The sequence below is a fragment of the Girardinichthys multiradiatus genome, chromosome Y (genome assembly GCF_021462225.1).
Source record: "Girardinichthys multiradiatus isolate DD_20200921_A chromosome Y, DD_fGirMul_XY1, whole genome shotgun sequence".
Taxonomy (NCBI): Eukaryota; Metazoa; Chordata; class Actinopteri; order Cyprinodontiformes; family Goodeidae; genus Girardinichthys; species Girardinichthys multiradiatus.
The window spans coordinates 29706949-29851127 of NC_061818.1; the positions used below are offsets into that span (position 1 = coordinate 29706949).

Here is a 144179-nt window from a genome sequence, read left to right on the forward strand (position 1 = left end):
AACTATAATAATAACCCTCAGGATTGTTGTTATTATTACAGAGTTACAGTACAAAGAATTGGCAAAAGGTTTCAGCATCAGTAAATTTGGATTAATTTAAGAGAAAACTGTTGCTGTGCTTCTAAATAGTTTGAGATCTCTTTAGACTATGTGCACTCATTTTAAAAAGGATCCTGACAATTGTCATAACAAAATGGATCAATTATAGCATTAAAAGATATGACTGAGAAAACATATTCTGAAAAGAGATTGTTAAAAATTTCTTTGAATTCTTGAAGCTTCAAATTTGGCCATTTGTCTGTCTTTGATGTTTTGTCTTTGTTTTGTTGTAATGAATGTTTGTTTATTTGTTGCATGAAACAATAATCCATGTTTAGAATAATGTTTCTAAATCCCAGATTGATTAAAACTTTTAGTTTTCAGGAGAGTTAAGAAGCAGCTTGTTTCTCAGGTAGGTGCATGTTAACAGTTTTGCAGTTTAAGGTTCACTAAGATGAGTTTGAATGAAGAAACTGTGGGTCCCGCCCATAGGCTGTCCATCAGAGGTTAGTTCTGCCTGACTCCGCCCACCTACCAGGTTGGTTCATGCCTTTGTTGTCATGGTAACGCTCAGCACCTCCCTTCCTGAGTTTTAACACTGTTTAAGAGACAATAGAATCAAAATGCTTGTAGTGATTGTTGCCTTAAAAACATATTTTTTGTATAATAATTAAGGATGTAGCATGACATTTAGATTTATGTGTTTTACTATTAAAAGGTTAATGAAATAGTTTAAACTAGTTTGAAGAATTAGTTTTGCATACAGACTCATTGGGGATTTATTAGATTGAAAGTTTCCCTGGTACCATTAAACTAGCTGACAGTTCAAGATATGCCAAAAGTAAGGAATATATTTTTGATAAAGAATCAGAGTTATGATTTCATATTTGACAGGAATTATTTATTAGATTAAATTTGTAAAGTGTATGCATCAAAATTACATTAGATGTCCATTAATCTAATACTTATCTTCATACAAGACAAATCAGGATGATATGTGACTTATTTCTAAGTGAAATATTGATGAACTGAATAACTAAAGTTTGTGTTTTGTTGTTGATGGAACTGAATTGCAGTTAAAAACATCTGGATTTTATTTATGTTGCTTTTGTTAAATTCATGGAGAGAAATAGTTGTGTCAGAATTCATTTCTTTGGTTCTATGTAATGTGATCTTGGTTACTAGAACTTTCTTGTTTAAACCTTTTGCTGAATTGTCGCATGGGTTGGACCCTGCGTCAGAAGGGGGGAATGTCAGAATAAAGTAACGTGGGGATATTTCCAAGATCAATATTTTTCCACATCTTTGTGTGAAGATAGGATGTTGTTTTACTGTCAAAACCTGTCCACTGTGTTTTCTCAAGTTTCAGAGACGGTGAAGGCTGCATTACCAGGAACAGCCACTTCCACCCTCCAGTCCTTTATTCCTGGCGACTGGATTCTGCTCAGAGAATCTAGGAGGAAACACTGGAAGTCCAGGCACAAATGGCCCATATCAGATCCTACTAGACACCCAGGAAAGCTGCAGGAAAGCTCCAGCTTCATCTGGCTTCCAGGACACAAGTCATCTTCCAACTGGATCATCCACGGCCTGAAAGGTGTGAGGACAGCAGACCACCACAAGACAAAGAACTGTAAGCTGATCACTGGCGAGTGATTGAAGAGGTGGTTGAAGAACACTGTTCTTACAAGGGCACAATAATCTCTTGGGCAGTGCAACGTTATTTCAGAATCTACTTAAGGCCATCGCATTGCCTGAAAGTTAGAAATCATAAGGTCATTTGCCTCACTGCACACACACCACAGTGAGAGACACATAGGAAACATACAGGGAAGACCTCTACACATTGCACATAACCTTTCTCTGGATGATGGACTGGCGACGTCTGCAACAGAGAGACAGTCAAACATGCGCCATGATGCTTATTCTCCTTAATTTCTTAACATTTGGTGGCTACTAGGCCCTCCTTTGCCTGGACAGCAAGGGTCAGCCAAATTCTTTTCTCCCACTTTGACAGCGAAACTGACTCTGAGGAGGAAATCTCAGATGCTTTTATCTAACTTTCATGTTTATTTCTTGATGTCTATCATTATGGTATTATTACAAATTTGAAATGTGTTCATTTCCACCGTTGTTTAGTTGGACTATGGAAACCTAACTTCCAGCAGGTTAGAATTCCTGTTTCTAAACATATTTCTGGAGGAGCTTCCTACGACAGCAGTACCAGACTGGTAACAGGGCAGCTTGAAGCATAGAAGCCACTCAGGAGAGGCAGCAGGATTTATGTTTTGTTTTAAGTTGTGTTTATAATTTGTTTTCTTTGAGGAAAAAACTGTTTGCTTTCAGTACCAGAAGAAAGGACATTCTACTTCAAGGTCACGATGCAGCTATATGGAAAATGTTCTGTTCTGATGCTAATGATTGGTATTGCAAGTCTTTTTATAACTCTTGTGTTCATTTGGGAAATGGTACAGCAAAGATAATGTAAGGCAAAGCAGAAATGTTAGTAGATTTTCTAGTGAGACTAATTTAACATGTGCTTCTACGGGAACTCTTTATAGAATTCGGGGTAATAGAAATCCGATTAAAGATCCAGATATTTGTATTACACAGGAGGAAAGTAGACCTTATTTCCTTGGGAAGACAGTAGGTTGCGAAGCTATGATATGTGTTTTATGTGCTTTAATCAACAGACATAAATTTGAGTCATGTCCTATCAGAACTGATCCTTATACTATTTCAGGATCTTTGGTCCCAGATCCTTTTGTATTAACTCTTAATCTTACAGCCTTACCGGATGGAATTAAGTTGTATGGCATGGCAGGTAAATTAACCAGGTTTTTTGTATTTTTCCTAGTAGAGATGGGTACTCATGTCCTAAGAACATGGTTTGGATGTGTGGATACAGATCATATCTGTATCTGCCTGCTAATTGGTCTGGAGTATTTTATCTAGCTCATTTACTACCTACGGTCACAACTTATAATTCAATCAGCCCAAGCTCTTAGAACGATGAGTTTGCAAACTAGAATGGCTTTGGATTATCTGTTAGCTGAGAGGGGTGATGGTTTTAAAGAATTTTCCTTTAGTTGTGGTTATCTTGTAATCAGAAGAAAGGAGTTGTAATGGAAATTATTTTATTAAGTGTTCCAAAGTGTATGACCTTTAGGTTACCTCACTCCTCAGAACATCTGTGTTAGAGGAGGAAGCTATAAAAGCCATTATCAGACGTTTAGTGGTTAAGACCCATCATTTAGGGTGATGCCTTTGAAAGAGCAGTTAGGTCTGTTCCTAGATAACTTTGTCACCTCTGAAGCCAAGGAGGGTCTGGGCCATAAAACACAGACTCTTTTAAGTGGAGATAACACCCATATACTCTTTAAATACTGTGTGTAAATGTTGACACCACACTGAACCCAAAGCAGATGACTATGCTGACACAGGAAAGGTATATATTACCGAGCTACAAAATAAAGACCACTACTCCTATGATGACATGAGGTAAATGAATATATCTTCAATGCCTGAGTGTATTCATAATTGTACTTCATAAAGTGACCTTATAGCAGAACATCGAAAGAAGTTGCTGTTTAAGTGAAACGAGAAAAAGTGCAATGATGATATGAACAAGGCTTGTTTTAATTCTTTTATTTTTTATTATTACATTTTGTTTCTTTGTTTTATTATATTGTTTCACTCTGCCATGATTGGTGGTTGCCTAGGGGCGGAGGAACCGTGTGAGTGTTTCCCACAAATAATCTGCTTTCCGTCCTGTGGGTTTGTGCTCACACAGAGTGTTTTCTTTTATATATTTACTCATGACTTATTCGTGATAAAACAGGGGGGAACTGTTAGGGTTTTTATATCTTTTGTATTGTTTATCACTCATCTAAGTGCTTTTCCCTCCTTACATGTTACAGGAAGGGAGATGGTCACAAGAATGATTTATGCTTTTATTATTTTATTATTTTATTAGCAGCATCTGGGGGCTATTCACCAGGTCCCCACTTCCCACTTCCTCTGTTTGTTTATAATCAAGACAAATGAACCCTAACCTTTCTGACCCCACACACACACACACACACCCTGAATGATGTTTGAACTGTGTGTGACCAAGCATGTATAAATAAAGAGAGAGGGGGCTAATACTTCGTAGTCTGTAGTGCACAGCTACCCTTGCCGCAAGTAAAACTGACTCTGTGTCGTTCCTTACCTCTGAGTTGATTAAATAATACCTATCAAGCTTCATGTTCTCAAGTAAATACAGGGTTAACTACTTTCATTTCTTCAACCCTGAATTGTGTGTAGTGCAATGGAACTACAGCAAGTGACTAATCTCTCCTCCAAACAAGGTAAACAATGTCTTCGTTGCAGCATTAACCACCGATTATGCACGTTTAAAACTTCTCAGCAGCATGAAGCAATTGCAGGACAGATTGATTTATATTGACATAGACAATTTGATTTATGTGACAAAAAGTGGTGAAACTCCTCTGGAACTGGGGATTTATCTCGGGGATCTTACAGACGAACTAGGAGGAGACAGCATTTCGGAGTTTGCATTGACAGGACGCAAGAGTTATGCATACCAAACCAAAAACCATAAAAAGGTAATGATAAACAGGGGTGAAAGTGAGCCGGTACTGCGTACCACTAAAAGATTCTGTGCTAGTATGTGGTACCGGGAAGAGGGAAGAATGGCTGTCTGCTATGAAGCCGTCATCCAGAACCAGTTACGGCTGCAAGAATTCACGAGCACACAAAGAAGATCAGATCGGATACCAATAGGCAGTCTAAAACATGTCTTAATCTGTTTATAAATATAGCTTTTTTCCCCTCATTCCAAATTGTTTTTGAACTGTTCTGCTATGCTGGAGCCTCAAGGCTCTTGCTTTGCTTCTCTCTCCTTGGAGCTCAAGGCTTTTGTGAATAGCCAGCCTTTAAAACGAGCGCCGCTACGTTTAATGTCTGTCTGCTCGCTGCTAACTACCTCAGTTAAGAGCAAAGGGAGAGAAACTAGTTGTGGTTCATGTTATTTTTGCTGAATTACATCAACACAGGACAGCTCAAAAACACCGCGTACTCGACCACAATGCAGAGAACAATAACTTCTTTGTTCAAAAGAAAAGACGGAAACTGAAGATGAAAAGTTATGCATCACAAAATGGTTTATCATTGTTTCATACATGGCTGTTCTTTATTCTACATGGTCAAGTGATTCTAATTTGGATACAGACAACCTACAATAAAGTAAAATATTGAGAGAGAGAGATCTCGAGGGGGCCACAGATGAGAGTAACAATTAACACACACAGACATTATATATATATAGATATATATATTTATATATATGTATATACAGATATACAGGGGTTTGACAATGAAACTGAAACACCTGTCATTTTAGTGTGGGAGGTTTCATTTCTAAATTGGACCAGCCTGGTAGCCAGTCTTCATTGATTGCACATTGCACCAGTAAGAGCAGAGTCTGAAGGTTCAATTAGCAGGGTAAGAGCACAGTTTTGCTCAAAATATTGAAAAGCACACAACATTATGGGTTACATACCAGAGTTCAAAAGAGGACAAATTGTTGGTGCACGTCTTGCTGGCGCATCTGTGACCAAGACAGCAAGTCTTTGTGATGTATCAAGAGCTACGGTATCCAGGGTAATGTCAGCATACCACCAAGAAGGATGAACCACATCCAACAGGATTAACTGTGGATGCAAGAGGCAGCTGTCTGAAATGGATGTTCGGGTGCTAACCCAGATTGTATCCAAAAAACATAAAACCACGGCTGCCCAAATCACGGCAAAATTAAATGTGCACCTCAACTCTCCTGTTTCCACCAGAACTGTCCGTCGGGAGCTCCACAGGGTCAATATACACGGCCGGGCTGCTATAGCCAAGCCTTTGGGAAATCATGCCAATGCCATACGTTGGTTTCAATGGTGCAAGGAGCGCAAATCTTGGGCTGTGGACAATGTGAAACATGTATTGTTCTCTGATGAGTCCATCTTTACTGTTTTCCCCACATCCGGGAGAGTTACGGTGTGGAGAAGCCCCAAAGAAGCATACCACCCAGACTGTTGCATGCCCAGAGTGAAGCATGGGGGTGGATCAGTGATGGTTTGGGCTGCCATATCATGGCATTCCCTTGGCCCAATACTTGTGCTAGATGGGCGCGTCACTGCCAAGGACTACCGAACCATTCTTGAGGACCGTGTGCATCCAATGGTTCAAACATTGTATCCTGAAGGCGGTGCCGTGTATCAGGATGACAATGCACCAATACACACAGCAAGACTGGTGAAAGATTGGTTTGATGAACATGAAAGTGAAGTTGAACATCTCCCATGGCCTGCACAGTCACCAGATCTAAATATTATTGAGCCACTTTGGGGTGTTTTGGAGGAGCGAGCCAGGAAACGTTTTCCTCCACCAGTATCACGTAGTGACCTGGCCACTATCCTGCAAGAAGAATGGCTTAAAATCCCTCTGACCACTGTGCAGGACTTGTATATGTCATTCCCAAGACGAATTGACGCTGTATTGGCAGCAAAAGGAGGCCCTGCACCATACTAATAAATTATTGTGGTCTAAAACCAGGTGTTTCAGTTTAATTGTCCAACCCCTGTATATAGATATATATAGATATATATGCCCCCAATGCCTCCCCAGCCCCCCCTCTAGCTCCGCCCCTAAGTACCGGCAATAATTTTAAACTACTTTCACCCCTGGTGATACATCTCCAGGGCATCACTCAGACGCATGAATGCAGGGAGAGGGTCAATTTTGACAACATCAAAAAGTTGGTTGAGGGCTACTTAACAGGACCCAGTGAGGGTGTCATTGAAATTCCTCAGCACACCATCAAGTGGGATAAAAAGAGATTCCGCCTAAGAAACGCAACATTTCTCAAAACGTTTCGGTCGGTCTATGATAAGAGACGTCTTTTTTCTGACGGGGCAACTCTGCCTTTTGGTTATTAGAGCTTAAGAAGAAGAAAAATAAATAATAATAATAAAAAATTTGACATTCCATGGATTTACAGGAGATTGATTTTGATACTAGATTCAGAACGCCTTTCTCAAGTATGATTGTAGGATCCAGCGGCTGCGGGAAAACCTTCTTTCTAAAAAGTGTTTTGAAGAATTGTAAGCAAGTCGTGGATGTTGTTCCAGAAAATATTGTATGGATTTACACTTCTTTTCAACCCATGTATGCTGAATTGCAGAAGATGAATAAAAATACTAGAAAATCTCGGAAGAAATTTAGACGGGGCCTGCCTCTTGGTGCGTTTTGCTCCGACCAGAGCTCGCTATTTTTTTATTGTCTATGCTATTATCAGCTTAAAATATTACTAGTGACTCTGGAAGACTGAGGCTTTTATTTTGAAATGTTCAGTAAGCCTTATTGTAAAAGGCCAACAATGGGTGAGCTCCAACATTAGTGTGAAGCCCAGTCCTGAAATGATCCATTGTTTAACATGCAACGGCTTTTATTTTGTAGAGCATGTTTTGTCTTATTTTGAAAGTCCAGCATGGTTGTACTTTCAGGTCTGTGTTAGTTCCATTAGTTAAATAGAACCCGCTTGCTATTTATAAATCATTTTCTATGCTCTTGTCAGCTCACAAAATCCATAGTATCTCTGGAAGACTGAGGCTTTTATTTTGAAAGTTTCAGTAAGCCTTATTTTAAATGGCCAACATGGTCCTATTTTTAACACTGGATGAGCTCCAATATTACTGTAATGCCCAGTCCTGCAATTATTTATAATTAAAAATGTAAAGGCTTTTATTTTGTAGAGCATGTTTTCTCTTATTTTGAAAGTCCAGAATGGTTGTCCTTTCAGGTCTGGGTTACTTCCACTAGTTATATAGAACCTGCTTGCTATTTTAAAATCATTGTGTATGCTATTATGATCGTTAAAAAATCAATAACAATTATGGAAGGTTGAGGCTTTTATTTTGAAGGTTTTAGTGCTCTTCTGAAATCATTGTGTATGCTATTATCAGCTTTCAAAAATCATTAGTAAGCATGGAAGGGTGATGTAAGAAATTGCCCTTTAGGGTTAATCACAGTTGTCTGGGTGTTGAAACAGCAGTACATGCTGTTTAAGTTCCCCACACAACATGGCCGCCATGTAGTTGCCTCCTATGAAGATGGTCAAAGGGTTAGGTGTCGGGTCAGGTTTAAGCCATAGAAATGAATAAAAATCAATGGAAGTCAATGAAAGTCCTTAAAAAGATAGATGGATGTGTGTGTGGGTGTGTGTGTGTGCTTGTCTGTGTGTGTGTGGGTGGGTGTGTGTGTCCCGCTGGGAAAGAGTTAGTGGTAGTGTCATGTTTAAGCCATAGAAATGAAGACAATAAAGGGAATTCCTCACAAAGATAGTAATCCATGTATGTGTATGTGTCTGTGTGTGTGTGTGTGTGGGTGTGTGTCTGAGTGTGAGACACAGAGAGGCAGAAAGAAAGACAGAATCACATCCAGACATATACAGTAGGAGATACACAGAGCTATAAATAGAACAGTGAGGAATGAATCAGCCAATCAGCAAAGAGCGTCAGTGTAACTTGACACCTGCTGTTTCTCACTCACGCAGCACCTCTCTCTCTGTCTCCCCTGGTCTAGGCTTTATAACATGGAGGCGCATGCTCCCGAACAACTGGCCATAACCCGGAAACCGTAGGGGCGATCGATGTCATTCTTGGACCGTTTTTATCAGAACGGACAGGGGATCGAGAATATTAACACATTTTTGTTGAAAATATAATAATAAAGGCACAACACTGGGTGAAAAGAGAGGGAAAATGGCGAAAAAGGCAAAAACGCCTGAACATGCTCCCGAACAAAGTCTAATATCTCGGAAACCGTACATGGTATTTGAATAATTGTTAAACTGTGGGCGAAAGCCATCCCTCGTCCCCAATCATGGATATTTTCATAGCTCTATGTCATTTACAGTATAAAATAGGAGGATGGAAAGACATGGTGTCACTCATGGATTACTGGTCAAACTGTCATTGAAAATACATGGGAGAAGGCCTACAGAAATCTGCTGACCCTTGGCGATCAAGGGGGTTTTGACAGAAAACTATGAGACCTAGAACAATGTTGAAGTTATTGTGTGAAAGCAGAGGCCCGGCCCTACAAACTGACTGAAAATTGTGACTTTAGAGCGAAATCTGTGGCCGTGAGTGCCAGTTAAAAATCATTTTTTCCTGAAAAAATCCCCTTTGTACACTCTAGTTAAACTGCCATCTGCAGAGTGCGATTTTCTTGCAAACTTTGTGTCGCTTGGAGTGTAATTTTAGAGAAACCGTAGCAGTTATCAACAAACTGTTTTCACTTCCGAAAAGCCGGCGGATTTTTCTACAAACTGAAAGTCAAACTGTGTTTCTAGGCGAAAGTATGGCGATACAGTAGAGCCTCAAAAACAGTGAATTTTGAGGATTCCTCCGCCCCTGACTCCATTCATTCCTATGGGGATTTTGGGGGGGTGGTTTTTTGTTAATTACGTCGCCACGGTAACTCGAATCGCCAATAAAAGTAATAGCACACCTCCCGGGACCGAGCCGGACGTTTTGATGTATATATCGTGGGGGTGCGCGCTGCGGTTCGGGCCGCATTAACGGAGATAGGTTTTGACCAGGTGAATAGTAATAGGTGCCTGCCATGCCTATTACATTTGTGGAAGGATTGCCTCATTCTTTTGAAGATGAAAATCTGTTTCCTCCTGATCAGAATCATCTGGTTATTTTAGACAATGTTATTGCCCAAGCCTCAGATGATGAAAACGTAATGAAGGTCTTCACCATCGTAATATGAGCGTCATGATGTTGACCCAGAATGTATTTCACCAGGGAAAGTACAGTCGCACATTAGCTTGAACAGTAACTATATGGTGTTGTTTAAGACCCGAGAGATAAACTGCAGCTGAATATACTGGATATAACAGGCATACTTCCTCACCACTGGCCTGCTGTGTACATGCCCAAAACAATGTAAGTCATCATGTCTGCAAGTATAAAAAGGAATGTCCCATTATTCAGAGCTTTGTACCAAGCTACTCCTCAGAAACGTAAAGATATTCTCACACACAGCTCTCCCGACTTTCTTTAGGCTCTGTGTGATTGATCTGAATATTTTCAAAGGTAACATTAACTATCTCCTTCTCAACACCGAAAACTAAAGAAGCAGAGAAAAATAATCAGACTGTTGGCTGATAAAAGAACAGCTATAAAACGTAAACAGTTGGCTCTCAAAAGTCAAGGAGGTGGTTTCTCCCCATCCTAACGGCTCTTGCCCCCTTGATTGGGGATCTAGTGGGTGGAATCATCAGGAGATAATGTCTCTCAGAACATCGGAGAAGATGTTTCTCATTTCCCCTCATCAATTCAAGCGTCTGACCCAGTCAGACATGTCCATCAGACAGACGGCTGAGGAGAATTTGGATGCAGACATGAGAGCGATACTAAACGAGCCCGGTTTGACTTCTTATGAAAACATCAAGAAATATGAAGCACTTTTGCAGAGGTATCTGACTCTACTCAAGCAAGGTGTGAAAGAAGAACAGCGGGTGAGTTTGACGCTGCAGCGTGACACATCGAGTGAGGCTCCTGAGCATGAGCGGTATGAAGAAAAACAAGACCCAGGGCAGGACCAGGCTCCTTCAGATCAGGTTGTTATGGATGTACTGAAAAGCCGCCTGCCGAAGCATAACCGTAAAATAGCTGAGTACATTTTGAAGGAATTATCCGAAAGAAGTGGGAGTTGGACTTCGCAAGGTCAATTTGTATATAAAGGAAATGTTGTGAAGGGGTCCCACATGCTACCATTTCAAAAATTTGGAGCACCGCTACCCCGAGGATGGTCAGACTTTCTATATACTTTGTCAGAGGTAAACATCCCTATATCTTCAGTCAATAACCCTTATGCTCATTATGAATATAGACGGTTCAAAACAGAGGGAGGGGGATCATTTATTGAAAATGCTGAAGCATCTCCCAGCGTTGAGCAGAGAAGAAGAAGAAGAAGGCTGATAACTCTTTCTCCCCATTGGTCGAGATCCGAGCAGGAAGATCCAAAAAATGCTGATGGGAAGCCAACAAAGTCTCTTCAGAAGATGACACTACCTGCCCAATGGATTACATTTGCACCATAAACCGTTATAAGAAAATGAAACATGTAGCCTATTTCTTTTATTCAATAAAATCTTTATTGATTATATTTTCAAGTCTAGCGTCGTTCTCTACTTCACACATTGACATATAATGTCATTAGACAAATATTAAATCAGAAGAAAAACAAACAATAAAAATAAAAATATGACAATTTAAATTCCATAACAATCCAGAAATATCTCCAAAGAGCATGTTCTGTGGGTGAAAAATTTAGAACTTTGATTCCTGAGACATTTCTGGTATTTTTTCACAAAGTTAGATACCATTAAATCATTCTTAATCATATCTCTGGTGTATTTTGACAACATTTGCTGCAGTGATAAGTCGTATGCTCTATGACAGAGATAATAAATACAATGGTGACCGCACACAGTGGACAGAGTGTTTTGAAGCTGATTATTATGATACAATATTTTTGAGGAACTGTCTTCTAAAAATGTTACAATGCTTGACGGATAGAAATCAAAATCCGGAGGGAATCCATAAGAGTCAAAAAAGCTGGCTTGACCATTCTCATCCAAAGTCAAAGCCTATCAATGCTCTCCAGGCATGTGCAAAGGATGTGTGTACACGATAAAGTAGGCCGGTCCTCGGAACGTATGTGTGAGCAGCAGCAGCTGATCGCACGCCCACACGCCGCTAAACAAATCTCCCAGCAGATGATGCAGTAGGTTCTCAATTTCATGATTATTCATGTCTGATTAGATTAATAATAATCCACCAGCACACGCCTCTTTGAATCAATCTCTAGAATGGAGTCATAACCATTGCTTCTTTCTAATTGTATTTGATGGATAATACTGTTTATATTTTTTGTCAAACACTACGTACCTTGGATATTCTGACAAGATCCCCTTGTTTAAACATTGTCACTGAGTCCTTGCAATTTCTGTTGGACTTGACACCATACAGATTCTGAAACACTTGAAAGGCATTTTCTGAGGTCACTTCCATATGGCTCATTTTAATGCCGGAGTGGTAGCTGTGGTTGTAGCTTTTAGCTAGGTTTTGCAGAACATCAGCGTATCGCCGGGTGTTGTTAGCTGTAAAATATCTCCACATCCTTGTTTTTAATGTGCGGTTAAATCTCTCAACCACAGAAGCTTTTGCTTCACTCGCTGTCGCGAAATGTTCAATACCGTATTTCTCCATTAAAACCTTAAATTTCTTGTTAAAAATTATTTACCAGCATCAGTCTGAAGTTTTTTGAAGATCCGACTTTCTTTAAAAACTGATTCAAATGCCTTTACCACCTCAGCGGCTGTTTTCCTCTTCAGAACTCGTACATGCGCCCTTTTTGAAAAGATGTCAATGACGGTTAATAAATAATTATAACCATTATTTTCCTTGGCCAGAGCTTGCATGTCACAGAGATCAGCCTGGAGCTGTTTCAATGGTCTGGTGACAAAAACTCTGTTTCTTGGGAAATTTATTCTTGCAGGTTTATATAGAGTAGAGGTTTCTTCTCCTGATAAAAAATCTTTAACTATTTTAACGCTTCTTTCCGTTTCATCTTGTATAGCCCTCCTCAGCCTATCTATACCCCCAAAACTTCCCGGATTTGAAGGGTTGTAATATACTTTCTTCATCAACCGTCTTCCTGACATCCCTGCCTTATGCTCACTCTGATGATTACTTGTTAAATAATGACGAAAAAACACACCGGAGGGTAGATTTATCCTTTTTTATTTTTTTGTTTTCATGTAAACAAGATAAATGTATTCATATAATAAAGATTAATTCAAACACTTTCGGGAAAACTTATTATTTTCCCTCTTTAATTTTATTTAATAGTAAAAAAAAGAAAAACACAATCAGATAATACAGATTAATTCAAACATTGCAATCTTTTAAACAACACTTTCTGGAAAAGTTATTCTTTTCCCACTTTAATTGTATAAAAAAAAAAAAAAAGAAAAATCAGATAATGCAGATTAATTCAAGTAATTGAATACTAAAATGATACAATAAGTCATCAAACATGTGAGATCAGTTTGTCAGTCCATAGCACTCTGAAATAGAGTTAAGTTGTTTGAGGTATTTATCATCGCCCATGCGATCATACATGTCCGCTATTGCACTGTGGATGTCTTGTACCAATTCCAGTTCATATAAAACCGTCTCTGCAATCGTTTTCACTCTGAAGTCATCTGCCTTTATGAGTCGAGTTTTGGGTTTACGAGTCGTCACACGATGCGTTGAAAGTTGACTTGGTAATAATCTTCCCCAATACCTCCAGGCATTGGTGCTGATGCTGGCTCGGGTGGTTCGTTATGCACCCGTAAAAGGTTTCTCTGAGATAGTTCAAGCAGGTTATGTTGAATAAATTAAGTATCGCTGTTTTCACCATATTGATGCGGGTTGTTGGGATCCTAGCATCAATTTTGTCCCCCTGATTACTCTTATCCTCCGGTGAAGGCTGAGCGCCTGGCATCGGGTCCAGGGTTTGTGGAGGGGTTTCGGGAGAGGTTGAGTAGCTGGTAGTTACCTTGTCCTCCACAACCACCTTCTTGTCTTCAGGTTGGATATCTGCATCTACAGACTCAGCCATGAATAGCGGCAATGGTGAGTAAAGGTCTGGAGAAGGCGGTTGATACAGTTTCATGTTGTATCCTGTAGGTGATGCAGGACTGAAGTGGGTCTCAGAGAACTAGGACATTGAGATGGATGGTGAGAAGCGGTCCGGGGAAGGCAGATGATACGGTCCAATGTTGAAGCTTTCATCGTGGTCAGGAGAGAAGTGGATCTCTGCTCGGTGGTTGTAGAGATCCCTGTATGGTGTTTTATTGTACGCCTCACCCATTCTCCGGATTCGGTTCTCAGTGTCTGTGAGCTTGCTGTTATCCCCAAATATATATCATAGGAAGGGGGCGGGTCCTCATAAGAGGGTGTGGTTTAAACATAAAACAGGGAACGTCAGCGTTTTTTTCACTGACATGATATAAATTCAACAGAGTGAGTTGTGGAAAAGGTTGGAAAGATGCTGTCCAATTTTACTCATCTTCTCTGCCCAAGCTTCAAATGGCAGAGCCAGCATTGTCTTGAATATGCCACTGTCCTGACTGAATGCCTCCAGCACAAACAGATCTGAGGGATTCGTCTGATTGTTCTAGCGTCTGCTTACCCGAAAAGGGCCAGCGGCCAGTCCCAGTGTGTTTTGACCCCCACACTGCACTAAAGAGAGGTTCTCTCTCAGCTATTTCAACATCGAATGGAATATGAAACATTCTCGCCCATTTTGCAGTTAATTTTCTTCTTCACCCTGCCTCTCCTGCATTGACACTGTTTCAGGGCTATCATTAAGATGTGGGATTGCAAGCCTTAACACAGTCCAGTCGTTGTGGGTGAGAGTACACAGAGTCGATGATGGATCAAGTTCCTCATGTTGATCCAGTTGATACAGGCAGAGCTCTCCTATTTCATACTTGAAAATATAACCCCATACACCACACAACCCATATGGCTCCAAAGACCACTCTTCCTGCAGAGTGTCCAATGGGGGTCTTTGTACCTTGCAAAGGTAGTATGTTGATTTCTTAGGAGCATCCAATTCACGGGATGAATGCTGGTAGATAGTCACTGGGGTTTCGCACAGAACTGACGTACCTCTTAGCTGACCCAAGGCCTGATTTTCAGCTGTGGTTGTTGAAGTTGGATCATCATCAACAGTAGAGTATCCTGACGGGAATTCCGATAGGTATTTCAGATGAGGAAGTTGATGATATAGATGATGCAGTTGCTTGTTCATCATCTTGGCACGCGTTTCGTTTCTCCTCGGTTTGACGATTAACTCTCTTAACTCTAACCATTGCTGAACGGGTGTTCTTTTCCAACGAATGCTGTATGTAAAGTGCAGAGTTGTATGCCAGTATTTAAAACAAACACTAAAGCATGCCCCATTGTTTCCATTGGGTTATTCAAGGTTTAACAAGCCTTACAAACACACCCCTCTATTTAATTGGTGCTGATGCAATACAGTTTCTGATAATACCATATTTGTCTTGTTCTATTTATAACATACACACCCCTCTGTTTTAATTGGTTCATTTAAGGCCTTGCCCATAACACCTTTAAACACACCCCTGTATTTTAATGGGCTCATTTAATGTCTCGCCCATAACACCCTTAAACACACCCCTGTATTTTAATTGGTTCATTTAAGGTCTCACCCCTAATAACAACATCCAATCAGCATGCACGGTTACGCCCCTCGGTCACACCCAGTTGACCCCATGACCCCACTAAGAGAGGAAGGCATCTGATTTTCAGAAAGGATTGCACTTTACCTGTCATGGTTTGTGGTTGATCAGGACCAAAGTGGCAACAAGATATCGGCAGGCGAATGGCAAATGGATATAATTTAATGCATAGAATGATGAACTTACAGACATGAAGGAAACATGGGAACCAGGGAAACAGCAACAACAGTGATGAAAGCAGCGATGACAACATATGACCAGACAATAAAGGGACAGAAAACAGGAACTTAAAAACACTGAAGTGAAAAGAACTACATGAAAAATAGGTGAGTACAATCAACAGAAACACAAACAGGTGTGGATCTTGACAATAAGCAGTATGTACATCATTTACTGCGTTTAACCTTAAAGAAGGGCCTCCTATTTGACTCTCATTTTTTTCACACAATGGATAACTTTTGCAATTGACCTCCAAATTGTTTGAAGATTTGTTTTGAACATCCCATTTTAATTAAACATTATCAGCAGCAATGGACGTCATAACTGTTGAATCTGTTGTTTTCCATTACTCCAGAAAATCTACAAGAAAATAATTTACGATAAAGAAATATATTTTAAAACAAAAACAATGACTGATGTGGTTTGTTATTGTTAACTGCTATTATTTTTTTTATAATGTTTTGTGTTACCTATTTTTTGCGACATACAGACCTCCATTCTTACATGTCAACAAATGGACTCTTGCAGAGAAACTACAGATTAACATGTGAGACAATATCTAAATTAAAACTTTGAAAGAGACAAAGAGGCAATGATAGCTGCAGCTTCATGTTTCAAAGATGAATGGCCTCTGATTACCTATTAGCGTATATTGACCAAAAAAATTTAAATCAAAAAATCTTATCGCTTTTTGGGGTTTTCTAGGTTTTTAAATCAATGTGAGCTCTTTAATGATGTATTTGACTATATTTGTCGTGATTTTTACAGCCGACTTAACCCACATGCAGAGACTCCCAGAGAACTTTGTAAAAGGAATAAGTTCTTATTGAAAGATTGATCAGGAACAACAGGAGCGACGAGTCTAATCTTCCTTACTGTGAAAACACAAAGAGAAAAGATAAATAGCTGAACCTCAGAAACATGAACCAACATAAACGTATCTTACTGGAGATTCTGGAATAACCCGCCAGGGAGAGAATAAATGTCAGGAAAGGAGTTCAGCTTGCCATGCACAGACTAGATCAGGAAGTAGCCTTAGCCACTACGGAGGAGTGGAACAGATCAGGTAGGATTCACACCTGGAACAGGTAACAAAGCAAGTTAGAGTTCGCAACAACAGATCCTTCAAAAGACATCCATGGTAAAAATCATGCAAAGATTTCAGAGCTGGCCAGAAATTACCACGGAGGCAAAAACACTCAGGCGCCAAGGTGTTGGCAACCTTCCTCTATATGCTTCCCAGCTGATGAGTAGAAGCCCAACACCTGTCGCCTCAGGTGTCGAAAAGGTGTAAGCAGCAGAACTCCAAATCCTGACAATATTTTGCTGGGAGTTTTCTGTTGTAGGGTGAGAATACTGTGGAATATGAAAAACCGGTAGGTTAGGCACTAATGAATTCCAATTACAAAATATAACTACATTACCCCGTAGCGTAGTTATGTTTTTTTTCAGAAACCAGTGTTTCTTCCATGATAGGTCTCAGCTCGACCACAATGCAGGGAAATGATTGTCCTCCGTGAGCCTTTTGTTGACAAAGCGGAAGAAGCAAAAATACAGACTTTTTGGTGGTCACATGGAATTTAGATGCCAGATTCCTCTTGATACTTTGTATGCTGACAATGAAAAATAATCCACTGATTGCAGGAATACTCTTTTTATTTTAGTACACCTTTGCAGCTAAAAACAGCACAACTCGTAGTAATTTTCTAACATGAGCTTCCAAAGCACGTGTCTGTAAGTGTGTGATTACCACATAAAAAAAGAAAACATTTTGAAAAATTGCCAAAATTTTACTTAAAAAACACAACTCCAAAGGCAACCACTTCACTGTAATATTGCCTGTTTTTCTGTGTCCCTTCACTGATTGCTCATCTATCTTTATGTTTCATGAATTCCCCAATGTGGAGATGTTTCAAGTTTTTTCTTTCCATTTTTGTTCCTCTGGTACAGGTTGTTACTGTCCGGATTTATTAAGATGCTTTAAAAAACAACGGGTATAAAATATTAAAAAAGCCTTTGAATTAAAATTATTGTTACTTTTGTTCTAGACCTAAATAATGAAAAAAAAATAGAACAAACACGCCCATAAAGGCTGCACCTGTAAATGTCAGTTTACATGTAATGCATTACCTTTGATGAGCAAATCACACCTTAAGTCTACCATTTTACCTACCAGTGTTTGGTTTCGACTTACTGAATAAGCATTCATTCAAAACTCAAAAAAGGGTGATTTTGCTACCTGTTTTGTCTCTAGACAGCTTAGAATTAAGATTTAACTGTACTTGTGGTTCTTAAACCTGCAAAATGTCAAACAAGTACTAAAACTACTATTTATAGGAGTCTTACAAACACAATAAAGGTACCAAAGATCACAAACTGTGCTTTGAAGACTCACATTTAATCTAGCATGCTCCATACCTGATTTAACAAGCCCAATGGTTCTAGATTTCAAAATAGAGATGACTTAAGTTAGTTCAGGTGCTACAGAAGCATTATGTTGTTTCATATTTGTGTGACTTGTAGATAATAAGAACAATCTAATCAAGAAATACAGCAATATTTTACACCAAAAAGATGGTCTGTATTTATTACAAAGAATGCTGGTAAAATTTGAAGCTTTTGAATCTGGAAAAGTATGGACATTAGAAATGAAGCATGAGTAGGAATCCATAAACAAACGAAACTTTTTTTTTAAATGGGTGAGTCCCGAATTTAGTGAAACGTTTTTTACAATCCACAAAATGTTTCTGAATTTGAACAAATTCAGACCATAAAGGAGAAACAGAGCAAACAACTCCAAAGAGCCTTACAGGTATACCAGACCAAAATTACTTGATGCCACATAATTTTTGTTTTACATAATGCTATTTTCAATCTTCCTTAAAGCTTGCCTAAAAATGCTGTAATTATCTGTGATAAAATTTACTTCAGAATTATGAGATTTTGGGGTGTTTATACATGTATGCAGTCCAGTAAACACATCCATACCGCAATGATCCTTAAATGTTTGTCCCACTTTTGATAGAATTTTGATAAGCATCTATTACCATAATGTCAACAAATTGATCCCCCCATCTTTATCATGAAGAGAGTAGAATCTAATGCTAAAAACATAAGCCAATTGGTCTGCAGACAGCTTGTTATGACCCACAGTTACAATTTATAGTGACAGCGCCCTCCATTGAGCAAAGTAATTATCTCCAGAGCAAAGGAGGGAGTTGCCATATAAACACAACCCCAGAAAACGTGAACTTTTGACACCACAGACTAGTGTTCATGACCTGTTCAAAAACATTGGTCAGTATTTACTTTACTCATGACCTTTTCATGACTACATGTCAACTTTACAGTGTATGAGCAAGCATTAAAAACATTTACTGCAAGACATGCAGTAATTTAGGTACATCTGTGTGTAAATGACTGAATTGAGATTTTATACTACATGCTAAATTTCTTAATTTATGATTTTCATTTAATATTTGTATGTGTGTGGGGGGGGGGCATATGCAGCCTGACAAATTATGGAAATTTCATAATTTCATTGATTTGTTTGACACTATACATAAAATAGGACATTTAATCCTGCTCACAACACAACAGTTGTAGCCAGCAACAACTTCAGTTCAATTCAACAAAGCATTAAAAAAATCTGCTGAGAAAACTAAATCTTGTTTTAACTCATTATCCAAGTTTCTTCCAAGATTTGGAAAGTTTAAAATTTCTATGGCATGACTGCTGCAACCCAGTAACCTTAAACAAATATTTCCTGAACTGCTTCTTAATTTATTTAAATGCTACTACCCTAACCCTAAAACCACTTTTCTCACTCTAGAAAACTAAAAATATATTCTAAAACCAAACCAAAAATGCAATTTGCTAACTTGTTTTACCCTGCATTTAACACACAAATACAAAGTCAGTACTCAATCATTTCAAGTTATGCCCAATCCTGAAACCCTCACTTGTCACCAATTATACAGTAGATTGGTAGATTATCTAGAGATCCAATTAGGATTAAATTGGTGTGCATGCAATTTTAAAAAGTGTTTCCATGTGTGCTGCTGGATTTTCAGTTTAAATGTTGTCAAATTTCCAAAAATTAATTCCATGCTGTTGCTCCCTGATGACAGGATTAGAATCAGCTTTATTGACCAACTTTGTGTCCACAAACAAGGCATTTGACTTCGGTTTTCAGCGCTCACATTGTACCAACATTAACTCAAAATATGTCAACTTTAGAGGAAATAAAAATAAGAATAAAAGAGAAATATGTACTGTACATGTGTGCGTATGTACAGGCCGTTTATGTTTTTCTTTTTCTATATTAAGAAAAAAGAAGGTAGGCTCTGATAGTGCAATATGCTGATTTTGTTTTACAGCTGACTAACTGACTCCTAAGGCTGTGAGGTGTTGATTGTATTCATCAGAGATAGACTGGGGGAAGAAACTGTCTTTGTGGCGGCTGTCTGTTGTGCCAACTCCAATGTAAAAGTCTAAACAGTCTGTGTGCAGGATGGAGGGCCAATCCTGCCATAATTAAGAATAAATACATACAATAAATAAATGACTCAATAAAATAATTACTGGGTCAAAAAGTAGCTAGAAAAATTTGTGTGCCATTGAATGCAGCAAAATACAGTAATGAAAAGAAGAGATTTATTAAATTAATCATATATATATACATATATATATATATATATATATATATATATATATATATTTTAATCCACTTCTTTTATTTAAACCACCAATTTTCAAATCATATTTTGTTCTTGAACTTTATATTTTTCCTTTGTTTATTTAATACAAGTGGATTTCTTGCTGTTTTATGTTTCATACCCCTTTTATTTCTTTCAAATTTATTACCACTCAAATATGTTTAAAACATTTTTTTTTCTTAAAATATTATTTTTCAAATTATTTTACTGTCCTTTAATTTCTTAAGCACTGATTTATTTTCCCCTTTAATACACTCCTGTCATATTTGTTTTACCCAACAGAATTCCCTGAGCTAATTTATTTCCATGTTTCTTTTTTACATTACATTACAAGTCCTGGATGGGGGGAAGGTCAGCCCTGATGATTCTCTATGCAGATCTAATTATTTGTTGCACTCTGGACCTGTCCTGTTTTGTGGATGAGCCAAACCACACAGTGATTAATGTGCACAAAATCAACTGAAAAAATGACAGCGTAGAAGATGACCAGCAGCTTAAGTGGAAGGTTGTACTTCTTGAGTTGCCACAGGAAGAACAGCCTCTGCTGGGCCTTCTTCCAAACAGTGAATGTTGATCTGTTTCATGCAGTTTTGTCTGTTAAATAAATTAACATTCACAAATAAGAAAGACTACACAGTTAAACAATGAGAAACTTGGGTGTCATGATCAATGACCAACTGACCGTTCCTTCATCGTTGCTGTGCAGATGGTCCAAAATGCAGCACTGCTTCTGGTCTTAAATCAGGCTAAAAGAGCTCATGTGACCTCTTTGCTCATTAAGCTCCAAGAGCTACACTTAGCCACTCACATCAAATTCAAATCCCTAATGTTAGCCTACAAAGTGCTTAATGAAACAGCTTCCATCTATGTGAACGCTCTCATAAAGGCTCAGTCACTCTGGTGCATATAACATGCTCAAGAAATCCAGAATTCATGTGAGGTTCCACGGTGATAGAATAACCTTCTGAGTTCTACCAGAACCAGGGCGTTCCTTTCTATCTTCAAGAAGCACTTGAAGATACAGCTCTTCAGAGAGCATCTCCAATGCTTGCACCAACTTTGTACTTCCCTACCCTTTCCACTGCACTCCTTCTGCACTTCCCTCTATGTCTGTACTTTATTTCTCAAGTCATCCCGGTCACCTTTAAAAGAACCTGACTAGTGGTCTTCCTTCTAAGCAGCTTGATGTTAGCTCTGTATTAACTTCATTATTATATCCTCATTTGTATTGCACGTTAAAGCATCTGCAAAATTCATAATCATAAACATAAACTGAGGTCAATACATATAGAAGCCTGATTTGTAGTGTTAAACAATGTCCAATAATGTAAAGCACTCACAGATAGATCCACACAATATCTTACTTGTATCCAAATGATTATTACACAAAACTGTTTCTAATAGCTTAGTCTAATATACAAAATAAATATAACTTGTTGTTTAAAGGCATTTTAGCTCTATGATTTGCCTTCTATCAAAGTTAAGCTGATTATGGTGTACTTAGAGTAACAGTGGACTTTTAGGCAATGCGTTGCTGGTGTACAGGTTTACTATTTTGTAGTAAAAAAAAATATTATATATATATATTGGGAACATATAAACAATTTATTCTTCCGTTAAATAATAAAAAAGTGTAAGTACATTTCACAGCTGACTTTTATCCCAGTCTGTCAGAAGCCTCAGCTGCCCTGCAATCATGCTGTCTGTCAGGTAAAGCTCAGGCCACTGGGTGATACGTATGCAAAATGATTGACGTGGACTCACATGGAAGTAATTTGCTCAAGATATAAAACAGTTGGAGAAGTTTGGAGCATTGGCATAAGTTGATCAAAGTGGGGGTTTAATAGCCAAGCATTTCTTTTCCAATTAATAGTTAAACTGCATTGTTCAGCCACTAGCCAGATGAAACGCTTAGACTGAGAGGGGGTTGGGGTGAGACACATAGAAGACAAATGTTTTGGGATGGGATTTGTCCTCCTTTTTTATTCACAGCGGTAGGCTGGGTTGCAAGAGCTGGCCATTAGCTCAAATTACTTTCAGGTCTTTTCAAAGACACACAAGCACTTGATACAAAGGTATATGTATCACAATATAGGCAGAATTATTTTAGCAGTCATTTATAGAAAAGAGCTACAGCCCTCATCCAAGGAAAGACACTTTTCCAACAAAGCATGTCTAATTCGAAAAAGAATGGAGGAGAGAAAAAGCAATTTCAATGAGCCAGGAAATGTAATGCATCTGGCACAGCAGCTTTAATGGGAGTGTATCAACTCTAATATGAATGCGCGGATTTGCGTGGCCATCCATGTTTCATGCTGTCCAGATGAGAAAGAACACAGTTGTTCTATTACATGGGTTAGCACTTCTATGTAGATCACTTGAGACCTGTTGGATAGTTTTTCCCTCCATATCCTCCCTCACATTGTCACTGCTCTGCTGAGTGGAGTGAAGTCAAACAACTGAAACTGGAAATGGAAATTTGTTATTTGATTCACTTAGGAGCTTTCATCGTGTCATCAAGAGGCAAATTATAGGAGCTCTTTCATGGCCAGTGAATGGGAGACTGAATAGTAGACATGGTAACAGCAGCCAGGTTGGTTTTACAGAAAATATGCCGATGTTTTTCTGGTTCAAAACGGAACAACAGTATGAAGCAGGTGAAGCTCATTTTCATGTGAAATAAAATAACTGCCTTAAAGCAGTGGAGCTGTATTTTGGATTTCAGTTTTCATTTGATTAATGTTTGGGAAAGAAGAAACAGTTGGGTTTAGTGTTTATTCATTTTGTTTGTATGTTTACAGAAAGAGCTCATACTGATCTAATTTAGAGATATAAAAATATAATTGTTTTTACTCTAAATTTTTGCTCAATCTTAATCAATTTGTGTGAAATATTTCAGTTTAGCTTTGTTTCTGTAAAGCATCACTTGTTGTCCCCATTCTACACCTCATAGATGCACCACCTGCAACACCAGCAGATTTAGTTGTAGTCGGCAGTTCTGCACAAGGGGAACAAACTCGAAAACCATATGACCACTGGCAGTAATCAAATATACTGGGTGGGAGCCGGGAATATCCATGGCCACAATTAGATGCTGTGTGGAAGGGGGGATTTAGCTAGTTGCAATTTGAAGTTTTTGTTGTGGCGTATTGCAACGTGATTGTATCCAAAAATCTGAAACATTTTGTTCACTCCAAAAATGGTGAATTTGTATTATGAATATTTTTATATGGCAGCCCTAAGAATAATGTATAGTTTATATCCAAATTATGTCATGTTTGTTTTGATGATATTGCATCATTACATTTTGACAACTGATTATTCCAACAAATTGCTATATTCTAGTCTACTGTAAGGAAATCTGATTATAGGACTTCAAGAAACAATATCAGGATGTAGCTCTGTCATAGTACACCAGAGGAGACTTGCCCAAACAAGGATCAGAAGCACAGTGTTATATACTGAACTACCTAGGTTAAAAAAAAAGAAAAGGGTAAAAGGTAATTTTTTCATGGGTACAAGACGGAAGATGTTTGGGACAGACTGGTATCTTCTGGATACACAATTAGAACATGAATTTGCAAAGGGGTTAATTTACCTGAAACCGCCATAGATGCATCACTGCAGATTGTGAAGTCTATTCTTATGTATCTAATTATGATCATGATTATTCACGTTGAATCACTGACTGATTTGTCACTTTGTCTATAATACCTGGAAACCTAGATAAGGTGCTAGAAATGCAGCCAGTCCTGACAGTGTGAAGGACTCCTAAATGCTGTCACTGCCACAAATACATTGCTTGAACAGATTCTTTAAGATTGTTTAAAATCCATAACTTTTCTCAATTTTTCACACAGTTGTGGATGTTAAATTTATTCCTTCAACTATTTTTGTCAAATCTGACCTAAATCAGTTACTATCTAAAAACATTAGAAATCCTTTAGTTTCTGAAATGCTTAAAAATATTTATACTATGCAACACAAAAGCTGTAATTCCAAAAGAAAGTGGTTATACAAACTATTTAATCAGGGAGCTGAATGCATATGCATACCATTAAAAACATATCAGTTTCGTTCTGCTTCACAGCTATGCACTACTTTTAAGTTTACTGGGTTTTTTGGACAAAATGTGAAAATCGTTAAGGGGGTTTTAATACTTTTTGAAATATTTTTTTCCTCTGGTATGCACAGTACGTGACATACTCGAGGAAGTGGGGATTACAGTGTTCAGATGTTAAAATACATCACATTTCAGCAAAGCAGAACACAAGTAGGAAATTAATTCACTTCTGTTTTAAAATATTTACATTGGTCTTTCTTTTACATTACACTAAACATCTTTGATTCCTGCTTCTATGAATATAAATGAGCGGTTTTGCAGTCAAAACCTTTTATTTTTACTGTTGCTCATAAACGTACACTGTCCTTGTTAAACAAGCCAGTAAAATAATGCAACTAACTAAGGCCTATCATTTGCAGTGCAAACACAAAGCCCTTTTTAAATCCTCTGATCAGATTTAATGATCCTGCCTTCAAGTGTATTTCTCCAAATAGTGCTTTTTGGTAGTAATTTATTCATGGCAGATAGTCTTAAGATCTTTGCTCAAACAGTAAAAAGAAATACTCAAGCTAAAATCCAGTCGGACTTTGCTGTTTCTACTTTCACAGACAGAAACGGGACTTGGAACAAGCCAAGCATTCAAACATGATGCAGTTTTTTGACAATTCAGGATAGCAAAGGGCTTTTAGGTGCAGTGAAGAACATGGAGAGACTGAAGCTTTCAAACAAGCAGCACACCGGCTCACCAGTTGTGGGAAATAGAGGACATCTTGCCAGGTTATGACTTCAAACATGTAACAGCCTCAGCAACTCTAGGCCAATAGAACAGATTGCTCCAATTACACCAAGCCTCACGCACTAGAGTCCCCATGATACATGCGACGGTCTGTTGGAGTGGACTTTAGGCAGTGGCGTGCTGCTCTGGAGCTCTGGGGCTCACAAGTCCCACTTTCAATCTGTATTCTGTCTGAACCCGCAGACATCTCCTTTTAGCCCTGCTTTCGTTTCAGCTTCTGTTCAAACTGGTTGTTTTTTGGCTGCCAGCACAGGTGATTGGCACCCTATTTCTAAATTTATAACAAAATCAATTCTTTAACAGCATCCCTGAGCACATCAGTCTGAGTGAGAGGCTTTCTACCCCCTTATTTTCAGCTTCACAGCCTCAGAGTGGTTGTAGATGAATCCTTCTAGACATCCTACATCTGCATCAGCTTTAGCTTCCATTTGCAGTGTATAGTAATGCAGAAGATGTTAGGAAACAGCATCAATGGGGATAACCTCTTTAATTGAGGGCTGCTTTGAGAAATTGATCAAGGCCTTTACAAAGGTTGAAACACCGTTGAGGGAGGAGCCTTGTCAGTGAAGATGCATGCGTCTCTTGGAGTTGACTCTCCATGGTCTCTTTTGTTCAGCAGGCCCAGCGTGAGGGGGACTGCATGATGAGCACCACCAGCTTGTTTCTCCTCCTAAATCTGAATTAAAAAGGTGAGACTGGTGCTGATAGGTTGTCACAAATGATACAGTGTCATATGTCTGTATGCCTCCCTAGCTGGCTGCTGCACTCCCTTAGCACCATCAAGACACAGGGAAGATGTATGGTTGTGTTGTAATAAAAACATGAAGGGGTCTTAAGTCGCAAAAGGAATATCTCCATCACAGAGGTAGAGGGGTAATAATGCCCCGGTGTACTGTACTCTGGAAACAATGAATTGTGTGGCAACAATGCAAGGCTTATGAATTAAAGGAGAGGCAAAATAACCTCTGATGGAGACTGTGAAATAGTTGTGCTTTGAATACTGTCTGTTTTTCTTTTACAGGCTGTTTTCTTGGTACAAACATGAGGGTGAGGAGCAACTAAAGTTTTGGTCAGAAGTTTACATCCACCCATTATCAGGATAACTCCCATATTAATTTGAGGTTTTAAATATATTTGAATGATTGTTGGAATGATTACTTAACAGACAGCTACAGTACAACCAGTACAGTTAAGATTTCACTAATTGGATGCACAGGCTTGAGTGTACCTTCACATGTAGTCTAAAATATACATATAGGTTCAAATTTTGCATTTCAGAACAGCTTCATTTCTACAGGTCATTAATTTTACAAGGTGTAAGAAGATATTTTGGTCAATACTGTTAAGACAGCTTCATGAAATGAATCTCCAATTCCACCACATCGTATTGGATTTACATCTGGTTACTGTGGAGGCCCTTGGACTACAGTGAATAAATAGTGTTTAAGAAACCAGTTTTAGATGATCTGAGCTTTGCAATATAATGCATTATTCTGCTGGAAGAAGGTATCAGAACATGGGTACTCTGAGGTTCTAAAGGGATGGACATGATCAGGAAATGATTCTCAGGTAGGCTGTGGCAAGCAAATTATACTCACCTGCTACTAAGAGACCCAAGGTGCATGAAGAAAAAGGGGAATTGGGTCCATTGGAGAAACAACAATCGTTGATACATGGAAGGATGAAGTTTATGCTTTCATAGTTTCAAACAAAATTCTGACAGTAAGATGTGATTGTTGCAGCAGAAATCAATTGCAATATTCCAAATTTCTTACATTCCATTTCACCCCCATTCTGATGATCCATTTGAACTTCATAAAGTTGTCTTTCCTATGTCTAAATGGCTGAAATCTTTAAGTTGCTGTCATGTGATTGGCTGAGTCGCTGTTGTATTCACAAACAACTGCATATGTATACCTCAGACTGTAGCTGGTGACTGTATACAAATGCCCACACTAGTATTTGGATAGATTTCCCTTAGCAAGAGGCAGGTAAAACCACATTTAATTTTGTACCCATCAGCAAGCTTCTGACTCTAAATTAACAACTGCACCTCAGTTTCAACCATGAAGAATTAATTTGTAGTCCTCCTTATATCCAGCCACTTTGCTAAACCCACCAGAACCTTTGACAGCAAAAAAGAATGCCGACTTTATACTACCACCATGCTTAACAGTTTAAAAACTTTACTTTGATTCTTTCAACCAAACTGTGGTCAAACAACTCAATCTTAGTCTTTGATTGACTATGAAACCTTTCTCCAGATAGCATGTGGCTTGTCCTTGTGGGATGGCTTCAAGAGTTTGCAGCAGGGGCTCCTTTATTGGTCTGCCCCCTCTTTAACAATGGCAATGTAAAACTCACTCTCCTGTGGACAGAGACATTGGTGTTCCTGCAATTTCAAGTTCATGACATACTCCAGCCTTGGGGGCTGCTGGATTGTTTCTAAACATCTTAAGGTTTGTTAGGTGTGACAATTTGATGCAGACAATCAAGACACACAATTTGATGTTCTGGCTAGACAAACATTACACCAATTTTAAAAGCATAAACCAGGCTGGCATTGCGTACCTAAAGCCCTGACCTCAATTCTATTGAAAATTTGTGGTCTGTGCTGAAAGATCAGGTTCATGGCAGGAACCAATCAATTTAAACTAACTCTAATTTAAATCACAACTAAGTTATCCAGTCAAAATTATGCCAGAAACGTGTTGAAGGCTAAAAAATTGGTGTGGTTTAAGTATTGTATTCTATTAATATATTCAAGCATGTATGTCCTTTGTGGGTTGAAGGAAATGCACAACAAATTCAAACTGGTATTCTTATTTTTTCACTTCACCAAAGATGTCTGTTGTGTAAATATTCCACCCTGGAAAAAAAGGTTGTTCCAAAGCAACAATAAGCGCCAAAAATGATTAAGACATTTTGGAAGTTTTATGACCGAAAGAACGAGATCCCGGATACAAGTGGCTGAAATTAACTTCCTCCGTAGGGTGGCCGTGCACTCCCTTAGAGATAGGGTGAGGAGCTCGGCCATCCGGGAGGGGCTCGGAGTAGAGCTGTTGCTTCTCCATATCGAGAGGAGCCAGTTGAGGTGGCTCGGGCATCTATACTGGATGCCTCCTGGACACCTTCCTCGGGAGGTGTTCCAGGCACGTCCCACCGGGAGGAGGCCCAGGGGACGGCCCAGGACACGCTGGAGGGACTATGTCTCTCAGCTGGCCTGGGAACGCCTTGGGCTCCCCCCGGCGGAGCTGGAAGAGGTGTCTGGGGAGAGGGACGTCTGGGCGTCTCTGCTGAGTCTGCTGCCCCCGCGACCCGGTCCCGGATAAAGCGGAAGACGACGAGTACGAGTACGAGTAGATTAAATCACAGGAAAATGTATGACAGGATGTTGAAACTACTTTAATGCAAACATATTATTCACCATTTTGTTAATAAGAAATGTATTTCTAAATAAAAATGATACCCTTTAAACTTCCTGTTGCAGGAATAATTTTCATTGCGTGACACTGAATATGCATTCAAGTGGGGGGAGGGGATTGTTTTCTCTCAGATGTATGTAATTGTACTAATAATGCGAAAGTGTAAGAGTACAAGATGAGATAGATTTGAAAACAAGTTTATGTAAATGCTTACATATCACTTGCCAGAAGTAATTTGAGACATGTACAGTGTACATTATAAAACAACACTTAATATTCTGTTTGTTAATAAGTAAAATACTTGATCTATTGAAATGAGATAGTAAACATCCAGTCACTAATGTTACACTCCAACGAACATACCCGCTACAATTTCAGATGCCACTCTGTAAACTTGAAGGAGCCATTTGCACCTCCTTGATTACAAGTGACCCCCATCAGGTATGTCATCTTCTTCACTAAACGTTTATGACTCCATAGGGATTCTTTTCTGGCTTACATCCAGTTCGATTACCTCGATGACCTTAAAGAGTAAGACATGTTTAGTGGGCTTTTGAAATGCATAACATGCTTATACAATAAAGAATTTTACTGTAACATCAGTTTCAAGACATCTGTGAGTCATATTCACCTTATGATCTAATTTAGTTTATCTCTTTCATGTGCAGCATCTTAAACAGACCTGGAAAAATCCCCATTTAGAACACCAGCACCATAAGCTGCCTGTTGATACTGATAATACAACCTGTAGAAACACTGTAAAAATAGGTGACCTCCAGCAGTCATTAGAATAGGCCGCCTAGATGTGAAATCTCTGGTGAACTGATTTACCTGGCAACCTAGAAAGTGACGCTTTCTGCTATGTTACTAACAATGTGAAAGAGCAACCTCATAACAGTTTCCTTTGTGCCTAAACCCAAACAACCAGAAAGTGACATTTTCAAAAGTAAGAAATCATGGTTAACGTAGATGAATCTGGTGTATTTACAGTCATATTCCATAAATTTGAATTTTATTGAAAAGAATTCAATTGCTCAGTTCATTAAGTGAAACATAATATAAAATAAGTACACACAATACAAAACTAATGTTAATTATGATGATTTTCAGCAAATAGCTAATGAAAACTTAACATTTGGGATTAGAATATTACATCAGACCAATAAAAAAGCATTTATAGCATTAATAAAAAATATGTTTAATACCTACCTAAAGGTTATTATTTTCAAAAGGTACTTTTAATCTGACAAATGAGCCTAATCAGAATGCATATTCAAATGTATTTAATGTGACTGCATATTAGACACAGGTTGGCTTTCAAGGTGGGGAATGTCTTAACAGACAGACATGGGCTAACATAGATTATTACATTATGACAGCCATGAATAAAAATACCATCAACACAAAAATGTAAATCAAAACTGTTTAAACATGATCTACTTCCCCTCATTTGAATCGCCAACATAACATGTTGGAGGGAATGTGAAGGCCATGATTTCCAGAGCTTTAGCTCCTGGTTGTCACTGAGTGACATTTTTGGACTCTGTGTTTGTGGCTTTGTGTTTGTTTACCTTTTGCTTAGATTTTTCTATTTTGGTTTTTGTATCATGTTTTCTTTTCTCCCTCTTCCTCCTCCTAGTGTTTACTTCTTAAGTTCTTTTATGGTTGTTTTCTTATTACTTTGTATGGTTTATTTATTATTATTATTATTATTGTAATTATTATAGTTCTTGGTCTTCCCTGGATTCTCTAGTTTTATTTCTCTTTAGTATCTTTGTGTTTTATTGTGTTTTATTATTTGTTCCTTTGCACTCTTCTTGTTTACTAGTTTATTTTATGTTTCCTTTCCAGTTAATTCAGTCAGTGTGGTTAGGTTTGTTTACTTTTGTATTCAGATTTTCTTTATGGGTTCTTTGTTTGTTCTTAGGTTGTTATTGTTGTTTCTATGTTCCCTCTAGTTTCTCTGTTTACTTTAGTCATGATTATTCTAGTTTTCTTATTCCCCATTTGATTATTTATCTTTGTCTACAGGTTTGCTTGGTCTGTGTTTCTGTTTATTGTTTATTAGTTACTTTGCCCATGCTCAGTCTTTGTATTTGTTTCACCTGTTCCTTCTGCTTCCCTGCCTCCTTGTCGCACCTGTTCCCTGCTCCGTTGATTATCTGCCTTTGTTTTCTCACAGTATATTAGTTGGTTTTGTGTCTTTGTTCGTTGCTGGTTCCTTGTGTTTGTCATACCCCGTTCTCAACCCACATATTCGTGCTGAGTTTTTTCCATGTGCCTGCAGAACCTCTTGTAAGTTTTTGGATCAGGACTTTGTTTGTATCTGCAGTGCCCTGTTTGTTTTTTTTTTTTAAAACCTCTGGAAATAAAGCTAAAACCTTTTACAATGTGCTGCTGCCCAGCTCTTGTCTGCACTTTTGGACAACAGGATATCTTCATCCGACACTGGTTCTTCTTCAGGAAAGCTTGGAGATGAGGTATAGTTGACTTGTTTTTTCGTAGGTGGTTGCTTGATGTGGGATGTGGCAGGTAAGTATCCACACAGCAAAAGCAAGTCACGGTGGAGAGTTCTCAGAGGTTTGTCTGCGTGCTCGGGTCTTACAGTGTACACGGGTAAGTTCCCAGCCCTCTTGACAACCACGTAAACATCGCGCTCCCACTTGTCGGCAATTTTGTGTTTTCCCCTTATCCTAACGTTTCGAACCAGCACACGATCTCCAACTTCCAAGTCTGAAACAATGACATTTCGGTCAAAGCGAGCTTTATTCATCAACATTGTCTTCTCAGCATTTTCGGTTGCCAATTGGTAGCTTTTCTCTAGATGTGATCTTAAGTTTTGAACATACTGAGAGTGAGTTTGACTGGGTTTATCCACAGGTAGGCCAAATACTAGATCGATAGGAAGCCTTGGTTGTCGCCCAAACATCAACTCGTAAGGTGCAAATCCATTAGTGTCATTTCGTGTGCAATTATAGGCATGCACAAGAGGTTTGACAAAGTCCATCCAGTGAGTTTTATCCTGATCTGCTAGTGTACCCAGCATATTCAACAATGTCCGGTTAAATCGTTCAACTGGGTTCCCTCTGGGGTGATAGGGTGTTGTTCTGATCTTTTGAATACCTATCAGCGCACAGAGCTCTTTTATTGTTCTGGATTCGAAATCTGGTCCTTGGTCACTGTGGAGTTTTTGAGGTATGCTGTAATGCACAAAACAAATTTCCCACAGGCATTTTGCCACAGTTTTGGCTTTCTGGTTTGGGGTTGGTACTGCAACAGCATATTTGGTGAAGTGATCTGTAATGACAAGGATGTCTTTGGTTTTACTGTTATCAGGCTGTAATGTTAAGAAATCCATACAGACAAGTTCCAGGGGGTAAGATGTTTTAATGTTCACCATAGGTGCAGCTTTCTCTTGTGGCGCTTTGCGCTTTATGCATCTTTTGCACATTTTTATCTTGGTATGAACATCACTAGCCATCCTTGGCCAATAAAATCTATTTCAAACAAGATCCAGAGTGCGTTCAATGCCTATATGGCCCATTTGATCATGCAACCTAAACAGCACATCAGCTCTGCTTTCCTGTGGCAACACCAGTTGGTGTTGCAACTGGCTTCCAAGCTGCCTTCTTCTCACGAGGATGTTATCACGGAGTTCCATACGATTTATGTCTCGCAAGAGAAGTGGCAGCTCAGGGAGTTCTTCTCTCAGAGAGGGAGATGGTGATTCTCCAGTCTCCAGTTGTGTTATTATGTGCCTAAGCACTGGGTCATCTCGTTGTTGTTCAGCAATTTCAGTTGGTGTCAGTTGAGGGATAACAGATGAGGCAACCTGTGCATCAGTAGAGAAGCTGTCTGGGATGCTGGCAACTGACATGGACAATGACCAGACAAGAGCATGATCTGCCAGTTTATTGGGTGCACTATAAATGAGCTGTCGGGCACACACTGCTTGTACTGTGTGTTGATCAATGGATATGACATTAGCCTCTTCAATATGTTACTGTGTGAACCGAAGGATTCTTTCCTTTTCCTTCTGTGACATCGGGTCAGTTAAAGGTTCACCATGGGGTCTGCGTGAAAGGCCATCTGCATCAACAATTTGTTTACCAGCCCGGTAAATTATTTTAAAGCAGAAGGTGGAGAGAGCTGATAGCCATCTATAACTTGTAGCATCAAGTTTAGCTGAGGTGAGAAGGTAAGTGAGAGGATTGCTATCAGTCACTACTGTGAAGTTTGTTCCATATAAGTAGTCATGGAACTTCTCTGTCACAGGCCATTTCAAAGCCAAAAATTCTAGTTCATGGGCTGGGTAACGTGACTCACTCCTGGATAATCCTCTACTGGCATAGGCAATTACTCTGTTTTGTCCCTCCTGCTCTCCACTGGAACTAGCATCGGTGTGCAGGAGGTAGGACTTCTGTGGATCAGCGAAGGCAAGCACAGGAGCAGAGGTAGGTTTTTCTTTAATGTTCTCAAAGGCTTCGTCACAGGCCGGTGTCCAGCGATCCCTGAATGGACTGTTTGGATGAAAATGTTGTTCTGACTTCACCGAGGATTTTACACGCCTTTGAGATGGCGGGTATCCAGCTGTTAAGTCGTGGAGGGGCTTTACTAGGACAAAATAGCCCTGTGCAAAGCGTCGATAACACCCAGCAAATCCAAGAAATGATCTGAGTTCCTTTAAGTTCTTTGGAACTGGCCATGTCTTCAAAGCTTCAATTTTGGCTGGATCCGTTTCAACACCATCTTTTGACACTACATGGCCTAGGTATCGTACGGAGGTCTGAAAGAAAGTGCACTTTTCTACTGAGAGTTTGAGTCCAAACTCCTTAAGGCGATGTAGAACTCTTATGAGTCTCTCCTCATGTTGCTCCAATGTTGGTGCAAATACAATCAAATCATCGATGAATACTAACACCTCTTTCAGATTCATCTGCCCGACACATTTCTCCATCAACCGTTGATATGTAGATGGGGCATTAGTGACTCCTTGCGGCATACGATTAAACTCCCAAAAGCCAAGTGGACACACAAAGGCAGTTTTACACTTATCACTCTCCTCCATCTCAATCTGGTAATATCCAGACTTTAAATCCAGCACTGAGAACCATTTAGATCCAGAGAGGGTGGTGAAAGTGTCCTCGAGCTTTGGGAGGGCATACGCATCCTTGATCGTCTGCAAGTTGAGCTTCCTGTAATCAATGCAGAGCCTGACGCTGCCATTCTATTTCCTTACAACCACAATAGGAGATGCAAAAGGTGAATCTGATTCTGTGATAACACCAGCATCAAACAGTTCTTGAAGATGTGTTCTAACAGCATCAAGATCTTGAGGATGAATGGGACGAGGTCTCTGCTTGAAAGGTGTTGGGTCTAGGAGCTTAATTTGGTGCTTTACTCGATCCGTTCTGCCAAAATCCAAGTCATGTTTGGCAAAAACCTCTGGAATGCTATTGAGTTTCTTAATTATCCTGTTCCTCCACTCCGGTGTGAGTGGTGAATCACCAAAATTATAGTAAAATTTAGGCTTTGTCGAGTTGGATGGTGTGAACTCTGCAACGGATTTTTTTGAACAAGAGACAGACTGGAAAGCACTTAGTTCAGCAATTGTAACTCGTGGTGGCAAAGTAACATTATGCTTAGATTCATTGCAGACTGAGACAGGTAACACTGACTGGTGGCATGAGAAGTCAACGAGGCAGGATTTCACCACTATTCCTCCAGGCAAGTGGATGGAGGTGGGGTGTTCAACAATAACAGCCTTTTTTGCTTGTAACGAGTGGGAGACGGCAATGCCTTCCAGAATGACCGTCTGACCAGCAGGGATAGTTTTTGGAGTCACACTGAGGATTTTTACAATTCCATGGTGTCCTTCCTTTCTCATCTTGTGTCTATGTTCCAATATTTTCAGTATAGCACAATACCCATAAGGCACCGGTTGAAACTCTGGGCATTTTTCACTGAATAGTGAATAAACAATGTCTAAGGTGTTAGTTACTATCAAAACCAAGGGTTGCCGAGTTTTGAAATCCCTAACCCAATGCAAGTGTGGTAACATCTATTGGGATTCCCAAGAAGTCAGGGGGAAATGTGATGTTGATGGCAATATAACCCAGATAAGGCACCATTTCTCCGGATGCCCCTTCCACTTCAAGAAGGTCATTCAGAGGCTGCATTTCAAGGTCTGATAGATGTGCCATATACACTGATTCAGGAATGGTAGTTACTTGGGATCCGCTGTCCAACAAACTTTTTATCGGCGTTCTTTGTATGATAACCAGGGCAGTGCATTTAGTTCCAACAAGCCCTTTAGGTAATGAGTCATATTGTTATTGAGGTGTAAGCTTGGGACATTCCGATGCAGCAGCCTCCGCTTGCCCACCAGCAGAGACTGCACTTAGTTTAACTGTTTACTTTGACCGTTATTTTGCTCCCATTGCTCTAGTTTCTGCTGGAGCCGTGTTTTCTTCTGAAGAACAACGCTGGATTGGCTGGTTGGCTGCATGTTGGAGCAATATGCCCATCCTCTCCGCATTTAAAACAAAACCCCGGTCTGGGTCGTGTTGTCTGCGCTCTGCTGCTTCCTTGAAGTGGTAGTTTGTTGCAGTTAGCCAAGTTGGAGGGGCTGCGAGCTTAATGCGCCAAAGGTGCAGACATCTGTTGCTGTGATTTTTTCATCTGCTGTTTCAATTCAGTGATAGCAGGAATGTCTGTATCCGCATCCCCACAGGAGCAGGCACTTTGAGCATGCACAGTAGCTCGCTTTCTTTGGCCACTTGTCTGTCCTCTTCTGTTCTCAGGAGGAGCAGTAGTTCACAGAATGAAGGAGGATTATTTTTTCTCTGCTCTAATTGTAGCTTACTGATTATAGTGTTATCCCAGCAGCCTCGGCAGAACTGTTTCAGTAAATGCTTGTCAATGTCAATGGAAGCCACGCCACCGCGTTTTACCACAGTTTTTAATGTAAAGAGCAGCCGTTGCAGATATCCAGAGGGCTTTTCCCCAGGATCCTGTAATGTAATTAAAAACTGTGCAAATAACTCATCACCATCCTGCACAGTCGAGTATGCAGAATCCAAGACTTGTAGATATTTAGCTGGTGATGTATCAGGTTGCAGCCCTTTTACAACATCTGCAGCAGGAGAATGAAGGCTTTCCAGAATCTTCCGGGTGATGTACAGTAAAGGTAGCTTATCATCAGCCATCAAAAGATCAATCTGTGATCTCCAGGTTTCATAGTCCACTTCATTTGTAACTTTAGGTACTTTACCGGAGAATGGACGAAGTCTTAATGTCGATGCAGAGTGCGATAGAAGCTCTTCTGTTTTCACAATATGTTCCACAACAACTTTTTGAATTTCAGGGGGATTTAAATGAGTTGCTGAAAGAGAAGGTTTCTGTTGGGAAAACACTGACTCTCTCTGATCAGGTAACGAATAACCAACAGGAAACTGAGGTTGTGACTTGGCTCCACTTGGTGCCCCCTGCTGGCCAGGCAGGAAAAGCACTGAGCCCACAGCTTGCTCAGCACCTTCTTCTTCCTCCTCTTCACTGATTTCCAAAGTGTCCAAATGTGTCTTTATCTGTGACATCACTTCTTGTAGAACAACATCAAACTTCTGTCCACTTTGTGCAATATATTTTGGTTCACCAGATAGTTAGGGAATGTGGTCGACCCCCCTGTGACTGTGCATTGGTCTGGAGATAATGTAATGCAAAATTTGATTTCAGGATTCTCGCCAGAAACATGGCTATGTGGCAAAATAGGCTTGAGTGCAGTTAAAGCACTATTATTATTATACTCAATAATCAGGTTTTTATTAAGCGGAATCTCTACATCATCAACAGCGATTATTTTTTTAATAGACCCATATCGCTTTAAGACATCTATAATTTCTTCATCTTTTTCTGTATGAGTTACACCAGAAATGGTAACACACATCTGTGTGTCTATCCCTGATTTTTCAAAAAAATCCATAATGGAACCCGACAAAAGAAAATATTCATCAACCACATCAAATGAGCAATGAGCAAACAAAATCAATCATCAATCAATCATTACTTGTTCACCCACAACCAGGCTCCTGGCTAGCTCGCCAAATGTAACACTGACACAATATGCTTGTATGGGTTACGTTTTTTTGGTATGGACCAGTTATCGCAAAGATATTAACAAAACTGACAACAGAAAATTAAGTTCGTCATAGGAGCCTGGGATGGAACAAGATGACCAGAGGAAGGAAAAAATAAATGCTCATCTGATTCAGAAATATATATTTAACTTAAATTACAACAAACAAATAATTAGACAGACACCAGATATGTGTGTCAAGACAAGATTACATTAGACAAGTATCCAGTCATTCAATCAAAATGGTTCAGTTTGTGTTTATCCAACCTAAATATGAAAGTTCAGTTATTGTCCATGTTCTTTTAGTTAAGTTCCTTTTGGGGGAAAAAAAACAGGACTCTCACAGTGTCCAAGGTCCCGAATCAAAAGGGAAAAATAAATAATCCTACCAGCTCGCCACTCTAGAAGAGGTTCAGGGAGTCCAAAAAAAACCTGACCTATAAACAAGGTCAAAATACATGCAATTAGCATCTGGAAAAAATACATTAGGTTACCGGTAACATCTCTAAATTGCATTCTGTACATACAGAAATTACAATAATAATTCAGAATTTCAAATGATTCAAAATTAATTCATTGATCATTGTATTCAAAATAAGCTGCGCAGCTAGATTCAATGAATTCAACAAAATACAGGCAGTAGCATAAAGCTAAAAGAAACCATGCATGCCGTAAGCGTTTCACTGACATTGCTACTAACATTAGCAGCATTAATATTTAAACAGTGTCAAAACATTTGCATGATTCCATAGAAATGCAGCCAAATTGTTAAACATTTGCCACAAACAAATATACGGTCATAATTTATGACCGTAACTAACTTTATGAACATAAATGTCTAAAAATAACTGTATTCTGGACTTCTGTTCGCGAATGCGGAAGTAAAGCCATAACACAACCGGCATTAAAAATGAACTTCAGCAGAAAGGTTGACGACTTTACCCAACCGGTCTGAACAATCATATTGTAAAGTAACTTACCAATGAGTATGGGAAGATTTACATTTGTTTATTCCAACCATGCACAGCCAACAGCAAGGAGGACGTGACATCAGAACGGGGCGTACTCTGAGAGCGTTTCCCTTTATAACGGCGCCACTGACGGCTGAACGGGCACTCAATTTAAGTAACATAGGTTACACAATGCTAAGACAGTAGCCTCTATTATTTCTGCACAACGCCAGCACTCATAAACGAATGAATATTGTATTGTGCATACATTTTATTAATGGTGTTTAAAGGTTCATGTGGGATTTAAAGGGGTTACTAATAAAAACCACAATTTTTTGTTTTTGTTTAAAGGGGACCACTATTCCTGAATGTGACATCATTACGCTTGCCGTCACACGGCCTTATTGTGAGCCTCCATCCGTTTTTAGCCTCCAAATTGGTATTCCATCATTCCTTTTGATGGATGGTTGACGCAGAATTAAGAACCAGTTGAGGTGGCTCGGGCATCTATACCGGATGCCTCCTGGATGCCTTCCTTGGGAGGTGTTCCAGGCACGTCCCACCGGGAGGAGGCCCAGGGGACGGCCCAGGACACGCTGGAGGGACTATGTCTCTCGGCTGGCCTGGGAACGCCTTGGGCTCCCCCTGGAGGAGCTGGAGGAGGTGTCTGGAGAGAGGGACGTCTGGGCGTCTCTGCTGAGTCTGCTGCCCCCGCGACCCGGTCCTGGATAAGCGGAAGACGACAAACGAACGTTATTGATTTCTAATTCTGCAAATAATATTTTAAAATATTCTTGTATTAAAATATTTAGTTATTTACCCTTTTTATATGCAAGGAGAACTTGTTTGAAAACATATCAATTGTTGCCCTTAATTAGTTTTATTAGGGGGATAGGGCAAAGTGAGCTGCTGATTATCTGAATCGAAAGAAGTCAGTTGAATTGGTTCAGATAATTGATCAGAATGCCCCCTGGGTATCTCCCTTTGGAGGTTTTCTGTGTGTGTCCCACAGGGAAGAGACCCTGAAGAAAACAAAAACTCGCTGGAGGGACTATACATCCTATCTGCCCTGGAAATGCCTTGGGATCCCCCAGAATAAGCTGGAGGATGTTGCTGGGCGGCGGGGTCTCTGGGATGAATGGATGATCTACTTGCTAGCTTTGGAAACAGAAAAGAAAATAATTGTTACGGCTGCTAAATTATTATACTATATTGATTATTACAGTTCTAATTATGTTATCTATAATAAAATGTTTGTTAATTTATTTTGACATACAGTTTCGAAGAATGTACAACAAAACATACCCATTAAGTGTAGTTTTTTGAGTGTTTATCATGCAGAACACTTTTTTTATTTTAATTATGTTCTTTACAGTGATATGACAAGTTGATGTTAGCTGGTTAAGTCAGGCTATCTGCTCAGGTAGCGAACAGCTTTAAAGACACAGTGCACATAGTAACAGGCTTATCTTATTAAAAGTCATGGGTAGCATTCTTTTTTGTTTTCATGCAAAGAATTTCCATGTTTTTCCAATTTCACGTATGCAATAAATGTGTAGTAGCTATTTTTTTAGCTAGCTAACCAATACTACATAGCAACAGGCAGGGTATACAGGCAGTGTTGCATTGATATAACTCTAACTCGGTATATGTTTTCTGGCATCTCATGAAAAGGACTTTAAAGCATCATTTTAACAGATTTTGAAACCTTAACCTTTCAAAATCTTGGTATAATTTGAAACCAGTAACTAGCTCATGGCTAGTGCAATAGGAAGTGGATATGTGTAGGGATGTTTTTTAAAGGCAGTAAACCCTTCAGCTTAACAAAAAATAACTACACTGTAGGCTCTAAATCATTGCACACAGCTCAAACAGCCAAGCTGAGTGATAAATGTGCCCGGTAGGTGATGTTTAACGTGCAGTTTCAGTTACAGCAGTTGTGCAGTGCTGCTCTTTGAACATCCATTGTATAATATAAACATAAAATCTACAAGTGACTTTCAGTGTTATTAACTTTAATTTAATGTGGTCGTTTTTGCTTATCATCCCAAGATGGAAGGTTTGCATTTAATTATGGTGCTTGTTAACAAGACCCTTGTGTAGGCAACGACTATGGACAACTGAGAAAATTTAAAACTGTTCATTGACACAAGAGAGAAAATAAATGTTTCTTTAAGTTCAGGAGCAGGTTACAGGACGACAATACGGAGGAAAGGTATGTGGTTATTGTATGGAATTAAGTTTGGTAATTTGCAATGAGAATTGAGAGCAAACTGGAGTCTTGCTGTTGTCGGAGTTGTGCAGTTTTCCATGAGGGAGGGGAGTATACCCACAGAGGCTGAGGTTGATAGGTTGTAGTGTGTGCAGTGGTTTGTTGATGAGTTCTTGTTTCTTGTTCCAAGGAAGGGTGGAGATGACAGTGGAGTGCTGCAGTGGATCCAGGGAGGAGCAACAAGAGAAGTTGTGAGGAGATCCTTTAGAGGGGTTCCAGGGGGGACTTCGCCAGCAACGATCAGGCAGAGCATTATAGACCAGAGGAGGGACCATGGACTGGAGTACAGGTTTCTTGCTGGAACCACAACACAAGAGGTAAGCTAGAAACATAAAGAGTAAACAAAGCAGAAGAGAGTACCACTCAGAGAGTAAGAACAATCTGGCATCTGCCTCATGTTGCTTTCCCTGTCCTCCTCTTTAAGCTCCTCCTGTTTGGTCTTGACATGTTCCAACTGCGAGGGCACACCTGTCAGTCACACCCTGCAATAAGAAAGGTCAGGAACACACACACACAAAACTGCAAACAGCCCTCTAGATAGGACCCATTTATTACATGAGTTAGAACATGGTTTGTTGTCAAAAAGGTGAAAACCAGAATACTTAGACTTACCAAGTTTATCCTTCAATGCAATATTTGGGTTATTCATTTCAAAGTTATATCTATTTTATTCATTGACTTCCTATTATCTGAGATCAGGTCATGCAGGTAACAGGTCTAGGATGGAAGCAAACACCTACTTTTACCTTGTAAAATTCCTTAGCTCATTTTGGAGGAACGCAAGGCAAACCCAGGCCAGAATAAATATATTGTCCTTTGAGAAAGCTTTGAGGCTGCCGTTGGGGCCTTCTCCGAGTGGGGAGTCCCTGGAAATCTCCAAAAGGGAGGCACCCAGGAGGCATTCTGTTCAGATACCTGAAACATATGTTGATCATTTAGTGAGATTAAATTTACTATAATATAAATGTTATGAGGTGTACAGTCACTTTAGTGCTGTCAAATGTATTTAGAAAATGCTTCTTTTTTTTCTTTGGTTGTTCACTTTTTTTTTTTTAGAAATTACAAAGTTTCATTATTTCTGTTTAATTTGGCAGAGAAGTCCTCTTCTGTTCCAAAGATTGAGATGAAGTGATAAGCTCAAGTTATTTCCATAATTTCACACAGGCCACTCTCTGCAGAAAATCAGCATTCTAAATCCCTATATTGCCATGTTTTACCATCAAGATTAGAGGGGGGCAAATCAAGGGAGAAACTGAAGTTTGAGCTTCCAGTCTATCCAATCTAAAACATAAAGCTTGCCAAGTTTACCCGCAGTCAGAGAACTGCCAAATCTCTCAAATCCTACAAGCAAATGATTCATCTCAGTCTTTCAACAGCAGAAAATATGGAAACGGGATATGTTTTTTGCGGCCAGACAGAGAATCAAAGGATCTTCCCACTCATATTTTAACTTCTTTTATGGATTAGTGCACAGAGTGCACTATTGATCTGTGTACACCAACTAAACCGTCTTTACTTAGCTGCAGTTATGTTAATAAAACAAAATGCTTTTAATGAAGAGATGATCAACAATAAGCCAACACAAAAGCAATTCTTAGAAAGTCAAGATGACATTGAATTAGTTAACTTCCTAAAGGCTGATGTGAAAATTATAATCAGATGACAGCAAACACACTTTTCATCCTATAGAGGGAAAGCTGTGAAAATCTCTCTAAAGGCACTTCTTGGAATTAAGATAAGAAGTTTAAGAATACCTAAAAATACAAAACAAAAGCTTATAGAAGACAAAAGTGCATTAGCCAATTCAATATCATGTCCTTTCTGTTGTTGAAGACATTTTCTTGATTTCCTTCCACTGAGAAATAAGCAGAATGTGACAGTGCAGAAGCCTCTTTTCAACATTTATGAAATATTCACTATAAATATTTTTGTAGTCTGTGCAAATTGATATACCATATTTCCTTTCGCCAAACATAAAAGTTGCCAACAGTTAAAAGAATTGTGCTATAGTCATTTCAGACAAGGCTGCAGTTTCCAAGGTTACCAGCAACGCAGCATTGTTGTCTTTTAGGTAGCAGGAAATTGGGAATAGATCATAATTTATTTTTGATGACGAGTAAAAAAGGAAAGGACAATTTTGTAATAGGAAATATGTTGGTTCACTGAAGTCAGTGGAGAAAAAAATGGAAACAAAATATTGGGCACGTAGTGTCTGTAAATGCTGCATCATTTCTCAGCAAGACAATAAACATGAGGGTGGCATCTGCACACTCTGAGAGGAAAACAGAAATGTGCACTTCAGGTAGGTACACAAAATTGAAAATCAGCACTAGAGCTTTGGACATCTGACTCCAACAGATAAATCAAAGATTTATTCAGAGAGGTCAAAGTGCCAAAATGCGAATACAGAACCTAGATGATGGATCAGCACCCATTTGACAGCTGGATGTGATAAAAGCCCCAGGGCATGTTCTGCGATGTGTCTGTCTCCGTATTTGTTCATCAGAGAAGCAGGTGGCTGCAGAACTGAATCACTTTGCTCTTCTTTACATGTGCATTTTTTTTCCACAGGTACAGCATGGCACAAAGTGTATTTGTGCTTTGTGAAGAGGATGTTGCATGAAGATGACAATTTAAAACAATGACACAAACCAAATAGATTCAAAGCTTGAGCGAGGGCCAGAAAGATAATCATCAATCAGCATCCCATGTTTCCTAAATCAATACCATGTGCTGGCATTCTGGCAGCTCTCTTCACACCACCACCAGAGACAAAAACAAAAAAACTCTGCCACTGAATCTGCCACAAGGCATGCTCCTCTCCTCCTACTTGTTTATGGAGGTAGTTGTTTTTAAACAAAAAAAAAAAAAAGCGGTGGGTCACAGGTGACACGAAAATGAATCATCTTCTTCCCTCTGTTGCAAACAGGTATGAACATTTACGCTCCCATATCTGTGGATGCATTAGACGTGTGCACAAATGAAGAACAGACTCCTCTTCACAGGTAGAGGTGACTGCTGACCCAGTTTGAAGTTGGTAATGTGTGCCAAGGTCACACACCCACAGTGGTTATTTGTTCACAAACAACCAGAAGGCATGTGAGTGCTCTGGTATGTGGTTTTGGTGTGTGTGCTCACTTCAGAAAAGAGCAAAGAATGTTTTTTATACCTGCAACAGAGGTCTAAAATTCTTCTTGTAGTCAGTGACAGTTAGTTAATAGGGGTCGGTGGAATGCCGCACCCATCCACATTGCAGACAAAATGTATTGACAGTAAACATAAATTACAGCATAAAAAACAATTATCACATCTGTTCACTTATAAAATGTGCCTGACTCTTGATTTGTCAGCATTGCCATTCCAGTTTGGGTTTATTTGGGGTGTGATTTTTTGTGTATTTCTGCATACATAGGCCCTAATGGCAAAGGGTCTTGGCCAAATGAACGTATGTACAGTATGTTCTTTTGATTTCCATGGTGGTAGTCTCTAATTTGTTACTTAAAGATTCTCCTCTGGGCAGAGCTCTCTGCCCTCGTGGCGAATCAACACTTTTTGTGTCATTCTTTATCCAATCTGATTAATTCAAGTCGCCTGTGAATCAAAATTACACCTCTAGCAAGTCGAAGGATTTAAGTTCAAGTAAAGTTTATTGTTGTGTTTAATTCCCTACCTCATGAGCATCAAAACCCCCATCCACCCCACCCAAACTTTTACAACACCAGCCGCCACTGCTAGTACACATGTAACCGACTCCAATATTTCTCTAAAAGGCTTAAAAAAATTAAGTACAATGAATTGCAAAAGTATTCGAACTCCCAGAACTTTTTCACATTTTGTCATATAACATCCACAAGCTGCAGTATATTTTTCAGGGGTTTTATTTCAAAGACTAACTTACAGAAGAGTATAATGAAGTGGTAAGAAAATTTTGGAATAATATGGGAAGTGTTGCATGTGTCTATATTCAGCCACCTGATTTATTATTTTTAGAACCATCTTTCTTTGTAATTACAGCTGCTAGTCTTACAGGGTATGTCTTTACCTGGTCTGCACATCTAGAAACTGAAGTGTTTGCCCATTCTTCTTTGCAAAATATCTCAAGCTCTGTGCGACTGGATGGAGTGCATGTGTGAACTTCAATTCTTAAGTCTTGCAAAATATATATATATATATTTAAGGACTTATTAGCACTGTTAAATTGTTTTTCTGTCTGTATGTTTAGTGTCATCCTGCTGGAAGGTAAACTTTCACCCCAGCTCCATCATCCTCCCATCAAATCTGACAAGCTTCCCATTACTGCTGTAGAAACGCATGCCCATCATTAAGCTGCCACAACTATTTTTGGTGGGGTAAATGTGTTCAGGTTGTTGGTTTCCTACCACTCATAGAAACACCTCCTTTTAAAAATGTTCTGCGTACCCTACATGACTTACAGAGGCAGTGTCTCCTGAAATTCAACAATCCTGCCACTCTTCCATAGAAGCCAAATTTGTGGAGTGCACAACTGATAGTTGTTCTATCAACAGTATGGCTTAGCAGTGCATCTCTGCAGCTCCTTCAGAGTTACTGCTTCTCTGGTTAATGCAGTTGGTCCACACACTTTGTATTTACAGATGATGGGTTGAACAGCTTGAGATCATGTTTTTTGTGATCTAACACTGCTTTAAACTACTCCTTAACTTCATCACTGACCTGTCTGTGTGTTTATTGGTCTTCATGATGCTGATTGTTCACTGATGTTCTCCAACAAACTTCTGAGGCCTTCAGAGAATGATTTTATTGATTCCGACATTAAAATACAGACAGGCACATTCTAGTTAATAATTAGGATTACTTTTAAAGCCAGATGCTTTCATTGGATAATAATAAAATTGGCTGAATACACATCCACACCACACTTTTCAGGTGTTTATTTATAATTAAAAAAAAGTTTTGATTGTAAAGTGACCAAAAAGTGAAACAGTTGTGTAAGGGTATGAATACATTTGTGAAGTGCTGTACATGTGATTTGAGGTTTTTGTTAAAAATGTCTTATTTTACCACCTAGATGTAACTGATTGTCCATTTATAAAAACAAATTCACATTAAAAAGCAACTTTTGGAGCTTTTTAGTGCTCATAGCTGAAATTAATTCCTGTGTCTTGACTGGGTTTTGAAGTCTTAATCTTCCCTTTACATCCCTAGCCCTGCTCTGTAATGTTGAGGATGTCATTTATAAATCTGACCTGATGAAAAGCCTTTGGAGTCTTTCAACAAAGAAAGCATGACAACTATCTCAGTTTCTTCTTTGCATACTAAATTGCAAGAGAAGTAAAACGAAAGCACTTTTGCTGCCTCAATACTGCTCTCTGCTGGAGAAGAACCTTTTTTATGGCACTGACCTGTGGGTAGATGCTTGACCAACATGGAGATAAAAAAAGAAATCAAGATATGAAATTGAGACTGAGAGCTAGGTACTGGTGTTTATCACCAAACCAGTATCATTAAACTTTTTATGTTGAAGGTTATGTGTTCACCTTAGTTTTTGAAACAGACCCTCCACTTTATGACTCTCAGATTTACCAACTTGCAGGCATAGTTTGAATATCCACAAAGTAGAAGGACATTTGGAGCAACACCACTTTTTTTAGCTCCCATGGTTGCGTGTGTGAGCTTACACGTGCACCTTGTCAAGAGCTATGCGCTTCCCGCAGAGCCCTCCGAGCTGACCACCCACCTCTTTTTAGCCTGGTTAAAGAACCAAAGGGAAATCAAATTTCAGGATGATACTCTCTCTCTTCATCTGTGCCACGCTTATTACTGCATCCAAGAAAGATCAAAGCTACCTAAACTACCCTCAGAGCTTGCAGCCCACTGAAGATTCTTCACAGTGCTAGAATAACGAGGTGAAGACTGCCTCCACTTTTATCCTCACCTTACTTAGCAAGTGAGTCACATTTGTCAGAAGAAAATCGTTTTCACCAGAATTGCCACATTCCCCTTATAAATGCGCTGAGGGAAACATGGAAGCATGGGACGATTCAAGCTGGCAAAAACGCTCATCAACATTAATACTTTTTCACTTCCCACATGAGGTGAAACCCTTTATTTCCCCACTGCCTGCTATTGATTCATGTATCAGTATTACCCAAAGGTTACAGCAATAATCGGATGTGACCAGTATCAAGTGCTCTGAAACAGCTGTTTGAGCTTTAATTAAAGGGAAGTAGCAGGTGTCACCTGAGCCCTGACTGCAGGTCCACACCTGGTTGCATTAATTTGATCCAAAGTGGTTTTGACGCGCTGCTTGCATCCCGCATTAAGCCCCAGGAACTGAACTACTGGCTGGAGTGAACAGGCAGGAGGAGTGCTTTGCTGACATTACTCCGAGGATGCTGGGGAGCCCATGTCTCTGCAGCGACCCAGGGGACGTCTCTGTCCTTCTGGCCTCTGACTTACCAGAAACATCTGTAAGCGAGCAGACCTGCAATGCTGACCTGTGGTCACTCTGAGCCGAGGGCTCAAGATAATTGTCTGTGGAAACCTCCCACAGGCTGTAAAAGCAGCTTGTTTCAGATCTCCTGATGATTTCACAGGACATTTAACTTTACACCTCTCATTTGTTACATCTCCCAGGCATTTCCAAATATCCATTACCTCGTTCCCAAGGAATGTAAAAAAGCCTTAACTGCTGCTTGCTTTTATGTATGCATAAATTGCCTTGAGGATAAATGTGGTTCTGAATTTGGATGCAGTGACACAATGGTTGTTAATGTGCAGCTCTAAACAAACAGATGACCTCTTAAACTTCACAATAAAAGATGTCATTGTGTAATTTTAGATGCCACACTGTTCTGTCTGTCCAGTCAGTACTTAAGTTGCAAAATGAAATCCATATGATCCAAGCATGAAGCACCAGTTATTCAAATGGTTACTGGTTCAGGTCACGCAGCACTCTCTGTGGCAACAGTTTCATTGTGCCATGACAATACATTAATTTCATGAGTCAACAGGCTAGGACTGGCAGTTTGTGTCAACCTAAACAGTGTTTAATTGGATTCTGATCCATGACAACGCCACCAGGGGCTTGTTTCCCTCATTTATTTCAGCAGCACCTGGAGCGTAATGGTAGTGATTACATCCCTCCTGTGGCACCCTGGTGATTGTGGCCTCGTGAGCCCCTGGGAGGAAGTTGCTGAAAGTCATAGTGCATGCAGTCCCTGTTTAACTGCTGGAAAACCCTGAGCTTCTGCTGCTAAGGAGTTTAGTTACAGCAGTGCTGAGACAAACCCGGGTTCTAAAGGAATTATGACAAACACCAAATGAATTGCCCGCTGCACAAAGTCAGACAGCTGAGATTCCTGACTGAGTCAAAAGCCCTCTTTGCAGAAGCATAAAATGAAAACAGTTTACATCAAGGTGAAATAAATTACAAAAACAGTTTTGTAGAAATTTACTGTGAAAATGAATAATTTCAAATTTAATTAAAACAAATAGCACTTTTTAAGTAATGTATTAAGTATTAATCATCCGCTTGGCTCACAGAGCTTTCAATGTTAAAAATAACTTGGAAACAAAATCATTTCCCATAAGTATTTGTTTGCTTCTAATTGCTAAAATAAAAAAATTGGGAACGCTTCTTAATTGTTATTCCAGCTAAAACCTACTCAAGATCATTTCGGGCTGATGCCTATCCTAGCAGTCATCAGGTTATTGTATTGAGACAACGTGTGTTGTGAATTGGCACTATATAAATAAAACTGAATTGAATTGATGTATCGAGGCAATTAAAAAGGAAAATGCTCTGCAACAATGGAGAATTTTATTAGTTATATGGATCACACAAACTGCTTTACACCATAGCCCTTATTCACACATCATTCCTTTCTAAGGTTTTGTGGCACTAGTGGCTTATATTCATTTGTAGATGTCCAGGAAGAAGCTCTGAGAGAGAAGGAGAAGACATCCATTAAATGGCCCAGGGCGTGGAATCGAACCCAAAGACAGCTGCATCAAGGACTAAAGCCTCATTGAATTGTGCATCTGCTCTACCACTGAGCCATGTGGTGCTCCCATTCATACAACAATTTGGAGAACAGTGGGCAAAATGGCATTTAAGATTTTACCATGAAAAGTTGAATGGATTCAAACTCCACTTCCAGACTGCATTTAGATAAGTGATATGTACTTTTAAATTGGGAAACTTAGAAGGTGAGGTCTATGTTAAAAGTACATTTCTAAAATAATTTACTGTAAGAGAAGAGAGGAGGGCTTCTGCTTTGTGAACTATAGGGTCTCCCCTTTGCTTTTTGCAGGTGATGTAGTCCTGTTGTCTTCAAGCCATGACCTTCAGAATGTGCTGGAGCAGTTTGCAGCTGATAGTGAAGCAGGTGAGATGAAAGTCAACCACCATCTGTTCTTGGAAATACTACGTAGTGAGGCTAATATCTAAGTCAAACTGAGGATAATAATTGTGATAGTACTTATAAATACCTCTTACAAAAGAAAGGACAAGATGTAGTCATGATGGAGCTGAGGATGATAAGGTAACTGAAAATGCTGAAGTTCTGTAGCTAAGGATGCTGAGGAAGCTGAAGGTTTAACTGAATGACAAAGCTCAAAACCCCAGCTTGCCCGTATGCAAACAAATAAATAAAAACATTCTAAATGTTTGTATTCCTTAGTTGAACTGATTGTTGTAATTACGTTTACAGACTTTTTCCACATTTTGTTGGTACCTAATTTCTATAAAATCATTTTCAGTATTTCCTTTTTACAAAGATCCTAAAATAGAATCACATAATGACTAGCAAAAAGTATTTTTTTAGAAAGATGTGTAATTTATATTATTGCCAAAAGCTTGTTAATCCATTGTTTCACACAACTTCTGGGGTATGTCATTGCAAGCTTGTCTCCCTGGATGGGCAATGTTGGTAGATGGACTTTTTTAGGGATCCTGAAGCCCCTCCCTTGTTTTTTCAACTGTGTGCAATAGGTCTTTGTCAAACTGGAAGAAGGAATACAGCCTAGTCTGTAGTACAGAGCAATCAAAGGCTCGTTTTCTTGAAGATTCTGTCCATACGTCCCTGCTGTTACCTTACCCTCTAGACTAGTCGTACAGTTCCTGCCACAGAAAAACATCCCCACACGATTATATTGCCACCCCATACTTCACAATAGGAAAGGTGTTAGCAGGTTCTAGACAAAACACTTGTAGTTAAGGTAAAAGGTTTAATTTATAATGAACCCATTATGTTTAAATGATTTCATATTTCAGAAAATTACAAAAATGTCAGAAAACATGTTGCCACTTTGTCATCATGGGGATGTTTTCTATAGATAAAACAATTATACTCAAGTTAGTTTTAGAGTAGGTCTGTAAAAACAAAGTATGAGAATGTGAGAGGGTGTAAATAAGCTCGGGTGGCACTGTAATTTCCTCTTTGTTTAGTGCTATGAACAATACTTTATCTGTTTTTGTAGAAATGTGCTAGAATGGGTAGAAATGTTCGGTTCAACATGGAGGGTCTAAAGAGTTTGCTCAAAGAGCTGTTAAGAGCACATGGAGAGGAAGAGGATTCAGGAAAATTGTTTATTTTTTATTGCTGTGAACAACGTTAGAAAATGGCAAGAAATGATGCCACAATGGTGTAACATCAAGATATTTATATTATTTTATTGGTTTCATTCAGTGCCTAGATTTATTAATTTAACAGATACATATTCAAGCATATATATTTCAGACATCTAAATGCATTTTTTCTCATCCAATTGGAGATCAAAAGTACATGTTTAAAAAACAAAATTTTCAAAACGTATTTCTCATGCCTACAGAAATGATAAAATCCTATGTAAGATTGTCATAATTTATGCATGAAAGGGCTGGGAAGAACCGCTGCACATCCACATTGAAAGCAATCCGTTGGAGTGGTTTGGACACTATGAGGATGCCTCCTATGCATCTACTGTCTGTGGTTTTTATCTTATCAGGATAAGATTATTTGGGTTTCCTGGACCTGAGCTCAGATAAATGAAAGATGACAGACAGATGGAATTCAAAGCAATGTTATGGAACATTAAATGTGTTTTTGTTTTATTGTTTATTTTATTAGTCTCTGTCTATTGTTGAGCACTGCAGTAACAAGCTGTTGTTTTAAATGTGCTTTATTAATAGAATTCGATTTTACTTGACTTGGTTTTTGCTGTATTCGTTCACCAAAACTGAATTATCTTATAGTCTACTTTGGACTTAAGCAGAAGGTAAGAATATTCTGTTTCTGGAGTTTAGATGCTGCCATTTATTCTTTGTTGTCCTAGCCTCAAAACCTTTCTGGTACATTTTTTTGAAGATTTTATAAAATCCTCGTTATTGTAAAAGATATTATTGCTCACAGTATTTCCCAATTCAATCCTAAAGTATTATCTGAAAGACACCAGCTAACAAGGTCTTGGGAGGAACAATGATCCCCCTCTGCTTCCAGAAAAACAGGAGAAAGGTTTTTGACCTCTGTGCATGAAGTCGGTCCTGACAGCACAGCAAGGGACAGAGATGCCAGACGTGTGACCTTCAGCTCAGCCCCTCACTGTCTTACAACCATAGAGTATAGCGTGTTTGAATAATGCATCAGTTTCTCCTGCTGGGACCCCCTCACACGCTTACACAAGCAGAGATGCACATACGCAGCATTCGCATTATGGTGTGAGGTTTTATTCTCACACAGTGTAATAAAGACATCATGTTTGACCAGCATGCCTGGTGTCTCAAGGTGTTTGATATAGGTGCAGACACATAATATGTTGTAGTTGACTTTTTAAGCTATAGTACAGGCAGGAAAATGTTTGTACAACATATTCAAGAAACAGAAGAAGTCTGGTTGTCTTCTACTTAAGCATTTAAGATGGTCATATCCTGGATGACTGAGAACCTACACCAGCATAACCTTAATTTAGTCTAAAATGTTAAATGCTTTTTTGTTTGTTTATTTTGCATGTAGAGAAGCCATTTTTGCTGCTTTTGTTTTTTTTCCCTAAAATAGCAAAACCATCATAAAATTCAACGAACAAGCCCGCGTTGTTCTCATCACAGTAATGTCAAACCTCTGTAAAAGCAAGCGAACTGTAGATCGAGACACAAGGATTCTGAATGTTTACACAGTGAGAGTGAATAGAAATGCTTGAAGCGTCTTAAAATCCCCAGAGATTCCTGGAAAAGCAGCATGTCTCTCTCTTGTTTCCTTCTGCCTTACATACAAGAGCAGTTCAGCAATTTCCACCGAGATTATTTGAATTTCACAGAGTGTTTGACATTTGATAATAGTGCTGAGGGTTTATAGATTCTAGAGTTCTCCCAATGAAGACTTCCTATCGTGTTTGTTCATGCCACATCTCTGTGGAAAAAAAAGCGGAATGTGAACAACCAAAAAAAAAAAAATAAATACCAGTGTGACATCAAAAGGACAAATGTGATTATTGTTTCAGCGTCACGTGAGCAGACACAAATCTGTAAGCCTTCAAGGAATATCTATATTTGCACAAAACATCATGAGCAGCTGGAGTTCAGCTTGGAAGGAAGAGGAAAGCAAATGTTTGTCTCACAGTTTTGCCATCATTTATCATGATGGGAGTTATCTCAGTGCAACACAGCTATGAGACAAGCTTGTCCACCTGTTGAGACAGATGCATCGGTGTCAACATGTATGTTAATGAGAGTGCGCTGTCACCAGAGCTGTGTCTAGTTACAGCTGACTGTGCTTGGCTACACTCGGTCGACAAAAGGGAAAAGACAGAACTCAGAAGAGAGAGGTGAACAGATTTCCAAAGCTGCTACACGAACGCTAAGGCGTTGTGGACAAATGCAACTGTGTGGGAGTGTGATGTGGGTGAGTGTATAGATAGTAGGAAACTGCCCACACATGCCAAACAAGTGTGAGCGTGAATTCAGTTTGTGGTTTTTCCTGATGGAGGGAAGGTTTCCTTCAGTCTTCTTTTCATGTTACAAAATTTAATCTTATTCAGGGCCAGCCTGGCTGCACACACTTCTGTATCTGTTACATTTCACATAAAAGCATGTAGACCAGACGGTGCATTTATATTATTTGTTTTTCTCTATCAATAAAGAATGACATATAACATAACTTTAAAGCCCTCGAAATGGTATTAATAACAGATATTTGCATTTAATGACCTCTAGTGTTCCAGGCAGAACTAATATTTTCCGCGGTTCAAGTTCCCTGTAGGAGTGTTTTTGCTGTATCACAAGTAGCAGAGAGCTGTGCTGTGGAGCTTTCTTCGTAGTCCAGTTTATGATGGGTTTTACAGTGTATTCCAGGTAACAACAGGTAAATATAGCCTTTTAGTTAATTATATTTGATTTAAATATCAACATTTTTAAATAGAGGTTTGTTTTAAGATGCGCTCTTACACGTACACAAGCGTTAGCCTATTTTAAAACGGGCTGTTTTATCATAAAAGACTGGTACTTTTTTACGCTAAAATCAAACGCTTTTGTTCTTTATTTTAAGTCAAACAATTATAATCTTAACACCATTTGTTTTACGATGGTTTACGGTGACTGTACTTTGTAAAACTTTGAACCTATCATGCTTTTGTGTATTAATTCATTAAGATTAAAAAATATGCACATCCCTATTATGCATCAAAGAATATGTCCATAACGTTGAACCTAAACACTAACTCAAAACAGAGTAAATACGTTTATAGACTGAAAAAATTAAGTTGTTATTTACCTGGTACAAGCATACAAACAAAATAAAAATCAAATTTTCCAATATTTAATCTAAACAATGTACACATAGATCAGTATGAGATTCTTGAGTATGAGTTTTTAAACAGCTTTATAAGGATTAGTTGCTCTCCCTTCCCTTAATTTCTATCACAAGATTGTATATTATTCTGAATAGAACTGTTTCCAGCAGCTTTTCTTTTAAGCAAGGAAAACGTGCTGCCTACTCTCATCCAGCTGACTGGCAGTACATAGCAATAGGGGGAGGAGGGGCAGCACTTTGTTACTATATATTGCATACAGCCAGACAAAACTGGGGTCCCTCCCTTAATCGCTAGGAACATTGTGACAGACAGTTGTAATAGTTTTAAAACTGTAATTTATTACAGTCTTGTTATACCTTGATTCTGATAATGGTCGCTGTACAATTGGTTTGTACATAACTCTTAAATTATTCATTTTTGGGGGCTACATGTATTCCCCGAGGAAAATCTTGAGGAGTGTTATGCTTTAGATTGTTTGACTATGATTATGCAAAACAACAGAACGGGATAAATCTTTGTCCACCACATTGGAAAATAGTGTTTGGCTCATCCACATTCAAGAACGATAAAAAAAAGTCAAACCATTAAACATTAATCAAACATACAATAAAGTTGTAAAAAAAAAAAAAAAGCAAGATGGCTAAAAATCTATACAAGTTAAAATAAATAAAAAATCAGGAAATATAAAAGAAGTTTATTTAGTTACTATGGGCTTGTCGTGAGTTAAGAATGCATGATAGCATTTAGAAGAAGTTTTTCACCACACTTTTAGCCAAAGGCTGCTCTCTAGCGCCTCCCACAGCCGAGAAGCTGAAAGTGACGTAAAAGAGGATGAAAAATGTCGGCAATAATTCTCCAAGCTTGTTTTGTCCTCCTGCCAGTGTGCAGGTGGCTCAGATGTTTTAGCGTGTTTCCCGCTTTTTTGTGCTTTTTATTGACACAATTTAATTTGTTTACACAGCTTAGGTAAACAAAACAGCAAGGTAGATTGTTAGGACGTTCTCAGCAGGTGTATGGGATACGTGCTCAATATTCTGTGAAATAACTTAATCTTTTAAGGAGATTGAGTGGTTGTGAACAGTATGACTAGCTTTTAAGTTTATGCTTCTTGTTTTTTTTTCAGTGTGTCATTTCATGTGACTGTGTAACGATCTGAGAACTGCCGAAGGCCAATAACGTAGCTTAGACATGTGGTTTATAAAAACAATCATTAATTTTGCCTGCTTTTGGGTTCACATGGTTGTGTTCCCATTTAAACAATAAATCAGGTGCTCATGTGTTGGCAACATCTCCCGCAACAAAGATCATCCAAGTATGGATGGAGTAACACAAAGGCAGTTTTGGCATTTCCGTGCTGCAAACTGTCATCAATGTGCATGTGTTACACGTACAGTCCTGGCTGAGGTTGTCCTCACCTGTGTTTTGTGTTTGCCAGTTAGGAAATTAGGTGTACTTGTCTGTTCCCTGCAGCAGTAAGGCTGTATGTGTGTGACGAGGGTGGGCAGATATTTGCAGATTGTTACACTGATGAGCCCACAACCTGCCAAGCACACATGTGATCAAGTTCCAGCCTTTGTCTCTAAAAAATTACATCAACATGTTCCAAGTTAGACTGTGCATGCTGTGGATGCAACTTTTAGATTAGAATTTCTTTTGGATCATCAGTTCACTTTTACCAATTGCTATTCTCCACCTTGCAGAACATAGAACGACCTTTGTTTCAACCATGGCATTTTTGTGGTCAAAAATCTCAGCCACTCTTCCACCTAATGAAGAACAGTTTCCGCTGCAGTTTAGTGAGAAAGTGGCATTAAGTGTGGTGGAAATGCTGAAACGGGCCCGGCTGCAGCTGTACGGCGAAACAACGAGAGCTAGCCAAATTCTCAATGCTCAAATCATTTTGGACTATTCATGGGAGAGACTCAACACGGGAACATGGCGCCATGTGGACAAAGAGTGGAGGCGAGTTTACTCCTATGGCTGCCTGTTCAAAGCGGCTGCGCTGTGTCGAGAAAATCCATCAGAGGAAGAGATCCAGCAGGCGATCAGGACATGTGACATGGGTCTGCTGATGGGTGCAGCCATCATGGGAAATATACTTCAGGTCATTGTTTGTATTCTGCAAAGCGAAATAAGGAAATTGGCTGAAGAAGAAGATAATCATGAAAACATGGAGGCTAAGGTTGGTTTTTTTTTCACATATGGGTTTGTGTTCTTGCACAAAGTAGCAGTTTTATGTGGTTCAGCCAAAATAATAGTTTTTAATTGCTTTGTGGCTGAGGACCTGGCAAAACTTTATTGTGGTACACCTCATGAGGTGTAGCTGAAGATAAAGTGCCACTAATACTCAAAGGTCTGATGTCTGTATTTAGACCAGACTTTTTTTTTTTTTTTTACATCCAAAACAGTAGGACTGAAACAACTGTCATCAACTTCTTGTATTAAAATAAATAACAGAAAAAAATTATTTGAGTCACCTTCCTCTACTGAAGCATGTTTTTAATTTATATTTAAGTTGATCAGTGTCTAGCAACGTTTAATTATTGATAAAACGTTCAGCTTTTCTTAGGGTATATCCTGTTTTACAGGGTTATGAAATGACATATACAGAAGCGGATTTCTTTTAGCTGTTCCTAAAAATGAAAAAGACTAAAGAACATGTCGGGTATGTATTAATCTTGACAAGTCAAGGAATTTTGACAAAAAATTGGCTTCTCATCCTAACTTGCTTATATCTATTTAAAGGTTTAATTTTAAAGGTTAAAATTAACAGGAACTGTGACAGCTGGACGAAGACCCATGTCTGTCTGTCACCGTACAGAGAAAATGCTATGCCAGATAAAAATTGATTTCCAAAGCTCACAGCTAGAGAATTGCAACAAGGAGTTGAGTCTTGGGATAACCAAGATTCCATCATGATGATTGTGCAAAGAAGGATTCTTCATAAAATGATAAACATTACGGAGAAACCTGAGATTCCTCTAAATGAGACTGTCTTACAACAATAGATTGTCTTCAGTCAGAAGCTTCTTCAAATCTGCTGTAAGACGGAGCGCTACAGGATATCCTTCCTGCCCACAGCCAACAGCTGTTTGAAGAGACCTGCATAATATGAGCTACAACAACATTCAGCTTCCCATTTGGATTAATTATTTTTGAATTCGAATAATATTCCATCTACATGCCAAACTGGTTGATTGCTACCCATGCCAGTAAAAACAAGCAGGCTGTTCTGACTTCACAAATGCGGAGTTTGCTAAATGCTACTCGATTCATGAGTTTTGGTCAGTCAGTCATGTTCTACCGCTTATTCCATAGTGGGTCACGGGGAAGCTGGTGCCTATATCTAGCAGTCTATGGGCGGGAGGCAGGGTACAATTTGGACAGGTCGCCAGTCCATCGCAGGGCAACACACAAACAACCATGCACACACTCATTCATACACCTAAGAGCAATTTAGAGTGACCAATTAACCTAACAGGCATGAAAAAAAAACAATGAATACCGTATTTTCCGCACTATAAGGCGCACCGGATTATAAGGCGCACCTTCAAAGAATGGCCTATTTTAGAACTTTTTTCATATATAGGGCGCACCGGATTATAAGGCGCATAGAATAGAAGCTACTGCAGTCAAACGTTTGACTGGGGTTGCGTTATGCATCCACTAGATGGAGCTGTGCTAAAGAGAATGTCAACAAAACAGATAAGTCAGTCAGTCAAACTTTATTAATACACTACAAACCAGCGTTCTGATAACTCCATTCACTCTCATGGTAAGGTCTCCTCTACATAGAATTCTATTGAATAGAGCCAACCGCACGTTAGGAATGCATTGGAGTCTATGAAGTTGAAGTTGAAATCAAACGTTAGTTAAAACGTGAAAGGGAACTTTTCCCTGATTCAGTAAACACGTAAAAGAAACAGTTTGATGCACTAAATCAAACGTTAGTACATTCACAATATAGTAGCATTAACTGTTGAATTCTCTCGCTGCTGCTCTATTCCCATGTTCGACTGCGTAGCTGACAGCCTTGAGTTTGAACTCAGCATCGTAAGCGTGTCTCTTGAAAGGTGCAATTTTGGGGTCGTTATACACACACAAGTGGTGTTGGACTAGGAGTAAGCACAGTACAGGTGTTTACCGCTATTACTTCGGCGACGCCCCTGACTACGGTAGCCGTAATGCTGCAAGCGGTGTGGCTTTGTAGTATCAGTCGTACTGAAACATTTTGACAGAGCGCCGTGTACAACCAGTATGGATCAACCAATTAACCAATTGATCCATATATAAGGCGCTCCGGATTACAAGGCGCACTGTCATTTTTTTGAGAAAATTAATGGTTTTTAAGTGTGCCTTATAGTGCGGAAAATACGGTAGGTTGAAAACCTCTTAAATTGTTATTATTAATTTATTATTTACTGAGTAAAAGGGACGATCTGTGGTGCTAGTGTCTCGTTTTTTTTTTCCAAAAGTTACAACCTTGTTAGAGTCCCTTGTCTCAGTCCCCAGACCTAAATCCTATAGAACACCTGTGGGATGAAGAGAGGAGATCATGAGAAAGGTCAAATTTCCGTCTCTGTGTATGCTCACTCACTGAAACTGTGCAACAAAAAGGGAGGTGGTATAACAGCAGGGATGTCAATGATCGTGGCACCAGTGATTTTTCTATGTATGTTTACCATCTGAATAAATGTACTCAATTGAAGGTTGGATCTTTTTTTGTTGTTGTTTTTCTTCAGCACAAGTTTAGGCTTTTACAATAAAAGATACATTCATGTATTTATTTTGACGGAACTCTTAACCAGAGTGCCAATAAACAGCAAGGATGCTGAATATACCAAAACTAGTTTTCTTTCCTCTTTCAGCTGCCAATTACATATATATATTTTCTTTCATAATTGTGAAATAAATAAAACACCCAGCTAAGTGAAAACAACACTTAAAACTAATTATTTAGTGAAACGTCTGAAATACTGAATGTTTTTTGGTTGGTATCCTCTGACGTATAAACTGACTTTGTTTCACTTTTCTGCTCCGCCATCGTTAACAGAAAAGAAAGATTGCGAGCCCACATGTTGGTCTAATCAAAGAAGAGTTGGCAGTTCCCAGAATTAAGTGTCCTTCACTGGAAAGTTTCAATGCAAACCACCTCCTTCCCCTCAAACCAGTGATTTTAGAGGGGATAATTGACCACTGGCCTGCCCTCAACAAACATCCCTGGAGGTTTGTTTTCTAAGAATCTACTCGTATTCAGCTGATTCTGTTTCTTAATGGTATTAACACTTTTTTGCGTGTTTATTTTCAAATAAATTAAACAAAAAATCTGACTTTTTAGAAGAATTTTACAAATTCACATTCAGCCTTTTAGCTTTTATTATTACAATTATCCTCCAGTTATATTCAGTCTAGCAAAGTAATCAGACTGATATACACTTGTGACAAGAGCTGAGAGCTCTCATAGGGCTGAGAGGACAGTGAAGCTGGAGGACTCTCATATAGAAGGAGAACTGACCCATAGCACAAACTTAAACAGTCTGAATGATAATGTATGTTTTAACTTAAATTACTTTAAATACGTCGAAATGAAGACAATAAACAGAGCACAAGTCGGTTAATTTGTACATCTCCAATTCTTCACTTTAAATCCTTTCAGTTTATTAGACGTTGCTCTCCTGTATTTTCTGCTACTCTCTTAAAACAAAGCTCCAAATGTCTCATTCACATCCATGTTTTACCATGTTGTTGCAAAGTGCAAAGGCGCTACAGAGCAGCCTTTGCACTCCTCAAATCACAATGGCTGTGTATTATTGTGGATAGTAATTATCTACCTCCTGTAAAGCGTTGAGTACCTGAGGTCTGTGGCCGGCTGCCGGACTGTTCCTGTTGAGGTGGGGTCCCGCTATACAGACGAGGACTGGTCACAAACGCTGCTAACGGTCAATGAGTTCATCGACAAATACATATTGAATAAAGTGAGTGTCTCTTATTTAAAGTCTGCATGATAATTCCAGTCATGGGTAAAAATACTTATTGTCCTGTTGTTTGTTTCCTAGGTTCAAGTGTCTGAGAATGGATACAGAGCTGTGGGTTATCTTGCTCAACACCAGCTTTTTGATCAGGTACATATACTAGTGATCTCACATGTTAATAACATTTCAGGGTTGTCCTCTTATCTTTGATGTGTTGAAACTGAACTATGTCACATTAACACAGGGCATCACAAAGTATCTGTGATTTATGAAGTGCAAGAAAAAGGATTCACGACTTTTAAAGGTTTTATGAAGATCTGACGTGTGTCGTGCATTTTACGTTTTTATCCATTGTTCTTTGCAAAATAGTTGCAGCTCAGTCAGAGTGAATAGAGATCAGCTATGGACTTAATTTAAGTCTTGCCACAGATTTCCAATTAGATTTTGGCCTGGACTTTAGGTGGGCCATTTGAACTAGGCTCTAAACTATTCCAATGTAGCTCTGGATGTATGTTTTCCTGCTGGAAGAAGAACCTCCGCCCCAGTCGTGAGTCTTTTGCAGCCTCTAACAAGTTCTCCTCCAGGATTGTCCTGTATTAAGCTTCATCTATCTTTCCATCAACTCAGATCAGCCTCCCTATCCCTGCTGAAGAGAAGCATGCCCACAGCATGATGCTGCTACCACCATGTTTCACTGTAGGGATGCAGTGATCAGGATGATGCACAGAGTTAATGATCTGCCACACACAGCATCTTGCATGTAGGCCAAAGCACCTTCTTCTTTATCTTTGCTGTTTCTCCTAAATGGCTTATTGCAGCTTTAAAATATACTTTCTATGGGTTTCTTTTGACAATGCATTTATTTTATGCCACTCCTCCATAAGGACCAGATTTGAGGAATAATGTTTAATGTGTTTCTTTGTCTTCATGCTGTTTGTTTACTAATGTTCTCTAACAAAACAGAGAACTGCTATATATTGAGATTAAACAGTACTCTGAAGATAGTTGGAATTAATTTCATTTAGGGGTGTCAGGGTAAAGGAGGCTAAATATAAATGCATGCCACACATTTCTGATCTGTATTTGTAAAGACAAAAAAGATCATGTAATTTTCAGTCAGCTTCACTGATTCCCAACTAAATACATTGAAGTTTGAGGTTATAACATGACCTAATGTGACCAAGTTTAATGGCTTTGAATCCTTTTACAAGATACTGTAAGTACTTTGCAGAATAAACCTAAAGCCATCACCAACAGGGTGTCAGTTTTTTTCTCCTGGAAAACACTACTAATTGGAGCCTGAAATGGTTGATTTGTTGTCTAAGGGTCTGTTCTCTTCTTCACCACATCATCATGAGCTGATTTAGATGAGACCTGCTTTTTGGTTTGTTTGGCGCATCTTAAAAGAAGAATGAGCAGCTACCTAAACATTTATGACAAATCTGCTGTTTGATCAAGGTAGAAAAGAAGCTTAAAGTGAGGAAGCAAAAATAGAGTTTTAGGAAAGGAAAATAAGCAATTCTTTATATTTGAAATCATATCAAATACTCTCACAACAGAATATTAATAATCCAATTTACTAATGCTATATCACAGATTTTTGCACTAACTTTTGATATGAGGTAGTGCATTGTAGATTGAGCTTTACAAAGGGATCATGCATCATTTTCCTATTCGAGACATTTTTGTTAGTAAAACAAAAACTTTCACAATCAGCCCTAAATTAAGTACAGTGGGGAGAACACGTATTTGATACACTGCCGTTTTTGTAGGTTTTCCTGCTTGCAAAGCATCTAGAAGTCTTTCATTTTCATCCCTGGCAAACGTTGTCGAGAACCACAGGAAACGTCTGACATCTGTAATCGCAAACAAAGGTTTCTGTACCAAATATTAAGTTTTGTTTTTCTGATGTGTCAAATACTTGTGTCATGCAATAAAATGCAAGTTAATTCCTTAAAAATCACACAATGTGATTTTCTGGATTTTTGTTTTAGATTCCATCACTCACAGTTGAAGAGTACCTATGATCAAAATGAAAGACTTCTAGATGCTTTGCAAGTGGGAAACCCACAAAATCAGCACTGTATCAAATGCTTGTTCTCCCCATTGTACGTAATTTAGGGCTGAAACAATCGGATTAATTGTTTTTAATTGATTATTGGAATAATTGTCAACTAATTTAGTAATTGAATATTTGTTACCTGGTGTATACAGATCCTAAAGCATGTCATTTGCTGCAAGAACCACCCACTCAGAGCAGTAATTAAGCTAAAACTGTACAAAAAAGACATTTTGGATTAAAGATGAAAAACCTTCTTTGTCTATAAATATACTCCTCAAGTGGCGTAGCTTTAGCATCACCTGGTTCAAATTCTGCAAAAAATCTATTAAGTACTTTTTGCTATCACATTAATCAATGAATTAAAAAAAATTACGGATTAATCAGTTAACCAAGTAATTGTTAGTTGCAGGCATAATTTAATTCTTAATACTTACAGAGTACCGTATTTTCCACACTATAAGGCGCACCGGATTATAAGGCGCATAGAATAGAAGCTACTGCAGTCAAACGTTTGTCTGGGGTTGCGTTATGCATCCACTAGATGGAGCTGTGCTAAAGAGAATGTCAACAAAACAGTCAGATAAGTCAGTCAGTCAAACTTTATTAATACACTACAAACCAGCGTTCTGATAACTCCATTCACTCTCATGGTAAGGTCTCCTCTACATGGAATTCTATTGAATAGAGCCAACCGCACGTTAGGAATGCATTGGAGTCTATGAAGTTGAAGTTGAAATCAAACGTTAGTTAAAACGTGAAAGGGAACTTTTCCCTGATTCAGTAAACATGTAAAAGAAACAGTTTGATGCACTAAATCAAACGTTAGTACTGTTAACCTTTCCTGTTTCTGTCCCCTGACCGTAGTCTGATGACACAGGGGAGACGCTTTCTCCAGGGCCGAAGTTACTAGTTTCCTCGGGGTTAACTCCCTCACTCATACGTTGCTGAGTTGAGCATGAAGAAACAGCATCAAAACACTGAGTTGTTGACGAGATTCGGGGTTCTTTTTAATGACTTTGCAGCACGTAAAAACACAGGGCTTACAGACTCATACACCGCTGCTCCGGTCGCCGTCTCTACCCACCCCACACACACAATAATACCGACGTCACTCCTTCACTCTTGATTCTCAGCTACGGCAGCACACAGCGCCACCTCTGTCCGGAGGAGTAATGTCAACATCTTCCATACACACACACGAAACATACACCCCACACACTGAGCTTCTAATCACATATAGTTCAGGCAATTCCTGCAACAGTACATTCAAATACACACACAAGTGGTGTTGGACTAGGAGTAAGCACAGTACAGGTGTTTACCGCTATTACTTCGGCGACACCCCTGACTACGGTAGCCGTAATGCTGCAAGCGGTGCGGCTTTGTAGTTTACCAGTCGTACTGAAACATTTTGACAGAGCGCCGTGTACAACCAGTATGGATCAACCAATTAACCAATTGATCCATACAGGTCCTTCTCAAAATATTAGCATATTGTGATAAAGTTCATTATTTTCCATAATGTCATGATGAAAATTTAACATTCATATATTTTAGATTCATTGCACACTAACTGAAATATTTCAGGTCTTTTATTGTCTTAATACGGATGATTTTGGCATACAGCTCATGAAAACCCAAAATTCCTATCTCACAAAATTAGCATATCATTAAAAGGGTCTCTAAACGAGCTATGAACCTAATCATCTGAATCAACGAGTTAACTCTAAACACCTGCAAAAGATTCCTGAGGCCTTTAAAACTCCCAGCCTGGTTCATCACTCAAAACCCCAATCATGGGTAAGACAGCCGACCTGACTGCTGTCCAGAAGGCCACTATTGACACCCTCAAGCAAGAGGGTAAGACACAGAAAGAAATTTCTGAACGAATAGGGAAGGAAAAAGTGTGGCAGAAAACGCTGCACAACGAGAAGAGGTGACCGGACCCTGAGGAAGATTGTGGAGAAGGGCCGATTCCAGACCTTGGGGGACCTGCGGAAGCAGTGGACTGAGTCTGGAGTAGAAACATCCAGAGCCACCGTGCACAGGCGTGTGCAAGAAATGGGCTACAGGTGCCGCATTCCCCAGGTCAAGCCACTTTTGAACCAGAAACAGCGGCAGAAGCGCCTGACCTAGGCTACAGAGAAGCAGCACTGGACTGTTGCTCAGTGGTCCAAAGTACTTTTTTCGGATGACAGCAAATTCTGCATGTCATTTGGAAATCAAGGTGCCAGAGTCTGGAGGAAGACTGGGGAGAAGGAAATGCCAAAATGCCAGAAGTCCAGTGTCAAGTACCCACAGTCAGTGATGGTCTGGGGTGCCGTGTCAGCTGCTGGTGTTGGTCCACTGTGTTTTATCAAGGGCAGGGTCAATGCAGCTAGCTATCAGGAGATTTTGGAGCACTTCATGCTTCCATCTGCTGAAAAGCTTTATGGAGATGAAGATTTCATTTTTCAGCACGACCTGGCACCTGCTCACAGTGCCAAAACCACTGGTAAATGGTTTACTGACCATGGTATCACTGTGCTCAATTGGCCTGCCAACTCTCCTGACCTGAACCCCATAGAGAATCTGTGGGATATTGTGAAGAGAACGTTGAGAGACTCAAGACCCAACACTCTGGATGAACTAAAGGCCGCTATCGAAGCATCCTGGGCCTCCATAAGACCTCAGCAGTGCCACAGACTGATTGCCTCCATGCCACGCCGCATTGAAGCAGTCATTTCTGCAAAAGGATTCCCGACCAAGTATTAAGTGCATAACTGTACATGATTATTTGAAGGTTGACGTTTTTTGTATTAAAAACACTTTTCTTTTATTGGTCGAATGAAATATGCTAATTTTGTGAGATAGGAATTTTGGGTTTTCATGAGCTGTATGCCAAAATCATCCGTATTAAGACAATAAAAGACCTGAAATATTTCAGTTAGTGTGCAATGAATCTAAAATATATGAATATTAAATTTACATCATTACATTATGGAAAATAATTAACTTTATCACAATATGCTAATATTTTGAGAAGGACCTGTAGATGCCCGAGCCACCTCAACTGGCTCCTCTCGATGTGGAGAAGCAACAGCTCTACTCCGAGCCCCTCCCGGATGGCCGAGCTCCTCACCCTATCTCTAAGGGAGTGCCCGGCCACCCTACGGAGGAAGCTCATTTCAGCCACTTGTATCCGGGATCTCGTTCTTTCGGTCATAAAACTTCCAAAATGTCTTAATAATTTTTGGCGCTTATTGTTGCTTTGGAACAACATTTTGTTTCCAGGGTGGAATAATTATACAACAGACATCTTTGGTGAAGTGAAAAAATAAGAATACAAGTTTGAATTTGTTATGGATTTCCTTCAACCCACAAAGGACATACATGCTTGAATATATTAATACAATACAATACTTAAACCACACCAATTTTTTAGCCTTCAACACGTTTCTGGCATAATTTTGACTGGATAACTTAGTTGTGATTTAAATTAGAGTTAGTTTAAATTGATTGGTTCCTGCCATGAACCTGATCTTTCAGCACAGACCACAAATTTTCAATAGAATTGAGGTCAGGGCTTTAGGTACGCAATGCCAGCCTGGTTTACGCTTTTAAAATTGGTGTAATGTTTGTCAAGCCAGAACATCAAATTGTGTGTCTTGATTGTCTGCATCAAATTGTCACACCTAACAAACCTTAAGATGTTTAGAAACAATCCAGCAGCCCCCAAGGCTGGAGTATGTCATGAACTTGAAATTGCAGGAACACCAATGTCTCTGTCCACAGGAGAGTGAGTTTTACATTGCCATTGTTAAAGAGGGGGCAGACCAATAAAGGAGCCCCTGCTGCAAACTCTTGAAGCCATCCCACAAGGACAAGCCACTTGCTATCTGGAGAAAGGTTTCATAGTCAATCAAAGACTAAGATTGAGTTGTTTGACCACAGTTTGGTTGAAAGAATCAAAGTAAAGTTTTTAAACTGTTAAGCATGGTGGTAGTATAAAGTCGGCATTCTTTTTTTGCTGTCAAAGGTTCTGGTGGGTTTAGCAAAGTGGCTGGATATAAGGAGGACTACAAATTAATTCTTCATGGTTGAAACTGAGGTGCAGTTGTTAATTTAGAGTCAGAAGCTTGCTGATGGGTACAAAATTAGATGTGGTTTTACCTGCCTCTTGCTAAGGGAAATCTATCCAAATACTAGTGTGGGCATTTGTATACAGTCACCAGCTACAGTCTGAGGTATACACATGCAGTTGTTTGTGAATACAACAGTGACTCAGCCAATCGCATGACAGCAACTTTAAGATTTCAGCCATTTAGACATAGGAAAGACAACTTTATGAAGTTCAAATGGATCATCAGAATGGGGGTGAAATGGAATGTAAGAAATTTGGAATATTGCAATTGATTTCTGCTGCAACAATCACATCTTACTGTCAGAATTTTGTTTGAAACTATGAAAGCATAAACTTCATCCTTCCATGTATCAACGATTGTTGTTTCTCCAATGGACCCAATTCCCCTTTTTCTTCATGCACCATGGGTCTCTTAGTAGCAGGTGAGTATAATTTGCTTGCCACAGCCTACCTGAGAATCATTTCCTGATCATGTCCATCCCTTTAGAACCTCAGAGTACCCATGTTCTGATACCTTCTTCCAGCAGAATGATGCATTATATTGCAAAGCTCAGATCATCTAAAACTGGTTTCTTAAACACTATTTATTCACTGTAGTCCAAGGGCCTCCACAGTAACCAGATGTAAATCCAATACGATGTGGTGGAATTGGAGATTCATTTCATGAAGCTGTCTTAACAGTATTGACCAAAATATCTTCTTACACCTTGTAAAATTAATGACCTGTAGAAATGAAGCTGTTCTGAAATGCAAAATTTGAACCTATATGTATATTTTAGACTACATGTGAAGGTACACTCAAGCCTGTGCATCCAATTAGTGAAATCTTAACTGTACTGGTTGTACTGTAGCTGTCTGTTAAGTAATCATTCCAACAATCATTCAAATATATTTAAAACCTCAAATTAATATGGGAGTTATCCTGATAATGGGTGGATGTAAACTTCTGACCAAAACTTTAGTTGCTCCTCACCCTCATGTTTGTACCAAGAAAACAGCCTGTAAAAGAAAAACAGACAGTATTCAAAGCACAACTATTTCACAGTCTCCATCAGAGGTTATTTTGCCTCTCCTTTAATTCATAAGCCTTGCATTGTTGCCACACAATTCATTGTTTCCAGAGTACAGTACACCGGGGCATTATTACCCCTCTACCTCTGTGATGGAGATATTCCTTTTGCGACTTAAGACCCCTTCATGTTTTTATTACAACACAACCATACATCTTCCCTGTGTCTTGATGGTGCTAAGGGAGTGCAGCAGCCATCTAGCACTTCATGCTTCCATCTGCTGAAAAGCTTTATGGAGATGAAGATTTCATTTTTCAGCACGACCTGGCACCTGCTCACAGTGCCAAAACCACTGGTAAATGGTTTACTGACCATGGTATCACTGTGCTCAATTGGCCTGCCAACTCTCCTGACCTGAACCCCATAGAGAATCTGTGGGATATTGTGAAGAGAACGTTGAGAGACTCAAGACCCAACACTCTGGATGAACTAAAGGCTGCTATCGAAGCATCCTGGGCCTCCATAAGACCTCAGCAGTGCCACAGGCTGATTGCCTCCATGCCACGCCGCATTGAAGCAGTCATTTCTGCCAAAGGATTCCCGACCAAGTATTGAGTGCATAACTGTACATGATTATTTGAAGGTTGACGTTTTTTGTATTAAAAACACTTTTCTTTTATTGGTCGAATGAAATATGCTAATTTTGTGAGATAGGAATTTTGGGTTTTCATGAGCTGTATGCCACAATCATCCGTATTAAGACAATAAAAGACCTGAAATATTTCAGTTAGTGTGCAATGAATCTAAAATATATGAATGTTAAATTTTCATCATTACATTATGGAAAATAATGAACTTTATCACAATATGCTAATATTTTGAGAAGGACCTGTATATAAGGCGCTCCGGATTACAAGGCGCACTGTAATTTTTTGAAAAAATTAAAGGTTTTTAAGTGCGCCTTATAGTGCGGAAAATACGGTACTATTTGAAAGTTTGGAAAATCCTGCAGACTCAAAATAAACTGATTGTTGTGTCCAAAGGTTTGACAGGTACCTGTACATTCTGGGATGGTTTCTTTTTACAGTATTTAAATTTGTGCTGCAGGAAATTGGAAATTGCTTTGAACCAGTGGTAAAGCATTAAAGAAGTAACATAAAAAACTGAGAGACTCTGGGATTAAACTGCTCTGAAAAAGGTCAAATTAAGTAAGATGATGAGGTCTACAATCATGTCTGTGGCTCTGTGTTGGCTCTTCTGTGATACTTAAATAAAAAATGTTGCATTACAGAAATCATAATTAGGAATCATAGAATTTAACTCACATGGGGTTATTATTTTCAGGGCTATAAAAATCTGTACTAAGGCTGAAAAGTAATTTGGGTTGCATGATATTAGGAAAACATGGCATTGTAATATTGTTGATAATATTACAAGGACAATATTGATTGCGATTTTCCTCACTACTCCTTTTCTTTTCCATCATTGCAATGTCCCAACCACTTCCCTTGATCTTTCTGATTTTGGTCACTAAGATCAAAATCAACCCTGGACATAAAAGGCAATAAAAGTTCATCTAAACTGCAAAATACATTTTGAAATGTTATAGCCTGCCAAATATTACATCCTAGCAGTCCTTTACAAATGTGGCATTGGATACATTGATGTTGCCATGACAACTGCCATCCATATATGCTATAAAAAAGTTCCATCCTACAGATTTCTACTTTTAACACCTAAATATGTTAGATTGTCAAACAAATTGTAATTATATCATGAGGTAAATATGAAAAGCATTTTTCAATAACCACTCCACCATTAAATCATGAATTAATTATGATTAATCACATCTTGTGTGGTGAGTCAGTTTTACTAGCCACACCTAGACATGATTAGGTCAGGGCATAATGTGTTGTAAAGACATTCAAGAACAGATGAGAAACAAATTTGCTGACATCAGTCACTTTAGAAAGGGTTTCAAAGCCAGTTGTAAGGCTTTGGGACAGCAGTGAACCAAGACTGATCAGAATACCAAAATTAATCCATGACCGCATCAACAACTCATCCAGGAGGTCACAACTGCACCTTTTGAAAAGATTGTAATCCGCTATCTAACCAAAGGTGGCAGTAATGCACCATAAACCTAAAGGCCAGCCTCTGTTAAACAAAAAGAAGAAGAGGATAAAAAGAGCGAATAATGAATAACCAGTGTCAGACATAGTTGTGGGACTGTGATGTTTGGAGCTGCTTTGCTTCTTCAGGACCTGGGCGACTTGCTGGAATTCATGGAAACATGAATTCTGCTTTCTACTGGAAAATCCTAAAGGAGAAAGTCCAGCCATTTTGTTGACCTTAAGTTCAGTTGCTCTTGGGTTATACAGCAGGACAATGATCCAAAGCACACAAGCGCATCAACCTCTGAATGGCTCAGAAAAACTGAAGTTTTGGAGCCTAGTCGAAGTCCTGACTTACACTGACTGAAATGCTTTGCTTTGACCTTAAACTGGCCGGTCCTGCTCAACCTTCTATTGTGGCTGAGTTAAAACAATTAAGCAGAGAAGAGTGGGCCAAAAGTTCACAGCGATGTAAAAAGCTCATTGCCATATGTTGCAAAAATGTGATGCCAGTCGTTGCTGCCAAGGGTGGCACAACCAGTTACTAGGTTTAGGAGGCAATTAATTATTCACATAGGGCCAAGTTGCTTTGGATAGCGTTTCCCCTTTTAATAAATACAATTATTGTTTGAAGCTTCCTTTTTGTTTTACTTTGTCTTTTAAAAAAAATAATTTTATGAAACCTCGACGTGACAAAAATGGCAAAAAAAAAACAAAAAACTGTAAATCTGTTTCACAGCCCTGTATTATACAGTGCCTCCTTCACATCCATGTATTTTTGGGAAAAGGAAGAATCAATTGCTGAAAGATATTGTCAAATCCGCCAGTAACACAAAACTAATTAGTAAGGAGAATCTTTTTTTGTTTGTTTAATTTTCCCTCTTAGATCCCAGAGCTAAAGGAAGACATCTGCATCCCAGATTATTGTTGTCTTGGTGAAGGAGATGAAGATGACATTACTGTAAATGCATGGTTTGGACCCAAGGGTACAGTATCTCCTCTTCACCAAGATCCTCAGCAGAACTTCCTGGCTCAGGTGATTATAACTATTCTCTTTTAAAACATCTGCCATCTGATCAGAGTATAACCACTTAGGATTTCCTTTGCATATCTAAAGGTAGTGGGAAGCAAATACATACGGCTGTATTCCCCAGAGGACACAGAGAAGCTTTATCCTCATGAATCTCAGCTTCTTCATAACACCAGTCAGGTACGATTTACCGTCTATAGAGAAAGCATGCATTACGCCTGCCAAGAATAAAAAAAGTTCTGTGTTTCCAGCTTTTGACCTCTTCTGTGCAGGCGGAGGTGGAGAATCCAGACGCTGAACGCTTCCCTGAGTTTGTCAAGGCGCCATATCTGGAATGTGTCTTACAGCCTGGAGACGTGCTGTTCATCCCTGTCAAACACTGGCACTATGTCCGATCTTTAGAAGTCAGCTTTTCTGTCAGCTTTTGGTGGTCGTGATTTCATTTGATAATAAAATAAATGTAATCTCCATTCTCCTGCTGTTAAGAGTCTTTACCCAATTTGAGGTTAATTTCCTGTAATGTCAGATCACACAAACCTTTCAACGTTAAACACACACTGCTGAATGATTAGTCTAATTCAACTGCTGATGAGTGAAACATTTATTGTGTGCAATGTTAAATGCAGCATAAACCAACCAAAACACTGGAGATATTAGTCATCTGATTTGATGCTATTCTCTTTGGAAATTGGCGTATTTAATTGCCTACTTCACCTCATTCAAACAAACATCCTACAACATGGGATTTCCATAATTCTGGGGAAATGAGACAAGTCCTCAGATTTAATAACCGAACGAGCTACAGGTACAGAACAGTTGTAACTCTAAATAAACCGACAGTCTGAGGCAATCAAGCAGGTCACAGAAGAAAATGATTGAAATAAATGAACAATCTCTTGGGCATACACAGACTCTGAAATTAAAACAGCCCCACTGGAAAGAAGCCCTAACAGTAAAACTCATTCTCTCGCACCCAAAAACACATAACTGATGACACAGAGCTGCGCTTTTCAAAGCCCCAGTCATGCATGCTGCACGTCCATTTCAATCAGATCTTCCTATTAGGATTGCGAGGATGTGATGAAATGAAGCTCATCAGCCCCAGTATTCACATTTGTTCAAGTTATCAACCAAAGGTGCAGTCAGCTGAAGTGGCGCTTCGGGAAATTAAGCTGGTGTTCGTTAGGTGGAGCTGAAGGGCTGTGGGGACACTCAATTACAACAAATGTTCAATAAACACACAGCATTCATATTTTATTTATTATTTTATGTCGCTAACTAGACAACATACACTGAATTCTATGCTCGGGGCTTTTAAAACTACTCATGCTTTAAACATACCAGCATTCAGGTAACAGACTTATCTAGACTGAGCAGCACTCCTTACAAGGTTACCTCGCCAAACTAATAACATGGATCATGCTGGGATGTAATTCTGGGGCCGAACGCTGTACACTTTCATTAACCCTTCAGTGCTCTGTTGATATCAGCAAGTGACACTGTTGACTTAATTCACAAACCTGCTTACTCTCATTATAATCTAATCAATACTCAATTACCTATAAAGAAATGTGGGACCTGTGGGCTTCTAACCTTTTCATTGAAACTGAGCCATGCATGCTCCTTTTCTGATTAATAGTGTTATCGATTTTTCAACAAATCTGACAAATTAGGGTTCAGATTAAGTAAATTGAACTGGTGAGATTAGTTACAAGCTGGTGGTACATGTTTTGATAAATTCAAGGCCAATTTAAAAATTACAATTAACAAAAATCACAGGAGTTGTAGCCAAATTATTAAAATATGTTGATTACAAGGTATTTAAAACGTTAAATAAATTATAGTCTGTCAAATTTAAAGAATAATAGCTTTTTTACATTTATATTTGATGTGTATTATTTATTTTTATATTAATTAATATTTCATGTTATGACATGCTAGGACGTCCCCTAAACCCGGTGCAGGTGGTAGACTGCCTGCGCTTGTATAGCGCTTTATCAAGTCCAAAGACTCCAAAGTGCTTTACACTACAATCAGTCATCCACCCATTCATACACACATTCACACACTGATAGTGGTAAGCTACATTGTAGCCACAGCTGCCCTGGGCAGACTGAAAGAAGTGAGGCTGCCATACAATCGGCGCCACCGAGCCCTCTTACCACCATCAACAGGTAAAGCGAAGAACTTGTAGAACTAGAGAGCTCCTTCAGTGACAGACTGCTGCATCCTAGGTACTCAAAGGAGCATTAGCAAAGGTCCCAGAAGCTGTTAGAACAAGCTTAATAAGTGTTTACATCCCTGCTGTTTGTTAGTTTTTCAGGTTTTTGTAAATAGTGGGGAGGGGTGGGGGTGGGGGGGCGAATGCACCTGTATGCTTCCATTTGCCTTTTACGTCGCTGCTGACGCAACTGCATTTCCCCACTGTGGGATTATAAAGGATATTTCTATTCTATTCTAAATATCACAAAACATAGCTGTGCATTTGAGTGTATAGCTTTCAACAATGGGAGCATGCCTGATTCACTTCAGTCGCAGAACTCCAAAATGCAATAAACTTTTATTATTCAAAAATTAACAAAAAGGAAAAAACATTTACATTATAAACCAAGATGTACAAACACAACAGAAAGTAGTGATTGTCAGGCATTATTTAGTCTCATTTATATTAATAAAAAACGGTTTAGATACATAGAAAATTAGCATTTTTATTAAGACAAACCTGAGCTACAAATAATGCAAGCATACAAGAAAATTTGTGGTTATTAAGATTTAAGCATAAGACTGAATGGGGTGCAACTGTGTAGTGAAGAGCCAACTCATAAGAAAAATCTCCAATGCATGGTCTATAATATTATTCTATTACAATGTGAGAATCGATAGGATTGAACAATAGGACAATACAAAAATTCAGAAATGTGTTTCAGGATTACTTATGTTTCCAGGACACAAATGATTCTGACCAGAAATGCCTGCTTTTCAATATTCTTGTGAATCCATGGAAAAGTCCTGCATCCTCTCAACTATGAAGAAGCAGAGAGTTCCAGTAAAGCCCAGGATGACCAGAAGCAGGAGCTGCCACTTCAGCAGAAGGTAGCCGCTGTAGAAGAACGCCACTGCTGCACTAACAGACTAACAAAGGACACAGTTTCATTGTTAGTTATGAGAAGAAAGAACTGCAAGCTTTGCAACATCTCATCTGTAGAGCATAGCCATGTCTCTCAAACTGTGGTGCATTTTACACTAGTGATATGTGAGCTACATCTAGTGGTACTGGAAATTTTGGCATTACCTATTTGCTAAGCATGTATGTACAAATTAACTGTAATAAAGTGGAGAACAGTAAGCCAAGAACAAGTTGCTAGGGACTATGTCTGTTGTTTTCCATTTACTTCTGAAGTTGGACCTTGGATCTGGAAAACATATCAAAGCCAACTTAACCATGTTGAAAATTTATTGGGAATAGATAAGATATAGATTCTCTATAATAACAATGCATTTCTTCTAAATCAAACATATTAACTAAAACAATTTCCATAGTTGTGTGTGTGAAAGATTTATTGAGATACAAATAATCAGAAATGAGAATAAAGTGCTTTTTTTTTTTAATTTACAACGGCATTTATTAACTTTTATATGGAAGGCAGCCATATTGAATTTCAAAGTCGCGGTTAGCGGGAAACCTTCCCTTTTCCTCTCGGTATTAAAATTTTAGGGACCTTAATTTTTTTTTACATGAAACAAGAGAATTTCAACTTCCCAGTAAAACATGTAATGTATTATTACTTTAATTAAGTTGCATCACCTATGGATATTTTTTTCTCTTTAAAATACAGTTTTAAAATATCTGTCAGAATGTTGTTTGTTAAAAAAAGGGTTGAGAGCAGTATTGCTTTTTTGTTTTTATTGGTCAGATGTAGTATTCTAATCTTAAATGCTGTGTTTTCATTAGCTGTCAGCAGAAAATCATCATTATTATTAGAAATGAATTCTTGCAATAAATTAACTTTAAAATAATATGAGAACCATGAGAAAATCAGTTCTATTTTTTTCAGATTATGCTTTTTCATAATTAAATGTTTAAGATCATTCTGTAAAGCTTAGTATTAGCTAACCTGAGTAAATACAAAAAACTGTTTTCAGATGAGTATTTCATTTATCCACAACAACATTATCCTATGTGAAAAAGGAAATTGCTCCCTAAATCAACCAGCAAGATTTTTGTTGACAAAAGTGAGAAACCTTTGTGTTTTTTTGTGATCAGCTGTAGTTTTCACATTTCAATTCATTGACAGACAACATCTGCCCTGTCTCTTTTTTATTGTTAAATTCTAAATAATGACTAAATGAAGTAAGTGAAGTCTGCATTGCTTTAGATGTTTTCCGAGGTTCTTCTGTGATTTCCTGAAAGAGGCTTCAATATATTTTGGAGTAATGTTAGTAGGCCGGCCACTCCTTGGAAGGTTCACCACTGTTCCATGTTTTCTCCCATTGTGGATAATGACTCTCTCTGTGGTTCGCTGGAGGCCCAAAGCCTTAAAAATGACTTTGTAACCATTTCTAGACTCATAGATGTGATTAACTTTTTTTCTAATTTGTTCTTGAATGTCTTTAGATCTGGGCATCATGCTTTTGAAATCGCTTAGCCTACGTCATGTCATCAGGCAGGTTGTATTTAAAGGATGTTTAGATTCTATAGTAATGGGGCTTTGGGCGTGGCAAGTGGAGCTGAACCCAAATAAAACCAAACTGTGGTTGATTAAAGGTAATTCATGATTTTTGTAGAGAGGGAATCATTTTTTCAAAAAATTATCATTTGAAAACTGCACAAGAAGAAGAAATCTGTATGGGGACAAATACGCAGCACTACGTGCCAACCTAGAGTTAGAAGTATGTTTCTTTTTAATACCTTGAAAAGACAAAAACATGTTCCACTATTTGAAAAGCAATATAAGACAACATCACAAGATATTCCTAGAGGTATTTTGTCAGAGATCAACTTTGCAGCAAAGAAAAGAGGTAGAGGTGAAGATTTGCCTTTCTGACACCTTCCATCCCTATTAATGAGGCTTCAGCTGAATTTATTTCACACTTCACAGGACAACATTTTGACTGAGCTTTGCTTGGCTCTGCTAACAATGTCTGAGAATTGGCAGCCGAGGATTACCTGGATGAATTTAAAGATGGCGAAAGCAGGCGTGCTTTGTTCGGCGTAAACATATCCCAATATGCTGTAGAGCTGTGTGTTGAAGCAACTATCTCCAAGTCCAAGCAGGAAGGAGCACAACAGAGCAATGGATGCACTAAGGGAGAAAACAGAGTGCTTATTAATAACATGACATGAATAATAACTACCTTTCATGAATCCTGCATTCTGTTTAATAACAAGAGAAACCACCTTGGACTTAAAAATGGATTTTTCTGGGTGGTGGATTCCCCGACGACAGGCGCATCATCTGGGATGTTGAGGAAGATCAAGTAGGAGGCGATGAAATGGACCACCATTCCCAGAAACACCACTGAGGTTCGTCTGAAGCGACTGTTTTTGCACAGCAATCCAAACAAACCTCCACCTGTTGGGACAGAGGACACTTGCATGAACTCAAGAACCTCTCATGATTTTTAAATCTCTTTGAGCAGCAAGTAAACCCACCTACTATTTCTCCAATGCCTACAACAATCCCAGAGATCCCAATCAAACCTTTGGCTGCTTCCCCGAAGTGGGCAGTTGCTCCAATGCACGTTCCATACACTCCACTGTAGAAAGACAACTCAAGGCCTGGAAAACAGAGACGTATTTTGTACTCCAACTTCCAGCACTGAACTACAGGCAGAAAGATTTCTTACATTTCCCGTACCGCTGTATACCATGCAGGGACTCAGGAGCATTATAGTTTCAGTCTTCAATAGACGTAGGATGGTTTCTGTAAAAATAAATAAATAAATCTAATGCACTGATTTGAATTGCTAATAAAAACCTTTTTTTTTGAACAAATAGACCTATTTTACTGCTGCAATAAACGTGAATTAAAACGCAGACATTAAAGCCCCACTTTCTGAGAATTAAAGTTCAGTGCTGGGAGATGATGAGAAAAATGAGCTAAAGAGCTACATTTAAATGCAGAAAAGAAAGCGCCCAGGAGAGGCTTCCATTCAGGCTGTTAGAGAAATTTAGATTTTAGGGAAGAAATCCCAGTAGGTTTGTTTATGTATGCCTTGATGCCCTTTTCTGACATGAATCAGCATGCATCTTTGATAAACCTGATATCTTTGGAGGCAGGTGCACACAAATCTACATGCGCACAAGATACACACGAGACAAAGAGCAATCAGATCACCTAAACAACCCGGGGCAGCACTGAAAGCTGGAGCAAGCATGGCAGAGTTTCCAGTTGACAAACAGAGAGATAATCTGAGATAAACTCGCACCAAGGCACTGTCTGTGTACTCTGTCGCGAACCAGGAAGATTTTTATCCACATGAAAGCAAGTTTCACTTGAAGAAAAACAAAACTGCCTCCGACTGCCTGCAAGTTGCAGAATGGAAGCAGTCAGATGTGACGCAAATACAAAATCACCAGGAAATAAAAGACAAATGTCAGGTTTGTTTGGGTTCTTATACCTCTAATGGTTTGATATCAACTGTGAAAACTCTTGTGTCAAAACAACACAATATTGCGATATCATGAGCAACACAAAGCTAAAGACAAACATATTAATGATCACCACAGTTAAGTAAATGTCAGATATTTATTTCATGAAGTCAGTATTTAGTGTTTGAACAGACTTGCTCCTCCAACGGTTTCATAGTGGAGATAATTAGAAAAGAAGTAATGTGCAGATTTATATCTTATTTAACATAGTGAACATGTTCTTACAATGCTTAGTTTTTGTATTCCTTATTAATTTTTTTTCCCGTTCTGTTAAGGTTTTTTTTTTTTACCAAAAAGCATTGTGGCTCTAAATACAATGGAGCATGCTTAGCATACATTATCATGTAATCATTGTTCTACGATTACACAGTACACAGGTCCATCTCAATAAATTTGAATATTATAAGAAAGGTCATTTTTTCAGTAATTCAATTCTAAAAACCATAAGTACTGATATAATATCATATCATACAGTATTAAAAACAGAGCAATATGTGTTAATTGTTTATTTCTGTTAATTATGATATTTGTTGGAATAATTGTATATAGATTTATCTTATATTTTTTCCAAAAGGTTGAAAAGTTGAAGGGGGCCGAATACTTTCGCAAGTCACTGTATATCTATGTACTGTACGACATATGCGCTTAATACTAAGCAAGTGCTCCTTTTGCATGAATTACTGCATAAACGCAGCTTGGCATGCAGGAGATCAGCCTGTGGTTCTGCTGAGGTGTTATGGTATCCCAGGTTGCTTTGATAGTGGCCTTCAGGTCATCATTGTTTGCTCTGGTTTCTCACCTCGCTTTTGACAACACTCTATAGGTTCTCTCAAGGATTCAGGTCAGGCAAGTTTGATGACCAGTCAAGCCCAGTGATACTATGGTCTCTAGAGCAGGTATTGGTGCATTTAGCAGTGTGAGCTAGTGTCAGGTCCTACTGGAAAATAAAATCAGCATCTCCATGAAAAGGACTTCTGAGCAGCAGTCCAGTTGTTTTTTTTCCCAGGTAGGATGCATTTGACATTGTCTCTGGTTTAAGAGTTGCTTAACGCAGCCAATGTAACATCCAGACCATGTCCTGGATACCTCTTTGTGTGTTAGCTCCTGAAGCTCTGACTCAGGCCGTGGTCCAGATCTTGTCAATCTTCTACAAACTCTTGAATGAGCTTTGCTTTACAATTCCCTCAATGCTGTTCTTATCCCTGGTGCTTGTGTACCTTTTCTACCACATGTTTTCCTTTCACTAAACTTTCCATTAAAATGCTTGGATACAACACTTTGCCCACAGCCAGCTTCTTTATCAATTACCTTTTATGAGTGTATCCTGGAAAGTCTTCCAGTCTTCTGGATTGTGTGGGTCATAACATAACATTACAACCTCTGATTTGAGTATATATTTAATGGGAAAAGTCCAAAGTTAAGAAATAAATCTTTCTAACACAATCACGAAGCTCTAACAATAACTACAAGACAACTGCAACCTTGCATTATTTACTATGAACCTTTGTGGTTTTTATTATTTACCTGGGGCATAAATATGATATACCACACATAAAAAGTCAATTTAGATTGGCTAGTCTTCAAAATGGGAAAGGCAAGAGAAATCACCTAAAACTGCCCCATCTACAGTCAGATATAATTAAACAGTTTACAAAGAATTTTAGATGAAGACCGATGTTTATTTGCCACCACATATAATAAGGGAGATGGCAAGCTCACTGTTAGAGAAATGTAGCAATTTTCTTAAGTCTAAGATTTTGCTTTTGCTTTTTAGACATCTTTACCTGAGATTCATCTATATCTGGAGGGCACTGTCAGTAAGAGTTTTCCCCCATTTAAACTGTAGCATCAGGATACTTTTACTGCATTTATTGTCTGAGTGTGTGATATTTAAAAACATCTAAATAAAAACTTACGGAATTCTGTCCTGGTATCTTGCAAAGCAGTGTTTGCCCTGTTCTTGTACCTAAACAGCAGAACGGACATTAATGTTACCTTCTACAGTGCTCAAAGTCATCAGCTAAAATAAATTACACAGACACAAAGAGACATTCATGTGTATACTCCAGAGAGGAAACATGAAGTGAATTACAGCTTAAAGAAGGAGGGAATTTCTCCCTGCAGGATTCCTAGGAGTCAGTGTTTGCTCTCAAAGTCAACCAATGAGCAGGGATCAAATACGTGTTTCTGGCAAAACACGGAACATAATGTACTATCACAAGAATAAAAGAGATGGAGGTTTTGTTAAAGCTTGTATCCTTACAGAATTTCTTTGAGATTTACTGATTTCAGCTTCTTTAGGTGTCGTTTTGAAAAGCTTCTGTGTATGAGCATGTTCCACCCTACTGACCTTCAGCTGTCTTTCTTTTCATGTTTTCATGCATACTCCATCTACATTCATGAAAAATAAAACAGGTCTTAAAATACGTTGAGGGCCTTTCTTGCCACACTCATCGCTTCGCCATCATAGCTGTCCAGGATCTGCCCAATTGCACCCTACTTTTCTTGAGTGCTGTGACTGGGCTTGACTTGTCAAAATTGCAATGACCTAGGCAAAGATTTTCAGCGTCATTCTTTGAAGAACAAAACTGGCTCAAAATGCCTGCAAAGCTGTAGTATTAAGATCATCTTGACAAACACTTGGAAATTCCAAGGCATGCAATTTGGAGAAAAATAATTTTCTGACAGGTTTTATCAAGGAAAATGTAAATGTAAATTCACAACTATTTCCTCTTTGATTCATTATGTTATTCCTGAGTGCTGGTTTCACTATGTTCAGGTTGATTTTGTAAGACCACAGAGAAAAGGCGTAATTATCTATAGGATGGTCCTTTACATTGTGCGAGTCGAGAGCAGCAACTGCCCTTCCTCTTCAGACAGCATCTCCTCTTCATGATGGCTCGTCCTCAACACCAGGAAGCTGAGAGTGCCAAGGATGGAGGCGACCAGCAGGAACAGAAAAATGTTCCTCCTGCTGCTGTCTGAGATTAAAATAAACAGCTTTATTAAAAAGCGCCAGATAGTTTAATACCATCAAGCTAAAACAGATTCAGAACTATCAGCCACTCTTATAATCCTGTGATGATGTTTCACTTGCATCCTCATGCGACATTTTGCTTTTATAATCAACATTAGCCAAATCTGACCTTACCTGATATTTCTGATTTTCCATTCCAGTCCAGGTAAATGTAAAGATTCCCAAACAGCATGCTGCAAATTAAAGTGATTCTATAAATGAATTGAAAACGCTTGTATTGTGGTGTGTTTCTGATCATTAGCAGAGTTTGTTTTCCCCCAATATAAGTATGCAGCCCACTTTTCCTTTAGGGAACTTTTAAATCACAAATACAGACTGCCCACAATTGCTCTTTATGTATTATATAGTGCAATATATATTCATTGTAAGCCAAGTTATCTCTGTGTCAGCATTCTTTGTGTGAAGTTTATGGAGCGTAGCACCTGCAGAAATCCCCACAATGGAATGCAAAATGTAGCCTCTGCCTGTCATTGGATAAAAGATCCATACAAATGTTGTCTCCCCTGAAAATCCCATAATGCAACACATCAAATGCTATGATGCAAAACGTACTGCTGTGCAACAGTAAGTCTGTGTGTCATTTTGAGCATGATTGCAGGTCAAGTTGTATGCTTTTCCTTGCAGTATTTTCAAGGGTGTGCTTAAATAGGGCGTAAACATTTTCTGAAAGGGAAAAGGGAAACCCAGATGAATGAATTAGACAAAAACATCACGATTCTTCTTTTTTTTTTTACGCAAATCTATTATTCCTGCATGTTGATATAAGTGAAAAGTGTGTAAACCCAAAGATAATGCATGTATTATATTATATTATATTATATATTATTTTGAAGATGAAATAAAGATCAGAAATGTACTCAAATGGATTGCAATTAGGTGTTAGAAGATAGGTTTTATTTGAAATTCAGTCGGGGCACCACCTAGGGGAGTAGGGGAGGTTTGGGCAGTGGTAGCCCCCTTTATATATGCAGTCCCTAACCCTGCTCCCACCCTGGCTAAATCTGATCCCTTACATGTCCTATATACTTTTTTTTTGTTGAAATTTTTAGATTTTAGAAATAAATTTTAAAAATAATTTGTCCTTATGTGTTTTTTAACCAATAGGACAGTTGCATAAAGCTGTTGAAATTGTGTTATGGCTTTAAGCTTTTGTGTTCCACCCTGAGATAAAGATTATGCATGAACCGCATCTGGGGACCCCTTTTGAAAATGTTGTGGAATACATAAAACCTTAATGGATTTTAACAATCCACATTTGCAGAACGTATTGAGGAAAAATATTAATCTTGCACTTCAGCAATCAATAGTCAGACAGGCTGTGTACAAATGAGATGAATTTAAGACCACTTCCTTCCTTGGAGTTGGTTGGAAATAAGAATCCCTCTAAGGCAAAAATATTTTCTGAACAATTATTTGAATTTTGCCCATCAATTCGTTTGCTTTAAAGTTTTTATTGGTTTGCTATTAAGAGATGACTAAACAACACTGTTGAGTTCAGAGCTGCAGGAAAGTTGTACCCTGTCTGAAGTTTGTTTGATTTCAGGTGATTATGTCTGAAGGTGCTTGTACAAAATGTTTTATTAATTGAAACCATGGCAACTGAACATTCTGGTTTAAATAAGATATGTTGTTATGAGAAAGTGAAACACTGCATACACAGCTTTAGATTTGTCTTAAACATTATAGTGCTAGCATCCTGGTTTTGGTTTGTTTTGTTCAACCTTGGACTGATTAGCTTTCTATGATCTCAACTTAATAAAGGGAGTGCTGATTTGTTTCAAAGAATATTGCTTTGAGTTTTATATTATTATTATGACGCTTGAATTTCTTTCAGTGTTATTTCTCTTTTATATAATTCCCATTTAGTTTGTATTTTCTCAGTTTTCTAGAAATGGCTGACTTCGAACAACCAACATCTTTTGCAAAATGTTGATTAACTGTTGTAAAACAGTTTGATTATCTGTTCCCTTTGCTTCAGCTGATGGTTCTCTTTCTTGAGCTATGTTTTTTGTCAATCAGCTAGGGGTCTTTTTGACTACAAACCATCTCGCATAATTTGATTTGTGTGGATAGAAATAGAAATTACACAGTGATTCCATAATTTTTTCGCAACAATAAGTAATCCCACATTTTTTGTCCTTTACTTGATTTGAAAATGGCTTTTTTTCTTATTTTTTTGCAAGGCCCTCTCTAGATAACAGGCTATGACTGAACAATAACCACAACTTCTTGTTCTCACAGATGACTTAGAAATTATGCAGGCAAATCACGAATGACAAAAACCTTATGACATTTCATGACAATTAGAGCAGGTTATTGTGAGTTTTAAACATTTTACCGTTTAAAAATGTCCCACCTCTGCGATTTTTTGTGGATTGCACAATTTGCGTGCATCAAGCCTTTTTAAGCTATTTAGAGCTTAAAAGCTGTAACTTTTAATTGACGTTTTTCCACTTGGAGGATTAATGTAATTTAAAGAAAAAACCTTCAGCAGGGTGTTAAGTAAACCATTTGAAAAATGACGTTTGAGCGGTACAAAATCTTGCCTACGTTAATTGTATTTCTTTAAAAAAAACTGAATTTCTGCCCATGATGATGTTTTCACATTAAATAAAAACTGTGAGGTTCCGTAAAATAAAATGTTCCATTAAATATCTAGACCCATTTCTGTCTTTAATGAGATATCCACATAAATATGATCTCCGTCCCAGCGCCCCAGTGATGGGAGGCAGAGGTTACTCATGAATGCTAACAGCGGCATTCTGTTTGCATTTGCTGCCTGTGAGCAACTGAATCATAAGTTTATTACGGCCGTGATCATCCCTGCAGAGTCAGATTAGCATTGCCCTATTGGGAGCTTTGGCACAGGTGACAGCCAATGTAATTATAATACTAATTCAATTTGCAAATTGGAGCAAACAGAAATTAGCTGTCCAAGACAGCATGCATGAGAAATGGACCTAATCCAAGAAACAAAAGGGCCAAAACTTGCCTGTTGGGGTTTTAAGGAGCTTTGATGTATTTAGTTTTAGCAAAGAGAGACTAATGACGGCAACATGATTTATTAAAATATGATTATGGAAAATAAAGAGCAAAGAAACATATCCTGTCAAAGTGTAATGTACTCTGGACAGGAATTTTGGCAACTTAATATAATTAAATCCTGTGTTGTGTTTTAGCATTACGTACTAATTAAAAAATGTTTTTGGTGGGATCAGTAAAGCAGACGAATATGTGGAATCTTAAATATACTATAAATATAGTATCTTAAAATGTACCATTAACATTTAATTCCCTAAAAGTTGCTGTTATATTGAGGTTTCCATGTACAATAATCCAGGTACTGAAATATTGTGTTTTGAGCAAACCTTTAAAAAAAAGCACCAGAATTTCTGCATGAATGCATCCCTATTGTGACTGAGTCGGGAGTATAACTTCCCCACCTGTACTGTAGAAGAGCCCAGAACATCCCGGTGTTCCTGTTGATGGTGGAAGCTTCTGAGTTTTCCACCAGAAATCGCCCCTGAGCCGTCCAGAGCACTGTGGGAAGTTCAGGGAGAGGAAAAGAATATTCACAACTCAGTTGGTTGCCATCAGGAAAGGACAAATTATGTTGTGTATATACAGTAAGTTATGCATCTAAATATACAGTAGCCCAAAGACATGATAAAATGCAACTCACTGCCATGATTTAGGGCATTAAGGCAATTGCTCTGAATATTATTTTCATGTTTTCCCTTTAAATGCTCAGTAAAGGGCTTTCTCCATATTTTCACCAATATGAGCAAACCCAAGATGCTCTGTGTTACTTGGAGACGCAATTCCTAACCCATTTAAGATCTAATTCAGGATATACTGTTTAAAGCATCATCGTATTCGAGGGCGCCATAATCCCTGTACGCATGATTAACCACAACTTTTTTTTTTTTTCCCACAGACAAACAGAGCTTCCATGGGCTGCAAAAACCTGCGGCAAGCACACTGAACTACTTACAAGCTTTAATATCTTCCTAAAACGCTGTGTGCTCCTTCAGCATGTATTCTCAGTGTAAGCATTTAGGCTTAGAAAAAATGGATAATATTCAGGTATGTGTTAATTACATAAATATAGAGCCAGTGAAAAGTTTACATACACTCATCATTGGCAATAATCAAATTTAGCTTTCCAAGGCTATGAGTTGCATTTTGACCACAGACTTTTTGTAACCAAGCTTCTGACATAGTTGTGGCTTGGTTTTTGACTGCTCCTCTATTATGGTATTTCTTTTACACTTTTGAGCATAGTCTACAAATTTTCTAACACATATGAGGTTGAAGTTTTAGGGAAAGTCATTCCAGAAGCCCAATTTGTCCAATTTCAAAACTAGTATTGTGTGTTTGAGATCACTGTCCTTTGGGGAACTCCCAACTGCAACTGCCCCAAACTGTCATTCCCACATATAGGAGATTGGTTATGATGTTCAAGAACAAGCGGGAACCCATATGACAAAAGCCTATTATAAACTGGAAGCCACCAGAATACCACTGCACCTGTCCAGTGGTATTATTCCTGTGGATTGAAACAGTGCCAGTCAAGAAAGACGCACTTGTTCCAAAACTTTAAAGCACAACCAAAATTTGCAGCTACCCGTGAGGAGGCATTTCCTTTAAAATTATGTATGGTGCGTAAAGTTGTCTGAAAGATAATAGCTTCATTTTCAGTGAAAACATTTAGAAAAACAATAAAAATCAACTCAGAAATATAAGGAGACAATTTGTGGAATGGGAACTTACAGGCTGCTCCAATACCGATGAGAACAGAGGTCAGGTAAAATGACCAAGTAGATGGCATGATGAATACTGCAATGTAACCACTAAACAAAAGCACAGCCATGAGCCACATGTAACATTATTTTCCTTCTCATTGCTCATTCTGTATTCAGCACAGCCAGGTTTACCTGTAGAGTAGGCCACTGAAAAACATGGTCAGTTTCGCTCCAATTACTGTAACAACAGTTGGTGCAAGCAGATTGGAGAATGAAAAAACACCATAGATGATCCCTAAACTGTGGAAGAGGTAAAGAAAACACAGTTAACTCTTTATAAGTTTTAAGTTTGTAAAATAAGCTTTTTTTTTTTTTTACCTGTGGTAACCACTCCCACTGAACGTTGAATTTTTTTAACTTTTCACCACAGTTTGCTGAAATGAGAAGAAAATCTCTGAGTAAAATAAGATCAAGGTTGTCAAGAGTCCATAGCAGCCTCTTGCCTTAGGTCATTCATCCTATTTGATCATTTCACTGACCATTTCAGAAAATCAGAAACACGAGATGCGCCTGACTAATTCCTCTGACTCCTGTTTCCTTCTGCTCACAGTACATCAGCAGACTGTTTTTCTAATTTATGTTTTCATTTACAACACGTATAGCTACAATACGAAACAAAACAAATAAATGATGACTTTAAATTCGAATTGGTGGTAATACATTTTTTTTTTTTTTTATTAGGTCCTCTTCAAACTTTAACCATTTGCGAAAAACCGGGTTTAAAAAAGCACCGGGTAAGAAAGATGATATTTTTAAAACTTACTTCAACGTTCCCACAGGTGGTGAAGGCGGTGAAAATGAACAGAAATCCCACACCCAAAATCACAACGTTGTAAGTGCTTCTGTCTGCCATACTGTTTTCGCTATCCTCCTAATACATTTTAAATATATATTGGCGCTTTTAACGCTCCTCTGTGGATGAATTCCACATTCAACTTCTAACAATCCCTTGGGGACTGAAAGGTCTCGATTTCAACAAAGTTTACTAACTGTTTAGTTACAGTTTAATGCGCAAACAGCAGCCAGAGGAGAACTGATAAGATGCAATGAGAAAGCAACAGTGGAGCACTACAAGAACACTTCCGTCCTATTATACAGAGTACACATGACAGCTTGTGACTTTAATTACAAGCAGTTTTTTCTCATTTTCCTTTCCATTTTTTTCTTTCTTCGTCATGAGGATGATCGTGACAGTCTCTTTGGGTTCTGCTTCTTCTCTCTCCTCGTAATTTGTGATACTTTAGACTTATTTGTCTTTGCTGCCACCTGCAGGTGGCCACGAGGAACGCTCCTTCATGAAAACTATTTCTAATGTAGACCTGCAAATTATAAATATTTTAAATATCAAGAATCCAACAGCGAAAATAATCATAGCAATTATCATTCTTATTATTATTATTATTATTAGTAGTAGTTGTGTTTGTCTGATGTAATACACTCAGATTTTCGAAAGTACCAGAAATGAAGGGGTAAAATATATAATTCTGTTTGTAGTGAATTTTTATTTTTTCGAGCTGAATAACTGAATAAATAATTTTTCGACCTTACTGAGATCAGCCTAAATCAATACGACGTCGAATAAACAACCCTGGCTAACCAAAAAAGTGAATAACTGATATGTTTAAAAGCAGAAGAGTGAAACTGACATATGATGTCATGTCAGCAATGGAAGAGAAAATCTGGGGTTATATTAATTTGCTCAATCATGTCGAATCACGCAGGGCTTATTTTTTTCTACAGTTGTATAGTAATTTACGTTTTCAAACGGTTGACGAAAGATCTGATTTTATTCTGAATTCCAAGATCATATATTTCAAAGAACAGCAAGTTTAATCATTGTTTAAAGTGCCATGTTTCGGTGTCCACTTCAGCTGCCACAACAACAAAGAAGCTTAAAACAACAAGAGGGTAAACTGCCGCTTACTTCCGCGTTGACTTCCACATTTCCCAGATGTGGCTACGATATCTACATTTAAATTCAAACTATTAAAATGAAACGTCATTTTAATAAACAATCTTTGTTTCTCATACTCAAAATTAAGCTGACGAGAATATATATTTGTACATGTTTTTCATGTGAAATATTTTCTAATACGCATGCGCGTTTTCATCATATCCGTTTTTACGATCAATTGTCTACAACGGTTTTAACTCAGTGCAAGTTTGTGTAACTATATTTTAAAAATATTTTTAGCATTTAAATAGTATTAATTGCTCGTTATCGTCCAAAAAATGTATTAGTGTGTCCTAACTAACTTATTTTCGACTTTTGTTTGCAGTATCGGAGTCATCCTGCTTCCTGTATCCTCTTTGCCACCAACCGACAGATTGTACACAATCATCATGGCGACGCAGGATGGTGGGTATAGAGAAAATTTTGCAAAAATACATTAAACGTTTTTTGTCTAAGTTTGTTAAGTAGCAACAAAGTGTCACATATATCAGATCTAGTCTTTGAAATGTGCTGTTATCATTAGGCGGTAATGTAAATGTTCGTTTCTCTGCTACGATTTTTTTTTTCTGTAAATGATCAGCAGCGGTCCTGCTAGCGAATGATAACGATTGCTAACATCAGTTACATTTATCTACATTTGAAGACAACTACTGTTAACGTAGGAAGCATTAACAAGCGTTAGCTTTTAACCGTAAATTCTCTTTGTTAAAAGAGACAACTAAAGATAGTTAACAAAAGTACTGGCGTGTCTAACAATGTAATAGCGGTAATGTTACTGAGGCTAAAAAGATCTGGGTTGTTTTGTTTTCACAAATGTGCCGTAATTTATGATCTGTTGTTTGTTTCTTTTGAGGTTTTTAAAATTCGTTCCTGATGGTATTCATTAAAAATAAGCGATGGAAGGACTAGCATAATTCAATGTTTAGATAAGCCGGGAAATCACAAGTAATACTAAAATAGATTCTCATAAAGGCCTACTAACTCTGCACACTGCTACAAATATTGATACCAGATCATTTTAAAACATGTTTGTATAATGTGAAAACCCAATAATATTTATACAATGAAAGGCTGTGTAAAATTTGAAATACATCATACGTTTTTTGGATAATGTTAAAAGGTAAAAAAATAGTGAGAAGTTTCACTACAGAAAGTTTATAATGTTTTATTTTTAGAAGCAAAGCCACCCCATATATTTTTATGAGGATGCGAACTGGAGAAAGGCAAATTGACCGGTGTAAACATGTTACACCCGAGCATGTGTGTAACATGTTTACACTACATAACATGTTTACACTACTGCTTAGATCAATTGCTGTGCAACTGGTGCTGGTTTTATTTGCAGCAAGTGTCCACCTATGTTTAAAAATTCCTGGAAGCACTATGCGATGTCTTTGTCAAAGAAGAAGTTTTAATAGTGAAATTCGATCATATCAATATTTTGACTTTAGAATTGTGGCAAAATCCGATTTTGTCTACAATTACTAATTGTTAAATGTTTTTTATAACAACTTTAGTGTTAAAGAATCATTTTCATTTACATTTACGCTAGGCTAGACAGTGTTTTCCTGCAAATGTATTCCTGGAATTTTTCATAATTAATTTTAATTAACGAGATATAAACTGAATGCTTTTACAGGAGGTGAAGGAGCCATAATGGACACTGAGGCAAAGCCAAAAGAAGCTGAGGCACTTGGTGAAAATGCTGAGAAGGTTGATGCCGAAGCTACGTCTCACACAGATGCAGGAAATGCCACAACTCAGGACTCTAGTATTAGCAATGGGGACGATGCAGAGGACGGGCAGGAAACAGTGGACTTGAAGATCATCTGGAACAAGAACAAATACGATCTGAAGATTCCTGTTGACAGCTCCGGAGCCAAACTAAAAGAGAGGATCCATGCACTCACTGGTAAGAGTTTTAAATTGTTTAGATGAGTTTGATACCACGTTTTAAAATAGATCTGGTCAGCAGAAGAACTGAACAAGTTCTCATTATTTTTAGGTCTTCCACCAGCAATGCAGAAAGTGATGTACAAAGGACTGCTTCCAGAGGATAAGATGCTACGTGACATAAAGGTTACAAACGGGGCAAAAATAATGGTGGTAGGATCTACAATAAATGATGTATTAGCTGTTAACACACCAAAAGAGGTCATTCAGCAGGAAGTTAAAGCTGAGGAAAACAAGAAAGAGCCTTTATGCAAGCAAAAGGTAAGATTTTTCTACATCTCTTTAGAGTACTGTTAAATATTCAGGTTTTGTGGATTTTTTCTCTTTTAAACCTGTAATGTGATTTTAGCAACACAGGAAAGTACTGGACAAAGGTAAACCAGAAGATATAATGCCAGCTATCAAAGGAACAAAGGTGAGGGGTGATGATTGAAGTTCATTTATGTTTGCTGCAGATGTCCAGCATATATTTTGTCTTTTCAACTGAATTTACAAGGGATTAATAGCTCCTTTGTTGTACCAACAGGAGCGATTACCAACAGCGCCTTTATCCGGAATGTATAACAAATCCGGAGGAAAAGTAAGACTCACATTCAAACTGGAGCAAGATCAGTTGTGGATTGGAACAAAAGGTAACGTTATGATTTCACACTGAGGTCTCAGCAGTGCAAAGATGCTGACAGTATTAATGTATTCATACTTATGGTTTCTCACTTGCAGAGAGAACAGAGAAAGTTCCAATGGGCTCCATTAAAAATGTAGTGTCTGAACCCATCGAAGGCCATGAGGACTATCACATGATGGTAACTATTGTTGCTGCTGCCGACACGTCAGATTTTTGGTTTAGCTGTAAAATCAAAAATAAGAAATTAAATTCTCAGAGCCAGCAGATGTGTACTTGGCGTATGTTACACAGGAAAGTTCAGATGGTCAGATTGTTATATTTTCTTGCAGAATACAGAGCGCAAATCTGCAAAGCTCAGCCGTGTGTCATGAGTTAAAGGTCTTTTGAGGATGTGAAAAGCTGTTGTAGCTGTTCAGACAAAGCTTGGGGGGGGGGGATATGCATCAGAGTGACTGAGTAAAAATTTCTGGTCTGGTGTTTTTCGGAGCCGTATTCTTAGGAAACTTTTTCAAGAGAAAACTTGTGTGTCATAGTTTTGCACATATGGAAATGATCAACCACAGGATTTGCTTTATGAGTTACAGACTAAGATCATTATGCTGTGAAGTACTCTGCCGGGATACCTTAATGATACCTGATATCTGTGCATGTATGACTGAGGACGTAAGCAACTTCCATGTTACTGATCGATTATCGGCTCCATTTGTCGAACACTTGAAGTTTAACGGCAGACTGAATGAATTTACCCTGAAGATTAGTCAGTTTAGCTGTTTCAGTTAATAGATCACAGTAAGCACACTAGATCAATACAGTTCTATCACAGCCTGTAATCCTTGATCTAAATCAGCGTATCGCCGTTTCTGCAGCGCAGAAATAGTGAATCATATTCTCATAATATGTAACCACAGCATTTCTACTTTGTGTTTAAATGTTGTCCTAATGAATGAAACATGTTGCATACAGCTTTCTCAATGGGTTCCTGCATCAAATGGGGGAGTGGTTGCCTAGTGGTTAGAGCAGGAGGTTTGTGTTCTGGAGGGGACACAAGGGGCCGGGTTCGTATCCCACAGATTGCCACTCTGGGTCCCTGAGCAAGACTCTTAGCCCCAGAATGCTCCCGGGGCGCCGCACAACAGCAGCCCACTGCTCCCTATAAGGGATGGGTTAAATGCAGAGGGTCTAATTTCCCCTCGGGGATCAATAAAGTATCAATTATTATTATTATTATTATTAAACATAACTTCAGTACGAAAAGCAGTTTTCAAATGACAATTTTATTTATTATTGAAAAAAGATATCAAAACCAACCTGGCCCTATATGAAAATATGATTACCCTTTCTGTTAAATCATGAATTACCTTTGATAAATCACATTTTTAGTTCAGTTTCACAAGCTACGCCCAGACTTTATAACTGCCAGATCCTTAGAATCAAGAAAATCGAACCTTACTGACAACATGAAGTAGGCTAAAATATCTCACAAAGCAACAAACCAGGCACTGGTCTAAAGAAATTCAACAGCAGATAAGAAAGATAGTTAATGACATCTATCTGTCTGGAATAGGAAACAACGTGTTTCGTAAGATTTTGGAACTCCAGCGACCCACAATTAGAGCCATTAACCTTTCCAGGAGGTGCTGGCCTACCAAAAACTACACCCAAGATCACATCAGTGACTCAGCCAAGAGGTCACAGAAGAACCAAGGACATGAGCTAAAGCACTGCAGTTCTTACTTGCCATAGACCTTGGGTACAAATGGCATCCTCAGTAGAGTTCCAAAAAGGGTATAAATGCTTATCTCACATTTCCCAAAAAACATCTTGATGATCCCCAAGACTTTTGAGCAAATATTCTGTGTACTGATGTGACAGAAGTGGGACGTTTTGAAAGTGTGCATCCTGTTGCATCTGGTGTAACACTTACGCAGAATTTCAAAAAACGAACATTTGGTGGCAATTAGATGGTCTGGGGCTGCTTTGCTACTTCAGCACCTGGATGTTTTGCCGTAACTGGTGGAACAATCAATTCTGCTCTCTGCCGGAAAATCCTGAAGGAATATGTCTATCCATCAGCTTGTGACCTTAAGTTAAAACACTCTTGGGTTATGCAGCAGGGCAGTAATCCAAAGCAAACCCAGTAAACCATTTCAAAGTGGCTTGGAAAATTAAAATGGTTTTTGAGTGGCCTAGTCAAAGTCTGGACTTAAATCAGATAGAAGTGCTGTGGAATGATAGGCCATTCATGGCTTAAAGACTCACCAATGTAGCTGGAAAAATAAAACTTCTGCAAAGAAAAATAGGCCAAGATTCCTCTAGGGTGATGTTAGAGTCACTGCTAGTTTTTGCTACCAAGGTTGGCAAAAACAGTTGTTAGGGGGCGATTACTTTTTAAAACAGGGATAAGTTGGTTAAAAAGCTCTTCTTTTTTTTTTTACCCTTGAACACATCTGAATAAATCATATAAAAACTGCATTTTTAGGTTTACTCAGGTTATCGTTTGAGACTAAAGGTAGTTTGACAGTTTGAAACATTTAAGTGTGAAAAAAGGTTCAAATGGAAGAAATATGTGAGGGGGCAAATACTTTTTCAGTGCAACATTAGGTTTTTACAGTATATATTGTTAGACATATATATTTATAGATACATTTAGCAGGCGAAAATATCACGCATACCTACTGGAGCACGTGTATTTTCAGATGGTTTAGTGGTGGCATCATAGGCCTGAAGGCATGCAACCAAGATTTTCTTTTCCTTATGAGCATCATCATATACTGATCATATGCTTGATGAAGACTGTGTTGTGACAGATCTGAGGACACAGTGGACTAATAACCAGTTTGAAAGAAAACATACAGTCCTTTGTCACTGCTAAAGTTGGGTTTTCTCTCCAAAAAATTACTCGAGCCGTGTGAGTAAACTGTAGCATGTCTTGTAATCTCAAAAATCCTCACCAGTTTAACTCAGTTTATCTTCCACTTTTGCAGGCTTTTCAGTTGGGTCCAACGGAAGCTTCTCAGTATTGGGTCTATTGGGTGCCTGCACAGTTTGTCGATGCAATCAAAGACACAGTCCTTGGAAAATGGCAGTATTTCTAATGTGCCTCTTTTTTTTGACTGATGAACTGGGATGGAGAGGAGGAGCCAATGAAAAATCAAACTGGAGACTAAAGTGAGGCCTGAAGAACTGTTGGGAAGCTATTGTAAGGAAACTGACAGATGCCTGTGGACTAACCATCTTGTTTTTAGGTTAAAGGTGCACTATGCGATAGCATAACATTTCTCAGCCCCGTTGATCAACATTTTCAGCAAATCCAAGGGAAAATAATGATAAAAATGTACAGAAATTGCTAACACTTTTCTTCAGTTATTAAAAAGAAATAAAGTTTATTTAATGAAATAAAATGACCATGAGGTATTTGATTCCTCTGCTTGTTTGTAAATTGTCCCTGCTTTTTACAAAGGAGCATACTATTATTGAACTAAATAAGGATCTGATTGAGGTTTGATACAGACGAGAAATGGACCTTTAAAATTATTCACATTTGGTTCAGTTGTTTTATTGCCATATTGAAAATTAATTATTTTCAACATGGCAACTAAAAAGGAAAAAAATGGTTGGAATTTCTCCTTGAACTACACAGCTTTCGTTTCAGATTTTCCAAGAACCTCTTGTGCTTCAACAAACTAATATGCACAGAAAAGAGTAAACAATTAGTCTTACAAATCACAATAGGAGGGTTAAGATTGGCCAAACTAACTTGCTTCTCTGATTTTTATATAAGAGAAATCCTTTTATCAGGATTACAGTACCAAATACATCTGTATTACATGGATTGCTACTTTATTCATTTAGTTTGGAATAGCAGAGTGAGGACCAACCCTGTAATTTAGGACTAGACAGAAGTTTTGTTTTTTTAATAAGGCTAATGTGTTTTTTGATTTATGTGTAAGTGTTCCTAATTTACTACACCATTAAAGATGTTTTTATATCAAGTTTATTTATTTATAGTAGGATTTTAGTTTTATTTTAATATTACAATTGATTATAATTCCAATGAAACTCAGATTTATTACACACAGAGTGATATATTGCGAGGGTTTATTTCTGTTCATTTCTGATAATTGTGACAGAAACCAAAACACAAAATTCAGTTACTCTGAAAATTATATAAAATTACATAAAACTGATTAAAAAGAAAAAAAGGAGTTTTTACTACCAAAATGTCAGCTTGCAGATGACAATTTCCATGTACAGTACAGTATATGCATTCAATACTTTGTTGCTGCTTCTTTTTACATGAATTGCTGAATCATTGCGGTGTGGCATAAAGCACTTCTAGAGCGTTGAGCCCAGGTTGCTTTAATTGCAGCCATCAGCTCGTCCATATTGTTGGATATGTCTCTAATCTTCCTCTTCACGACACCCGATTGTTTCTGTTTCAGAATTTAGGTCAGGCTAGTTTTCTGGCCTATCAAACACAGTTATACTTTAGTCATTAATGCAGATATTAGAATTTTGGACCCTTGAAATATGATTTTTGTTTCAGGAGTGTGTTCAAGTCAAGTTTATTTATATAGCGCTTTTCAGCAACAAGGCACTGAAGGCGCTGTACATAGGGAAAAACATTACAATAATACAGAAAATCAAACAACAGAGGTAATAAAAAAAGAATAGAATGATGGATAAGAAAATTAAAGGAAATTTGGACTGAAAACTTTAATCATGTTTAGATCATTCTAGAATTGCGCCGCTCAAGGTGGCAGCAGGTTGGAGTAGCTCTGTTACTTTTGATTCTGATTTATTCTTTTTTGGGAACTATTCCTCTCGTGGTGGATACAGTTGATTTTTTTTGGACTGTCCTCTCCAGTGTTGGATGCTGTGCAGCTTGGAGGATTTTTCTTAATACTTTCTATTTTTGGACATTTGTTATGATGCATTGCCATGGCAACGGGGTTGTTTCTTACAACCGGGAGCAGCTGATTAATATCTCAAAAGCTCAAATAATACTTCCCCAAATCCCTGATGAGTTGAAAAGGAGACGCCGTGGATGCAGAGCAGGAGCTAAGAGAAGAGAGAGAAGGAGGAAGTTCAAACCATCTCTTCCGTCGATTTTGATGGGCAATGTGAGATCGTTGGGAAACAAGTTGGATGAACTCCAAGCCCTACAAAAGACCCAGCCAGAGTACCGGGCATGCAGTATCATGTGTTTTACTGAGACATGGCTGCAGGATCATATCCCCGACTCCAGCGTCTCTCTGCCGGGCTTTTTAACCATACGAGCAGACAGATTTAAAGAGGAGCGGCAAATGTAAAGGAGGTGGACTGGCAGTACTTGTGAACAACAGATGGTGTAATCCAGGACATGTAACTGTGAAGTGTCATCTCTGCAGTCCAGATATTGAACTGTTGGCAGTAAGTTTTCGTCCATATTATTTACCCAGAGAGTTCACCAGTGTTATTTTGGCAACAGTTTACGTTCCACCTTCCGCTGTTGCTGACACTGCATGTGATGCCATCAGCTCAGTTGTTGCTAAGCTACAGACTCAAAACCCCAATGCTTTTGTGGCAATTTCTGGTGATTTTAACCATGCTTCATTCTCTGCTACACTTCCAACGTTTCAACAGTTTGTCAGCTGCTCTACCAGAGAAAACAAAACATTGGATTTGTTTTATGCAAATGTCAAGGACCCATACATCTCTACAGCAAGACCTCCTCTAGGCAAATCAGATCACAATCTTGTTTTTCTCTGCTCGAAATATAAGCCCCTTGTTCAGAGGCAACCTGTAATAAAGAGGACTGTGAGAAAATGGTCACAGGAAGCTGAAGAAGCTCTGCAAGGTTGCTTTGAGGCTACAGACTGGGACGCACTGTGCCAGCCACATGGAGAGGACATCAATGCCATGACTGAGTGTGAAACCGACTATATAAACTTCTGTGTGGATAACATCATCCCCACCAGAATCGTGAGATGCTTCCCCAATAACAAACCTTGGATCACCAATGACCTGAAGGACCTGCTTAACAAGAAAAAAAGAGCCTTCAGAGAGGGAGACAGAATTATTGAGGAGTTTACAGAAGCAACTTAAAGTCAAGATAAGAGACAGTAAGGAGGTACAAGAAGAAGCTGGAGAGCAAGCTCCAGCAAAACAATATCAGAGATGTGTGGACAGGGATGAAGAAGATCACAGGCTTCAAGCAGAAGGATGATCAGACCAATGGAGGTCTGGACAGAGCCAATGAACTGAACACATTCTTCAATAGGTTCAGTTCAGAAACAAGCTTCACATCCTCCTCTCCTGCTCACAGCCAAACAGACATTCGATCTTCCTTTGACCCACAGGACCCACAGCTGTCCAGTAACACCTCACATTTTTTATCTTCCACCTCAGCCCTAGACCCTTCTGCTTCTACATGTTTGCCTACAACCATATCAGAAGATGCTGATGCTTCCTTTGCTTCCCCCTTCCACCTGTGTGTCTCAAGAAGTCAGGTGAAGAGACAACTGGAGAGACTGAATAGGAATAAGGCTGCAGGTCCAGATCATGTCAGCCCTAGAGTCCTGAAGGCCTGTGCAGAGCCGCTCTGTGGGATTCTGCAGCACCTCTTCAACCTTAGCCTGGCCCAGAAGAAGGTTCCGGTGTTGTGGAAGACCTCCTGTCTTGTTCCGGTACCAAAGAAAACTCACCCATCAGTCCTCAATGACTTTAGATAGACCTGTTGCCCTGACATCTCACATCATGAAGGTCCTAGAGAGACTCCTGTTGGCCCACCTGAGTAAGCAAACAGTAAATCATCAGGACCCCCTTCAGTTTGCTTATCGCTGTGGAGTTGGAATTGAAGATGCCATCATACACCTGCTTCAACAAACCCACTGTCATCTGGACAAAGCCAGCAGCACTGTGAGGATCATGTTCTTTGATTTCTCCAGTGCATTTAATACAATCCAACCTGATTTGCTTTGTCAGAAACTCCAGAAGACTCGGGTGGAGGCCTCAACAATCTCCTGGATCAAAGACTACCTGACAAACAGACCACAGTTTGTGAGACTGAAGGGTTGTGAGTCTAACCAAGTAGTCAGCAGCACAGGAGCACCACAGGGGACTGTACTCTCACCATTCCTTTTCACTGTGTACACCTCAGACTTCCAGTACAAGACAGACTCCTGTCATCTGCAGAAATACTCGGATGATTCTGCAGTTGTGGGGGGGATCAGAGATGGACAAGAAGCTGAGTACAGGAAGGTGGTGGACCGCTTTGTGGCATGGTGTGGAAACAATCATCTCATTTTGAACATGACTAAAACAAAGGAGATGATTGTAGATTTTAAGAGAAACAGGAATAAGTCAAAAACAATTTCTATCACGGGAGAAGTGGAGGTGGTGGAGGAGTATAAATACCTCGGTGTTCACCTGGACAACAGACTAGAGTGGAGATGCAACTGTGAAGCCATCTACAAGAAGGGACAGAGCTGTACTTTTTGAGGAAGCTTAGGTCCTTTGGTGTTTGCAGCAAGATGCTGCATATCTTCTATAAGTCTGTTGTGGAAAGTGTGATCTCTTCTGCCATCATCTGCTGGGGAAGCAGCCTCAGAGCCAGGGACTTAAAAAAGCTCAACAAGCTGATAAAGAAGGCTGGTTCTGTTCTGGGGACTCCTCTGGAGATCATTGTGGAAAGACGGATTATTCATAAAATGAAGAATATTATGGAGAACGTTGAGTATCTTATTCATGAGACTGTCCTACAATAACAGAGTGTCTTCAGTCAGAGGCTTCTTCAGATCTGCTGTAAGACGGAGCGCTACAGGAGATCCTTCCTGCTCACAGCCATCAGCATCTACAACGGCTCTTTGAAGAAACCTTCATAATATGAGCTATAACAACATTTAATTTCCCTTTGGGATTAATAAAGTATTTTTGAATTGAATTGAATAACACATTCAAAGGCCACTCTAAATAAATGCGTAATCTTGATGTAAAGTACTTAGGGTTTCGGCACTTTTACAGTTTTCTGGGAGTTTATTCCAGATTAGTGGAGCATGAGAACTAAAAGCTGCTTTTCCATGTTTGGTTCTGGTTCTGGGTATGCAGAGTAGATTTGAGCCAGAAGACCTGAGAGGTCTGGGTAGTTGATACACTGTAATGTCTGCAATGTATTTTGGTGCTAAGCCATTCAGTGATTTATAGACTAACAGAAGTATTTTAAAGTCTATTCTCTGAGCTACAGGGAGCCAGTGTAGGGACTTTAGAACCGGGGTGATGTGCTCCACTTTCTTAGTTCTAGTGAGGACGCGGGCAGCAGCGTTCTGGATCAACTGCAGCTGTCTGATTGACTTTTTAGGCAGACCTGTGAAGACACCATTGCAGTAATCAATCCTACTAAAGATGAACGCATGAATTAGTTTTTCAAGGTCCTGCTGAGACATTAGTCCTTTAATCCTGGAGATGTTATTTAGGTGATAGAAGGCTGACCTTGTTACTGTCTTTATGTGTCTCTGAAGGTTCAGGTCTGAGTCCATCACTACACCCAGGTTTCGAGCCTGACTGGTGGTTTCTAGCTGTATTAACTGAAGCTGTGTGCTAACTTTTAAAATGTGATGTGTAACCCGGACACTGTACAATTTTTGACTAAAGTTTTTCCTTCCACTCAACATTACATTAATATGCTTGGAAAAAGCACTGTGAACTGCCAGCTCCATCAGCAAGCTTTTAATTTTACCCTCCTATTGAAGAGGGTCCACCCCCCCCCCCCCCCCCCCCCTATTTTCTAGCCTTACCTGCTATTCTAATTGTCAAGGAAGCAGCATATGTAATCAAGAGATTAAAACTGACTTTCCAAAAGGCGAAATTTATACTTTTATTTTGTCTGAGTCCAAAAGCATTTTAGTTTTTAAACAAGATAAACTTAGCACAGATAACAGGTAGATATGGTGCTTTTAATTTGAAAGAATCCTGGCCGGAATCTATTACCAAGAAGAAAACTACATCTTCCGGGTAACAAGCTTAGCGCGCCATAAGTATTTGAACGATACTTTCCTGTCTGGTTTGTTCCTTCTGAAGACGGCTTCATTCCTCCGGGAATGTCCACACTAGAACGAACCTACGGTGACGGGAAACGACCCCCGCCGGTTAAAGTCCTGTCTGGTCAGCTGAGAGCGGCGGGAATCCGGGGTGCCGTTGACAGCGGGGAGGGATACATGATCAGAGCAGGCAGGGGTCGCTCTCTGCGTGTGTCTTTGGTGTGGATGCAGGGCACTGTGTTGGAGGTCCAGCTGGACAGGAACACGGTACTGCTGATGGACGAGACGGGGACCTTTGCGGTTCAGGGCGTTAACAACATCCCCAAAGGGAAACCGTGTTTGCTCCCAGGTAATAAGTGGTGCGTTGAATGTCATCCAATTTAGGGAAACTGATTATTACTCCGTGATACTTATGTGTAACAGCAAAATCCTGTTTTCCAGGAAATGTGAATAGAACATATGAGGAAAAATATCTAATTTTTATTGGGATTTTATAATCTAGGCAGTCATACTGTTCAGCAGACAGCCACTGACTCCTTCAACCATGAGGGTAAACCACCAAAGGTTATTCCTTAAAAAGCTGCCACTTCAGAGTGCTGCTTATTAATGGAAAGTTCAGAGGAAGAAAAAGTGCTTTAGAACAAATGACACACATGCAACAGGGCTAACTGCAGCCTTGAGCGGATTGTGAAGGAAAGCCCATTCAAGGTAGTCATATGCCACGGACTGCCACTGGAACCAGTGCTTTCTGAACCACTACAGTTATATCCTGGACATGGGCTAAAACCGTTGTGTTAAGCCACTCCTGATCTAGATATGTCAGAGCAGTGTTACCTAGGCTAAGAAGTAAAAGGACTGGATTGTTGCTAAGCAGCCTAAAGTCCTGTTTTCAGATTAAATTATTGCCTTTCATTTGGAAATAAAGTCCAAAGATACTTAAAGAAGAGGGGAGAAACAGAATCCAAATTGCAGCTCAGTTGATATTAAACTGTTCATGTGAAAGAGCCAGAAAATTGTCAAATGAATGATACTGAAATATCAGACAAAAGCGGCACCCCTCGTTTTACATCGAGGCCTTTATATTGAATCCACCATGTTACTTTGACCACCTGCTGCTGTTGCATGGAAAATATGTGATGGTGATGGGTGTCATCCAGGCCGTCTCCCCCGAGCCGCTCATCCGTGCGGTGAAGATGGCAGACCTCTCAGAGTTTGCTGCGCTCCACAGACAGATGTGGAAGCTGGAGGTGGAGGAGCTGCAGCAGGTATTAGCCTGACTGTCGGACTCAGACGTATATGTACAACTACCTGCACGAAGCAGGTGCAGCTACATGACTAAATGATGCATTTATGACTAAAGCCTTGAAGCTCACCTTATCAGGATGTGTTGGAGCTCCCGAATGTTTTACCTCTGTTATTTTGCTATGTTTTATGTCATTACATTTGTAAATGTTTTTTTTTTACATGTATCAGAGCTGCAGTGATTTGTCCATGTAAGGCAGATGCTTCTTAAAACTTATTAAAACACAGTTTCAGTAGATAAAAAAATGTAGCTTTATTTGGTAGGGTGCCCATCACACCAGTAACACTATCAGATAAATGGAAAGTGACAATGACCTATGTTGACTGATTAAACCACAAGAATGTCAACTCTCGGTTTAAGTACTTTAATACTTAAACAGAAAAGGTCATTAATATACAAATGTTTGAAAAGAAAATTAGTTTTTTAGGTTAACTAAGCATTGGAAACTGTCTCTGATCAAGGTTTACACATGCTATTTTTGTGACCGTTTTTAGGTGTTCTACTGAACAATGCGTAGCAAAGCTTCAGGTGTCGCACACTGAATATTTGCCATTAATGTTAACACTCTGTAGATTGGATCAGAGAAAACCAGCCGCCTTTCAGAGGGACGGTCCTGAACACCCTCTTTATAATCATGCTGTGATCAGGCTACTTCCTGCTCCCAGCAGAGGCCTTCAAGAATGGCCTGACTCAAGACTGAATACTGTCTTATTTGTAAAGTGAGCATCAATATTTCGAGCATGTTGTTATTTAATGTCTTTAAGCAGAAAACTGTATTTTCCAAAGTCATTGTCATTTGGTGCTATAAGATGGTCTTTTCTGGCTTTGGCAAGTTTCATCAAAAGGAATTCCCTGCGCTCCATCCATTCTTTCAGCTCCTGCTCTCCGTGAGCCAGTTTACACGAGTCATCCTCTGTGCATGTGCCTTTGAGAAATCTGTTGAAACACAAACATCAAACATCAAAAACTACAGAGGAGGGACCAAGCCCCAGGAACAGAGCAGCTGTTTACTCTGAATTTTACCTCTCACAAACTTTGAAAGTGCCTGTGGGAAACCTGTACTGCCAGCAGTTCTGATCGTCCTCCGAGTTGAAAACTCTTTCTTTGTGTTTCTCCGAGGTAATATGCTGCTGCCACTGTTTCTCGCTGTTGCAGTTTTTACCACACAGCCAACAATGATTGCCGGCCTACAAAACAGAAAATTGCTTCATATTTTTTATTTTATTACGGGACAAATAACCAACCCAGAACTCAATGAAATTGATGAGGTGCTAGACATTTTAACTCAGGTGAGGGATTGACAACATTTGAAATGAATCTTAGAACAATGAACTTTCATAGAGATGTTTGTTTCCCAGCAGTTTACTTCAAGGTATGAAAGCTGTCGGTTCTCTATCCAACAGTTTATTTTGCAGGATTAAACATCCCGATGGCCAGTTTAAACATGAATTGTGTGCATAGGCTGCTTGCTCTGCAACTCACCACTTCTTCAGCATAGTCTGTCGGCATGTGTATCTGTTTGCCGTTCTCCCTGAAAGAATTATTGGACATCTCTTCACCCCAGCCAGGCTTCTGAGACTGCAGCCACTGCTCATAAAGCTGATCCATATCTGGAACTAGAGAAGGGTGTAAAATGAATGTGATGCATAGCAAAGTAAGTCAATTGTACTAACAAAATCCAACCAAGTGAGAGCGACAATCTCCTTGATAAAAACTCACTGTTGTTTTCCTTCATGTAGGTCCAAAGGTCTCTTTCTTCTACACTGTGAGCAAATGTGCAGTTGCCAATGTATTGACACTTCTTACCCGCTGTTACATGCATACAAATCTAGAAACAGTCCAAGAAACATTCAGTTACCGGTTAGTGGAAACCCCCTTTTCAAGCAGAAACTCAACAAGTGTTCTTCACTCTTCAGCTACTGCAAAATGCAATAATGTTGGATGGATACCTCAAACTGAGATGGGATGGGCTTTTTGGTAGGACGTGGTCTTACTGTTGTCCACTTTTTCCTTTCATGAGAGCTTACGAGCACAACCCTCTTGTCTTTTGCCCACCTAAATCAGGAAGACACCAATTATGTATGAAATTGTTTTTGACATTTGTTCATTTTTAAACAGTCAAAGAGAGATAGAAATACTTACGTATGTCTTGCCTTAGCTGTGCAATACTTCTTATTTTTGTCAGCTTCACTCAGTTGGCCATTTCTCCAGCACTGGCCACAAACAAACATCATCTTCAGATTTGGAGGGCCAAATCTTCTCTGGGCATTGGAAAACTGCGACACAGTTTGAACATCATTATTAATGGACAGTTTCAAAGACAACTGAAACAATTTCTAACAACGTTAAACAGAATTACTTGATGCACTGTTGAAAGCACTTACAATAAATAAGCAAAGATGAGCAGCATTGAAACACAAGAACTTAGTAGTAGTGTGTTTTATACCTGGGCTCCTTGCAACGAAGCGGTTGCGTTCCAATATTTGTTTGCCTCTTGAACAATACTTTCATGAGTGATACCTGCATGAAGATTAGAAAATTTAGTGAAAACTGTTTATAACATTCGTTTTCTTCCCATGAAATGAAGCATTTGTCAGCTTTCAGAAAAATGGCCTCAGTCTCCTGGCTGCTTAGCAGTATCTTGCAAATATATTAATACCCTTTCCACTTGTTCATCTTTTGTCATAACAACCACAAAAGGTCCCCAAGTTGGACATGGAAGACTGCCGCTCACCCTGAGACAGGTTCTGCTGGAAGTTTCTTCCTCATATAGTGGAGTTTTTCACTCCACTGTCACTACATGCATGCTTGGTATGAAGGATTGCCACAAAGTAGCTGACTCTATGGAAACAACTGCTTGCTGTTGCTCATTCAGGAACTGCTGCAAAGTCAGCGACTCAATCGGCTGGGTTTCCATGAATAGAAACCTTTTACACATTTGACTGTTTTGTTTTAAAAACTAGTACAGAATTTGAATGGGAATAACCGACTTTGAATCATATGATGGTGTTGAACTGTTTACATATTTCTGCACGTCAACTCGGTGTTTTTGTAAAGTGGCCTTGAGACGACAATGGTTGAGAACTGGGCACAATATAACATTTTAAGAAAAATCTGAAAAGTGGGGGGAAATACCAGTATGTTTTCAGCCCTATCATTTATCATGTTTAGTACCACCACAAAACAAATTTCAAAAATATCTCAAGCCTTATTAAATTGGATTAAGTTTCTATTAACATCAACCTTTACGTCCTGCTAAAAATTCTCAATAAGATTCACTGGATTCACTTTAGGTCATTCCCCAACATAAATATGCTCTGAGGCACTCCATTGTAGCTGTGGCTGTACAGTATTGCTTAGGGTTGATGTCAATGTTTAGGCTGAATGTTTTCAGCCACAGTTTTTATTTTTTTGAATTTTTTACATATAGGCTAGAAAGTTACATTTTGGTTTCATCTAACCCCAAGACGTTCACCCCTGCATGTCTGCGGTGTCCTCTACATTGTGACAAAATCCACAGAGGACTTCTCAGGGCCATATTTCTACATCCTTGTCACTTTCAATAAAAGGAGTCATGTGAAAAGATTCACCCATCTAAGTTTATCAGGTCTTCCAAAATAACAGCTAATTTACTGCAGCAGCTATATCAGTTCGCTGATACTGACATTCTAATATTTTTGCATGGTGCTATAGAACATCTTTTGTTTATGACAATATTCAGACACAATGCTATTCACCTATTGTGAAATGCTAAAATAAAACTCTTACCAAGTTCATGTTGCATCATCCAGACCTTCAGCTCAATCAGGCTGTGGGCGTAGAAACAGTCATCTTCTCTTACACAGCCATAGCGCACTTCATGCCGGCAAAGATCCAGCTGGCTCTGGGGACTCAACGGTCTGATTTTGGAATAGCGAACTGTATTGTCCTTCAAAATGTGAACCAGGCACCTAACCGGAGACACAAAAGTTGCAACTTTATCTTTCTTCCAATAATCTCTTTATTTTTTTTTTAGAATATCTCCAGACTAAAAGAACTTTTCAAGACAGTTATGCTAGCAAAATTTAAATGACTTACTTATGAGTCTCAAAGTCATGCTTTGTCACTGGATGAGAGCAGAGAGACGGGTCATCTTTGTTGGTTTTGCTGATTATTCTGGGCTTGTGGTCAAAGCACACCTGGGAGACACAAAACAAGTATTACAAGAAAGCAACCACTGCCAAGTTTCATCACTTCTCAGACAATTCATTTACAGTGGCAAGAATAGATTTAGAAGGTATCAGGCTGATTTTAGACTAATCATAAGTGTAGTTAGTTGTGAATAAGAACTTGATTTCAGAAACTGATTTTAGGTATTTTTTACCTTACAATGATATCTAGTCTTTTCATTAGAGTTAATAATCTTTAACACTTTTGAGTTAAAATGAGTCCATTGATCAGCAGGCGGCTTTTTCAGCTGCGCATTTATTGTGCCACTCACTTTTACAGTGTTGCTTCACATTGTGCTCCCCTCTTTGTGAAACTGACAAATAACTTTGGCAAACTTGATTAAAATCCCTCAGAGATTCCTTTCACTGGCCCCACCCAGTAATACAACGTTTCCCATTCTTTGTTGAAGCTGCATTATCTTTTCCGTGACATGCTTTCCATTATATTTTGTATAGTCTACTGATGTAAGCTATAGAAGAAAATCCTCTTCTTGTTTTATTTTACTAACATTATGGTACGCAGGTTGGTCATGACGTGGGACGCTGCTGCGTATTTTGATTGACAGCTGATGCTGCTCTGTGATGATGACTGCAGCTCTGCTTTCTTTACATTTCAGAAAAGCTCCAGTCGAATAGTTTTTAGACCTATCAGAATTTGACCCAGTCAAATGCAAGACATTGTATCTGTTTGAGGGACACCGTGACAGGAGTGAAAAATGCAGCACAGTCCCACACCAATCAGGACATCTGGTCACCCTACCACTGTCGTAAGAAAAATGTGTTAAAAGCCCGCCTGGATATTTTGTGTTTTCACTCCCACTGATTTTAAACGTTATTTCAGCATTTAAAATTAAATTAAGTCGTTGAAACTAATCTGAAACATATCAAAAGCTAATGTAGATTTATAATGACACCAATTTACCATCACATTTGCCTCTGTTCTCAGTCATCTTATAATAATACAAATTATTATTATACCTATGTTAACAGTTGGTATAATTTATGACAATAACTGAAATGTTATATTGTTATGGCTGCCCTTAGAAATAGAGTGACATATTTTTATTTTTTGTGCATAATATGTAGGTTGGTTTGGTATTTTGGTGCACTGCTATATTACAGTTAAAATCTCTTAGCAGCAAACCTGTATCTGGAACAAAAAGCACCAGTTTAGCTCACAGGAGCTGTCCAACACAGCCTAGGTGCTGTTGTAGGTTGGATTGTTTGGAACAGCTTCAAAATCAGAATGGAGCTAGAACTCCAGCAATAACATAGAACATTTTCATATAGAATGCTGACCCATTTAAAAAGAAACGCGTGAAGCACTTTCTTGTCACGCTTTTGTGTTAAGTTGTTGTATGAAGAATTAGATGTGCATAAAAGTTGGAATGTCTATTTATACACTTAAGCCCCAAATTATTCATACCCCTGGCAGATCTAGGTTTAAAGTTACAGGGGTTGGACAATGAAACTGAAACACCTGGTTTTAGACCACAATAATTTATTAGTATGGTGTAGGGCCTCCTTTTGCGGCCAATACAGCGTTAATTTATCTTGGGAATGACATATACAAGTCCTGCACAGTGGTCAGAGGGATTTTAAGCCATTCTTCTTGCAGGATAGTGGTCAGGTCACTATGTGATACTGGTGGAGGAAAACGTTTCCTGATTCGCTCCTCCAAAACAGCCCAAAGTGGCTCAATAATATTTAGATCTGGTGACTGTGCAGGTCATGGGAGATGTTCAACTTCACTTTCATGTTCATCAAACCAATCTTTCACCAGTCTTGCTGTGTGTATTGGTGCATTGTCATCCTGATACACGGCACCGCCTTCAGGATACAGCCCAAACCATCACTGATCCACCCCTATGCTTCACTCTGGGCATGCAACAGTCTGGGTGGTATGCTTCTTTGGGGCTTCTCCACACCGTAACTCTCCTGGATGTGGGGAAAACAGTAAAGGTGGACTCATCAGAGAACAATACATGTTTCACATTGTCCACAGCCCAAGATTTGCGTTCCATGCACCATTGAAACCAACGTTTGGCATTGGCATGAGTGACCAAAGGTTTGGCTATTGCAGCCCGGCCGTGTATGTTGACCCTGTGGAGCTCCCGACAGACATTTCTGGTGGAAACAGGAGAGTTGAGGTGCACATTTAATTCTGTCATGATTTGGGCAGTCGTGGTTTTATGTTTTTTGGATACAATCCAGGTTAGCACCCGAACATCCCTTTCAGACAGCTTCCTCTTGCATTCACAGTTAATCCTGTTGGATGTGGTTCGTCCTTCTTGGTGGTTTGCTGACATTACCGTGGATACCGTGGCTCTTGATACATCACAAAGACTTGCTGTCTTGGTCACAGATGCACCAGCAAGACGTGCACCAACAATTTGTCCTCTTTTGAACTCTGGTATGTCACCCATAATGTTGTGTGCATTTCAATATTTTGAGCAAAACTGTGGTCTTACCCTGCTAATTGAACCTTCACACTCTGCTCTTACTGGTGCAATGTGCAATCAATGAAGACTGGCTACCAGGCTGGTCCAATTTAGCCATGAAACCTCCCACACTAAAATGACGGGTGTTTCAGTTTTATTGTCCAACCCCTGTATCTTTTAATTTTACCAAAATACCTTGGAGTGACTTATCCAGAGTCTAACATCAATCTACTGGAGAGTTTGTGAACAGAGCAAAAGATTAGGGTGATGACAAGGGGGCCTGCCAAACTCAAAGACTTGGAACTCATCACCAAAAATAAAATAGTGAAAATACCAGTGAAAACATGCAAAACTAAAAATGCTCACCAACTATAAGATGGGGTTGACTGCTGTAAGAAGAGTTACCACAGATTACTGAAAAGGGTATAAATAATAAAAAATGCCCGTCCTTGTTTTCCTGTTTATCGTCTTCTGTGTTAAACACCTTTAACTCAATTTGTGATGTTGCAAATATCAGTATCAGCAATAGGACACAGGTTTTCTTGTCCTCATATCTGCAGATGCAAATACTATTTTAAATCAATTTAATCAAGGTACTAAAGGACAAAATTTGTCAATGTTTTCCCTTAAGCCAACATAATTTAAAAAAACTACTTAATGCACTCAAAAGCACCAACAACAAAAAAAGAATGATCCAAATTCCTTAGGTCAAGACAATCCAGCTAACTCCAATGTCAGAGCAGCGAAGAAATTAAAATACTAACCCCACAAAGAAACATGAATATTCCACGATGCTCCTGTAAAATCTCGGGGACAGTTAGCCTGATGTTAGAGTTTGGCCCAAAAGGATCGAAAAGCAGTTCTCTGGAGATAAATCCTTTCCGCTCTAGAGTCCAAACATCAATCTCTTCCTGGCAGTATGCAAATGTGCAGTGGCCGGGATATAGGCACTCTTTTCCAACAGCCACCTCTGAAACACGTAAGGTCACATTTTAATATTCACTCTGTCTAAACTTGACTTAAGACAGCACAAACTAGAGAACAAGGAAACAGGTAACAGTCATAAAAATGTCCTCCAGCAGCTTCTCTACCGCACCACTGTTGTAATGAAGATGTTTTGTGTTGCAGTAAACATAAAACTAAATAGAACGGAAATTTACAGGATTACCTAGGAAGGCTATCCAAAGATCATTTTACAATGAATTCCTGTAAGTACAATGGAGAGACATGTCACCTTTGCAAATGTAGTAAGGTCCTACATATTGGGTTTTTGTTGGTCTGGGTCGTATGAGCTTCCACGTTTTGTCAGGTGAGTGCTTCATTCTGCCCAGTAATACATCCTTTTTGCATTTATGATCTTCAGTGTGAAGAGTGTAATCCAACAATCCAGCTCCTGCAAGCAAAGAAAAAAAACAAAAAAAAAAACACTTTACACCAAGCTTATTTGCCTATTTATCAAAGAAACTCTCTTTCAGCTTACAGCTCCAGCAGGATTGGGAGGAGACGTATTCACTGTGCTGTCAGAACAACCCCTCACCTGTTTTGACGTAGCACATTGAGCAAGCTTGCTTGAATTCATGTGTATCGGCTAAGGGGTTCTTCGCTAAATCCACAGCGGCAGGGAGGTCCTTCACTTCAGGCATACCCACTGGCATTCCCATCGGCTCTTCTTTATTGTTGAGCTGTATTTATGAATGAATGCAACACATAAAGAAAATTAAAGAAAAAAAAAAAACTTTTCCAAAATGATCATTTTGAAACTGCAGATAAAGAGAGTAAGTACCTTTGGGATGAAGGGACTATGAGCAAAATCTGAAAATAAAAAGATTTATTTTGTTTAGGTCTTGTTAGAACATATGTGAATCTGTACCAAACTATATTTAATCTTCTAAGTAACATACCTGTTTTGTAGTCTGATATGCTGAGACTGTCCAATGAGTCTAGCGGTGAAGGCAAGGAGTGAAAAGAGTCCATACCAAATAAAGTACTAGATCCTGATTTGTTATATAAAGGTGGCAGGGTTACAGTACACTGCTGTGAACCGCTGTGTAGATAAGGGTTTATGTCAGATGGCATCAGGAATGGACTTGACAAAGAACTGCTCGAGGAAATACTGGTAGGCAAAGGAAGTGGGCCTTTCATGGTGGGGATACCCTGATGAAAGAGACAAAAATGTTACAAATTTGCTAAAAAAAAATGGAATAAATGAAAAAAACGATCTACAATTCATCTACATATCCCTTCAAAAAAAACTACCCAACTAACCATGTCTGGTTCAGAGCCAGCTTGGTCGAGTAGATCATCTAGGTCATCCCCGATTATGTTAGTGTCAAAGTCTTGACTGGGTTCAAGAATCGGACAAGGCTTGCTGGTGCGGCACCCGTTTACAAATGAGTGCATGGAAAGTGGAACTGATGTGGAGGCAGATACAGGCAGGGGGACAGACTCGAAGCCCGGTGGCTCAGATGGGGGTGCAGATAAAACACTGTTGCTAGAAGGAAATTCATCAACCGCAGAGTCATTCAGAGGTGGGTGTACTGCTACTGGGGGTTGGATTGGAGCTGGACCTGAAGACAAAACACTGCTATCCTGGGCGAATGGAGGCACTTCTAAAACATAAACAGAAAAAGCATTATTTCTATCTCAACTCCTCCTTCAAATCTAAGTTTTTGAAAGAGGAACACTTACCAATTTCTATTTCTTCAACTGAATCTGACCCATGAGAAAACTAAAAATGAAGAAATTTCATGGATTAATGTATTGCTTGGTAAACAATGTTTTTCTCCAAATGAAGGGGTGAGGGTGATGTGTCATACTTTGTCACATGATGCATCTTGATAACTTGATTCAACATTCAAGGCAGGCTGTAGGGAAAAAAAACAAAAATAAAAAGTTAATATTTCATGATCACCGTTTGCAATGGAAGTACATTTGTCAAACAGGGATAACCAACTCTTCATGACATTATCTGTAGTCTTCAAAAAAGTGAACAAGCCTACTTTTACACATACCTTACTTCTTACATAAGCTTTGCGGATTTTCAACCCCAAAATTTTGGCAAGGTCCTGAGTCAGCTGTGTGACATTGGAATCCTGAGAAGACAAAACAGCAGCTGTGAAGCAATCTTTGTGCATTATTGTTATGCCTTAAACACAAACTTTATAATGAGAGCACCTAGTGCAGTGTTTCCCCTAACATTTTGGTCTCTTTATCACAACTTTTATCTGTTTCTTTCCATCTTTCAGTCTACTTGTACCTTCACCTTCGCCAGTAGGAGAGTTGCCCCTGCTCCTAATCGCAGGAGAGGAAGTGCTGCTTTAAAAAACGAAATTCTGTGCTTTTTAAAACTCAGATAGCCATACCTGCTTTCCAGGTTTTACCGGCATGTTTATCGGTTCGTTCTCTGTCCACTGTCGGGAGCGGGTGTTCACCTGCCTGCGAGCGCACGCAACACGGTGTGTTCTCAGCCAGCTATTGTCAAGTTTGGCCATAGAAAGTAGAGTAGTGACGACGCAGGGAGAGAAATTGCTCACGACGTGATCTAATAAAATGAATGACATCAACTATGAAAACGTACTATTACCTTGCTATCAATGTGGGGCGGCCCTCTTGGATAATGGTAGGGGAAACGCTGCAGAAGATGCTTCTTGTATGTTTTGCATTTTTAAAAAAAGGAAGTAACCAATTCTCATGCACTTTCTGAGTTGAACCCTTAACTTACGTCCATTTCTGTTATTTTGGATGCATTCTTAGTCGCCATTTGCTGAATTTAATCTCCAGCTTTAATCCTTTTCTTCAACCGTAGTTGTTGGGTGTCCTTATTTTGAATTACCAGGAGATTTTGTGTCGATTTCGGGCTTATTTCAATTTTGACCTAAACACACCAATTTCAGCAGATTTGAGTTTCTATTTAAGAACTAGAAGAACAACATTTAAAGTATTTTCTTAGTCTATCTGCCATGAGCGATCACAAATTATTTTTAGTAGGAGCAGAGACTAAGTCACACCACTTGTCCAAGTAGTCGCTGGAGTCCCTAGAAAATTTAACTTTCCAAATCTAGCACATTCAATGACTGACTGAGGTTGAAAGCTACAAACAATTTGTTTTTCTCTGTTCAATCTTATAATCTGCTGAAGTTTGTCTCTCATTTTCTTTCACCCTGAATGACTTGTAGAACCATCCTCACAGGCAGAAAATAGTCTTTAAATAGCTTCCTATATCTCGGTACTTCTACTAACTTTACTCAAACACATCACTGATACTAAAAATAGTCAGCAACAACTCAGAGATTTTTGTTTCAAAACAGTCGGTCACCAATCAGTGCAGATCAAGCAGAAAAATCAGCCGATTCTAGTGACCTGCCTGTTTTGTTGCATCAAGTCTTAACAAGTTAATGTATTTAAAGTAGGGATGCACCAATATCAAAATTCAAGTCAATATCAATATCCGATATTAATATCGCTATTATGGCCGAGTCTGTGTGTAATAAATAAATATAATATACAAGCTTCACTTTTGAATGGAATTACTGAAATAAATCAATTTTTTCATGATATTCTAATTTTATGACCAGCACCTGTATATCTCACTACCCTTTGAACAGCGTGAAAAAACGACCACAATGCTGACATTGCTTCTGTGGTTCAGGTTAACACCCTCCAGTCCTGCACTGCATCACAATCACATGCCCAATCACATACCACATGGCCAATCTCCTCCAGAAACACAAACAGAAAACAACAAGATGGAAATAAATATGGGTTATTAATATCAGCTTATCGCACCGATACGTTAAAAAATGACATCAGCCGTTACCGATGCCAATGCTGCTATAGCCTGCATCCCTAATTTACAGTATGAGCAAAAAACATGTCACACATTGTGTTTTCTGTCTCCAGGCCATCTGGATGATATTTATTTTGTCAAATTGCAAGGAATCAACAATCAACAGTTTTCCTTGCAAAACTACAGCATGCAAATATTTGCCCTTACCTGAGGTACTGCAAGCGAACATTTGGCAACAGCCTTATAGGCCTCTTGATGTCTCCCCATTTCTTTCAAGGCTTTCGCTTTTCTGTACAGTGCTCTATAGTTCCCCTCGTTCAACCGGAGAGCCTTTTCACAGTCTTCTAGAGCTTGGTCATACAGTCCCTATGATCAGTGGGAAAAAAATGAAGTCAACTTAGAAAAGCTTATAATTCCCAGAATGTTGTGACAACACCACTAATTAACTTTGAGTTGTTTGAGCTTGGTTTGGGTGTGTCCTGTTCTGACAACAGCAAAGTGTTTTTACTGGCTTGTAGAGATGATGTAGAGTGCAGAAGATTCTTCGAAAAGTAAATCCTAAATTTTGGACAAACCATCATTTGATTGATCCCATCTGAGTCCTGAATTTATACAAAGGCAGCCAGATATTGAGACATAGAACAGTCATCCAAACTGGTTTTAATGTTAAAACAAAAGTGAAAAATAAACAGAAAAAAAACTCGTTTTTAAAATAGCTTGATGTGTTTTCTCAGTGGATAAATTCTCATCACATATCGGCAAAACACACCTTTCTTCAATAACCATATGATTAAGTCTTTTAAGCAGTATCAAAAACAACACCCTTCAACAGCTTTCTTGTCAAATGAAGATGGCTGTCCTCAGGATAACAAGATTGAACTGAAAACCAACAATACTTCGGGATAAAACTTCCAAGGACACCTGCATGTTTTCCTGAAATACTGTGCTCATATTTTCTACAGTATGAGCTCACCCTGGGTTAGCTTTGCGCCCCTTCAATGATCAACTTTAATGATCACAAACTGAATGGTAATGCAGGAAAACCATCGTGGATTATCTCTTGCCCTGTTATTCAGTTCAGTCTTTCATCAAAATGCGAAGGAACTGAAAGTCCTGTAGTGTATCACAAGTTTCACTACAGCCAGCAGAAACCAACTTACTGGAACAATATTGAGGTACGCAGCAGCTCGATTTGCATACAGCTTTTCCAGTAAACCAGTTGGGACGCAGATTTCTTCTGAGTCGGCGTAATCTGCTATACTCAGTGCCTCTGTGTACATCTCAATGGATTTTGTCCATTCCCCTTCTTGAAATACATCATTTCCTTCTCCAAACAGGTTCCACACAAGGTCCTTTATGAACACCTGGAAAATAAAAAGAACAAAATACCTGAGATTTACAACAAAATAAGGGTGTATTACTGTATGTATAGGACAAAAAGACACGTTTCATGCTTCTCTAGTTGAAAGGTTGCTCTTAAATTTAGTTTAGCCAACATGTGTTGAATGAAAATGAAAGATGCTGCACCCACATTCAAATTCCCAGAGCTTACCTCATACTGCTCTTGGCTTCCAGGAAACGGAAGAGTTGATCTAAAAGTAAAAAACAAAACACTTTTCAGACCTTCAATAATTCAGTTGAATGAAAACACAAAAAACAAAACATTAAAAAAAAAAAATAAATGTCTTAAAGCCATTGACCTTGCTGCAGATTATTATACTGAGCATGCATGAGGTGACAGTGGAGTGGAAATCTCCATTTTTACAGGAAGAAACCTTGGGCAGAACCTGACTGACACCGGTGAAAACACATGAACAGGAACAGGGTACAGGTTGCAGTGTGTACACAAGCTCACTGCTGGGTCCAAATAAACAAAAAATATGGTTTAGAAAGAAATAATACACAAAAAAAAAATCAGATTTCTATAATCTTAGAATTTTAATCCAAGTAAATTATACAGAATACTAAGGAGATAAAATGTCTCAATATAACTCACTTCCGGTTTTTCCTTACACAATATCATAAAAAACAGTAAACTGTATTAAAACCTGGTCAAGATGGTCCACTTAAAACTGAAACAACTTCCTTAAAGGGTTTTGAAAAAAATGTGTTAAGTCATTACTAAGTCTGTATCATTACCTGTCAGTCATCTCATGGTATGCTGGAAAGATCACATGATTTATTGCACAAACTAAATGACTGCTGTATTAGCATAACAATGAAAATTCTGTTTTGTTACGTGGGTATTGGTTCTGCTGCCATCTGGTATGTGTTGGCGCTCTTTGAAAACACTCCAAAGACAATAAATCTGGTCAGCAGATTCCCATGTAAAACTTATATTAACTGATCTGCTTATAACTACCTTATTACACTCATTAAACTGTTTTGGTGTTTCTCTATGGCATACACCTAAAATCAGTGTCTGACACATCTATGTTGTTCCTAAGTGTTAAATGTCATGAATAATGTGATCTGACTGACTATAACACCTGGTAAAAAAAAAAAAAAAGTGTAACATCTTAACACCCTGACAAAGCTATAGTATCTCTACAATAGGGAGGGAAAATGGCAAATTCAGCACAAGTTGGACATTTTCCCTTGGGAGTGTAGTACCTGTTGTTGGCAGCGGTTTAGACATTAATGGCTGTGTCAAGTTATTTTAAAAGGGCACCACAAATTTACAAGCTGTGCACCGACTACTTTACATTGCATCAGTGTCATTTGTTCAGTGCTGTCCCATGAAGATAAAAAATAAAATAAAAAATCAAGAATGTGAAGGGTGTACTCACTTTATTGAGATACTGTATGACATAAAGTCAACTATTTTAGTTATCATTTTTGGGTTAAGGAAAGGGCCCTCACAGAGAAGAGGAAATGGAACATTATACTATGCGGCACAGCTGTAGAACAAGGTTTGGACAAAGCTTTAGTCTACCCAAAGCATGAAAGTCAAGTCCACACATCCAAAAATACAGGAACAAAATTTAAGCCGATAAGCTACTGTCTCACAGCTGATCTAATAACAACAGTGAAAGCAGCATATTGTTATAACTAAAGAATCCTAACTACCTTTTCCTTTTTTCATGATCATTCTGTTAGGCCATAAAAGATGCATTATTGCAGTTTACAGAACAGGGACAATTTTAGATTTCACAGTTTACACCAACAAGCACCTAGTCAGAGATTCATTTGGCATTTTTAAATTATAAACCCTGAACCTCGGCTGATCCGTCTGTGAAACTCCTGAAGTTCGCAGATGACAACACTGCCACTGATCTGATCCAGGACGGTGATAGGTGTGTACAGATGGGAGGTGTATCAGCTAGTACACTGGTGTAGTCAGAACAACATGGAATTTATTGCAATCCAGACAGTGGAAATGACAGTGGATGTCAGGAGAAAATCCCCTCACATTTGTTCCACTCACCCTCCTCAATAACACAGTGTCTACACAGTGCTCATGTTTGCTGAAAACAAACATGAGCAGAGAGTTTGTTCCACCAAGCTGCCTCTCTGATGAACACTTCACAGTCAAAGTTTACAAACTTGACCAATACAACTGATTATGATTGTATTCAGGTTTATTTTATTTAGAATCAGGTGTAAAAATACAAAAAAGATCATTTTGATTAAATAAATAGTAGTCAATTACTCCTCAGTAGATTGACTGATGGATTGATTGATGAAACACTAATGGTCTACAATTTTCACATGGTAAATTGTTTGATGTTATTAAATGGGTATAACATGCTTCGGGTCATGATATCGCAGGATTACCAATATACTAGTCTATAACTCCTATATTTGCACTATTTTTTAGCAGGCGTGACGACAACTCACTTTTCTTTCTCTTACGGGTATTTTAAGAAAAATGTATAAAACACAACTATACTTAATAATCCCTAAAGCACAGCTAGACATTAGATTTTAAAATGCAGGGTTTCATTCTCTGTTGATTGTTCAGTGTTTTAAGTTTTTAAGAGGCTAAGATTACAAAATGTTGCTTATAAAGGTTAGTACTTCTTGTTATGCTAGGCAAACTTGACAGCACATTTAAATACAAATAGCAAAATTGCAAATTTCCAGACTGAAAAAAGAGAAAAAAACCAAAAACACCCTGACATCCACTTTTCAAAAGAAGTGAAAGCATTCTGATTTAAAGTTTAGGTTGAGTGAAAGTGGAAGATCAAATTCTTTGATCAAGGACTCTTGGGGTCTTTATTTATGCATATGTGAACTGCTAATACCAAACCAGCAAGCTCCTAAAACATAATGAGGCTTTAGTTTTTCCTCAATCTTTTGAGATTGCAGTGATTTGGGAACCTAAATATTTACTATTAAAAAAACAAGCATTTTTCTTCACTGTATAGCATGCCCTATTGAAAAACTGATGATCTGTAAAACACACTCACTGAATAAACTGAAGGCCTTTCTGAATCTCCTGCCAGCGACTTCTTCTGTCCCGACACACTCCAGACATACTTGCGTGTTTAAAATCTTCTCATCAGACAGCACCTGAAATTATACAATGATATAGCTTTGCAAACAACTACAAATTAAACAAATAATGGCAATACTTATTCCTTTGTATTTGTATTCCTTTGTATTTCCTATAGTCCTGTTTCCAGTTTGATCAATTATAAAAGTCACAATTTCTAAACTTTACCTCGAACGTCGTCTCCCAGGCTCACTTCCTAGTTTAAAAATGACGACATACGGGCAGTCCCGGAAACATGAGTTAAGTGGGGTGATGAGTTAATATTTTTAAGACTGAGAGCATAAACAAGTTCACAAAAAATTTGACCATTAATTTGTATGACAACGTTACATATTCGAGGGTGTGGAAAGGTTAGATCACCGACCCTTCCGGAAATGTTCAAACGTTAGCATCTAAAAACAACTGTTCTATTATCGGACAATGATTCGATCGGCGCCCGTTTGCTTCTTTTGAGGAAAATCTAAAGTGTCAAACATTTTGTTCTGGAATACATAGCGTATGATCAGGGTTTAGACAGGTATTACATTGCGAATACTATATAAAAAAAATTATGCCATATATACCAAAAGTTAATTATTAACAGCGTTATTTCAAGTGGTTAACTTTTATGGGGTTTTTTATATATCTAGTGGATAACCGGGGCAGGATCTAGAATAGGCTGGGTAGCTGATGTGTTATTTGTGCATACCCTTCTACCACATATCAGATTCAAAACAAATGTATATTTTAGCCGATTAAACTTTGAGTCGTTTATTACTAGGTCTTTACGAGGAATTCAGAGAGGCTGTGGATAAATGAAACGTCCTAAAACTTCAGTACTATCCGCTGTCCGATAATGGACGCACATACTTTAGCACACGTGCGTTACCCGCGGGTAGGGACAGTCGACTTCACTTCTCATTAGCCACCGTTAACGCCTGCTAGCAAATACTGCCAATTCTTAGGAAGCCACAAAATCGTTTAAACTTAGAAAAAATGTATTTTCTACAAGAGACCAGAAACACACAATATTTAACAAATATGAAGACGTTAACGTCTAAGTTTACAGGAGGAAGTCTGAACCAAACAAAGCATAGGTATTTCCAAGTTAAACTAGTTCTTCAACGCAAACAATAGCGAGCTGAAGATGTTTAGCTCTTAGCTCAGTCGGAGAATATAATACAAACAGCACTAAATACTGGTTCTTTTAGACACTTACATGAATGAGTCTTTATTCCACACAACCGTTCAGTCAGTAAATTAGAGGAACATTAAATCTTCGTTTGAGCTAAAAAACTTAGCTAGAGCTGTCGTTGAAGGCCGCTCTTTGCTTATTCTTCTTCATTCACTGATGTGTAGAAGCGTAACCATCGACAATGTCAGCGTACTGCCCCCACTGGCGACTATTGGACATGGCCTTTTGAGACAAGAAAAACAGTCGACACTGGATAATTAACGACAAATCCCTTTAGAAATATTTTTTTCCTTTTACATTTTAAGCCATCCATTGCTGCAGTGTTATCTAGTTTATTTTAAGGATACATAACACTTAATCCATCTAATGTATTGAAGAAAAAAAGCAATAACTATTTATTACTGTCAGTCATTGACTGACTATTTTAAGAAACATCCTCCTTTTCTACATTGATTTGATTTTTCTAGAAGAAAGAAACATATATTTTAACTATTAGCAATTATACAGTAAAACATTTAAATAAATGAGAATTCTCATATTTAGTTGTGTGGTATTTTGCACACCTTTCACCACATTCTTCTCTTCACTAACAAGTCAAGGGGGCTCAGAACTGTTCTCAGCACAGGGCATTAATATTTGTCCCTTTGTTCACTTTCACTTGAGTTATTTACTCTGATGATGCTGCCTCAAGAGATGGATGCAAAAAAAAAACAAAAAAAAAAAAACAGGAAACTAGACTCTCCAACACAAATTCTGAAGAACTGAAATTCTGAAGACAGAATCTTAACATTAAGAGCAGGAGTTTATTCAATACAAATTCAATTCAAAATTCAACTCAAAAATACTTTATTAATTCCAAAGGGAAATTAAATGTTGTTGTAGCTCATTATGAAGGTTTCTTCAAAGAGCCGTTGTAGATGCTGATGGCTGTGGACAGGAAGGATCTCCTGTAGCGCACATCTGAAGAAGCCTCTGACTGAAGACACTCTGTTGTTGTAGGACAGTCTCATGAAGAGGATGCTCAGGGTTCTCCATAATGTTCTTCATTTTATGAAGAATCCTTCTTTCCAAAATGATCTCCAGAGGTTCCAGAGAAGTCTCCAGAACAGAGCCAGCCTTTTTTATCAGCTTGTTGAGCTTTTTTAAGTCCCTGTCTATCCATCTGAGTTTATCCATCTGAGTCAACTTCGACTCGATGGCTGCTCCATTATTGGTGCGCTGTGCCAGGTTTGCAGTAGTGGAGGACTTGCCATTGTACATTGAGACAAATACTCGTGCGGAACTGTCTCCACTGATAGCTTTTCCTCTTTTGAGTCACTGATTTTAAAGGTTGGTCTCACTAATGTGACTTACTGTGTGTTTATTTATGGCCCTCCCAGCCCTGCAATTGCATTTTTTATGATTTTACTAACTTTTTATCATCTCTCCAGCTCAAAAAAAAAAAAATAGAGGTTCAGAGGTGCAATATTGATCAGACTGAGGATGAGAGTTTCTGTTCTGTTCTGGTTGTGATAATGCAGACACTTTTACTCAGTCTTTTAATGGTAATTATTTAACCAGTGGCCCTTTTAAATTTCCCTCTTTATAAAAAGTTATGTCTTTGCTGAATAAATTAAACTGTTCAGAAACTTCTTCTTAAGGAATTGAGGACTTTCCCTAATCACTCCATGCAAAATGCTAGAACTCAATACTTTTACTCAGTTAATAATTTCGAATAAAAAAGTATCCTAAGATCCTGGTCCACACCATTTATTCTATTGTTGCTCCTTCACTTCCTCTGGCCAATGCAACAACTAAAGCAGACAGCAATAACTGCCCTACATTTATAGTCAATAAGGTCAATAAGGGGGCTTTCTGATGACTGGACATCTACAGCTAATGCTATCAGGGGGACAGGTTATTTAAGTACTCGGTATGTCTTCTAGAAGGAAAGTTAATGAGGGGTCTTGGTGGAATGAGGAAGTACAGGAGTGAGTATGGAGAGATGAATTTATACTGGTTGGCAAGGTAGAGAGACAGAGATGGGACGGATGTTCAGTTGGTTACCAATTTTTGAGAGCAAGAGAAATGTGCAAAATTGTGGAAACTACAGAGGAATAACACTAATGAATCATGACAAATTATGGAAAAGAGTAGTGGAAACTAGACTGAGGTCAGAAGTAAGTGTATGTGAGCAGTAGTATGGTTTCATGGCAAGAAAAATTACTACACATGCTAAATTTGCTTTGAGGATGTTGCTAGGGAACAACAGAGAAGGTTAGACGGAGTTGCATTGTGTTTTCGTAGATCTAGAGAAAGCATATGGGTGCCAAGAGAGGAGTAGCAGAGAAGTATGTTAGAGTGGTGGAGGACATGTATGACAGCTGTAAGACAGTGGTGAGGTGTGCTGTTGTTGGCACAGATTTCAAAGCAAGGTGGAAGTGGAACTGCATCAATGTTCGGCTCTGAGCCCCCTGTTGTTTGCTGTGGTTATGAACAGATGAGGTTAGACAGGAATCTCCATGGACCATGATGTTTGCAAATGACATTGCAATCTGTGGTAAGAGCAGGAAACAGGTGGAGGAAAACCTAGAGAGATGGAGGTTTGCACTGCAAAGGAGAGGAATGAAGGTATATATATATATATATATATATATATATCAGAATCAGCTTTATTGCCAAGTTCATACATACAAACAAGGAATTTGACTCCGGTACACTTTGCTCTTTTGTTCTGTTTTTGCATTACAGAATATACAAATTTACAATTTACAATGTACAATATACACATATATAATAAAAAGTTGCATTTGCAACATCTGTATACTGTTGTTTTGTACTTTATTGAATGTTCAACAGAGAAACAGCCTGGGGGAAGAAACTGTCTCTGTGGCGGCTGGTTTTAGTGAACAGTGCTCTGTAGCAGCGGCCTGAAGGTAAAACTCTAAACAGTTTATGTGCAGGGTGTGTGGGGTCTGCAGAGATTTTAGCAGCTCTTTTCCTGACCCTAGACCTGTATAAGTCCTGGATGGAGGGAAGGTCAGCCCTGATTATTCTCTCTGCATTCCTGATTATTTGTTGCAGTCTGGACCTGTCCTGTTTTGTGGATGAGCCAAACCACACTGAGATGGATGAAGACAGGACAGATTGAATGATGGCAGTGTAGAAGATGACCAGCAGCTCCTGTGGAAGGTTAAATTTCTTGAGTTGCCTCAGTAAGTACAGTCTCTGGTGGGCCTTCTTTAGAACAGTGTCTATGTGTGAAGACCATCTCAGGTCCTCAGAGATGGTGGTTCCTAAGAACCTGAAGTGGTCAACGGCCGATACAGTGTTGTTGAGGATGGTGAGGGGGGTGTATGGGGGTGGTGTTCTCCAAAAGTCCACCACCATTTCCACAGTCTTTAGTGGGTGGAGTTCAAGGTAGTTCTGACTGCACCAGTGTACCAGCCGATCCGCCTGCTGTCTGTATGCAGACTCATCACCATTCAATGACAGTGGTGTCATCTGCAAACTTAAGGAGTTTCACAGACGAGTCCGATGAGGTGCAGTCATTTGTGTACAGAGAGAAGAGGAGTGGGGATAGAACACATCCCTGGGGGGCACCAGTACTTATTGATCTGGATCGGGGGAAGATGCTCCCCAGTCTCACCTGCTGCTGTCGGTCCGTCAGGAAGCTGTTGATCCACTGACAGGTGGAGGCTGGGACGTTGAGCTGGGTGAGCTTCTGGTGGAGGATGTCTGGTATGATGGTGTTGAAGGCCGAGCTGAAGTCTACAAACAGGATCCTGGCGTACGTCCCTGGGTGGTCGAGGTGTTGCAGGATGAAGTTTAGACCTAAGTTAACAGCATCATCTGCCGACCTGTTTGCTCGGTGAGCAAATTGCAGGGGGTCCAGCAGGGGGCCTGTGATGTCTTTCAGGTGCTTCAACACCAGCCGCTCAAAGGATTTCATGACCACAGACGTCAGGGCTACAGGCCTGTAGTCATTTAATCCTAGGATGGTGGGTTTCTTGGGAACCGGGATGATGGTGGATTGTTTGAGGCAGGAGGGGACCTCACATTGGTCTCTCAATGCAATTGATCAAATTTTCTCGACGAGAAGACAGGAGTCCGGAGAGCCCACTCTCCCGGACGGGACATTTTTCTCCGAATACACGAAGGACTCCTGGCAGAAGTGGAGGATTGTGTGTCTGTCGATAATGTCAGTCGAGGATGTGGAAGATGTGTATAATTGGATGTTTGATATCAGGATTTCTGCTTTTTGAAGTCAGCGGTTACCTGGCATATCGAGAAATTCGGAGAATGTCAGCAGCTGTTCTGGCCATTGTAAGGCTGCCTGGCATGTGTGATGGGATCTTGAGAGCAATCAAAACTCAGACTGAGATGTTACGTGAGCTGAATCGCAGACTGGACGTGATCCTTACACAGGATCGCAGGCACTGCCTTGATGGCTGGCTATCTTCAACTTCTCCTGAAAGTTATGTAAACATGACACTCTGCTCCCTCTGCCCCCTCCCTTCCCTGAGGACATCTGTGGACCTGCTCAGAACTTGGCCGGTTGATGTACATTCCAACGAACCATCAAGGACAATGGCCTCTGTGACTGTGCTTCATGGACTTACTTGCACACACTCACTTGCATACACACACATGTTCAAGATAAACATATGCACCCCTCACACCACCTTCACCGTTCCCAGCACGATGTTGTTTTGTCAACTTGTTGCTTCTTTGTGCTGAGGTTTTTTGCAATCTCAAACTGTATCCTGCTAAGGATAAAGTGTGAAATATGATTTTTTTTCCCCCTCTACTTACCTAATGTGGCCTCTTTTCTCATCTAACAAGGGCAGCGCCTGTGAGTGGGCAGCAAAGCCTCGGTGACCCGTCCCCCCATTGTCTTGTGTCATGATGTATGTTTGGATGGGTTGTACTGGAATTCTAATTTCCCCTCGGGGATCAATAAAGTATCTTTGAATTGAATTGAATTTCTCCAGTGACTTGTTGAAGATCCTTGTGAAGATCGGAGCGAGTTGATTTGCACAGGCTTTCAGGCATGATGGGGAGACGTTATCGGGTCCTCCAGCTTTCTTTGTTTTCATGCGCTGAAAGAGCCTGTTTACATCTTCCTCGGAGATCTTTAGTGCAGGCGGAGGATCTGAAGGCAGGGGGTTGGTTGTTTTACGGGTCAAATTTGTTCCTGAATGGGATGTGGAGGGGATGATTTGAGGTGTGAATGGCTTCTTGTCATGTCTGCAGTAGAAGCCATTCAGACGTTTGGCCAGGAGATGACTCTGTTCAGGATGGGTGGAGGGGCTCCTGTAGGCAGTCAAGTTTCTCTGACCGGTCCATACCGGTGTGTAAATATGTATATACACACAGTACAGACCAAAGGTTTGGACACACCTTCTCATTCAAAGAGTTTTCTTTATTTTCATGACTATGAATATTGTACCTTGACACTGAAGGAATCAAAACTATGAGTCACCTCTGCTGCGGATGATAAGTTCATCCAAGTCACCAGCCTCAGAAATCGCAGGTTAACAGCAGCTCAGATTAGAGAACAGGTCAATGTCACACAGAGTTCTAGCAGCATACACATCTCTAGAACAACTGTTGAGAGGAGACTGTGTGAATCAGGCCTTCCTGGTAAAATAGCTGCTAGGAAACCACCGTTGGGGGCAGGCAACAAGCAGAAGAGACTTGTTTGGGCGGAAGAACACAAGGAATGGACATTAGACCAGTGGAAATCTTTGCTTTGGTTTGATGAGTCCAAGTTTTAGATCTTTGGTTCCAACCCCTCCTTGAACCGCCACCTTAACGTGGTGGAGGGGTTTGAGTGCTCGAATGATCCTTGAGGCTATGTTGTCTGGGGCTTAAATGCCCCTAGTAGGGTGTCCCATTGCAAACAGGCTCTAGGTGACGGGTCAGACAAAGAGAAGTTCAAGAACCCCTCATGATGACTACGAAATCGAGGCATGTGACGTCGCCCGGTACGGCGGAGCCGGGGTCCCACCCTGGAGCCAGGCCTGGGGTCGGGACTCGTCGGAGAGCACCTGGTGGCTGGGTGGCTCCTCGCGGGACCCGCCCCAACGAGAGACGCGAGACCATTCCCCAGTGGGTCCACCACCTGCAGGGGGAACTGTGAGGGACCGGTGCAAAGAGGATTGGGTGGCGGACGAAGGTGGAGACCTCGGCGGCCCGATCCCCGGATGCTTAGGCTGGCTCTAGGGACGTGGAATGTCACCTCGCTGGGGGGGGGGAAGGAGCCTGAGCTTGTGTGGGAGGTCGAGAGATATCGACTAGAAATAGTCGGGCTCGCCTCTACGCACAGCGTTGGCTCTGGGACCCATCTCCTCGAGAGGGGCTGGACTCTCTTCTACTCTGGAGTGGCCCACGGGGAGAGGTGGCGGGCTGGGGTGGGTTTGCTTGTCGCCCTCCAGCTCAGGTGTCTAGTGTTGGGGTTTACCCCAGTGGATGAGAGGGTCGCATCCCTGCGCCTTCGGGTTGGGGAGAGGTCTCTGACTATCATTTCAGCCTACGGGCCGAGTGGTAGTGCAGAGTACCCGGCCTTCTTGGCGTCCCAGTCGGGGGGGTTGCATAGTGCCCCTCCCGGGGACTCCATTATTCTGCTGGGGGACCTCAACGCCCATGTGGGAAACGACAGTGACACCTGGAGAGGCATCATCGGGAGGAATGTCCTCCCCGATCTGAATCCGAGTGGTGTTTTGTTATTCTGTGCTAGTCACGGATTGTCCATAATGAACACTATGTTCAAACATAAGGGTGTCCATCAGTGCACTTGGCACCAGGACACCCTAGGCAGGAGGTCAATGATCGACTTTGTTGTCGTATCATCACACCTTCGGCCGCATGCTTTGGACACTCGGGGGTAGAGAGGGGCTGAGCTGTCCACTGATCACCACCTGGTGGTGAGTTGGATCTGCTGGGGGAGGAGAAAGTCGGACAGACTTGGCAGGCCCAAGCGCATAGTGAGGGTCTGCTGGGAACGTCTGGCGGACCCCTTGGCCAGGGATGTATTCAACTCTCACCTCCGGGAGAGCTTTGAACCGGATTCCGAGGGATGTTGGAGACATAGAGTCCGAATGGACCATGTTCTCCGCATCTATTGTCGATGCTGCCGCCCGTAGCTGCGGCCGTAAGGTCTGCGGTGCCTGTCGCGGCGGCAATCCCTGGTGGAGGACACAGGCAGTAAGGGATGCTGTCAAGCTGAAGAAGGAGTCCTATCGGCTGTGGTTGGCTTGTGGGACTCCTGAGGCGGCTGGTGGGTACCGTGGGCCCAAACGTGCCTCGGCGGTGGCAGAGGCAAAAACTCGGACCTGGGAGGAGTTCGGTGAGGCCATGGAGAAGGACTACCGGTTGGCCCCGAAGCGATTCTGACATTATCGGGCGGTGGAAGGAGTACTTCGAGGATCTCCTCAATCCTGCCATCACGCATTCCCTGGTATAAATAGAGGCTGGGGACTCGAGGGTGGACTCTTTTGTCACCCAGGCTGAAGTCACCGGGGTGGTTAAAAAGCTCCGCGGTGACAGGGCTTCAGGGTTGAATTAGATCCGCCCTGAGTACCTCAAGTCTTTGGATGTCGTGGGGCTGTCATGGTTGACACGCCTCTTCAACATTGCGTGGCGGACGGGGACAGTGCCTCTGGACTGGCAGACTGGAGTGGTGGTCCCCTGACCTGAGGGTGTGTTCCAACTACAGGGGGATCACACTCCTCAGCCTCCGTGGTAAGGCCTACGCCAGGGTATTGGAGCGGAGAGTCCGGCCGATAGTCAAACCTCGGCTTCAGGAGGAGCAGTGTGGTTTTCGGCCCGGCTGTGAAACACTGGACCAGCTCTATACCCTCTACAGGGTACTCGAGGGTTCATGGGAGTTTGCCCAACCAGTCCACATGTGTTTTGTGGACCTGGAGAAAGCATTTGACTGTGTCCCTCATGATGCCCTGTGGGGGGTGCTCCAGGAGTATGGAATCAGGGGCCCTTTACTAGGGGCCATCCGATCTCTGTACAAGCGGAGCAGGAGTTTGGTCCGCATTGCCGGCACTAAGTCGGACCTGTTCCTGGTGCATGTTGGACTCCGGCAGGGCTGCCCTTTGTCACCGGTCCTGTTCATAACTTTTATGGACAGGATTTCTAGGCGCAGCCAAGGGCTGGAGGGGGTCTGGTTTGGGGACTAGAGGATTTCGTCTCTTCTTTTTGCAGATGACATGATCCTGCTGGCCCCCTCTAGCCAAGACCTACGGCACGCACTCGGGCGGTTCGCAGCCGAGTGTGAAGCGGCAGGGATGAAAATCAGCTCCTCCATTTCCGAGGCCATGGTTCTCGACCGGAAAAGGACGACTTGTCCTCTTCAGTTTGGAGGGGAGTTCCTGCCTCAAGTGGAGGAGTTAAAGTATCTTGGGGTCTTGTTTACGAGTGAGGGAGGAATGGAGCGGGAGATTGACAGTCGGATTGTTGCGGCTGCCACAGTAATGAGGGCGCTGTGCCGGTCCGTTGTGGTGAAGAGAGAGCTGATCCGAAAAGCGAAGCTCTCGATTTACCGGTCGGTCTACGTTCCTACCCTCACTTATGGCCATGAACTTTGGGTCATGACCGAAAGAACAAGATCTCGGATACAAGCGGCTGAAATGAGCTTCCTCCGTAAGGTGGCCTGGCACTCCCTTAGAGATAGGGTGAGGAGCTCGGCCATCTGGGAGGGGCTCGGAGTAGAGCCGCTGCTCCTCCACATCGAGAGGAGTCAGTTTAGGTAGCTCGGGCATCTATACCGGATGCCTCCTGGATGCCTTCCTTGGGAGGTGTTCCAGGCACGTCCCACCGGGAGGAGGCCCAGGGGACAGCCCAGGACACGCTGGAAGGACTATGTCTCTCGGCTGGCCTGGGAATGCCTTGGGATCCCCCCGGAGGAGCTGGAGGAGGTGTCTGGGGAGAGGGACGTCTGGGCGTCTCTGCTGAGTCTGCTGCCCCCGCGACCCGGTCTCGGATAAAGCGGAAGACGACGAGTACGAGTAGGAGGATTCCAACCACCTTGTCTTTGTGCGGTGCAGAAGAGGTGAACGGATGGACTCTACCTGCCTGGTTCCCACCGTGAAGCATGGAGGAGGAGATGTGATGGTGTGGGGGTCCTTTGCTGGTGATTTAAAAAATGTGGCCAACAACTTTTCTTTGTGATGACCTACATCTGTAACTTAATTAGTTAAAATAGACTGTTGTTCACCTTTTCATATTTTTTTTTATATATCTTATATTTTTATATCCTTCTAAAAATGGTTCAATCTTTATTGTTACAAGCATCCAATGAACAGCTTCACTTGAAAAAAAGAATTTTCTGACTATTATTTCTTGCATTAAGCTTTAAAGTATTAATTGTGTACTGGCAATGTTTTAGCAGAAGTAAACAGTCCAGTCAATCATCAATAATTATTTTGTAGGATGTGTGATTTGTCTTCCTGGGTTGTATTCAAAGAAAGTGAACCACATCATGCTTCAGTATTTACAGGTTGTCAAAAAATAAAAGAAAAAGCTAAAAGAAGCTGATATTTTTAATATGCACAAATAAAAAACATTTCTGGTGGTTTTGTTTTAAAATGCCAAATGTTTACCCAAAGCAGAGATGCAAAAAGAGGCATCAAGTTTGTTCCTGCAGGAGGAGCCTGGTTTCACAAACACTGGATTAGGCACTATCCAATGATGATGCTCACAAGATTATTCCAGCAGCCTCTAAAAAAAGCTTTCCCCTTACTCTGCACTCAGACTGTGGTAGCCCAAGAAGCCTCGCTGAGCAGATTCAGCTGCCTGCTGCATGTGGTGATGATATTTTACCGAATACTTCTCCTGTTATCTGGTAAGGTTTTCTAATTGAAGTTCCCTGCTTGTGAGGCAACTGTAAATGAAGACTGGAAGTGCTATTTAAAGAATACAGAGGAAGCTAGAATAGGTTTTAGTGATGTGTGTTTGGCAGGCAAAGTGATTTAGTGAAAGAGAGCAGGAGCTGATGAGTTTTGCGATTTTTAACTCACAATGTTAACTAGATTTTACAACACTCTAAATATAATACGATGTTTAGGTTGAGTCTAACCTTTTGTTTATGAGACATAACAATGACGTTAGTCCTATGTGTCCTAGTTACTAACAAATCTCTGTTGGTTTTACAGTGGCAACAGAATGATGATGATCTGGTGATTAAAATGGTTGTAAACAAACAAAAAAGGATAAAAAGAATGAATGACTTTACTTTTAAAGTTAGCAAGAGAAAGTTTTATGTGAAACATTTAAATCTATTTGTAAATCAGCAATGCTGTTGAGATTTTACTTTCTCCACTGTGTATAAAAGGCCACTTTCAGACTACACCATAAGATCTGTGCACAGAGAGATTGAGAAGTTTTTTCCTCCTCTTCTATTGTTTATTTCTCTTTGCAGTGGCTGTGGGACCTGTAACAGCACATGGTTCCCAGCGGACAAAAAGAGGGTTACTTGAGCTTGCAGGAGCCATCAAATGCAGCACTGGGAGATCTGCTTTGGCTTACATGATGTACGGATGCTACTGTGGGCTGGGGGGTCAAGGGTGGCCCCGTGACAAGACAGACTGGTAAGACAGTTCCTGACTCTCTTACCTTTCTTACATAATAGTATGCCTCTGCACCTGATGACAACTTTCACCAAACTTCTAGCAAGCGGACAGGTTTGTGCATGCAATATGAGCAACAAAGCATTTAATTCAGAGTGCATTTGTGTGTTTTCACTCTTCACTGCAGGGATGGAATGTACACATTATTTCCTCTTCTTGGTTGAACTTAAGTTTTCCCCTTCCAAAATAGGTGTGAGCAGTTTTTGTTTCCGACTCTGTCCACCACACCACAAACACTGCACAGTGGGTTTGAAGGAGTGAGTGATGCCCATATTCAGAACATTCATGTGGTCTGACAGGGACCTTGAAATAGGTCCACACCCAAATCCTAATTACTACCTCTTTGTTTTCCATCTTCACCACTAGACATCTCACCCATTAAAAACAATCTGACTGCCAAGTAAGTTTAGTGAAAAACCAAAGTATGGATCCTGCCCTACTTTTAAAATAGCTGTGGCATCCCTTTGCCACCCACCTTTACTGCTGTAATGACCCATTGCAGTCCAGACGGATATCAGCCTTGAGAGTCATGCATTCAACATCTTGTGTCTGTAGGTGTTGCCACAAGCATGATTTCTGTTATGGAGATGCCGAACATCTTGGCTGCCATACCAAAATGGCCCAATATAATTGGACGTGTGAGGACAGCAAAGCTGAGTGTGGTACTGAATTTTACATTTTCTAAGTAAACACACCTTCATATGATTGAAGAAAACATTCATGTTTCCAGTATGTATTCTTTGGCTCTTTACTGGCATAATTTAATCACAAAACAAATTTCCCAAACAGCACATAATTAATCAGATTTCAGAATTAGTGATAAATGGACTAACCTTCTAGAGCCATGCCAACCACTCAAAGCGCCTCACACTAGAGCCACATTCGCCAAATCACATTCATCAACGTGCACACATTCAAGCAACAATACACAGATTGGTAAGCAACTTTAGGTTAAGTGTCCTGCCCACACACCGACAAGTGGGAGGAGAAAGCTGGAATCAACCCCACAACTTCATTTTGATGAATCTCATCAAAATGCAGGGTCTTGCAAAAGTATTAACAAGCCTTCAACCTTTTCACATGTCATGTTCAAACCGCAACCTTCAATGTAAAGTATTTTTGTAGGATCGTATGTGATAGACCAACCACATTAATGGAAAGTGGAAGGAAATTTATTCCTGGTTTTCAACGTTTATTTTTTTGTACATATAAAACTCTAAAAAATGTGACCTAAATTTGTTCTTAACACCCACTAATTCAATACTTTGTGAAACCACCTATGGGGTAATTCTCTACCAGTTTTGCTCTAGAGACTGAAAATTTTGCCCATGGCTCTTTCCAAAATACCTTAAGCTTTGTCAAATAGGGTGGAGAATGTCCATGAAGATATATTTTCAAGTCTTGCTGCAGATTCTTGATGGCAATTAGGTGCACACTTTGACTGTCCCATACCTGTACAGGAATAAACACTATATTACCAAAAGTATTGGGTCACACCACCAAATCATCATTTTCCGGTGTGCAGGTGTATAAAGTTTGGTAGGAAGAAAATAGACTTGCTTGTGCAGAGTCCTGACCTGTAATTCATACACCTCTGGGATGAATTAGAGCAGAGGCTGCAATTCTGGTTTTCTGATCTAATTATAAACACACTCCTAAACGTTGTGGAAGATGTTTACAAATAAATTTGCTATTGCTAGGAAGGGGGAGTTCATGTTATGAAAACATGTTTTAAAGCATGTTATGAAAGCATGTTTTATGCAGCAACAACAGGAAAGAAATCTACCTATGTTTAAAAGGAAGCATAAATTCCACTATCTTGTTTTAAGTCTGGGCTGAACAAAGTTGTAGTGTACTTTGATCTACAGTACGCTAATCCATTGCTGTTGTCCTGCTGAAAAGTGAACCTCGATCCCTGTTTCAAGTCTGTTGCGGACCCTGAAAGATTTTCAGTTTCCTACAGCATGATTCTGCCACCATCATGTGCCATCATAGTAAAGGTGTGCATGTGGTGATGGTGTGCTCCTGATGATGTGCAGTGTTAGCTTTCTGCTACTCACAGAGTTTTAGCATGTAGTCCAGAAAGTATAAACATTTGGTCTTATCTGAGCTGGTCACCTGTCGGTCTAGGTGAACTCCCATTTATTGATAAGTTTGCAGTTGTGTCATACTTTTTGCAGATGGTGCAATTAGCTGTAATTTACATGGGTGACTTCTAAAGGCGATTTTATGATTTTATTTAGGGGCTATCAGATTCAAAGAGGTCAGATAGAAATGAATGCCACATTTTCAAATTTAAATTTTAACTTTTTGTTAGTCTATCACATAAAATCGTAATAAAATATATTGAAGTTTGTTTTAACATAACAGAATGTGAAAAAGACTTGAGTCCTATAACCATTAAAATTGCAAGCAGTGTAGAATATAGAATAGTTTACCATAATAAAAGTGGACAATTTAAAGGTTTTCCATTATGTTAATGTCATTTATCTTTGTCTATCCTTTCCATTTCAGAGGATTTAGAGGACAAATGTGAGAAGTTGTTATGCAAGTGTGACAGAGAGGCAGCCAAGTGTTTGAGAAAAGCACCTTTCATCCGGAAGTACGCTGTATGGCCAGACTTCATGTGTGGCTATGACAACCCGACGTGCAACATATACTGACGCAATCAATACATCTTCGTGTCTTGTGTGCCTTTTTGTAAAATACCATAATAAATACATCAAAAAATTTTTAATTGTTATATTTTCACCATCAACAGTGTTTTAATGAAACATAGAGACACGTATCAAGTTAATAGTTATGTAAAAGATTATTGGTTTAACAAAAGAAGAAAATTCTATTAATTCTTTAAGAAATGCCATTAAACCTTTTCCCTTTCTAGATTACACAAAGATTAAACTTTTGCATTCCTCTTTTTGGCTTGAAGGTTGAGTGTTAAGAGTAAAAAGATCAGATTGCCACTCCTCACAAAGCAACATTTGTATGTTTTATATGCAGCCCAGAGCTCCACTTCTTGTGTTTTGTCAGAGTTTTGGTATTGACATCTTTCCTTGGGTCCTTAAAAGCAGTGGGAAGTTCACTAAGCTAAAGGTCTGAGCTACTTTAAGTCTGCATTTAGATAATCGTTGGCACTTATGTGTTACTGCCAAATGGAGTGTCTGCTGTTCAGTGGTCAGCTCCGTGTAAGGGTTCAACAAAATCACAACATTGTTACAGTTTGTTGAGCAATAACTTTCCAATGAGATAGTGTATAGCTGTCAGGTGATGTCATTTACTATTAATGTTATGAAATCTCAAGGACAATATTGGTTTTCAACAGTTTATTTGATTCTTTTCAGAAGGTAGTGAAACTTTCCTCCCATGCAGTCCCGCACACAGTGGGGAGAAGTTCTAACATCACTAAGCCAATATCAGCTTATTAGTTTGCATGAAATCTACATGTTCACCACTAGATGATGCCAAACCCACAATCAACACTGTAGGTCAAAACACCCAAATGTTTAACAAGAGTTTGTTTCTGAAATACATTTTATTTATAGATTTTCAGATTCTAAATCCACCTACAGGTCCTTCTCAAAAAATTAGCATATTGTGATAAAGTTCATTATTTTCTATAATGTAATGATGAAAATTTAACATTTATATATTTTAGATTCATTGCACACTAACTGAAATATTTCAGGTCTTTTATTGTCTTATTACGGATGATTGTGGCATACAGCTCATGAAAACCCAAAATTCCTATCTCACAAAATTAGCATATTTCATCCGACCAATAAAAGAAAAGTGTTTTTAATACAAAAAACGTCAACCTTCAAATAATCATGTACAGTTATGCACTCAATACTTGGTCGGGAATCCTTTTGCAGAAATGACTGCTTCAATGCGGCGTGGCATGGAGGCAATCAGCCTGTGGCACTGCTGAGGTCTTATGGAGGCCCAGGATGCTTTGATAGCGGCCTTTAGCTCATCCAGAGTGTTGGGTCTTGAGTCTCTCAACGTTCTCTTCACAATATCCCACAGATTCTCTATGGGGTTCAGGTCAGGAGAGTTGGCAGGCCAATTGAGCACAGTGATACCATGGTCAGTAAACCATTTACCAGTGGTTTTGGCACTGTGAGCAGGTGCCAGGTCGTGCTGAAAAATGAAATCTTCATCTCCATAAAGCTTTTCAGCAGATGGAAGCATGAAGTGCTCCAAAATCTCCTGATAGCTAGCTGCATTGACCCTGCCCTTGATAAAACACAGTGGACCAACACCAGCAGCTGACACGGCACCCCAGACCATCACTGACTGTGGGTACTTGACACTAGACTTCTGGCATTTTGGCATTTCCTTCTCCCCAGTCTTCCTCCAGACTCTGGCACCTTGATTTCCGAATGACATGCAGAATTTGCTTTCATCCGAAAAAAGTACTTTGGACCACTGAACAACAGTCCAGTGCTGCTTCTCTGTAGCCCAGGTCTGGGGAATGCGGCACCTGTAGCCCATTTCCTGCACACGCCTGTGCACGGTGGCTCTGGATGTTTCTACTCCAGACTCAGTCCACTGCTTCCGCAGGTCCCCCAAGGTCTGGAATCGGCCCTTCTCCACAATCTTCCTCAGGGTCCGGTCACCTCTTATCGTTGTGCAGCGTTTTCTGCCACACTTTTTCCTTCCCACAGACTTCCCACTGAGGTGCCTTGATACAGCACTCTGGGAACAGCCTATTCATTCAGAAATTTCTTTCTGTGTCTTACCCTCTTGCTTGAGGGTGTCAATAGTGGCCTTCTGGACAGCAGTCAGGTCGGCAGTCTTACCCATGATTGGGGTTTTGAGTGATGAACCAGGCTGGGAGTTTTAAAGGCCTCAGGAATCTTTTGCAGGTGTTTAGAGTTAACTCGTTGATTCAGATGATTAGGTTCATAGCTCGTTTAGAGACCCTTTTAATGATATGCTAATTTTGTGAGATAGGAATTTTGGGTTTTCATGAGCTGTATGCCAAAATCATCCGTATTAAGACAATAAAAGACCTGAAATATTTCAGTTAGTGTGCAATGAATCTAAAATATATGAATGTTAAATTTTCATCATGACATTATGGAAAATAATTAACTTTATCACAATATGCTAATATTTTGAGAAGGACCTGTAGATGTTACTCAGAGCCCTGCTCTTAGTAACTGAGTGAGGAAAACACAGCCTCTTTGTTTAGAGTGCTCAGCTTGTAAGTTTCAACCGAAATGGGAGATGTAGTTAATGTAAAGCATCCAGGTCAGAATTGAAACTGAATATCTGGGTTAAGGCACACACACAGTTGGTGAATTGTGTACAACCTTAGCTGTGCACAAAGTCTGGAATTGTAAAGTACAAAGATAAAGTGATTTAAAGTTCTGAAGTAATTTTTTCTCTTTTGTTTCCTTTTCCTGTTTTTCATTCATCAGAAAGTTTGATGTGTTCCATTGTTTCTCTTTCTTTTTGAAGTGGTAAGTGATATACTTATTAACTGGCATCTTAGAGACAGCAGATATTTAAGTTTTAAAGATCGCCAGTAGAGCTTTTCATAGCAAAAATAATTAAATTATGAAATTTTAAATATATAATTAAGTCAAGCCAGTGAAATGGACGTGTTCAAATTAAATTACATACATTCCAATTAATCCTATTTATAATGCAGTGCTGTGAAGTTAATTTTATAATGCCAATTTTAACAATATTATATATTTGAGGAAGCCCAGTTGATTGCGTGAAGTCACTGACCTTACACCAATTCCTTATCCTGAGCAAGCATGAGGTAACAGTAGAAAGGAACAACTTCCTTTTAACAAGAAGAAACTGGCTGGTGAAATTAAGGTAGATGCATTTTGCTCTGTGTCACCCTGAGGTAACCTTATGCAAAATTTAAAACCTTCAATATTTCAACTCCATTTCTTAATCCTTTACTCCATTTGTTTCCAACATAAAAAAATGTGTCTAAATGTGTCTAAAACTTCTCTGGAGCAACTCTGAGGAAAAGGTGTTTGAAGAAATGCTAGTCACATATCCTACAACATTATTTAAAAATGGGAGCTATGGCAGAGCTGACAGAAACCACTTTATTCCTTAATCTACCTTTTTACTCTAAAGCTGAGAGCCACATGGCACACAATACAGTCTTGGAGAAAATGATACCAACTTAAACATATGCATGACAAATCATCTACTGGAATGAGATCTGTAGGTCTTTCTTGGCATCACACTGGGGCGAGTTATATGTGGTTTGTAAACAATTTGTAGAACCAAGGTAAATCATGTCTCTAAAAGTACTAAAAGCATGTTATGAAAACATGTTTTATGCAGCAACAACAGGAAAGAAATCTACCTAATATGTTTAAAAAGAAGCATAAATTCCACTATCTTGTTTTAAGTCTGGGCTGAATACTTTCTGAACTGAAATGTTTCATTTATGCAACAACAAACTTTATTCTACTCAGAAAACTGACACCCAATGAAGTCTAAGTTGGGTTTCATATTGACGTATTTTAAGCTGAACCAGCAGCATGCAGACCTCAAATGTCAAAGATATTTATGGAAAAAGCAAATATACTTGCTATCTTATAAATACAAACTACATCTTCCACTTAGTTAGGGTTTGTGAAGGAAGAATTTAATTAAAAGACTTCTCATAATTACCTGAGTCAAAGTCTACAATATTCTAATGAACAGACTGCTAATTCATGTGGTTTATCCAGCATTTTATCTCACAGATCTCAGTTTAAGCATCCACAATCTGTAATGTGTTGTGGATGTTATTAAAGCTTCTGCACAAACTGCAACCCTTGTCAAAGTAGTTGCTATGATCACAACTTACTTAAATAAATCGTTGTCTTAATAAATTGAATATGGTACTACATTATCAAAAATGAATCGGAGAGGCTGCCGCATGGTGCGTTACCCAAGAAACTGCACTACTCCGCTCGATTGCGGCTTGTTCGGGATGCATGATTATAACAATTTTCATAGGTTGATATGAAAGGATGCAAGCAATTCTAAATGCAATACGGTGTAAAATCAGTTGAGTAAATTATTAGTGTTTACACTGCTAGAATGTTTCAAATGCATCCTCTGTTTCACCTAGTGATATAAACGGATGTGGAGATAAAAGGCACGGACGGGGTTCGAACCCGCGATCTTCGGTTTACGAGACCGACGCCTTACCACTTGGCCACCGCGCCTGCGCCGCATCGAGGTGCGGTTGCTTTTTTGAAGATATGTAGATGTACCATTTTTGTTATTTTTTATGGTCTATAGGAAGAAAACTGTGAAACACAGAACGTTCAACGATTACAATCCACAGACGTTGATTTACAGCCGTAGTATTAAAGTGTGAGATCAACAACAACCAACAAAAGGTGTTATAAAGAAAGTACTGTTGTGAGTTGGCCACAAGAGAATGCTGTTGTCTTCCGTCTGAGATTTTCGTTGCAGTTCACTGGCGGCCTTCTGTTTCTACCGTGAGAATTTCTGCTGTAGGCTCGAGTTTATGTGTGTTTTCCATATCGGTTAAACAGGGTTCACTTCTGTTATCAACAATAACACAATGTTAGGCAACATGTTAAAAAAAAACATGAAATAAGTGTAAAAATATTTTTCGGCCGGCGTCCAAATACGTTTTTGTGATGCCATGAAATAGGTTCTAATCTATGAAGATTTCATTTTTAATTCCTTACAGTGTATCCATCACAGAAAGAAAAGTATGGCACAACAGCAACGCCACCAAAACATGACCGTTCACCTTAACTGACAGGGCAGGTAACGTAAGAAGCACGTCATTCAGAGAAACTGTCGAGATTTCCATCAATATATATGTTTAAATATGTCTAAAAAAAGAGAATCATTAAGCTTTTTGAAGGTTTTGTGACGCATGAGGTACAACATGAATGAGGCATTGTCTGCACCTTTTCCTTGTCTTTCTTTGCAATACAACAGAGATTAATCTTTGATTGTGCAGCATGTGTGTGTGTGTGTGTGTGTGTATGTGGTATAAGACGTCCCAGAGGCTATATGAAAAAATCAACAAAACCTGTTTTGTGTACAAAGAATTTGAGTTTTTACCTACTTAGAGTAAATTGTTATAGTAGCTCCAAAATAAAATGGGTCTTTTTAATTAATCCTAAACTGAATTAATAGATCTCAGCAATTTTGAGCTTGTGTCAAAGTTTGTTGTTTTGTTGTGTTACACAAAATGTTTTCTTTGTGCAAAATATAATCATGCCCAGGCTGGATATGATGATAATAAGGAGCATCCTTGATTGATTAAAAATGGTTTTAAATTGTAGGAGCCCTCTGCAGTGATGCATTTCTGTAACCTAAGGAATCCTGTCAGAAATCCCATGCATCTGGGGCATTATTCTTCATGCAAAAAACATTGGGCAGCTCATTCACTCAGAGAATAAGAAGTATTTCTGTAGCAGTCTATTTAATTATTTATCAGTTTGTTGTGGTTAAACCCTTGTTCCTGAGTTGTGCTGCATGGGAATTTGTACTCCTGGATCTGTGAGAATATCTGTTTTTGTCTTAGTACACACAAACACACACACACACACACACACACACACACACACACACACACACACACACACACACACACACATATATATATTACACTACAGTGTCTGTATTGATTTAGCAGCTCTTTTGGCATCATTTTGTAATTACAGCGCCTTACTTGGTAGAAACTTACCCCCTGCTGATAACAAATGATTATATTTATAAAATAAACTTCTACTATATATCAAACATTTGCAGTTTTAATCATATGTACTTGATCAGGATTAAAAATGGAGGTTGTAAACTGATTATTCTAAGATGCTATGGGCTATTAGAGGATTTTTTTTGGTGATTCTATGTTGAACTGCGAGCTAAGGAATGGACTCCAATACATGAGTAATAGCCTTAATTAAAAAGGGAACATTTCAGTTTTCAGTGCTGCCTTTTCAATAACTTAGAATCCTCCTGTTAATAAGGATATTTTTTTACAGGCGGACTATAAAAGTTGTCTAGCTTGTTAGATATAAATGTATAAACCAGTTTTAAAGTCATGTTGAGATGTTTTCATTTCAATTTTCCTTAATTTCCAACATTTTCCTTCTCTGACACTTTGGACCAACTAGTAATTTTTTTGCTTTGTTTTGTTATGCGCAGTTTGATTGCTTCACAATGAATATTAGATCTTTAAAGGAGAAGCACTGGTGGGTACTGTTGTCATATGAGTTGTAAAATAAACTCACCAACCACTTCACTTGATGCACCTTGCTAATACTGGGTTGGACCCCGTTTTGCCTCCAGAACTGCCCCAATTCTTTGTGGCTTAGATTCAACAAAATGCTGGCTAGAGCTTCACAAGATATCTCAAATGTACCATCTTTGTAATGCCATTGTGAGCAATGTTAACATCAGTTGAGTGTCTTACAGTATTTGTTTGCTAATACATGCCATGTTTCATCCATACCTATTTCCCATGTCAGTAAGATATTCAACCTGTTGGATGGACGCCACTTGATACAGATTAAAGTGCCTATGATGCTAAAACACACTGAGATGGAAGCCAGGAGTTTGGAAAATGGGAATTTATCACAACTGATATTGTGATTGCAATAACATCTAAATTTACCTTTATTGCACGATTTTATGCATGATGACATGATGGCATCTCGCAGCTGTTGCAGATTTCTTGGCTGCTCATATTTGATGCAAATGTCCCATTCTACTACATCCTAAACAATGATCTAAATTCAGATCTGGTGACCATTGAGTACACTGGAGTGCATTGTCATGACACATTGTGCTCAAGAAACAAGTTTGAGATGGTCAGAAGTAATACTCACGTAGGCTGTGGCCTTTAAATTATGTTTAGTTGGTACTAAGGGCCCCAAAGTATGCCAAGAAAATGTCCCTCACACCATTATACCATCACCACCAATCTGAACCACTGATGCAAGGCAGGATGGACCCTTGCTCTCATCATGTTTACACCAAATTCTGACCCTCCCATCTTAATGTTGCAGCCTAATCGAGAGTCATTGGAGCAAAAACTTGTATTATTTGTTATTGTCCAATTTCGAGGAGACTGTGTGAATTGAAGCAGGAATTTACTGTTCTTAGGGGGCAGGAGTGACACCTGGTGTCGTCTCCTGCTGCTATGGCTCATTTGTTTCAAGGTTTGATTTGTTGCACATCCACAGATAGTATCTTACATACCTTGGTTACGAGATACCATCTGTGAATAAAAAGTGGCCATTTGAGCTACTGCTGCCATTCTATGATCTCAAACGAGTCTCTGGCATCTGCATCAGCAATTCATTTTCATCTACACAACTGATGCTCACTGGATGTTTTCTCTTTTCTGGATCCTTCTCAGTACGCATGAGAGATGGCTGTGAAAGAAAATCCTATCAGACCATATTGTTCTCCATATTGATGCTCGCTTTAAACTTCAACAAGTTGTCTTCACCACATCCTGAGGTTTGAAGGCATTATGTTGCTGCAGTGTGACTTGGTGAGTTGGTATTTGTGTTAACAACCAATCAAGGTGTACCTAATAAAGTGGCCAGGGAGTGTATTTCGTGTTTTTTTATTATGTCACATAGGATACTTCGTTGTGGAACAGAAATTAATGTTTGTGAAAGTGCATATTCTTCTTTTTCCCCCAGAAGTTATACTTCTAATTAATAAAAATGTCCTTCTTTTTATTGAGAACCCTGATAGTTAGGGTTTTTTCTGGTATTAATGGCTGTAGTGGTTGTTCTGCTCTCAGGGAGATAGAACTTTTTAACAGTTCTTATAACCTTTTATCTGGTATCGGGTAATTTTGTTTTTTGTTTATGTCCTCAGTGAGACCATAAAGATTATGGGGTCTTTTGTCTTTTCTTGATTCAAAGTAGGAACTTTTCTTGCACAATAGAAAACCATGACTGACTGAGGAGACCTGAGTGCTCCAGTTGTGGGTATGTTTTAAATTTTGATACATTACTGATGCCCCCAGGTAGAGACACATTCCTACACCAACTGAAATAAAATACTGAAGATGGAACTCACAAAACAGTGCAGTCTTCTCATGTCCTTCCAACACTTTGACACCAACTTTTCAATTTGTTGCTCCATTTAAATTTTCAAAACCAACACACCCAGGAACAGGCTTGACCATCAAGTCAATTAGATGTGAGCAATTTGTGAGCTGTTAGCTCACTAATGTGCTCTAATATTAGTGGGAACTTTATAGAACAACTGTATTCACACTGAGAACAAATTACGCTAAAGTGGACTCTATTAGGTAAATTCTGAAGGCAGTCAATTGCCCTGGATTTAATGTAGGGGTAAAAGAGCGAAAGGGGCTGAATACATCTGCATGCCACACTTTTCAGATTTGAATTTGTAAAAAATTTGAAAACCACGATTGCTTCAACTTCACAGCTATGCACTACTTTGTTAGCATAAAAAATTACATCAAAATATAATAAAGACTGGTTGTTTTGGAGACAAAATGTGAAAAAGATTAGGAGGGATTAATACTTTTGCGAAGCACATTAATTTCCAATTTCCTCTGAATAGAACAGGAAACATAATGGAGACACAGTTCCCTCTACATTACTCTGAAATATTGAATTGGGTAAGACAAACTTAAGATTTATGTACATCAGCATAAAAGAGTAAGAATGCAAACCTGTAGCACAGTTAGTAAGCATGACCATTTCCTTGCACCACAAGCCTTTGCTGGTGCAGCTTGTGGAGAAAACAGGTCATTGTAAGGAGCGGTATTCTGGATCTGACCCCGGTCACAACTCGACGCCCAAGTATGAAATCTAGTTGAAGGGTGAGCAGCTGATAAAGCTGCAATACAAAGAGAATATTCTTTCTCCCTCTCTTTCCAATTTTTTCTTGTTGCCCATCTTTCCCTTTTTGTTTGCCATTAATCCACTTAACAGAGCTGCTGTCACAACTTCATTTAGTGGATAAATTAACATTTTGAAGTGTAGAATTTTGAGATAAATTCAGTTTCTGTGTTCTAAGAATTTTACTCAATTTGTGTCAGCTCTGCTCCGTTTAGTCTTTTTAAAAAATTTAACCATTTAATTCATGCTTAGAAATTTGATGCTTCTCCTCATATGGCAACAGCATCGTGTTGATGCTGTTGCCATATGTACAACTTGATTGTGCTGACAAGCATCTGGTCCTAGTTTTCTCCAAGAAAGTCCCACAGTTTGAGCTGTAATACAAAGCAAAAATGCCTGTCCGTCAACAACGCTCTTGGGCAGCTTTATGAATAAGAGAAAGCATTAAAGAGCGACAAATAGGGATGCACTCAGTCAAGGCGGACCACAGGAACAAGGTGAAGGCAACAGGCTGCTTTTATTGGTGAATTAAAGAATTTTGTTGATCAAAATAGTTACTATTATACTAGATGGGCTCAGGTTTTAAAACCTAAGCAGAACTAAGAGGAAGAAAAAAGAAATGCTTCCACTGGACTTATCAGAGGAATCTTGTGTTTAATTTTGTTTGTAAAATTAAAGAGCGGCAATAGACTTTTATTACTGTTTACGTTTTATTTCAATAACAATGACTTGAACACTAAAAAAGAAGTTCAAATGATTGATATGTATAATGGACACAGTTCTAAATTATTTTTGAGTGACAACACAGATGTGCTTTCAGTTAAAAAGAGCTTAAAATCCAATCGGTTACAACATCTAAAGAAATCATACCACTTGGAAAAATTATTGGTGAGTTTTTTAGCCCAGTCTTGTTGAAATCAAAGGACAGAAAGCTGATTTTGATTTTATTTTTTAATTTTTCCTGGACACCCAAGGAATTCTGTGAAAAATAAATGTGGTCGCTTAATCTGCAGCTTGGAGAAGGAAAACAGCCAGTCCAGCATGTTCAATACCCCCCTGCTGGGCGGCCCATGAGCCCGTCGATATGTTGGTTTGATGTTGGATAGAAAATTAGAACCCCCCACAACAAACGGAGGGCTGGAACAGAGAGACTGGAACAGAGACAGAGAGGATGGAAAGGGAACAACCATCGACAGATGGAGTCTGTTGTGATTAAAGATGGCGTCACTCTTCACTGCAGACCACGAAGGACTGTATCCGATCTCTAAAGAAGTGGTGGGAGTTGTCTGCGGTTCAGCTCATCAGAACCATGAAGAACACAATGTGGTATGTCAGCAGGTATGATGACTGCGTTAGCAGGGATGGAAACAGCAACTATCCATTGTTTTGTGCATCGGTCTATTGTGTCTGGTAACGTTTTTTATGTCAATGCCCTGCTGTTTGGTTGCTTCCTTCCTCTTGTTGAAACAAAGTCCTTCATTTGATTTGACCACTGAATATATATCCCATAAATTGACAGCTAACAATAATAAATCAAGGTTTGAATTTGTTTTAATGCTGGCAGATGTCAGGTAATTCATTGTTGTCTTGTTTAGCATTAACCACCTTAGCACCATAAGAAATGTAGGCCTTTTATTAAACATTTTCCCTTTTTGTGACTTTAGGTACAATGCAAACATGATATTCAGCATTGAGAAACTCAAAGTCTTCAAATTGCTAAATCCTCTGTGCCAAATACACTACAAGACTTGTTAGTCATGATCTATTCAGCCTTGAGAAAGAACAGCGACAGGACTCCAGAATACATTTTCTGAAAGTCTTATGATATTAATCTTAGGATCATTTTCAAAAGCTTCAACAAACCCTGAATAGGTCTAACATTCTTTACATAAAACCCGAATGTCTAAACAATAAGTAATCATCTCCTTTTAATTGTTGCAGTTAAACTTTGTATCATAAGCGATTCTCAGTTCAAAGTTACTTGCAAAAAGCATAATATCATTTGTTGTTCTTCAAGAAAGCTAGTTGGAAAAATAGAGATCTCTATTGTGTGAACTTAGAATAAGAGCATTCTTCTAACTGATTTAATGGGCTTTTGTTCATCAGCGAGTCTTCAGCTGAGATAAGCTTATTTCAGCCAAATCCTACAAGAAAATCTAAATCCACAGTGACAGGTGGAACAAAAGAGCCATGAATGGACCAGACTGGGAGACATGAAGTTGTCTTCTGGTGGTACTTTGCTGCAGCTAGATAAATGAAAACAAAGGGACACTTCATGAGATTTATTTTTGAAAGATAACCGTTTCTTTTTACTGTGTAGGGAGATATAATTGCTTTTTTTGGTCAGGGATATAGTATTCTTACAAATTAGTTTGAATAATGACTAAACATTCAAAAGAATTATCCCAGATGCTCATCTAGTATCGTCTGCATGCTATGGACCTCCAATCGGCCATACGCTTTGAGGCCTCATTTCCAGTTAATAGAAAAGGGTCCTTTTTAATTTACTTTCTACACTGAATTGTTCCAAGTTACAGTATTCTATAGTATGATGAAGGAAGAGCTTCCATGCACGTTGCGATTACAGCCCAACACACATCTATAACATGACATACTCATAAACAAACAATTTGATACCCATGTACTTAACCGTTGCTTAGCCTATCAGTTTATTTCACTTGGTAGTTGGTATATTTCAGGAATTATGGGAATAAATGATCATAAAATGCTCAAATATCATGCATAATTTATTAGAATTGAAAATTATTTTCAGAAAATGTCCATTGATTGTGGTTCTGATGCCCATTTGGGCTAGGCATCTCTTGCCCATATGGGCTTGAACAAATGGGCTAGATTTTGATTTGATCAAACACATCAAACCAAAATCCACCTTAAGACTTTCATGTTGCTGTTGGATTGACTGTGGGTACAACTTCCTGTAAGATAGTGGAAGTTTCAGTAAAGTGGTTTGTTTTGACGGCAAATAATATGTAGTGAATTGTATTTTTGAAGTAACTGGTTCGAAGTTCAGCTAAATTTCCTGTTTTTGGTTTGTTTTAATAATCATACATTTACTGATTTCTCTCTTGAAAGCTCAAGCACAGTGTCTAAAAATAAAAGAGGCCTTAACTTGTTGCCTCAGCTGGTATTAGTGAAACATGCACCAAAAGTAAAATGGGGTTGTTTCCTTTGATTGATAATTCACCTTTTATTAGTACTCGCAGATAACCAATCAATACAAAAGGTCTGAAAGACCTAAATTTAAAGCAGCTGGTGAAAACCTTGTCTTAAGAGGTGCAGTGTTAAAATAAAGGGGCAGTTATGATTCAATTATCCAATTTAAAGTGTAAAAGTTTATGTTTTCATATGTTTTTGTCTATATTTGCTCTGTGAGAGACCACTTGTTTGCATGTAAAAATGCTGACTTAACAGTTGCGTACATAATTTAGTAAAGTATCGGCTGCATGTCAAGTCAAGTCAAGTCAAGTCAAGTTTATTTATACAGGTCCTTCTCAAAATATTAGCATATTGTGATAAAGTTAATTATTTTCCATAATGTCATGATGAAAATTTAACATTCATATATTTTAGATTCATTGCACACTAACTGAAATATTTCAGGTCTTTTATTGTCTTAATACGGATGATTTTGGCATACAGCTCATGAAAACCCAAAATTCCTATCTCACAAAATTAGCATATTTCATCCGACTAATAAAAGAAAAGTGTTTTTAATACAAAAAACGTCAACCTTCAAATAATCATGTACAGTTATGCACTCAATACTTGGTCGGGAATCCTTTGGCAGAAATGACTGCTTCAATGCGGCGTGGCATGGAGGCAATCAGCCTGTGGCACTGCTGAGGTCTTATGGAGGCCCAGGATGCTTCGATAGCGGCCTTTAGCTCATCCAGAGTGTTGGGTCTTGAGTCTCTCAACATTCTCTTCACAATATCCCACAGATTCTCTATGGGGTTCAGGTCAGGAGAGTTGGCAGGCCAATTGAGCACAGTGATACCATGGTCAGTAAACCATTTACCAGTGGTTTTGGCACTGTGAGCAGGTGCCAGGTCGTGCTGAAAAATGAAATCTTCATCTCCATAAAGCTTTTCAGCAGATGGAAGCATGAAGTGCTCCAAAATCTCCTGATAGCTAGCTGCATTGACCCTGCCCTTGATAAAACACAGTGGACCAACACCAGCAGCTGACACGGCACCCCAGACCATCACTGACTGTGGGTACTTGACACTGGACTTCTGGCATTTTGGCATTTCCTTCTCCCCAGTCTTCCTCCAGACTTTAGCACCTTAATTTCCGAATGACATGCAGAATTTGCTTTCATCTGAAAAAAGTACTTTGGACCACTGAGCAACAGTCCAGTGCTGCTTCTCTGTAGCCCAGGTCTGGGGAATGCGGCACCTGTAGCCCATTTCCTGCACACGCCTGTGCACGGTGGCTCTGGATGTTTCTACTCCAGACTCAGTCCACTGCTTCCGCAGGTCCCCCAAGGTCTGGAATCGGCCCTTCTCCACAATCTTCCTCAGGGTCCGGTCACCTCTTCTCGTTGTGCAGCGTTTTCTGCCACACTTTTTCCTTCCCACAGACTTCCCACTGAGGTGCCTTGATACAGCACTCTGGGAACAGCCTATTCGTTCAGAAATTTATTTCTGTGTCTTACCCTCTTGCTTGAGGGTGTCAATAGTGGCCTTCTGGACAGCAATCAGGTCGGCAGTCTTACCCATGATTGGGGTTTTGAGTGATGAACCAGGCTGGGAGTTTTAAAGGCCTCAGGAATCTTTTGCAGGTGTTTAGAGTTAACTCGTTGATTCAGATGATTAGGTTCATAGCTCGTTTAGAGACCCTTTTAATGATATGCTAATTTTGTGAGATAGGAATTTTGGGTTTTCATGAGCTGTATGCCAAAATCATCCGTATTAAGACAATAAAAGACCTGAAATATTTCAGTTAGTGTGCAATGAATCTAAAATATAGGAATGTTAAATTTTCATCATGACATTATGGAAAATAATGAACTTTATCACAATATGCTAATATTTTGAGAAGGACCTGTAAGTTTTTAATCTTGATTTAAAGCAACTTAGGGTTTCGGCGCTTTTACAGTTTTCTGGGAGTTTATTCCAGATTAGTGGAGCATAAGAACTAAAAGCTGCTTCTCCATGTTTGGTTCTGGGTATGCAGAGTAGATTTGAGCCAGAAGACCTGAGAGGTCTGGGTGGTTGATACACTGACAACAAGTCTGTTATGTATTTAGGTGCTAAGCCATTCAGTGATTTATAGGCTAACAGAAGTATTTTAAAGTCTATTCTGTGAGCTACAGGGAGCCAGTGTAGGGACTTTAGAACCGGGGTGATGTGCTCCACTTTCTTAGTTCTAGTGAGGACGCGGGCAGCAGCATTCTGGATCAACTGCAGCTGTCTGATCGACTTTTTAGGCAGACCTGTGAAGACACCATTGCAGTAATCAATTCTACTAAAGATGAATGCATGAATTAGTTTTTTAAGGTCCTGCTGAGACATTAGTCCTTTAATCCTGGAGATGTTCTTTAGGTGATAGAAGGCTGACCTTGTTACTGTCTTTATGTTCTCTGAAGGTTCAGGTCTGAGTCCATCACTACAACCAGGTTTCGAGCCTGATTGGTGGTTTCTAGCTGTATTAACTGAAGCTGTGTGCTAACTTTTAAACGCTCTTCCTTTGGTCCAAAGATTAAACGCTCTTCCTTTGGTCCAAAGATTATTACTTCAGTTTTGTTTTGATTCAGCTGAAGAAAATTTGGGCCCATCCATGGATTGATTTTTTTCTAAGCAGTTACCCAGCGCTTGAATGGGTTCATGGTCACCTGGTGACATCGTAACGTATAGCTGTGTGTCGTCTGCATAGTTATGATAACTTACGTTGTTGTTGTAAAATCTGAGTTAGGGGGAGCATGTAGATATTGTTTTCAAGGCACTCTAATAAAATGGAGTGATCAACAGTGTCGAATGCTGCACTAAGGTCCAATAATACCAGCACTGTGGTTCTTCCACAGTCTGCATTTATACGGATGTCATTGAACACCTTGACAAGAGCAGTCTCTGTACTATGGTGAGCAAGGAAGCCTGACTGGAAGACATCGATGCGAATGGTCATTGTCAGGAAGTTGTTTAACTGTTGC

At 39.3% G+C, this 144179-nt stretch overlaps 6 protein-coding genes, 1 non-coding gene and 1 pseudogene across 13 annotated transcripts in view; 5 read left to right on the forward strand and 3 right to left on the reverse strand.

Moving 5' to 3' along the window:
- The first annotated feature begins 52214 nt into the window (after positions 1-52214).
- On the forward strand, positions 52215-69550 carry LOC124864575 (lysine-specific demethylase 8-like). The gene is made up of 8 exons (XM_047359411.1): positions 52215-52321; positions 54470-54951; positions 57823-57995; positions 58612-58744; positions 58826-58891; positions 68937-69086; positions 69168-69260; positions 69353-69550. The coding sequence occupies exons 2-8, from the start codon at positions 54496-54498 to the stop codon at positions 69515-69517; spliced, it is 1236 nt and encodes a 411-aa protein (XP_047215367.1). The 5' UTR covers positions 52215-52321; positions 54470-54495; the 3' UTR covers positions 69518-69550.
- Positions 69551-71621: 2071 nt separating this feature from the next.
- On the reverse strand, positions 71622-84793 carry LOC124864521 (annotated as a pseudogene).
- An 874-nt stretch (positions 84794-85667) lies between these two features.
- Positions 85668-91510, forward strand: LOC124863957 (ubiquitin domain-containing protein UBFD1-like). Of its 3 annotated transcripts, none has more exons than XM_047358538.1 (8): positions 85668-85735; positions 85854-85933; positions 87168-87440; positions 87534-87742; positions 87831-87896; positions 88008-88113; positions 88202-88284; positions 91091-91510. In XM_047358538.1, exons 2-8 carry the CDS (start codon positions 85918-85920, stop codon positions 91199-91201), a joined length of 864 nt encoding a protein of 287 aa, XP_047214494.1. In that variant the 5' UTR covers positions 85668-85735; positions 85854-85917; the 3' UTR covers positions 91202-91510. The 3 variants fall into 3 exon arrangements, with proteins under 3 accessions (XP_047214494.1, XP_047214493.1, XP_047214495.1); XM_047358537.1 differs by having other exon boundaries at positions 85675-85741; XM_047358539.1 differs by having other exon boundaries at positions 85681-85731.
- Positions 91511-97068: 5558 nt separating this feature from the next.
- On the forward strand, positions 97069-97507 carry LOC124864164 (recQ-mediated genome instability protein 2-like). Its single transcript, XM_047358830.1, has one exon. The coding sequence runs from the start codon at positions 97184-97186 to the stop codon at positions 97505-97507; it is 324 nt and encodes a 107-aa protein (XP_047214786.1). The 5' UTR covers positions 97069-97183.
- A 1146-nt stretch (positions 97508-98653) lies between these two features.
- On the reverse strand, positions 98654-115703 carry LOC124863671 (zinc finger CCCH domain-containing protein 7A-like). 4 transcript variants are annotated; one of them, XM_047358095.1, is made up of 23 exons: positions 115558-115703; positions 114274-114376; positions 111414-111453; positions 111022-111225; positions 110069-110227; positions 108087-108167; positions 107892-107939; positions 107764-107803; positions 107341-107642; positions 106977-107229; positions 106859-106887; positions 106613-106757; positions 106310-106468; positions 105840-106045; positions 102504-102604; positions 102195-102376; positions 100873-100946; positions 100569-100702; positions 100376-100481; positions 100146-100254; positions 99909-100042; positions 99450-99613; positions 98654-99362 (listed from the first exon to the last, which is right to left on the reverse strand). In XM_047358095.1, exons 2-23 carry the CDS (start codon positions 114339-114341, stop codon positions 99173-99175), a joined length of 2928 nt encoding a protein of 975 aa, XP_047214051.1. In that variant the 5' UTR covers positions 114342-114376; positions 115558-115703; the 3' UTR covers positions 98654-99172. The 4 variants fall into 4 exon arrangements, with proteins under 4 accessions (XP_047214051.1, XP_047214050.1, XP_047214048.1 ...); XM_047358094.1 differs by having other exon boundaries at positions 107341-107681; XM_047358092.1 differs by having other exon boundaries at positions 107341-107684.
- A 9558-nt stretch (positions 115704-125261) lies between these two features.
- LOC124864859 (phospholipase A2-like) lies at positions 125262-128886 on the forward strand. Its single transcript, XM_047359801.1, has 4 exons — positions 125262-125371; positions 125948-126116; positions 126711-126817; positions 128670-128886. Exons 1-4 carry the CDS (start codon positions 125338-125340, stop codon positions 128816-128818), a joined length of 459 nt encoding a protein of 152 aa, XP_047215757.1. The 5' UTR covers positions 125262-125337; the 3' UTR covers positions 128819-128886.
- A 4393-nt stretch (positions 128887-133279) lies between these two features.
- Positions 133280-133351, reverse strand: trnat-cgu. Its single transcript has one exon. It is a non-coding gene; the product is annotated as a tRNA-Thr (tRNA).
- Positions 133352-139107: 5756 nt separating this feature from the next.
- Positions 139108-144179, forward strand: part of LOC124864934 (axin-1-like) — a 54295-nt gene continuing 49223 nt past the window's right edge. The window contains exon 1 of one of the 2 annotated variants that reach the window (XM_047359882.1): positions 139108-139345. The gene's annotated coding sequence lies outside the window, so the exon portion shown is untranslated. The remainder of the gene's footprint in view (positions 139346-144179) is intronic. The other variant, XM_047359883.1, reaches the window with a different exon arrangement.

Excerpts from the sequence above, each read along its gene's own strand:
- LOC124863957 (XM_047358538.1), top strand. Across the intron at positions 87,897-88,007 it reads CAGCTATCAAAGGAACAAAG|GAGCGATTACCAACAGCGCC; the intron begins GTGAGGGGTGAT and ends TTGTACCAACAG. Across the intron at positions 88,285-91,090 it reads ATGAGGACTATCACATGATG|GCTTTTCAGTTGGGTCCAAC; the intron begins GTAACTATTGTT and ends CCACTTTTGCAG.
- LOC124864575 (XM_047359411.1), top strand. The coding sequence starts at position 54,496 with ATGGCATTTTTGTGGTCAAAAATCTCAGCCACTCTTCCACCTAATGAA. Across the intron at positions 58,892-68,936 it reads AACACCAGCTTTTTGATCAG|ATCCCAGAGCTAAAGGAAGA; the intron begins GTACATATACTA and ends TTTCCCTCTTAG. Across the intron at positions 69,087-69,167 it reads AGCAGAACTTCCTGGCTCAG|GTAGTGGGAAGCAAATACAT; the intron begins GTGATTATAACT and ends GCATATCTAAAG.
- LOC124864164 (XM_047358830.1), top strand. The coding sequence starts at position 97,184 with ATGTCCACACTAGAACGAACCTACGGTGACGGGAAACGACCCCCGCCG.
- LOC124864859 (XM_047359801.1), top strand. The coding sequence starts at position 125,338 with ATGATATTTTACCGAATACTTCTCCTGTTATCTG. Across the intron at positions 126,117-126,710 it reads CCCCGTGACAAGACAGACTG|GTGTTGCCACAAGCATGATT; the intron begins GTAAGACAGTTC and ends TTGTGTCTGTAG. Across the intron at positions 126,818-128,669 it reads GGACAGCAAAGCTGAGTGTG|AGGATTTAGAGGACAAATGT; the intron begins GTACTGAATTTT and ends TTTCCATTTCAG.
- LOC124863671 (XM_047358092.1), bottom strand. The coding sequence starts at position 114,341 with ATGTCTGGAGTGTGTCGGGACAGAAGAAGTCGCTGGCAGGAGATTCAG. Across the intron at positions 99,614-99,908 it reads CAGACTATGCTGAAGAAGTG|GCCGGCAATCATTGTTGGCT; the intron begins GTGAGTTGCAGA and ends TCTGTTTTGTAG. Across the intron at positions 99,363-99,449 it reads ACTTTCAAAGTTTGTGAGAG|ATTTCTCAAAGGCACATGCA; the intron begins GTAAAATTCAGA and ends GTGTTTCAACAG.